Source organism: Tyto alba, unplaced genomic scaffold, assembly GCF_018691265.1.
Source record: "Tyto alba isolate M040663 unplaced genomic scaffold, T.alba_DEE_v4.0 Super-Scaffold_1, whole genome shotgun sequence".
Taxonomy (NCBI): domain Eukaryota; kingdom Metazoa; phylum Chordata; class Aves; order Strigiformes; family Tytonidae; genus Tyto; species Tyto alba.
The window spans coordinates 19346975-19491153 of NW_024881261.1; the positions used below are offsets into that span (position 1 = coordinate 19346975).

Consider the following 144179-nt stretch of genomic DNA (forward strand, 5'->3'; position numbering starts at 1 on the left):
AAAGACAGGGAAGGACTCTTTGTCAGAGAATGTAGTGATAGAATGAGGGTTAGTGGTTTTAAACTGAAACAGGAAAGATTTAGATTATATATAAGGAGGAAATTCTTTACTGTGAGGGAGTTGAAGCACTGGCATGGGTTGCCCAGAGAAGCTGTGGCTGCCCCCTCCCTGGAAGTATTCAAGCCCAGGTTGGACGGGGCTTTGAGCAACCTGGTCTGGCAGAAGGTGTCCCTGCCCATGGCAGGGAGTTGGAACTAGGTGATCTTTAAGGTCCCTTCTAACCCAAACCTTTCTATGAATTTATGATCCCAAGCAGCAAAAAGTCTCTTGTACTGCACCAAGGATAACACAGTCCCAATCCAAATTGGAGCTCCACAATACAAGTAAAAATCATTAATGGTAACAGACTACTGTACAATTGAAAACACAGGTCAAGCACACAAGACTTCCTTGCCTCAGTAGTTTTCCACTTGCTCATGGTGCAAATGTCTCCAATGACTATCTGACTGTTCCCTTGGCTTGTTCTAGTCTCGTGGGCAAGGCACTAACTGTGATGAATATGGGGTCGATGTGAGCTCAGCTCACATGGTAAGTCAGACTCCAGACTCTCAATCTGTGGGAGTAACTCCACTGATGGCCCTTAAGTAGATTTGTAGTGCTGTGCCCTTTATTCTCTGCTGTATAAACTTGGGCCCATTTTATCTAAGGAATTCTGCTTAAAACTGGTTGGCATAGTGGAGTTTCTGCTGAAAGATGATTGAAAAAGGAGGGAGGAAGTGAGTGATAGGAAGTGAAGCCAAACCATAAGTGGTGTGAACCTTGCTTTCCTTTTCAAAGTAAAACCAAATGTATGTGATCTAATTTAAAATTACAGGATGCTTTTGAAATATATATAAAATGGTTCATTTTAGTAAGAAGAAATGCTGAAAATCTTTTTTGCTACCAAGCAGACATGTGGATGACATTGGCTGGCAGCCTGTTACAATATAGTAGTACAAAGGGAATTTTTTCAAACATTGCCACAGTACATGTTTTTTTCAGTTGAGATCTTACTACTATAAAGTCAGTCAACTGAGAAGAATTTCTCATGTTTTGGGTGGTAATAAATATTATAGAACAGTGTTAACCAACACCTTGGACAGTTTTTCTGGTTCATATTACTCTATATCCCACAATACAAATTGCTGAAATGGGAGAAGGGGCTTCAGTGCACATTTCAGACATTTCCTTCCTAGTTTTGGTCAGCATCATATGACTACATGAGACTAATAACAAGGGATTCATCAATAATATAAGCGATAAGCTACATCTCAGGTTTTGAGTTTAAAAAGAAAACGAAACCTAAACAACACTTCCTTCCCCACTCCCCCTCCTTATTCCCATCTAACTGTTCAACAGACTTCGTGAGAAGTCTTGGAACAATTTCCCTTTTTAACACTTCTAATTTAAATGACTTACTAGAAATGAATATTTCATGGCATATCAGGACTCTGTTCGTCAAAGCTTCATCTCTTTAGTGCTAATTATTTCAACAAGACCTATACCAAAGTCAAATCCCATCACTTCTCTATATTGTCTGCATTAACACTATAAAACTAGCTTCATATGACAGTTAAAGTTCTCATTTCTGGTATTTCCTCATTTTCACTTTTTAATGTCTCACACATAAAGAAGTGAGACAGTAAGAAGAGTTGCAGGGTTTGGAAACCCTGCAGTTAACCAGCTATGGCCTCATTAGTTAAAAAAAAGCAAGACTGCTAAAATTTAATCCTTAGTTCCCTTTCTCTTCAAGCCAAAGCCACCTTCAATTTCTATACTGGAATAGCATTATCCATACACAAAGTAATGTTTAGCCCTCCAGGTCAGTTTAAAATAGTACATATTGCCTGAGTAAGGAAGCAAGGTCTGCTTATACACTTACATGTTTGGAGTTAAGAGACTTAGAGAGTTTCCACTAGACCTTCACTTCTCTTGTCATAGTGACAAAAACCAAAGCCAATCAACCCTCCACCTGCCTTCCTTTCACAGTCTGATGGGCCCAGATGTAATAAAATAATCCCCCAAACCCAACAGTTATGTCATTTGATCAAGTGGAAAGACATGAAATACAAAGCTGGAAATCTTTTCCATGTACCTTGGCCAAGGTCAAGACAATCCTATGCACAACCTGTCGCCTGGGGTGTCAGTGTTTCAGACACACTTTCAGAGGCTCTTGCCACAGTTCCTTCATGCACTATGCACGCTGAGGAAAACACATGTAAGGCAAAGTCCACACTCTTCATCTCACCCTTTGAAGTTCCCTCTTCTTCCTTTGGTCATACTCAACCTTCAGCAGCCCATCTCTCATTAGCTGCAATTAAGAAAGAGAGTCTTCATTTGTCCTGTCTTCTGCATGACTCTCGAAGTCTGTCTGAGCATCCAGGTGGACCCTCACATTGAGAACTCAAATAAAAAAAGATGCTGGGAATGGCCTACAGGGGAACAGTACAAGGACTCATAGTGGCATTCTGCCATTATACTTGCTGGTATAATCCTCCAGGAGAGAGCACTAAGGGCTGATGGCTGCTCTGTGTTGCTAGAGCAGCATAAAGACCAGTGCAGCCAAAGGGTAGTGAATGGTATGAGCAACAGCAGCAATAATTTCTCTCTTTGTGTCACTGAGCAGCCTGACAGTGGGGAAACATCTCAAAGAAGGAAAGGTCCAGAGTTTGACTTCCACTATTTGTCCTCCAACTACTGAGAAGAATGGCCTAGATAAAATTTGACTTTCTAAAATTGGCATTCATAAGAACCACACTTCACGGCTTCAAATACCTTCAAGGCAGCTTTTCTCTCAATACCTACATATGGCCTTTACTCATCCACACTAAGTTTTCTGATGGAGAACTAGAAGGCTTTGCACATGCTTAGCCATTCCTACAGCCAGTCTCCCAGAAGGTGTCTAGTATTCTTCTTCACAGTAATCAGACATATAAAACTAACAATTCAATTCCCATTTTATGAAGTGCAGATTTCTGTAAGGATGGAGTTAACATCACAAAACAACCTGCTGTTTATTATCAGGCCCTATAGGCTTTGACAAGTTTATTTGTTTTAGCTGTGGATCTTAACTAACTCCCATTCCTTGACTATTACAAGAGTGACTTTGGCCACTTAAACACTTAATAAACATGATGAAACAATAAACTAGATGAAATGAAAAAAAATGTTCTGGGATTAGCTCTGCATTTGAACTGAGCTCTTACTGTATTATTTAGCAAACGCAAGGATAAATGCTTGTAAGGTGGTTCTTTTGAAATAGCAAAACAAGTAGCACGATTTGGGGAGACATGGTGTGAGTGGGATTAAATCTTATAAAGCAAAATCCCTTATGACATTGTGCTGAAAAAAACAAGGCATAATATTTTCCATTTGACCATACAAGCTATTGCAACAATTTTTGCAACAAAGCTGAAATAGTATCTGCAGATAGCCATTGGGGTGCAAACTTAATGTTTGTATGTATGAAGCACCCTGGCATGCACAGATGATCTTCAAATGCAAAAGACTGCTTCTCTGTTTTGCATCACAAAACATATGCAGTAGTCCTACAGCATTTGACAGCACTGTTTATGATTGAGGGGCAGATTGAAATGCCTGTGTTCACAGCTGTTTAGCTTTTGCTCTAGCCCTTCCCAAATTTTCCTCTGTTTTATCCTGCTTCTGTTGGGTTTGTGACCATGTAAACTATATGAACAACTGTACTTCTGTGAGGCTAGTCACCCTGTTGGAACTGTCAGAATCTCACTGGGCTGATAAGTCACAGTTCGACAGCTGCTGCCAGACCTAACAAGGGCACCCACTGATGTCAGAGTAGCCATTTGTGAGGTGTGGCACTGCTCAAAGGGAATAAGGGTATCTCACAGTTGATCTGCTTGCTAGGAATGTGGAAGTTAACAGAGCAACAACAGGCAGAAATATCAAAAAAGTCTTTTTGTATGGTTAAATACTGATTTTGGGATTGCAAAATACAGGAAAACAGGGAACATAAATATATTAATTCAATAAAGACTAGATTAATGAAAATGATTCTTCACATGAAAGCTGAAGCACAACAATGAGTATATATTCCAGCAGAAAATTCATCACGATTTACCTCCTGTTAATACAATCATAGTTTAGGCTAAGCCTGTCATAAAACTCAAATGAACCGAAAAAGAGAACATTGTTTTGCAACTGTTAAAAACAATTGAATATGATGTTAAGTTTGCCATTGGTTTTGGCAGCAAGTCCTTGCTCCTTTAAAGTCCTCTGTACACAATTTCTACTCATTTGTAATAGAGATTTCAAAAAGTCATTAATTTGGTTTAGTTTGCATGGGAATGATGCAATCTGGACAATGTGGAGAGCAGCATCTGAAAGACATTGTTTGCAAGGTTGTGCTGGGTGACAGCAGCACTTTGATCTGTCATATGCCCGAAACTTGCACTCACTCTGGGAAAGACTGGAATAAACAAGGAAAATAAAGTGATATTGGTTACTCAGCTGCAGCTACAAAGTCTAACCTGGCACATGGTCAAGTTTTTGGGCAGTCAAAGAGTATACCAGTATGGTATATCAGCAGAAACTCCAGGGCAGATCTGGTACTGGACAGAAATAATGCTCACTTCGTCTGCAGTGCTTAGCAAAAATTTCTGTTACACTAATTTTTCTCTAATCAGATTCTGAACTAAAATAATTCTCACTTCAGTGAAACTGGAATAAGGAATATTCTAAAAGTGTGAACAACTGATAAGAGATGAACAAAATGAATTCCACGTGTATGTGATTATTATAAATGTGACTTCTCTTTTAAACAAAGAGTACCATAAACAAATACATGATCCATTTTATTAACTGAAATTGGCTGGATTACAGTTTGAAAAAAAGATACACATGTTCGTGAGTACTATGCTTCACTATAGTTAGGCCTTTAAAAAGCACAGTTCATGCATTTTTTCCTGTAGAAATTGTAACCTTTTTAGCTTGCCTTACTAGAAGATTTTGAGAAGTATCTTTTCAAAATGTATATACAAGCCTGACTTCAGAATCCATATTCAGACATGAGATGGCAGATCCAGACTCCAGCAGTTACATAGACTGGGGTAGAAATTAGAAAGGTCTTTCAGCTATATGGGGTATAACACAGAGGGGGACTAGGTATAACTGTTTCAGTGGTTCGCATGCTTGCTTATAGCCTGTGCTGCTCAGGATATGAGACCAAGAGATGCGTGGCCCAGTTTAACTAGGAGAAGAGCTGTGTCAGTGCTCTGTTTTATTTGGGCTATTTTATCTTGCAGGATGGTTGTTCTCATCTCCTGGTCTGTGAAATGGTGACAAGACAGACCTTCCCTACTTCCCACAGATTTTATTAGTGGAACTTAAACTGCTAGGCTCTTAGGTAGTAGTTGACAAAGAAAAGTAGGTTATTTTTTTTGGATGTTTTTTAGAGTAGCTTTGAGAGAAATAGCTTCTTTGCTTGGTATAAATAAAGAGTGAAATCTTCTGAACAGCAGCAGCCTGGCATTCAAAGCACTCATGGGATGTCCAGGTCAAGTTCTTGTTCCCTTCGAGCAGAGCCCTTGCTTCGCCCTGGGTCTGCTGTCTTGCTGGTGCATAAGCCTTAAGCACTAAGCCTGCTAACCATTCTCAGAGTGAGAGCCTTCTCTTTTTGACACACAACAAAAATGTGACTTAAGCACTTCATACATCTTGAGAGAGCTCTGAGCTGGGATGCTCTGGTTAGAGTGGAGGGTGCAAGTTATATCCCATGGAAAGGAACAGCAATAAGAGCTGAACCAGAGCACCATATTCAGCCTAAACAAGTGATTGTTGTTGCACAGTTTGGACAGATGGTTGGCAAAAACAGCCAGAGGCAACTGAAAGATAATATTCATGTGATGTCCCACTTCCCCATATTAAGAAAATGCATGTTAATCCTGGCACTAGTCCAATCCTGGGCTATGACATTAGAAGGACACAAGCAGGAAGTAGGAACATGTCTGCGGAGATCATTAGGGATGATTATTCACTCTCACAATACAAGGACTTTGTGTAGCAGACGTAGAAAAAAGAAGAGGAAACACAGGCCCTGAATCTCTGCTTCAAGCCTATGATAATTTCCAACATATCCAAGCAATGATGACAATGTGTTTTGCAGACATTATTGGAGCAATAACTTTCAGTGCTGTTAGTCCCATACCGGCATAGCTAATATGCAGGCAGGAGAAAAACAGACCTTACCTCTCCCTTCTTGTCATGCAGCCTAGAAGACCAATCTATCACAATAGATATGAACAACAGCACAAATGATCCTCCTTATCTAATTGACTCCAGTGCTGGTGGCTCATAGTTAAATGAGTTAGAAAGACATGAAGTTAAAATGTGAAGTTTAAAAGCTAAAGGAACTAACTCTGGGCTCAGCTAGGATTCTCAGGCAGCAGCTCCACAAGTAGAGGAGTGCCACAGTTTGAGCATTATTTACTTCAGACAAAATTTATCACATTTACAGTATGAAGGATTCCCCCATTGAAGGAGCTATGTCAGTCCTGTCCCTTCTCCCAGCACAGCAGAGACAAAGATGGCCAGGTGATGGGTTAGATTAGTGTACTGCACCTCAGGCTTCACCAGGGATGTAGCAAGACATCACTTTACAAGAAAAGCCTGGGATAAAATTAAATCAGATGCCATACCAGTCTTCAGCTGCCCTGAGCTGGCCAGTAACATAGGAAAACTTTTTTCCCTGTCCTATGTTACAGCTTTCCCCCAGAAAATTTCAGATTATTTTGGGGTTTGGTGCTGATTTTTTGCCAAAAATCTTCAGATTATTTTTGGATTTGGTGCTGATTCTAATGTCACTTCTTAACAGCATGAAATAATTTGTCATTTGCAAAAGAAATAGAGTTAAAATTGAGAATGTCATAAATCTTACTAGGAAAAATCTGTTCAAATTACATGAGATGGAAGTATATTCTGAAAACTCTCTAAAGGGTCTTAAAAATGCAGTAGAGGAAGAGGTATGCCATCTATTTAGTCCTCTAGTCTTACCCACCATTGTAACTGCACTCACTAAATAGCAAAATAATCAGTTTAGGAGGGGTCAGAAAACACTGGGGGAAAATTGAGCAAAGGACCCAGCAAAGCCAGTCTTCCCCCTCTCTCTGTGTTTCATTTCATTCTACAAAGCCAAAGACTGTTTTCTTGTCTTTATAAAATGAAAGTAAACCCTGCCCTGTTTTGTTAGAAAGTGTTGATCTTTTTATACCGGCTATCTGCTCAGACAAGCAGAAAATTTCAGATCAACCTTTGTAACAGGCTCTTTTTTACTGTAAGGCCAAATAAATGGTTGAGGTATTTATTTCTTGGAATAATAATAGAAGAGTTTCTGCTCTGCCTCTGCATTTGTGCCCATTAATCTGTGACAGCAATTAAAAATTACTGCCTTGTAAATTGTTTCCATTACCAGCCTAGTTCATGCGTTGGAGGGAGGCAAAGGTGAGCAGGCCACAGCAGTCAGTGGATTTCTCAAGTTGGCAGCCAACACTAGCACCACTGCTGTTACTCCTTTCTTCCTGTGACGGGTGTGCACTGGAGCAGGGCTCCTTCAGCCTTTGCAGTATGAGTGGTGGCGTGCATCCCGTATCACAACAGCTCCAGAGGACTGACACGGCTGCTCTACTTTCACGTCTTCCCATCTTTGCTGCATGTTAGGCTAAGCCACAAGCCAGCTAATGGATTTATCAACCGCCTGCAGAGGATTAGACGGACACCACTTCACTAGGGTTTCACAGCAAGCCTGGGCAGCTCATGGTGCCAGTGGCTCTGGCTTGTGGGGAGCTGAACCGCAGGGTGCCATGGTCTCAGCAAAGATCAGACTGCATTTATGCACCCAGGCTTTACAAAACAGCCATTAGTCCCTGTTCAGACACAGGGGACATAGACATTACTTTCCACAGTCAATACTTTCACCGTTACACAGCCATTACTTTCACTGAAGCCAATGGAAACAAGATTAGATGCAAACCTATTTACAGCAAAGCCAACCAATCAACCAAAAAACCCAAACAACCCCCAAACTCCTTAATTTATAAAACATTTTCTCTGATGCGGCTCGTGCTGAGAACTCGTCCATGAGAACCATGAGGGAGTGTATTAAATCATTTGCAAGGCTGAAGAAGGCAAGTACCAGACAGAAGACAGTTTATAGTGGACCTACTCTGACTTTTCTAAGTCATTCAAACTTTATCTACTGTTTGAGGTGTCTTCAGGTTCTCCGACTATAATCTGTTCTTTTCAGACCAGTCATGGACATTCTCAAACCAAAACAGTTTTCCAACCAACACTGCAGAGGATTAAAAAAGAAAAATGTCCTTCCTACTTTACACATTTAAGGGGAAACCCACAACAGGGAACTGAAAAGCAATACTCTGCTTTTATACAGAAATTCCTAGAAAAGAGAATCAGAGGAACAAGTGCAATGAACAGCCAAGGAGTGGTCTTTAAGAAGGATGAAATGTTAGACAGTTTTCAAGCTTATCATAAGGAGATATCATTGTAAAAACAGCTATAAGGAACATTTGTTAGTGTTACAAATTTAACTGGAAACAGAATTCTGTCACAGAAATCAAGCTACTACTGCAAATATTTTAAAATGGAGAAATAAGCTTTTAGTGGCTAATAAAAACATTCATATTTAAAGAAATGGTGCATTACCCAGGTCAGCATTATGTTTCAACTCTGATTTCCCTTTTTTCATACCCTCTGCATATTTCTTTCTTGCTGAAGGCTACAATCCTTGAGAGAGAAGGTAGTGAGGCTCTGCACAAATGTAATAGTCTAAACCTGTCTTTTTTCTGTAGATCAAGACCTAAGAATTTAATGATTTACAACATTGAAGACAACACCTCTGCTTGAGGCCTTCTTTCAGCTTCATTAATTAAAAGTACATGTCTTTGATACAAAGTGGAATCTTTGTGAGGTGAGAGGCATTGCATTCTCAAGTATATTTAATAGAGAGCAACATAATAGATACAATTTAGGACTCTTCTATACTGCTCATCTCTTTGGTGGCATACACTTAGAAAGTGTTAAAAGGTCTAATGCGTATAAAACTTCAGCATGTTACAGCAAGCCAAAAAAAAGGGAGATTATGTATTCTCTCAGGAATCTGTCTAAGGAAGTTATGGGTGTAACTGCAGCACTCTTTGGCTTTGGTGAAAGTCCAGAGCAGGAAGTATTGTGGGATGTCCCTGGGGAAACTTATGGAAACAAAAGTTATAAAGTAAGGGAAAAATCCAGGTAAGAGAGCTGATATAAATCCCTAGGAGAAATGAACTTCCTATTGGACTGACAGTCTAGAAAAGGAATATCTTCCTTCTGGAATTAACAGTTTATTGCAGAAAAAGAAATGAAATGTTATAGCAATGAAGGGTTTCCCCAGAGCAGTTACTGGGTCCTCTCATTCAGAGAAGGAGCAAGAGGAATTTTCTTTTTTATTCTGTTATTCTGTTAGTTATGGCTGTAACAGCAATTTAGGCAACGGAGAGAATTTCTAAACCACTTGGGGAAGTTATCAGCATTTTGTGATTGACTATTATTTTGTGATTTATACAAAATGAATGGGACTCGATGCAGTTGGACTCCGAATCTTGCCCTCCTCACCACTGACCCCAGAGCTGCTCTTAAGGTGGTTCTGTGAAAGCCTACACCTACTTCTGGAAAGAGCCATTACTGACAAATATGGTTTCAGAATATGTTCAAAGTAGTCTTGTGGCCTTGTGTCTAACTTCTTTTTCTAATAGCAGAATCTACCTGGTTAAGTCTATTCTGGAACAGTGTTGTCAGTTACTTTCTGAGTATTCAGAAAGTCCTGCTTTGTTTGCAAATTTAGACTGGAGAACAAGCAAAAGTAACTTGTACTGACCACCTGACGCTGGGCTGAGCTGCCCCATGGTCAGACTCCAGCGATTACACCCAGGCAAGGTTTCTGCTCCACAGACCTGCAGAAGGGTGCGAGTGACCAGCTGCCCTGAAGATACACGTTTTAAGCGTAGCTTCAGCATCTGCAAGTGGAGACCAACAGCTTCACTTGCATAAAGCACAAGGCTATGCTCAATTTTCTAAAAAGTCATGCTTATCATGTTAAGTTACTTTAGGGAAGAGGGAGACTAGAATTAGTCTCCCTAGAGCTGTTTCTTCTGCTGCTGCAGCTTTTTTAAGTATAGAATTTATTGGTGTAAAAAAACAGACATGTGCCTAATGCTAAAGTTCCAGTGCCCAATGTTTTATATCTGTGTTTGCTTCTCAGCATCATTCAAGCCCCAGAGCTAACTGGTCCAAGTAGTCTTAATAAGAATTGCTTAATAATAATACAGCAGCTCCTCAGGAAGTTCCAACATGGAAAATCCACTGCTGGCAGATCGAGGAGGGAAGATGTTCAGGTAGAAATTCTCCCTCTTGCATACATGTCTTCAGGATTTTCTGTGGACCTAAACATGTGAAGAATATAGCTTTCACCCACAGATGGCGATGAACAGAATCTATGTCTTCCCAAAGATAGAAAAATGTATATTTAGGCTCAAAGAAATGCCAACATATAGCTTAAGGAAATGGACTATAGTTTATGTTGAAACATTATCATCAATTTGGCATGAAAAAAGTGAGAGTCAGTTTGGTATCTACCCATTCATCAGGCTCCTGAACAACCCAAGAAAGCACAGACCCTGAGAAGAAAACTGCCTCATCCTAATAAGGCAGAGCTGTCTGCTAGCAACATAGTCTGAATGCCTTCTATATGAACTCATGCAAACCATCGGGAGAGCAGCTTCTGTGTGGCTGAGGAGCTGTATCGTCTTTCCATCAATAAAAAAGTATGATCATCTTTGCAGGATTATTCATGCTAAATTGCACACAAATGCTTTGCTTGTATGTGTGCTGCATGAAAATCTCATGTTACAAGAAAAGCCACTTACTGATGTCCTGGGTTACCCTCTACATTTCCTTCAACATGAAAGCGCAGTGAAAAAAAAAAAAACAGTCATCATGACTGAATAGTAAGCATTTTTTCTGCAGAGGGAATATAAAATTCTAGAAAATATTTTATTTATTTTTGACTCTGCAGTAAAATGATATTTGTTCTTAGCTTGACTTGTCATGACCTTCTTTTGTTTAGATTTAACTTGATATGACTGAATCCTTTAGAAATAATAGATGCGTTTTGGAACAGAAGACAACAGCTCAGAAGAAGGGCATCCATTCAAACAGCCATGCTTCTGTCTGTTGCTGAATGGAGGTGGCAGGGTGTTTGCTGAGGTAGGAGCCACTGCTCACTTATTTTGAAGAAATGTCTTTATTTCCTGATATATTTATAACATTCATATCCACTACTTTAATGTGTTTCAGGGAGAGCCAGATCTCCCTACTGACGTCAAGAGAAACAGCTGAAAACAGGCCAGTAACAATTTTTGGGTTTTAAAGCAGGCTCTGTGGCTATGCAGGAAGGAGAAGATTTCTTGTTACAAGCACAAATAAGAAAAAAGTAATTTACAAAGAAGAAAGTAAGTAAATCATGTCAAAATTATTAATGTTTTGCTGTAGCACTTATATTTTGTTGCCAAAAAATGATCCTTCCGGCAGCAAGATTTCCATCTGAATTATTAAGAGATTTGCTTGATTAAGGACTGCAAGATGTGGCTTTTGTGGCAAAATGTCATTTTGGTCTATTGACATTGTGGGCTTTTCTCATTCAATCAGAAATACCCAATATATTAAAATGAAAATGAACACTCAGCTACATCTACTACATCTTACTGTTTTCTCTCAATAAACAACTATCCAAAACATGGTGACATTTTTGTACTTTTGCAAAGGAGCTAAGTTAAAGCAAACAGTGACCTTTTCCTACAGCCTGCAATAATCAAGTATGGTTCTGCTGGCCTCCTAATCACCCCCCATGCACTCCTTTCAGATTTCTTCCTGGAACAGGATATTAGTGGCTTGAAAGAGAATAAGAGATTTGTGGTAAGGGTAGGAGAATGTGCCTAGGTGCTCACAGGTGAATCAACAGTGCAATTTAAAAGATTTTGTTTAAACAGAGATGTTTATCTCTGAGCAGAAGAAAGCACGAGCTTATTCAGCTCAGATTTTTATGGGGTGGTTTGTTTTTGTTTATCATCAGTGGGGCTTCCTAAAGTTTGGTTACAAGTAACGTTCATTTTGGAGGAGATGCTCTCATTTGCTCATCAGTTATTTGGTAAATAATGGTAGCACTGACATTCACATGCAGAAAGGAGCCTCCACCACAAAACTGCCAGTTACTGTAGACAGCTCCTTTAATAGCAAACTTTTGAAAAAACACAAGATACACAAGAAGTGCATCCGAGCAAGCTTTAATACACCTCTATAGCTAATAAATCAGAAAAAAATTTGAAATGTTGAAATGTATTTTTAAAAGCCCTTCTAATGAATATATATACACAGAGCTAAGAGAAATTATTATGGATTTCTTTGATGTGCCATGTTCTACAGATATGCCTCTAGCAACAAACTACACATCAAACTCTGCCTGCTACAGGAGAGAGGGTGGGTCTGACTAAGGATCTACAATTCATTTACAAGGCCTCCTATTTCACTTATAATTTTTTAATAGTTTCAAGTTGCTAGTCATATGGTCTCAACAATGGGCAATTTCCCTGCGTGAGTTATGATTTCCAGTTCAAATTTCCACATTTGAGTAGATGGACAGATCCAGTTATTTGAACTTAAAGATCTTGGAACAGTTCATCTCCATTGGAGCGACAGAGAGGGGGATTGAGGTACACTCAGCAAAGAGTCCAGAAGGTGAACAAGGGTAGGCCACTGTTGTGGCAGTGCCACTGAAGCATCATCAAGGTGCCCTGTCAAGTTCTTGTAGGTGTACTCAGTATAGAATTCCATCTGAAATTTTCCAGAAAACAGTTTCCACATAACGGACATCTTTCACAGCTTCAAAAAAAATTATTTATTTCACCTCTCTGTCCCAAGTAGACAGGACAAGAACAAATGCTGACACATCAGCATTTCAGACAGAACAGAAATTGTCATTTACAGCCACCTCTGCATTTTTCTCCTTTGGATAAAGGATTTCATTCCTCTGCACCAGAATCTGTCAGCACACACCAAACAATAATGACGTATCTAAGTGTAGTTACTCAGCACTATGTACCTGAGCACCTACAGCTGAGCAAGCTATTCATTTAGTAAGCCAAATCTGGAGCCTCATTCTGCTTACCCTGAAAAAAAATGCTCCGCCATCATTCCACTGCTTATGCTCTTGTTCTGCCATCCACAGAAAGCCTGGTGATTCAGAATTGCCCACTCTTGGGCAAAAGAAAATTGAAGACACTGTAAATCAGAAGTACAAGAAAAGAAACCTCCTTAAAACCAGGAAAAGTCTTTTAAAAAAATGTATTTTGAAGTGGGCTAGAGATAGAGGAGAACTTCTTTCCTCTTCCTCCTTGTTGCTTGAGATCTCTAAGTATGCTTCAAGTCTAGACTGTGGTTGGCAGGGAGCTCACTCAACTTTAACATCAGTTGTGATGCAGGTTTACTAGACTGAACTTCATTCTGGTTGAGAAATAGTTCCCTCGTTCCACTGATTTCTTTATTCCCTTAAATTTCTCTCTGCTCTTTCTGTATTGCTATGATCAGAGAATGATGAGTCCAGTCCCAAGCAATCATTCTGAGTATGTATTTCATCACTATTGTGGTTAATTAACTTGTCAGATAGCAATCGAGGAGCAGTTGGATATATAGGTCCCTCAGGCATGCTGCATATTTTATCTTTGCTGTATCACTAATTATAATCATAGTTGTGATTAGAATGCTGAGATTCACATTTTTACACCTTGCTCTTTCCTTGCCAATCTTAACTTTCATTTCAGCCTCCTCTCTCTGGCTTCAGCGGCAAAGAAAACAGACATCAGTGATGGGGAATGCCTGCCAATGCAGCAGGAGCGAGCCAATGCTGATCCCTCTTCCAGTAACATGTCCTGGCTGAGCATGTCCAGACTAAAAAGTCATTACAGCCAAACTTACACATCCTCAAAAGCAGCTAGTAACACTAAGTACTAAAATTAACAGCACTGTCATCAGAAGCCTCTTCAACAGACATCCTTTAGATTAATGGAGAAATTGGAAGCAGGTTTAAAACTAGGTTTTTCTTACACAGGAGAGCATTTCTTATGCTTAGTTCCACTAATATTACCTAACCCCTTGAAATTCTCACCCTTTCAGAGACCTGTTAGGGTCCTTGCAATGAGGGAATTGAAACCAACAGACCTGGAAAAAAAATAAAAGGACAAAAAAGGATACAAGGCACTATCAAAAAGGACTTATGCAGGACTCAAGTACTTGATACCAGACTCTCTTTGCTCGGTTGCCTCCTAGCACTGCAGAAAACTCAATTTGACAGATACCTACTTTTTCCACTTCACAATGCCCAGGTGCCCCGAGCTTCACCACTTTATACATCCAGAACTGTCTCAGCTTAGAGCAGAGGAGCTCAGCATCCAGCTCTGTTTCAACCTGCTCAACACCCAGAGGCAGGGCTTTAGCTCAGCCAGGTGGCAGGGATCACTCTGTCACGGTGCAGTTGGTTTCCAGGTCTTAGAGATACAGACAGATACCATGGTGGCTCCTGTCTTCTTGCAGAACAGAGGATGAGGTGGGGGTTCTCTTAATTCATTATCAGTCTGATGATTAGCTGCTTCTTCTTGTGGGCAAGAAAGCTGTGATTCTGAGCAGGATGTCTTTGTCACTAGGTGACAGCTTCATCCTCCACGAGGCAACACTCCCCATCCCACCAGCTGAACTGTGACACTGTTCCGGGAAGCACTCATCATGCTCAGGGCACTCCAGTGCAAGCAGGGAGATCTGGTTACTCTGTCTGCTGCCAGAAATGCTTGCATATATTACCATTTAAGTGCCAAACACAATTCCTCTTAGGAGCAGCAGCCACAGCTCACAACTCCCCTCTTCCTCATGAGTGCCTTAAGCATTAGCCTACAGTCCTGCAGCTTTTTTGTTTATTTGTGTTCATGCTTACTCCCCTTTTAATTAATTTTTGTCTTGTGGCACACATTCAAAAGGAGAGGGGAAGGGTGTTCTTTCAGGATAAGCGGTTGCCATGAAAATAGGACACGTGGATTTGAATTCTCTCAGGTTGAGAAGGGAACCGAATGTAAATCCTTTGCTTTCTTTGCAAGGTTTGTAACCACCCACTGCTATGGGAAAGGTGCACATCTGACACCCCCAGAAAGCCATACCCTGGTCCTTGAAGGAATGGACCTTGGAAGCATCCCAGGACAGAGCCAGAAGCAGGGTCCTGCAGAAAGGCTTCTCCCTGGAGCTTGAAGCCTGTAGTAGGACATTTCACTTGAGTAATTATCCAGGCAACTTGTTGCTGAGCATAGAGATTTTGCAGGGCCCTTTCTTTAGGCTTTCTAACTGCTAGTATAAAATGTTAAGAAAAACAAAACCAAACCAACCAGTGATTGTGTCTAAAAATTGGTATTGTAATAATGACACTTTCCAGATTGAGCCAATACATACAGACGTTACACTGACCCTACAAGTTCAGGTGAAATGGCCTTATACACAATTTAGTTACTTTTTTTTTGGCTGAAAAGTGCTTTTCCCCAGTAACTTCTTTTCAAGCAAAGACAGTATTAGGTCTGGGTTACTTAGAGCTAGTAAAACTATAAAAAGGTTGTCTCAGGGTATGATCTTTCTGAAAAAATACCAAAAGATATTCACAAGATGGGCTTAGATTACATGCTGAGTTTTGTAGCCTAATGTGAAGGTGTCAAATGATGACCACTTCAGGGGTCCATAGCAAAGGCCTAAGGGATGGAGAGGCTGTGACTCTGCCAGTCCTTTAAGCCCTACTGTCTTGTGTGCAAAAGATCAAAAGCAACTGAAATAACAGTTATCATGTTATGTCACGATTCAAAACACAAATACATGTATTTTCACATCAGCTTTTCCTGTGCTTTGAGAAAAGTGCAAAAAAAATAAAAAATAAAGGAAATTAAATTGTGTCTTTCCAAAAGCCAAGCCTGTTATGTTTTGATACTTTTCAGTAGATTTACACTAACAGGATTTTTAGAAGTTCAACATACTACCCCTGTCCTGTAATGACACTTCTCAGTATGGTAAGATACTCTGCCTTATTTTTCTTCTTGGCCCAGAGTGAATAATTCAGCATTGCATGTTTCACAGCCCGAGTCATAAATGTTGAAATTGATTACACAGAGGCATTGGAGTAGTCTCTCATTTTGCTTGCTTAAAGATCCACTGAAATTCATTGAGACATTTACAATTCCCATGAAACCCATGCTTTTAACTTGAAGCTTTTTATTGTTTCCCACTCACTGTCAGGACAGCAACTATGAGGATGCAATTCATGTTCAGAAATCACAGGAATGCTGAAAACCCCAGATATTGTCTGAGAAGGGAATATGTGATGAACATTGCTTCAGCAGGCTTTCTTCTAGCAGTGAACAGGTATTAACAGTACACAGGCATATGCTAATTCTCAGTACTGTGTAACCTCAGTGGCAGTCCCTGTTCCTTTGCCCACAAAGAATTTTAGTATTTAATTAAGTTTCTGTTTACTGAAATTACCTCTTTTAGCACTCCTTTTGCTGGCAGAAGAATGCAGTTAGATCCTCCCAACCCCTTCTGCTCCAGACAAACCTACCCCCCTTTAGTTCTCTTCTCCTCTACCATATGCTCAGCCTTCTCCTCGGCCCCCCATTTTAATAGCTCACTACTGAATTAATCTATTTGTCAATAATTGCACTTTAAAAAAAAAAGAAAAAATGCTGGTCTTCCTACTGGAACTAAGCTCAAATACACCAAAGCACAGGATGAAAGACATTAAAGTGTGGGTTTTTTTTTTAAAGGGGGGATTTTTCTTCTTGCCTATGAAACCAGTTGTGGTCAACTCAAAAAGAGTCTTTTGTGCCCCTATTGAAGTCCGTACAGAGCTGGAGTAAATCTACTACAAGAAATGCAGTGAGTCCAGCATCGTTTGACATTGTTCTTCATACAGGTGTAACTGGCTCAATCCTCTGCACCAAATCCAATGCCAAAGCAGATTAATGTTTGCTATTTTGGAAGAGATATTGGAACTAATACTTGTCTGACTTTCCTTAGACACCTCCAATGCAGGAGCTAGATAATATATAGTTAGTGTCTAACAGAAAGGCTGCAGAGCTCAAGGTAATGTGGCTAGCATAAAAAGGGCCCTAGCAACACCTCCTTCAAATTCTGAGTATGCTGCCTGTGGAAAGAACTCACTGGAAGACTTTAGAAATTTCTAAACATGCTGGCCATTGTGTTACACTGCATACAATAGTGCAGATCTTCATCCATCTGTGAGTACTGTGCAAACTTCTTATGCAATGCTTAATCATCTTCTCTTCTGCAAGCCGATGGGTACTGAAATGGGGGCTCCAGGGCAGATCAAGAGAGCTGATGGAATAACCTCAGCAGCCTGCTCATTAGATCTCCTACACTACCAGGACTGGGCAGGATTTTCTGCACAGCATGTTCCTCCTCACCAACCTCACAAAGCGAATTAGAGTACATCCAATTAAGACATAGAGGAAGCTTCAGCTAGAATGAAATAACCTAATTTGTATTTCAGTGGGACGTGAGGGTGATATATCCATCTTTATTAAAGCAAACAGAACCAGGATAACAACACTCTGCAGTCCAGGGCCAGAACACAACCCTTACTGTAAATAAATGGTTTGAATAATTTTTCTTAGAAGGATGATCTTTTAAAGAGTTGCCAAAACCCTCACTAGCCAGAGCTAATGGCCTCCAACATGTAGGGAGTCCTATTTTTTGAAATGTTGTATCTTCATGACAACCCCATCCCTTAATGAAGGGCCATCCCCCACATTCCCCATTATAGTTTGCTGTGTAACAGCTTGCTTTGTGCATGTATCACACACTGCAGTCCTCCCTTTGCTGGTCATATTTGCAGCACTATATTTCAATACCACTCTGATCAACTCGTTTCCTGTAATGACCTTTGGAACTTATATATTTGAAAAATTATACAGCAAAACCACTCCAGAGATGAGAGTTTTCAGGTGGGCTGGAAAACACTCCTTGTCACAGATGAGACTCAGGAGTTTTTCATCATTTGCTTTAATGCAGTATGTGTTTTCTCTGGCATCAGTGGGGAAAGAAAATAATGCTTGTGTCAGACTGATAAATCTAAGTATTTTTAAGAGACTGTTCCACTGTCAAAAACAACAGTTTCATGGAGAGGAGCATGGACATAAGGCAAAGGCAGCACCCACCAAGAGGGAAGAGGAGGGCACGTGCCGATGTCAGGGCACAGACAGATCACCTGGTCCTTCCCAGTGCTGTGTATTTGCTCTGCAAAGCCCCAGATACACGGGGGGCTTGCTTTGCTTGCTGCATGATTCTTCAAAAGAGGAGTACTACTGATGTTAGAGATGTCTATACCGCATAGTAAGCTGGGGAGGGATTTGCAGTGAAAATGAGTAACAGTGTTGTAAACCTTTTATACTTTCCAGCCCAAGGCCTCAAAGCATTTCTCAGCTCCTAGTGTAGCCTCAGGAACTCCCCCAGATGTGGCAGTTCTGAGCACAGTGGTCCCCGCAACACTCCCAGAGTGGTTGCTTGGCCCCACAGCATCTTACTGAGAACCCCTCTCTAGTGCTGGGCTGGTTTGGTTTTAGCTCTGGCAAGAAACATTTCTATTGCATCAGTGCAGAGCTATTCTGTTCCACAGGCAGACTCTGAGACTAATGCATGAGTTTTAAAAGCTTACTTAGTAAATATCAGGTTTCATATTGTTTCATCTACATTTCTACACCAGTCCCAAAGCTAAGGACAAAAGCAATGATGTAACTTTTCATTTCTGATCAGATTGCTGCTGGTTTCCTCTCTCCTTTCACCTTTTCCCTCTCCCAAGTTTTCTAAGTAACAAGGATTAGCACTTCCCTAGCAGTTACTCCAGGCCCACATCAGCATAAACCCAAGCAAGGCCATGACATCTCTTCAGGAACACAAGACAAAATGAGACCCAAGACACCCACAAACTGGTAGAAGGTAGAAACTATTTTAGTCTGCTCCTGGGGTTAAAGATCCAGCTGCCAAGACAAAATATTATGGAAAATGTCCTCTATGAAGACTCACAGTAAGTGAGAAAGGTCAGCAGTGACAAAGCTGATAAAAAGACAGTAACTGTAGTTAATTAGATGGGATGCTGCCTAGCTGTCTGAAATCCAAGGATTTGGCTGTGAAATATTTTATTTTTTTGAGGCCTTGACAATCTTGCATATTATGACAATGTAGTTCATACAACACAAAGATGTTTCTTTTCCCTTTCTGTTATTATTCATACCTTAGAAGCATCGTTGTGTTCTCCTTTAGGCTTTTTTCCTAGAAAAAGTGGGTGCAGGTAGGTAAAGAATAGAGCTGCAAAATCTTACATACCCAGCATTAATGGACACTTGTGAACTTAAACATGTTTTGCAGGTGGACAATTATTTCAGTGTGAATTTTTTCATTAGGATAAAGTTTTAGCATTTGAAAGGGCCAGTTCCAACATCTTCCTAGTTGATTTTTCAGTTCAAAATTAAACAAAATTCCTGTTAGGGTCATTTTAGCTTGGCATCTCCAAGTCAGCATCTCTCCCCCTTTCTTAGCACATCTCTGTTCTTTCCCTGCTGGAGATAAGCTGGGGGATTTGCATGCTATTTTCTCACTGACTCATTTTCCAAATATGGCCACTTAACAAATATTATTTCTGCAGGCAGCCATCCCCTTCAGATCCTTCATAAAGGAAATTACTCAATCAATAAAAGTTAATTTGCACTCCCCCCTGAAGCAGCCACCCACCCCAGCAGATGTTCAGAAACAGACTAAAACAAAGCCGGAAACCTACAGAGATCCAAACATCTCTTGCCAATATCCTCCTGCAACTAAGGTTGAAATTAATACTTTATCTATACTAGGAAGCAATGCAGAGAGCAAGACCATGTTCTGCTGCTTTAATTAGCTAACTGAAAGATTAATAAACAGCAGTGATGAGCTCTGGTCCATTCTCACTATGTTTACAGTCAACCCACTTCTACTATAAATACTGTTTTACACGTTGAAACAAATTCAGAGGTGACATTAACCCTAAGTGTCCCCTGTGTACAGCACAAATTACCACACTTCTGAAATTGGCCCAGTGGGACAGAGAAACTAGTCTCACTGACTTGTTTCATCCTGAGAGAAGGTCCACACTAGAAAGGGAGCAAAAACTTACCTGAAGGTCCTGAGGAAATCCTGCAGCTGCATTATTTCAGCTTACGTATGGATGCCGCTGAGATGACCCTCAAAACTTCTTGAGTAGGGTCTGGTTTTGCAAACCTGGAGCAATTCATGCACAATAGTGTTCATCACAGGAGAAAAATACACAAAACTCTTTTTACACCTCTTTTGTTTGCAGTAAATAAAGTGAGATTTGATATTGTTTGCAATAAACAAAATGAGATTCGATATTGCAATATGTACTAAAAAAAAAAAAAACTTGGTGATTTAATCTCGTTTGCTTTACATGAATGTGGTGTTCATGAAGCAAGTTCAGATTTAAACTGAGGAAGGTTAGAATGTGCAATCTCCATGACCCTAATGTGTTGGCAAAGGCAACAAAGTTGACCCCAGTTTGAATTTCCTTGGGAGTCACACTTGGGTAGAAGAGGTACGTGCACCCTTAAGCAGGACTGAGTGAGTGTGTTCACTGGCCTTAGATAAAGTTTGGAAGAAGACAGAAAAATGAAGGTTTAAATTTAATGTTTAAGAAAAAAAGAAAAAAAAATACAATTATTCTCAGCATAATATCAAGAAAGGTTTTTAATGACTGAAGCAGGTCTTACCAGAGACAGGAGGCACAGAGGGAAAAAAAGAAGAAAAAAAGCACTCAGTTATGGAGAAGGGGATTTTACAGGCAAAACAAACATCATAAAATGACTCAGAAATGCAATACCAATGTAGAGCATCCATTTCTCTAGTATGTAGGGCATAATGCAAGCGAGGCATGAAGGAACTGGGACCATCAATCAAAAGCCTATGATATGAAGCTAAAACCAATGGAAAAACACTATGAATAATGATAGCAGGAAAAAGAATGAAAGGAGAGACTAACTTACCTACCTACTATCTATTTACCAGAATAAAAAGAAAACAATGCATTCTTAACTGAGTATGGCTAACCAGGACACTTATAGAATAAATCTACTCACATGCCTCAAATAACTCTCCTGTTTACGCAACATCAGGGGTCTCACTACCCCAGACACTGCAGGGCACAATTTACGTTAGAGGAGTCACCATTTAAGAGACAAAACTAGCCCATCTCGCAGGAGCCTTGTAAGCCGAAAGGCAGAGTGGGGCATGCCCACTAACTTGTCCCAAGAGTCAGGGCAGAGGCTGGGTAGGGGATGCTGCATGTGCCCCAGGAAACCCCCTGTGGGTTCATGCCACCTCACACACGTGGGATGGGAAATTTCCAGAGTAGAGGCTACCTGAGGAGGATGCCTCATGCTTTGGTGTTTTGCTAATGTGGAAGGAGTGTTTGAGGGCTAAGACAGCTTTGCATTCAGATCTTAGCAACTGCACATACCCGTGACTGCTTGTTTAGCAGCAATTTCCATCCTGTTGACACAACTGGCACCAGGAGAGCCAACTGCAAAGAAACTGAAAGCTGTAATTTCAAGCAGAGCTGTTGCCATTAAGAGGACAAAGATGTTTTAATGACAAACAGATGAAAATCTTCTGTAAGGTATGATTAATTGGCACCACCTGATTTGATAGGAGATCCAACCTGAAAGGATGGAAACTTGTAACACAATGCAGGTGGATTCTCAGATGGGACTTCTGGTGCCGAAAACAAACAGAATAGTCACTGGTGCTGGTAAAATAAGTGGCAAAAGCTCATGGCTTCACAAGCCCATTGGCTACACAAACTGAATTGAGAACAAAAGATGGTGAACAAAATCCTTCCGTGATTTAAACAAATATCTGTGACACATATCATATATAATGAGCTTAAAACTTAGAGGCCCAGCACATTCCTACCAACAACTCTTGAATGTGAATAAATCTTTGTTCTGCTTATTGCAGGGCAGCAGAGTAGCAGGTCAATTTACCTTAGTTTTTGTACATAACTACCTAGCATAGGTACTATCAGAAGAGTACAACTCCAGCTGCATCACCTGTTGAAAATGATAGATCCTGGAGATTAAGGATGTTTTTAGAAATCTTTACTGCATAAGAGAGCTAGACCTGCAAAGGGGTGTTTGGTGTGTCATCCTGCCTGGCTGTGGAGTCACTCTATTTAAGTAACACCAAGCTCCTAAAGGTCAGGGCTGATGACAGACTGCACACAGATGGAGTTTCCAAACCTTAAGATAATGTTCTACACCTCCTCCCCAGCTATCACAGCTGATCTACAACAGCTGTCTCCTGCATTTAAGCTCAGTTTCTGCCTAACTACTGTAAAGGTATTATTTACAGTTTGAAATCCTGACTTGGACACATCTGAACCCAGGGAGCAGCTGCTCTGGACTGATCATCAACAGCAGTAAATTCTATGCTAACAATTTAGGGCTCAACTATTGTCCTTGTAGAGGAAAAAGGCCAAATATTAATGAACATGGAGAGCATCTATAAAACGATTAACAATTTTTTTTTTCTTTTTTTAATTCTGCTTTCCTTGGCTTCTACTTTTAGATATGATCCAGTGAGTTATTTTTTAAATCTTCTGTAGTATTTTTCTGTTTAATAAGATATTTTCCAATCACAGAACTCTCTCTCTTCTTCTGCTGTCACATTTGCAGTCTCTCTATGCTGCTGAAGGTGTCTCAGTGCCAAGGGAGGTACTTTGACATTTGGCCTTCCAGTATTGGGTTTTACCATTAAATTTAGGAAAAAAAAAGAAAAAAAAGCCTGGAACTTTTGGGGAATTGTCAAAAAGTAATTTTTCTTTGACTGCAAAGCACAAACTTTCTATATGCATTCCACTCTTGACAAAAGCACTGGGTGTGGATGAAAGTTAAACAAGCCTTGATCCGTCTGATTCTAGAGAGCCATGGACCAACTTTTCCTCCCATTCCTTGGCACAGATGCCTCTGCTCTGTGTCCCACTGGTACCAGGGCCTTGCATACATCCACACTGCTCTGCCGATACCAATCAGCTGTGGGCTGTGTTGCTGCACCCCATTCCTACTCAGAATCACTTCAGCATCTGGCTTGCTCATGTATTCATGGCAGTCAGGGAAAATCTTGCCGCCTCCCTTTGTGAATTTTGTAGAAGCAGAACTGGAGCATCTAAAGTGCTGCTTGGAAGGAATCTATGACACTTTGAGCATTCTTAATGCAACCTTCATGGGTCAGCACTCACCAAAGCTGGATTTTTTCTCCTTTTCTAAATATTACTGATGCATGAAGAGGTACAGATTCAGTTCAGCTTCAGCTCCTCAAATCAGAAATGTATATGTGCCTTGTGGTCTGTTGCATTAGAGGTGCTTGTACCTGTAGGCTTTTAGAGATGCGTATAATTGATCCTGTACTGAAGTGGAAAAAAACACATTTGACTTACAGAGTAAATGGAAACAATTGTCAGCCTCTGTGGGGACTACATTTAGATAAGTTCTCTTAGCAGCAGGCTACAACCCACTAAGCTTTTGCTTTTGGGACATGGTATCTTTTCTTAGAAGCTATTAATAGTATGAAGCACTATCTAGTTCTTACTTTCTCACAGAAATGTTTTATTTATATTCACAACTGTGCACTCCTTACCACATTATTTTCTACCACTACCACTCTCAAATAAATATTCCAGTGATGGCTTGTGGGCAAATAAAAGTAGACCAGACAATATAGCTGCTTCACAACAGGTGGCTTTCCTTCCCCATGACCTATGCTCCCAAAGTATTTAGCAACAAGAAACCTGTGAATCCATAGACTGAGTCTTGCACTAGATTTCACAGACACAGTCTTAGGCTGATGGCCACACCAAGCAGCCTCCTATCTTCTGCTGTATCTCAGACACCTTTTTTTCTGTCTCTAAGTCTACAGTAAGGCTCTAGGATGCCCTTCAACTGTTTTCCAAGGTCAAGATCTTTAGTGACTCTTAATATTGGACTGCAAACAGTAGCTGGAACTAAGTTTAAGCTTTCTAGTAGTAAAATGCGAGGACATTTAGGAAATATAGTCATATCTGCTGGTCACTTATTTTAACTTGAGGCATGGCTTGGCAGCAGTTAAGAAGATGGATGATACTAAAAACATGTTAATTGATGAAAGGCAATATATTTTGAAACACAGTTTTTTTTATATATAGCCCATGGGCAAACATCTTGTATACAATGAAGCATGGTGTAAAGGTAGCCTGGCTAACAATGGCCCGAGCTTGTACCTGGCCTCACAACCCAGAGCCACTGCCTACCTGCTGCCAGTTTCCACACTCCTTGCACAGAGCTGCTAATACCTTAAACAGTGCTGCACCAATGCTGCAATGGTACTTGTACTCAACTGGTTGCCTCATTGCTGCTCTGTGGGGTGGCTGCCTGGTGTTCCCTTGTGTTGTCATGCTGAGCAATTTTCTCCACATGGTGCTATCTGTGATGCTACATCTTTGGAAGTTCTTGGCCCCACCTGCTGTTGTGCAATTGAGAGAGCTGAGAACTACAAGGGCTGAAGACTGAATTTCTTACAGGATATTCAACTTTGGTTTTAGCCCGTCTGCTCCTGTGACTAGCAGTAGATTACATCAGAATAAAGAAAATTAATATACAGCCCTCTACCTTGGAAAGACAAGTAGTCTCTCCTATCACATTCATCTCCTCAAAATCCAGCAGATATTACGAGCACCTTAAAAGAATTTAGTTTCTCTTCAGCTTCTTTAAGCAGCAATTATTGTAGTTTCCCCATGTTAGGAAACGAGCCTATATTAAGGCTCATAGTGATAAAGCATTTTACTCTGTGTTTCCTGATGAAAGAATTCTTTTACTCCCGAGGATTTGTTAGCTGTAGAATAGGTCTTGGCCAGGAGCTGCAGGCAGAAATAAGTGTTTTGAGGCTGAATGCAGATGGTAAACAGCTCTCCATGTGCAGTCACTGAAAGGGTTCTTCTGGGCACTTTTCTCCAAAGTCAGGGCAGAGACCTGAACAGATTTAGGTGTGAAATCTGACTTCACATTACTGTTACCTTGAAAACTTACCTTGCATTGAAGCTGAATTACTTTCTTATGCTAAGTTGCTCTGTTCTTTCACCTATGGCCATGTTGCCATGGCAAAGTCACTCCTGCATGTGTATGTTTTGAATACATAACCTACAAAGCACTTTCAATTCCTTTGACATGGTAGGCATCTATTTTCCAGCTGATTTTCTTTAGATACAATCTGTAAAACAATTGGAGAACATGCTATCAGTAGGCCAATTCACATTTCCACAACAGCATCACAAAAAGCCTATGTACACGTGTTGCATGTTACACATGTGAGTGCTCTCTAAGCACATGCCTTTTTATAGGATCAAGCATCTACATAACACATCTTTGGTTTCATGCTGTTATCATGCTGCAGCAAAATTCCTTGGGGTTTTCATAGCAAGTATAGAAAATTAAATTATAGCAGCCTTTGGTTGAAAACAAGAACAGTGCAAATTTTATCCTTCCTAGTATAACTTCTCTAAATAAGCTATAGTGTTATTTATTTATTTATTCTTGTATTAACACAATTTTCCACTAGCCTGTCACAATGACCACACATTTTTGATTTTATATGTCCGTAAATAAATAAAAAAATGTCAAATTAGATTGGTAATGCTCTGAACATGCACAATCATCCTCTCAAAGTATTAGCCAGAGAGCTCTTCAAAATAGCAATTATTCAAAAATTGAAAACCAAGTTACATATTTCTTACCTCAAGCAGATTACCGATGTTCTTTCATTTATTTATAAGGTACTCTGGAAGCACCTTTTCACTCTAACAAGGAAGATGCTGGCAATCAGCAGAACACGGAGAAAGGCGTAGGTTAGCAGCTGTAAGTTACAGAACTATTTACCAGTACAGATCCATGCCTTTTTTTTTCTCTTGTTCCAGAGATTTTCATTACCAGAGAAAAACAATCTGAGCTGAACATCTGCACAAAGAGGAAGGGTCTTCAAGAAGTCTGTGAAATTGCTGTTTAACATTATAATGGAATCAACACTGAAGATGAAAAAAGAATACATACAGAAGCACAGGTGCTATTCTGGATGCTGTTTGCTTACAGGGGGTACCCGTTGGGAGTACGTCCCTTTTTTCTTTTTTAATGGATTCACATACATTCCTGAACTTAAGAGAAAATGGCTGCTGTCCAGATAGCCAATTCTGGATGCTGTACTATAGAAAATCTGTAGAACTATTCAATATATGCAGTACAAAACCTAAGACATAGTCTATACACAATGCTATATAGCAGGTTTTATAAAAAATAATAGGAAATCCGTTATTTTCAGCTATACTACCACTTCTTAGATACACACTAGAACAAGTGCCATTTTTTGCAGTGATAAAATTCTTTTACATCAGAGCTGGTGACAGTCAAATTGTTCACATGAACCAGATTCAAGTTACTGTGTTGAATTTTGAGAGTCCTGTGGAATTAGGCAAGTAGTCCCTTATATCCCAAGTAAATAATTTATTTCTTAACATGAGTCATGCATTATCTGTCTCTGAAGAGACCATTAGATCTGCAGTTCAAAGCCATTTTTCTGCTGGGAGTTCTTCATGAGCAATAAGCTGGTTTACAAATTCAACATCATAAACTAGCAAAGTGCAGGAGCAGCAGTGAACGTCCTCCACTCACTTTTTAAGATCCTCAGAAATCTTGATGTTGGGTGCAGCATATGGACAAGATGAACATAGAGAGTAGTCTCTTTATGTCTGCATCACTTTTAGTAGTTTAGAGAGAGGAGCATGGGATTAAAACACCTTTTAGAAAGTAGTCAAGATAAAATCATACCACTTTGAGAAAGACATGCACAGAAAAAAATAAAGGAAGAATACTGGCTGGTAACAAGCTCTGCCAGTTCTATGGGTGTACTAGAACATTAAAATCTGTAGAGGTTACTGGTAGCAGGACTGGAAGTCCACAGGGGCACTGACACATACATGCTGTGCATCTTCAATCACCAAAGGATGAAATGAAATCCAAGGAACTTAAAGTGTCTCTAGAACTGGTATTAAGTACAGCTTTTCTTAAGAATAGGTTCATTATAGTAATAATTTTCCGTATCTATAAATGCACTTACTGTAGTTACTTGCATACTGCAGGAAAGGACAGAACTTCACCTATAAATAGTTTAGAAAAGATGGATAGACTGTTTTTGAATATAAGAATGTTTTCTCTTCCTGTGTTAGCTTAATAGGATAGATGCCAATGCTTTTATGAATTATGAATGCAGCAGTCTTCTTTCCAAATGAAGATGTTGGAAGTCTGCCACTGGAATGAGGTGCTCATATTACATACTGCCAGCAAATTTCTGTTTCTTTAATGAAAACTAGATTACTAAATCACTTTCCTTTTGAAAAACATTACTCTTGCCTATAATGATGTTGCATAGCATGTTCTCCTCTAAAATAAAAGAGAAAAAAATAATCAGGCTAGAAAGCAATTTGAATCACGGTTCTAACAGGGAAATACATATGCTGCACCCCGATGTAAGCAGCTGTTTGTATACCACCTACCTTCCTCCTTCAATAAAACATAATTTGGTTTTATGACTGATCAGGCATATGTTACCAGTTCTATGCACATTTCCCCCCTCCCCCCTTCCTCAATGATTTTCTTTTTAGCTACCTGAAACAAAGTAAATCTTTAAGATAATTTAATCACCAACATTTTTAATGGCAATTTTGCTTGAAGAAACATTGCTCCCTACTTAGGAGCAGAATTTTGCACTTAAATATGATTCAATTTCTGTTTCATGAAGAATGTAGTAGCATTATGTAGAAGCATTATGTAAAATTTGGGGGTTTTTCCACTGAGTGGAAAACCCTAAGTCTCAAGAACACTTTTAGAAGAAGGGAAAGTATTAGTCTATGACTTTGGACAAATCTGGAGGTCAAATATTTAACATAAAAAAGGTTCAAAGAAAGCCAGTGAGGCTGCACTGCTTCTGCTGCACAGGTTACATAGCAGCCAATGGTGCCACAACTGCTCCTTGCCTGTGTATCAGCAAACTGAAACATTACTAACAAATTCCATGAAAACGTGTTTCATTTAATCATATGTACATATTACAATATATTATATATACACCTTCACATTTTGTGTTCACAAGCAACTGTTACCTTCTTCTGCTAACATCTAGAAGGATTTTGCAAAAGTATGTAAAACACTATTTGTCTCGGGTCATTTTAATTTAATCAGCAATCCTTTCTACCATTTCCAAATCTGAACTACATCTCAGATTTCGTGTGGTAGCATTGCAGGTTTCACGGTAGCAACTCAGATAAAAGGTATGAGTTTTCTTGAATAACAGCTCTCCCTCCGTTGTTTTTCTTTGCAGTAACTCAGTATATAGTATGAAGATTGTTAGTTCACACCAAGGGCTCATTTATAAGTGTATCCTCTAGCTTCCAATTTGCATGCACATTTATTTTATGTTATCTTACAGTTAAAAAACCTCAAAAACATAATAAAGAGTTATCAGAAGGTAAGTGCACAGAACAATAAATAGTACTGAAACCATGTAACTCAGAAAAACATCAAAAAAGGGAGAGAACAAAAAAGGAAAAAATAAAGCTGACATGATAACAAGCAGTGAAATTAAGTTTAAAAAAAAACTGTGGCAGAAGCTCTATGGGACTGTTAGCACCGAAATGTATTTTTTTAAAAAATCCTCAAACACAGAGTCACACTGTGTAACCCACCTGGTTATATTTTACAAATGGGCTGCCAAATCCAGTCAACTTTAGTGTTAGGCAGGCTTTGCAGCCATGAAAATTAATGGTAATACTCTCTATGACATTAATGAGAACAAAATTAGGCCATATAAGTACCTTCTGAGCTTTCCATAAGGCAAAATATCACTGCATTCCATTTTCTACTTTGCACTTCTGTGAGTTGATAGTATGATAGCATGATTAAGATATAAAGCTGGTAAATGCTTTAATTCAAATATTATTACAAACTAGAGAAGTCAGATAAAACCAGAGATTTTTTATTGCACAAAATAAATTATATAGAAACAATGCAACAAAACAACTCGTATTGTAGGCTGCACAACAGATGTTACAACATGAATATATTTATTGCTTTGAGAAAGGAGCAATTCAGTGCTAGTAAGCAGATTAGTTATACTTCTTGCTCATCTAGATTTTTCGTAAAATTAATCCAACTGGGCTAGAGGCATCTTGCAGCATACAAGTCAGACCAAATTGTCATTTGGTATCAGCTGTAATAAAGGTGCTGCGAACATTCTTGACATTAGCATGAAGCACTCAATTTAACATCACTGGTACTGAGCCATAAAGGTAGTTAATTAGAAATATCATTACGTATCAGATATGTTTATACACAAGACTCTAAAAGGTCCATTTACAGGATTTGCACGAGCTGTTGTTGTAAAATAAATCTGCTTACAAATGTAGATGCAGCTCTGAACAGGCACCCTTCACTCTACAACAAGAGGCAGGACCATGGGGTTTTGCCAAAAACCCCCTAGTACCAACACTTCCCTTACCAAATTGCACACTGGTGCTAACTCAGAGGCATCTCATTTTTTACAGGTCCACACTCGACTTCTAAGGATTTTAGCACAGATTTAAAAAACCATTACTTTGGTAGAACTGGGTGAAATTTACAGTGCTTTTTTAAATACTTCAAAACACAACATATTTGGTTCTTTGAAAGATACAAGACTGCAATACCAGTATTGCAGTCATAGCTCAAATCGATTGAAGTTTTTAAAATGTTACTTTCTGGACTCTGAGATGTTATCCTCCAATGAATTAATACAGAAATTAGCTTTTTACAAAAACTATCAAAATGGACAATATTCAAATAATAAAATACATCAAAACCTAATCACTTGCAGATCATTGTGAAGCATGTGTATTAATGAGATAGTGCCATTACAAGTGTTCATAGTCTGAGTGAAATTCTCCCTCAATTTGACAACTATGCAAGTATTTACTCAGCTGAGTTTGTAACACTGAATTCTACTGCTAGTGTACACACTCAGTGTTGCAAAACTTATTTACTAATGACTAGGTTAACATAATAAGACTAAATTTAAACAATATTATCCACCAGTGAAAGGAAATTCAGTGAGGAAGGGGGAAATCTGGGTTGTTTCAAGTTGTAGCTACAATGATAATTAAAGAAAGTAGCTCTACTGAGGTCAAACTGATGAGCTTAACTCAGCATCAAGCCCACAGAGTAGACCCCCGTAGAATCCCGTGGAAATAATTAAATACATTTTGGAATGTACACTAAAAACTACAAATAAATGAAGTCACCTCTCTCTACGGTATTTTAATAACATTCATTGCTTTACTGTTTGTTATTTTTTTTTTTTCCTGAAACTGTCTTAATCCACTATGTTGAATCAAAACACAGTTAAGAGTGAGGCTGCAAATAGTCACATTATAAGAAAGAGTTATTCTGAATTTAAAAAATACTATTTGTACAAAAGCTTAGAAACTTTAGTGATGCAATCGTGTTCCTTGTATGTACCCAGCAGTAGTTTCCTTTGGAGGAAAGTAAGTATTAAACTTTACTAATCTGGCATACTTTTTCATCTGGGAAACTGTTTTTTAAATACTGTATGCAAAATTCTGTCACCATTTTGTAAAAATGTTTGTAGGCATAAAAAAATACAAGTGAATAACCAAATATACCCTAAAACATCAATTAAAACACAAATATCACAAAAAAATTATTAGTATTTTTAATAATCATTATGAAGTAGAAATGCTATAAGGCAGGATGAGGCTAATGTCAAAGATGAAAAACAGCACCACCAGTCTATGTTTTTCAATCAGCTTTCTGATCAGATAGAAAATGTATTATCATAGTCAGATACAATTGATTAAATTAAGAAATGCATTTAGCCCAGCTGTACTAACTATACAACTTCACACAGAATAAACATTCCATAAATCAACAGAAAATGCATTTGAGCAAAAAAAAAAAAAGTGATTCTCTAAGCAGCATTTTGTTTTCTTTTTTTTCCAAAACATTAACATAGATAGATATTGGACTGATTAAATATCTACAAGTGCTTTTCCTTTACAAAAATACATATATTCTTAATAGTAGGATAGACTGTCATTAACAATGACCTGTGTTTTTTCACTTCAATTTGAATGATTTATAAGCTAAATTTTACAACCACAAAAAGGTTTATTTGTAATATGATGTTATCACTTTTGACAAAAAGCTTAAAACATTTTATATTTTAAAACAAATTAGCAACAAAACATCACAATATGTTCTATGAGCTCCTAAGTACTGTGAGGGCTGTTATATTAAAAACTGGTAACTACTGATCAAATGCAAGGAAGCATTGGAACATTATTACTGCTCACCATAGGCTCCTTTCTTATCATAACTTGGATCACAGCTTATATAAGGACACTTAGGCCCCCATCCCCCAAATAATCCATTGAGAGTAACTCTACATCATCCATTCAGTAGCCTGGAACGTCCAACAATTCAGGCTTTGCATTAATTTTAAAAAACGCAAAATATTTTCCTTTCAATAGTTAAGTCTGCAATAAGGGAAAAAATGATGCATTGCTTCATGTTTATTCTAAGAAGCTTGTACTTGAGGAAAAAAATATGATCAGTAAGTTTTTAGAATGAAATATTTCAGTCAGCTAAATAATTAAATTGTCCTATTACTTTCCAGTTTATTTAATCACTATCCTGGAAAAGGAAATCAAGATATTTGGATTTCTTTATTCTTTCTATTTTATTCTGCACAAGTAAAATAATCAACTTCTTGCTAATCAATGGTCTCATGTCAAGGACAGCAACGCCATTTGCTAAAAAAATATCTATAAAAATCTGTAAAACATACCTAATATCTTCTTATTCCTCAAAGTCTGTCTTTTCCACCCTCCAAAATATCACTGAACTACAACTAGAAAACCCAAAAGTAGCTTGGTGAATATTTTGTGCTTTGGAAGGTTTACAGGATTGACAGCACACTGAAGTTTTTTATTAGTTCACAGGCCAGGTATAGCAGACACATCAGTAATGCAAGCCTTTGTGCTTTTTTTCGGGAACATGAGCTATGACTCAAAGAGCTACTCTAGGTCCGTTAACTCAACCTTTATGCTACTCCTGTTGTTCTTTTCCTTTCCTACTTTGTTTTGGAAACTCCTAGGTGTGCCTAACCATTTAGCTTGGTGACACAGACAGCTACCACCAGTAAAGTTCTGCTTGACTGATTTCAGGTGTAACTCATGACCACTGCACTCCAGAAAGGTGTCAATGCCTTATTCCAAGTCAGTTTCTGGGTGGCTTTACCTTTGGTATTAAATAGGTCCCTTAAAACTATTAGGCAATCAGATTATCCATAAAAATAGTTTATTTTAAAAGAACTTTTTTAATGAACAAACTAAATATCTGACAACAAAGAGTTATTTGAAATCAATTAGTATGTGATATTTTTCAGTAAAAACAAAGCATGTTTCATTTTACTGCATCAAAATTCATAAGACAACAGCAACAATGTCTACTATAATCAATATAAATACAAAACAGATTTTTAGGGGTTAGAATAGCATCATAAAATATGTGCCTCGCACTTTGATAATAAACATCTTTATTACAACTTCATTTGTAATACAGACCTCAGTATGTTAACTAGCAGCACAAACGTTTTACTGTTGCAGCAATTTTGTATATTGTATAGCAAGCTACTCTCAACTCATACTTTGCTTTCCACTCACTATCATGAGGAAAAAGGAAATGCACACCTCATTCTGTTCACCTCATCCTGTCAACTGTCATGTTATTAACCTTGTTAGAAGCATTTGCTAAAACTACAAATAAAAGTTATTTCAAAGAAAAGTATGCCTAATGGTTCTGATAAACACGCAAGTCAAACTAATGCCTCTCTTTGGTTAAAATGAATGTAACGGCAAAAACTTCCACTTGTAGCCATCTTTCCAGAATGTCCCCTCCATTCTAAGCCTACAAACTGGATCTGTTTCTGCAAGTACAAAAGGTGGCCTGCACATTCCAACCCATCTATAGAGCTCCTCTGTTTCACTGCCACACTCCAGAACTGTACGGATCTAAATTACTCACTAGAGAATGAAACATCCTTACTCAGCTGTAGTAGCAAGCTACCCAAATTCAGAACATTTATGGCACATACCTAGGATGGAAGAATCTGTCAGGAATTCATTAATTAATCAATTTCCTATTCTGGAATCTAATGTTTTAATCTGATCTACAGACAGTATAGACAGCAGTTTAAAAAAAAAAAAAATCAACAGGTAGATCTGCTTATGAAGAAAAATATATTACCATAAGATCGTCTTTTGGAGGACATTCCTACAGAAGGATGTTTCAGCTGAGGTCTGAAGGCTGGACTACCCATATGTGATAAAACTAGTGGTAAATGAGCAGTTGGAAGCTTTTCACATTTCCTTTAGGGCAAATCAACCCACTTGTGTCTCGGATTTCATCCTGGAACATGCTCCAGCAGACTGCAATCCTTCCTCAAGTGTCTTTAGCTGAACACCCTGTTGAAGCATTACCTTGTTCAAACTGGCTATAAAGGATTCAAAATGTAGAACCATGAAAATTTTGCTGGAATCCATGAGAGCTGCCTGACAAAGGAAACCTATTGAGCTGATTCCTCATGTCCAATTTCTCCTTCATAGCTCTTCGATGTTTCTACTTGGGCATGAAATACGGTGGGATATGGGAATAGGCAAAATATGTTTAAGAACCTAGAATTAATTACAGGACAGAGGGTGCCTGAATAGACATTTTAAATGAGCTAAATAATAAAATAACATAGCATGAAGTAAAATCCTGAATGATATATACATTTTTGATGGAAGCAAACAGACGCCTTCAACCTGTATAAGTCAGGTGAAGAAACTGGACCATGATCTTGATTTAAGCACCTCTGTTCATATATTCATTGTGGATAGGCATGTAAGTCTTAACTGCCTTTGGTATTTTCTGGGATAAAAATGAGTTTGATCAGTCCATGTAATTGACCAGTATTTTATTATAGCCCCTCTAGAAACAGGGCTCAATCTGTTTCTTTTGAGACTTAGGACTGGCTTTGAACAACTATCTATTCTCTCGTATTTCTACCAGACATAGTATCTGGCTGAGGTGGATGCTATTCCTTATGTTGCAAGTCCTCCCAAGAGTATTTTTTCTGGGAAGTGAATGCCTCTCGGTGTCTTCAGTGATATGAAAATGTAAAAAACCCCACAAATGGAACAATACAACTCAGTGATTGGTTCAAATAGAAGACTAAACCCTGGACTATTTTGTTATTTTAGAAAACAGCAGAGAAGGAAAAATTGTTTACTTCTCTCACAAAGTCATGCCTAACAATTATATGTGGGAGAGATGAGTCTGGACCATTGCTTTGTCTGCAGTGGAGAACAAGAGCCTAGTTTACATTTAAAGGGAATGTGATCAATCTTTTTTCTCCTGCAGCTACACTGGAACAGTTTTTGATAACTGCAGAAGAGAAAAGTCCAATTATTGGAACCTATGGAGAAAAAAAGACCATGATCTAGAATTCAAGGGTTCCTCATGCAGAAAATGAAATAATTTGAATATAAAAGGTTTTTTCGATTTTAAATTATCTAACAGAACACATTTATTTTTCTGCTTGTTTCTCATGAAAGAAAGCTTCTCAGTATGGCATGTTTATGAAATATTGTTGCTGAAAATATTAAGAACATAGATAAAATACAGAAGCAAATATTACTCTGCCAAATGCAAATAATGGGCTTAAAAGGTATTCTGTGTTAATAATCAGGCACTTTGCTTTACATAACCTTTTCAGTAAAGTCAAATAATACTTTTTATATTTTTTTTTTTTGCATAAGAACTGCAAGCTAGCTGAGTATGCACAATATACGTATAGCATTGCATACTCCTAGGACCCAAATCCCAGAAGCTTTCATGTGAACAGTACCTACTATAGTGATGAGTCACTTAGATTACTATAGTAATCTCATTTGGTATTTCATCCAAATAAAAATATGTTTATAGGACTAGGCCCTTAGCTGCAAGCAGTGTAGTAATGCATGATAGAAGATACATTTCTTCATTAATAGTCTAATTCCATATTGTTTGAGGTATCAGAGGATCTCATTTGTAAATTCTAGCTTACAGTTTCTTACTAGACAAATGCAGCACACAGCTAAACTCAACAAAAAGTTGCTTATGTCTTTCATTAATGAGTTACCCCAGAGTTAAAAGCAGATACAAGTTTTTCACTTTTAGGGAAAGAAAAAAAAGCACCAAATGTTCCGAGAAAGAGACAGCATGGTTAGGTAGTAGTACAGAATATTTTAGGTCTTATTTCTCTGCAGCTAGGTACTGCCAATATGGGAAAGCCATAGAAACACAGTGGCAGCAACACTTATTTTATATTCCTAGTCTTTACAAACATGCAGTGGTGACGCTTTGTCATGAAAATGCTCAGAAAGTGTGACTGTATACAGTCATCTGCTCTAGGATGGCGTGTGGTGCAGTTTTAATGGAATGCTTAGGTACTTATTTCACTTTACCCATCTTTGGCACACAGGAATCTGTACACGCATCCTCATATTCCTATGCTGTTCTTATGTTCTTAATTGGCACAAATGAATTAAATTTGCATATCTGTAAACACATGGCACATACACACTAAACAACAGAGAAATTTCCAGTAAAGAAGGCAATGCCTGTGTTATACAAGCTGCCCAGTTAAGATATGTATTTCACTGGCACTTCACTGCTACAAAATATTAAACTATAACAGCACTCAGGCACTGTGCCATCAAATCAGAGATGCATAAAGTGTAGGTGGCTAGATTGTATGCGTTTAATGCCATGACTCTCATCTGGGAACATTAAATCATATCTGTCAGTATTTTCCATGCTTAAAATGAAGATTTGCCTTCTGTAATCTATCTTTAAATTGCATCAAGAAAATACCATGAATTAAACTGATGTCCAATTCTAATCAAGAGAATTCATAGTTCTCTGAATTGTGAATGTAGAAAGTCATTAACAGTCAAATCTTCTGTTAGTTGCCATTTAGAAGCCAACACAAAGTAGTCCTATTTCAGGGGCCCAGTTAGATGGATGCAAACTTCTGTGTAAGATAACTTGAAATGGATTAAAAATAATGTGTTCTTCTCTTTTTAAAATAAGTCTGTTCAGATTTGTCAAAAACGTGCAATTGTTGAGAAAAAAATTGTCCCCTGAACCAAGCAGAAAGTATGCTTAAGAGTACTACCATTACTACTGCAAGTAATTGAAACAGGTGTTCTGCGTCAAGTGAATCTGTGGTGAAAATTCTGATATAAAAACACGTGAAATATATAAAAACTGTAAGGTGTCATTTGTATGTGCATGTAAGTATTTACAAATAATACCTTATTTCTACCATACAAAACAACTGTATATACTAAAGAGAAGAATGATTTGCAATTAGAATGCACGCTCTGCTCTTCCAAGCTGCTCCATGAGGAGGACCTCTATATACACAAAGAACCTATTTTTCCCTAGAGACTCTGCAGAGGAGAATAGCCTCCCAAATGGAGTATCCTATTGTTTCTGTCAAGTAGCACATCATAGACTGGGTGGGCAAAAAGATGACTGCTTCCTGCAGCCAGCATGTGCACCCTTCCCATCTACGGTGTGGGTAAGCCAGTACCTGTATCAGTGAGCACACTATGCCTGCAGAAAGGAGCAGCAGCTTCCTGAATGTTTTGCTTCCCCAGGTTCACTGGCATCTGCACAATATGTGCAACCTTGACCTGCAATGGCAGGTTTCCTAAACAGACTGCTACCGACAGCATCTTTATTTCTGCATGTCATATGGGCTTTGGAGTGCAATGGTAGAATTCAACCCAACTATATATGGATTCCTCAAATCATCAATGTTAGAACTCCTATGAACATTAAAGGGGCCAGATTTAATCCACAACATGCTTATTTCTCCTACAGAAACATACTAATACACATGAACATAAATTTACAAAGGAACTACAGCCTTGCATCTATCTTCTATACTTGATCCCAAGATAGATTTTTCACTTTGTCCTATCTAAGAATGATTACTTCACTCTATAGTAGCTTCTGAAAAATCGATTTGGTTCCTTTTTGCTGTATGCAAAAGGCATGAGAAAGTAAATAGTAATCTACAATACTAGCAGGTGTGTATGAAGTAGAAATTACACAAAGGTACTGAACTATAAGTATCTCCACATAATTTGAAGTGAAAAACTCAACTGACTTTTAAGCAGAGCAAAGACAACAGAAGACTAAAGAAAACATACACATTACTATGCTCCCTGCAACATTACCGGAAACCCCAATAAACATTCTATACTAGAACCATTACGGTTGCAATACCTAAGGCAACAATCACTTTTTATCCAGCACTACCAGGTCTTAGAAAAAAAATTACCTGAACAATTATTTTGGTCAGACTGCTTATCTTCAGTATTGCGTTACCTCTAATTTTATGGAAATAGTTTTATGATGTGACTTTAACTAATGGAAATTTCTGTAATGAATTCTAAACTCCAGAGAGACACAAGAGATATATAATGTAATTAAAGCTATGTATTATTTTTGTCTTAGCATATTATATACCTGCAACCAATCTTAAAAGGAAATTTTTACTATGAAAGGCAATAATTATGTAAAATTTTTCCTTGTTTGTAATCTTATAGTGAAATTTATTTGTCCCATAGACATTTACATTATTTTAAACTTCATTTTTATGGAGGCATTATTAGAAGAAATGTAATCTGACCAGAAGCCATTGTCCAAAAATAGCTAGTATCCCAAATTCCAATCTTTAGGGAAACCATAGAAAAGTGCAATCACAAAGGCTGCGATGCTTTTAAGCAATATTAGCAGAATCTATTTAGGAGATTTAAAATTACTGTTTTGAATTACCATGTTCTACATCTCTTGTTAAGGGTAAATAATCTTCATTCACTGCAAAAGGACTGTTGCACACTCATGAGTGAGCTATACCTGGACCCATGAGAAGCTTATCAAGAAAAAGGTAGTGGACCAATCACCACTTTTCTAAATATATTTTCTATACAAAATATTTTCAAGGTATAATCCTTAGTTATTTGTACAGTACTCTATGATTTCAACAACAATATTCAGTAAAATAGTAAGTGTGTGAAACTGCAACACCACATGGAATGAGCACGTTGCCATTTTGCTAGTGTAATCAATATTAGGACCAGAAAAATTTTTTAACACGCAAGCAAAAATATTCCATAGTTTTTGAATCTTGAATGTACACTTCATGATTTTGGCTATGATTTACAGCACACTCGTAAGATACACATTTCAGTAGCAGAATGGCACTTGGCTTGCTCTAATAGAAACAACAGAGATGCAACTGATGATTTTAAGAAAGACAATGTCCTTATTTGCATGCTGAAAATCTGGTTGTGTCCCCCTAATCCAGGCACATCCATTCATTGTGCAATCTGTCGATGGGTAAACAAATAGTGCAGGATTCATCTCAGTGGGATCTGGCCCTTTGGTCTAACCGAAGTCAATTCTAGGTCGATACTGAAGTACCATAGGGTAAGACTAAAAACAAATGCAAGAGGAAAACAACAACAAAAACAGACAAGAAAACATGAAAATATAATACATAAAACCCCCAAAGAAAATGCAATTAAAGATTGCCTTAATAATAACCAGAGCTTATCCCTAACACATGTAAATGACAATCAGTTTTATTTATATGAAATAATTCTATACATTTCAACAGTTAATCTATACCTGTACTTCAAATTTATATTTAATCTCTAAGTCAGTCAGTTGTAGTTATTTGCCATTAATATAAAATTCCTATATCTGCTTTTGTATATTTCATGGTTTATGTTTTACAACATATATAACTTTGAGTGCTCAAACAATGCCACTTATTTCTGTGTCGCCGTGTTTCAGAAAAAGCAATCTTGAAATTTTATACTTTCTAAACCAAAGTCTATTTACAGATGATGTACTTTCTTTGATTTTTATATACACAGAGGTTCCATAGATATACTAGTAGTCAGATAATGGAAGCCAGGTTACTCTGGTATTAAAAAGACCCCCCCCCAAAAAAAGAAAATCAGGTGAAATTGATGCCAGCTGATTTTCTCAGAGATAAGGTCTAACTTCTCCCCCAAATCCAAACTCCTTAACTTCCGACCTAGTGATACATTTTTATTAGTTCCTACTGGGAAAAAAAAAAAAAAAAAAAAGGCAGATCAACTGCTTGGATCCCTGTTACAGGATGTGAGCCAAGAGTGGATGGGTTTCCAGAAAGTGCTGTGGAATACCTAGGCACTAGTTGCTGGAAGGGCTGTTTTACTAAATGTCTTATTTTTTTTCAGTCTGCCAGCATTTCTTTTAAATCTGATGTTTTCCTCTTAACTTCATTAGGATACCGGACATTTTCTACAGCATAAAACCCAGGAAAATCTTACTGTCTCAGCAACTGTATGAGTTTAACTACCTCTCTGCCACAGGACACAGGAACATAGCTAATTTAGGTATTTTTTTATTGTAAATTTGGAAATATAAAGAATTTTTTCAGAAGCTATCATTAAACCCAGAAATATCTTACTGCATCCTTCAAATGAAATACAGATGAACTTCAGTGACCAAAAAAGATATCACTGCAAAGACCTATACAGGTTAATAAACCTTACATGCCATGGTAATGAAATGATCACCAGAACTAAATGTGATCCTACTTGCTGGGAATTTACAAACTGGGGTGCAGAGTTATCACAACATAAACCCAGAGGTATTCAACAGTAGCAAAAGCATTTAGGAGAGAAGACAGGGAACACACCATCTGTAGTCTGCATTTACAATTAAGAAACATATATTTGTAGTATCATAAATTACTTGGTCTCTGATTTTTTTTTTTTTTTTTTTTTTGCATATGATATGACTACCGTATTATTTAAATGCTATTTCACGTGTTTTTCACTTTGGTTATATAAATTGTCTCTTAAAGTACTCGACTCTAATTGGAAGTGCACACAGGCAGTCAGCGCACTGAAATTGCCATATAAACCAGAGAGGTTCAGTGTTTTTACAAACAAAATTACAAGGCAACTGTACAAATAAAATGCACTATGATGGAAAAATTCTAACTATTCAGGTAGGCCTGACTGCAGTAGATCACTCCCATCCATAGTGGGGAGTGTCCCTCTATCATTAACTTTTACTTCTTTGCTCAAGAAAAAATATTATTTCAAACATCCAAAATAACTTGTAGAAATCAGTTCAAATCAAAATTCTCAATGAGGAAACTGAAATATTGTTTCATATAGGTATGAACCAGATTGATCAATGAAATTTGGAAATCAACTTCAGTTTGCAGGTTCTGGAGGTTTTGGTTTGTTATATTCTAGAGATAAGGCACTATTGCACTTCTGATTTTAAAAGAGGTGGAAGAAATACAGTATTAGAAAATTCTAACATTTATTTATGCCATTAAAAAGAACATATGAATTGTCATAAAGAGATTAAACCAACGTAGTCTCTTTTGATTCACACACTTCAGTTTTGGATCCCTTGTCAGTGACTTGCCCAATGTTACTAGGTAGAAGGATGAGATAGGCAGAGGTACATTATCCTTCCAGACTGGTTTGGGTATCAGCCTAGAGAATGATATCTCTCTAACAAAAAGATAAATTGCTTAATGTAAAGTAAAAGAAACCTTTAAGCCTTTTAAATGGATTCTATTTATTAATTCAATAAAGCTTTCTCTGAAGGAAATAAAACACCCAGGCCTTGCTCACAAAGCTTTAGCACTTTGTAGCGAGGAATTATAAAAACTCCACAACTTGGATTACAACTGAAGTACTGACAGGACCTTAATGACTGTAGTATGTACAGTCGTGAGTGCCTCTTACCTGAAAAAAAGTGCCATCCTGTGAGCAGACTTGCGAAGATGAGCAGTTCTGACACCGAAACTGCGAAGGAGATGATTTTCTGATCAGATAAGAGGCATCCACAGCTGGACATATACATTTACCATTTAACGTTTGTTTTTGTTTTTGTTTTTTAATTTTCAAATGTCAAGTTGAAATTTAATTCACTTATTTAAAACGTGAAAAAATTCTCTAATGAATAAATGGGTATCTTTCCTTTACTGCTCTTCCTCTTGTAAGGTCCACAGGTGTGCCAGTAAAAGCTCATGGTGAATAGTACCAAAGATGGAGATAATGGATTTACTTGATCTTTCTTCATCCCAAAGAAGAGATTGTTAATTAATTACCATCACAACTTCTGTTTTATAACAAGACCCAATACAGTTAAGGAAAACAAAATCATGGAAGCCTAGATGTTACTGGATTTATTACCAGCATAATGTAATTTTTACAGGTTTTCGTTTGTCATCTTCAGGGGAATGATTTAAAACTACATAAAGGAAAAGATGAACACATACCTGACTATACTATGTGTATGTAAACACAACTTATTAATTTAATCAACATTTGTCAACTCTTATATTCACTTAACATTAAAAAACATAGTTCTGAGACTTTTGAAAAAAAGTAACCATTACAAATAATGTCCTGTTTGTCAAGATGATAGTTACTGTTGCTTCCAAACCAATGCAACTGCCAAAAGTCCATTTGTAGGCAGGGGCTGCAGGATTAAACGTCATGAAAGAATTCCGTTATCACTGAAGTTGTTGCCTCAACACTTTCTAATAGTACAGCCAATGCTAGCAAAAATGTAAGATGGCAAGCCAAACAAACACCCACTGGTTTCAAGGCAGTATTGGAAAAAAATACTACTGAAAGCTCCCTAACTGGTGCAATATTGGGGTTTCAGCAATCATCAAATTTCAGTGCAATATTACTTTCAAATTTAATCAATACTTGCCTATATACATTAACCCCCCTAATTCTTATAAAAATATATCCTTCCCCCTTCAGATTAAGGTAAAACTTTAAGAAACTTGTGAATTGTTAACCCCACAGTGCTTAATCCTGTCTTCTCTGCCCATGCCCAGTGCTTTTTATTCTGAGTACTAGGAAGCTTAAAAAAAAAAAAAAAGAAAAAAGAAAAAAAAAAAGAGTACAGAAAGTTTGGAATTTTCTACAGATCAGTACATTAACATATGTTAAGTGCTTAACCTTAGCTGCACTCTAATATAGCCTCCTCTGGTAGTAATAGACAACAAATCTGCATATACTACAAAGCAACAGAGTGAAGAACAATCAATAGCCACACACAAATGAATGTATAAAAGAAAGAAAAGAAATGGGGATATGACTTCTAACAAAAAAAAAAAAAATACAATGCAATATAAGGGTTACTACATCAAACTGAATATCAAACCTGAAAGAAACGTCTTTTAATAAATTAAATACTGCAATTCTACAATATACACATGCAGCAAGGAAAACCCATTTAGCTTATCTGGATGTTAGTGGTATAGAGCATATCTAAAAAAAAATGAGTGTAGTATTAACAGAAGCAGTAATAAAACAGATTTCGCCAATAATTTCTCAGTGTCACTTTAAGTTTACTGACTAAATAAAACATATTCTTAATAAAGAACTGCTGGATGCAGTTGCCCCAACTATTGTAACTCAAAAGGTCACTAAAAGCAAATTTGCAGAAAAAGAACAAGTGCTTGTGTTTTCTGATACCTGACTTAAAACTCAGAGCAGAACTTGCATGTAAACTTTGTATACCTGCTATTTTTAAGTTTCAGAATCTACACAACATATGTGCTGCAGGGTTTCACTCAAGGAGTTTAACATAGGAAATCTAGAAAACATGAAAAATTCATTTTTAAATAGGAGGTTTTTGAAGGGTCACAGAATACATTTTGGACCAAGCAGTGAAAGTTTCTATACTCTCTATAACAAATATACCCCAAAATATAATTTATTAATAATTTAACAGCATTTACGTTTTCGCCTCTTAGTCTCCATCTTGTCATATAGATGAATTCCATAGTATGATCCTTCCCCATGATTTCTCCATTGCATAGTACATCCAGCTTAAAATACAACAGAACAAACAGTAAGACAAAGGTATGAAAAATTTTCAGGTCTAAATGAACTCCTAAGTGAATGTCTGAGAGTTAATCCCTCAATTCCTACCATTATTATACAATAATTCCATCAGACATATATCAAACCTGGATAAATACAACATGCTGACGATATGCTATTTTGTACAATAGTATTCTAGTTTATTTTTTCACTTTTGTGTTTTCAATTAAGATGCAGACAGAAGAAAGTCTGCTAAACTAGGTAGGAAATCAATAGTAGACAAATACTCCCTGTATTTATCAATACCACACAGTACCCGCTTGAAGAGAAAGCCTTGTGCTGGATTTTGAATGCCACCTTGCTATCTCAATGCTCTTTCAAACCCAAAGATACAAAGCAGAATCACCATAATTTTCATTTTTAACAAATAAATGATAAATAAAAAAAAATTAAAATAACTATACATTACAAGGAAAATACACTTCTGAGTATACAAACATGGTTCTTCATTAACTGAAGGCAAAAGAAAAAGTAATGATCTTACTGTCAAAAATGACTGGTTTAAAGTGTAGTATAGCATCTTACTTCTACCCTTCACTGAAAATGTTTAACAACTTTTTCATTACAATAGCCATAATGCTTTTCTGGTTTTTAAAGAAAAAAGATGTCAGAATTTTGAAGTAAGAAGATACTATGTAACACGAGACATTAAGGTGCCAGAGACAGATTAAATTAACATAATTAACAAAACCAAATGACATCAAAATGGCTGGTCAGCATGTCACCATACTGGGACAAACTCATGTGTATAGCTCTGCAATAACCTGTGCACCTAACCCAGCTCAGCCGTACCTCTGACCAAAGCCGGGACGCTGCCGTTTCTGCTAAAGGCAGCATGCAGTTCGTGGAGTCATTGACTCCTGTAAGAGAACTGGCTGAAGAAATAGTCTGAGGTCAAAATTCCTGTATCCCTGGGAAGAGGGGAAGCAGAGGCAGGAGTCTCACACTTCCCAGCTCTACCCTGCATCATAATTTTCACCATATTAGGAGATGTGTTGGCACAGCCTTGGCCAAGGTCATAGCACTCATGCAGTGAAGACCTTCTCTTTATCAAATTCCACCTAATTCCAGAGAAGGTATGAAAAAAATATCTGCATTTTGAAAGATTCAAATGGTATTGCTCCTCATTTCTTCATAATTACTGGATAGTTTCTTATATCTAAAGAAAATTAAACTGCACAGTAATTTGGTGTATATTTAGTCGAGCTCTCCTTTTCCCCGGTAGCTACTAGCCCAAAACTGTATTAAGTGACTATTTTGTTAGCCAGATGGAAAGAGAAAACATTTGCTTTTTACCTAAAAATATCAATAACTAATGTATCTGTTCCTTCACAGGTGAGCAACAGACTAAAGTTACTAGAATTGAAGGAGTTCCTTGATTAACAACTTTAGTCACTGTGATAAAATGATCACTTCTCATTTGAGGGCAGAAAATATAACTTGGAATATTGAACAGTTCTTAGCAATTGGGCTAAAAAAATATTCCTCAAGTTCAAAATATGATTCAATTTCATAAAACCCGAATACTTTGCAGGGAAATAAACATACAAGCGTTGTTCTTTCAAATGTACCTCGTAAGAACTTGGAAGTTTTAATTTTAAGCTGAGAAACTTTTTGATAGTTCCCACGGTCACTCGAGTAGAACAGCGGATAAATTTCTTCATTAAACCCTAAAGTAACATCAATAAAACAGAAAAACCATGTTAGAATTTTTGGAGCATGTAAGAAATCTTTAGTGCAAGAACAGCTGTAACTGATAATTTTTTCAACCAGTAACCAATTTTACTGCACTCTCTTCTAGTTCATAATGGCACCATAGGTTAATTTTTTTTCACTGTTTTGTAAAATTTACAAGATGACGAAGAAGTTCATCTGACCCATCTCTGGTTCTAAAGAAATTTCCAAAAGATGTAGAAGTGAGGAAAACAAAAAAACCCCAACAACCTACCAAAAACACCAAAAGTCCCAGTATAACTTAAATAATCTAAGTGTTCGTGCTATTAACACTGGGGGTCAAACAGATGTTACCTTTCTCAGAATCTCTTCAGTCCTTCAGAGAAAAAGTAAAAACATCCTCAAATAATCTAGGGAAAAATACAGGGAAGCTACAAACCCGAGATGTGATCTATTACCACAGATTCTATGATCCAGAACCTAATAGTTTTGATTAAACAGGAAAGCTGGGAACCTGAGTCTCCTACATGGTGATGGAAATAGAGATTTCTTACTATGTACAGCATAAACAGTGATAAGACATATGTATGTTTTCTTGCTGAATCAAAACTCTCTTACTATGTAAGAACTTCCAAAATTACACATGTAACACCATGCAGAAAATATAAGTAGTGTTTTATTAGAAAAATTCTTAATATTTTTTTAATTCTTGTTTTTGCAATTTAAGAAAACATTATTAAAATCTAAGAATTTCTAAACACTTTCTTCTAGACTCAATACGTTAGGTAATATTCCCTTGAGGAACAGAACCCAAATATCCCTAATTCTTAAAGCAGGTGTTAGCATGTACTACTCTACACATTTTACAGATGGAAGTGACCTGCGTAAGGCCACAGACGACACATGAGTGTTAGATTCATGTTTACAGCTCAGAAGATCTGGATCCCAGTTGTTCAGTGCACAACGTATCTGAAAAACAGCTTCATGCTGGCATGGTATGACATCAGTCCTGAAAGTGTGAGGCAGCTCACCTACAATTAACTTTTTAAGTATCGCTGTGGTAAAATGTAATCTGTTGTGCGATGCAGTTATATACCATCAAGGCTGTAGACACCAAAACTATAATCCATAAAAAAAAAAAAAAAAAATAAAAAAATCCACTGTCACACATGGATTTCTGTATGGAATTGTATTTTATATAAAATTCCAAGATGCATTGAAATGCCTCAAACAAAAGGACTAAATAAGCATGGAAGTGGAGACAGGTCATCACATTAAAGTTTACTGTTAATGTTATAAAATGATTTGGTTCCTGTAAGATGCTATTCTGCCAACAGTAACAGCAGCACAGATTATCTCTACTACTCACTTTGACTACATTATCTCCTGACTGCCCATTGTTGCGTAAACAGTCAAGGCAAATAGCAATCTGTGGGTCACTCCTGTGATAGTCTTTATCTTCTTCATTTTCATCACACTCCTCATCAACTTTGGGTTTATCAGCTTTTGGGCTTTCATCTGTAAAATATGAAGATCATATTATTTAAGTGTAAAATCATTAAAAGTCACATAGCAACAAACGCATATTTAAAGTAATACTTCATTTTTAAGGGCATTTTTTTTTTCAAATTAACTGTATACAATTTTAATTCAGTGCATTCTTAAATTGAACAATTTACAAATCTCTGAAAACGAAGTTTTACTATTGAAATTTTTATGTAATATGCAAACAACAGATTTCTGTGTGACAGAACATGATTAGGCTGATGGACCACTAATGGTTATGGCTGTCTACTTCTGTTTGTGTCCAGTGATTAAAATCCTGAAACTGTGCATGCATCAAGATCACTCAACCATGCAAACCTACTCTATGGTGTGGCAGCTCACTGCCAAAAAATACTGATTTTAAATAAACAGTGGAATAACTAATCCCAACACTTGTATATCAAAGTAACATGGGTAATCAATTCATATTAACTGTCTGCCTCAATAACCCACTGAAGACAAGTTCCTGAAATGTTATCATGAAGTGAAGTAAGGGAAGATAAAACTTAACTTTCATCCAGTTTTGACCTGGTCTAAGTAATGTCATTGTAAAACCTCCAGGTGTCTCTCCCTAGAAGGGTTTTATAACTAAATAGCCATATACTTACTTATTCCCCTTTAAAAACAAAAAATGTAAGAAAAGAAGAATGGTCCCCATAAGTTTTGTCAGAGCACATATATCCTATATAATGATATATACCATGTTATCCCTCTTCACCGATGCTGTTACATGTTCTGTTGATTCCTGCTTTAAAAATCTAACTATTTGGAAAAGGTATCATCTCCTACAGTTTTCATAGGTTTAGCATAGGTGAACACTCAAATGCTAAGACTAGCAAGTATATCTAGATAATGTAATGTATATATGTAAATAATAACCATACAATGAACCATAAAATGGAGTAATTTTTACAGATTTGGAATACAGTATACAATAACCCTATTATATGCATTTGGGTTTTTTTCTGTATCTCCAACTTATTTATTTTGATTTAAAACAAAGGCTGCTCTCTGTTGGAATTAAACATTATCACAAGTAACTTGAATAAGCTATTTTTGCATTTCCTGAAAAAGTTTCAGGACCAATTCTGCTGCTTTCTTACACTTACTACAAACTTTTAAAGTAATTTAGAAGAGTTAAGATGAGAAGACAGAACAAAAGCTTTAATAAATATCAAGCTATGCCTAAGTTTCTAGACACAGTAATTAGGCTCATTTTGTTCAGTTTACATATTCAAGATGAGTTTTAAGCTATATTTGTTACTTTTCTTTCTTATAATTTTGAAGTATTTTATAAATACAAAAAAAATCTGTCCAGAAGTCCCTACTAGCTATTGACACATTTAATTGAATGTGTACTATACATACATTTTGTTCCTATCATCTTGCTATGAACAGAATTTACATAATCAGACTACAGTTTGGTTTTTTTTTTTTGTTTTTGTTTTTGTTTTTTTTTTTGTGAAAGTCCAGGAACCAAACTCTTTTCATGAAGCAGGTGAAGTCTACCTGTCACAAGCATTTGTCTGAGGACCCCACCTATGATTCACAGATTCTTTGGCAATGCAAACACACCCACAACTTCCAAAAGTTATCACTGCTGAGTAATGAAGGAAAATTTAGTTATGCAGCTTGAAAAGTCTTGAAAGGCAAATCAACTACAAAACTAGGGAACTTAGCAAATTTCCAATCATAAAATCATTCCAGAAGCAGGTATGCACACAAAGAAGAGTGCATCTTTCAAAGTAGATAGAAATTCAAATGCTCCTCCATGTAAATGGCACCACACTATTTACTAAAAAATCCTTGTAGATATTAGAATTAATGGTGTTTGTACAGGTAGCCTCCAGAAATCAATGTGATGGTCCATTAGAGGCATGTTATTAATATGATTATGATGATGATAACAATAACATTAATAATAAATATTAATATGAAGTTTAAAAATAAAAAAAAATTTAAAAGAAATTTTCATCTCACCAAAATGGACTCGGTGTTCTCCAAGTCAAAAGCATCAAGCCAGTTAAAACAAACCGACACCCCACTCAACTCCACCCCTCTTTCCTCAAGGCATAAACTGGTGTCTCATTTTTTTTCCTTCTTGCAAACCTTGGAATTTTTCAACATCCTGTGCTTTTCTCAGATATTCAACGTAAAAGTGATCACCAGAGAATGATTCAACATAAAGCTGTTTGCCCTCTTCCTTCTCCAGATCAGACTGGAGAAGACCAATAAAGATTTTTTTCTCTGTATGTTTCCTATCATCATCATCATCCCATCATCATCCATCAATTCTCTCTAGTAACCACTCTCCTAGTGGAGCCACCAATGCCTGAGATATCATTTGTTGTTTGAGCTTTCTTTCTTCTGATATGTGAAAATTTAAAGTCCTGGGGTGTTTTTCCAGGTCTTAGATGCTAGGGTTGGGATCTGTGTTGTGACCTGTGGTACAGGACATAACCAATGTACTCTCTTAAACTAGACTGACTATGTGATTGGAGGGCATGGTATTGACAACTGAAACAGTCCCTTCTTAGTAAAATTATTCTCACCAAATAATTAATTCTCAGGCAAGATTCTAATTGCTTGTTTATAGCAGAAAATAGTTTAAATGCCCATAATTTGTCTCAATGAGTTGTCATGACTTTCAAATTGTTTATAGAGCCAAATTTCCATAGCCCAAGGGTACAGCCACCAGCAGGGCTGCATAGATCTGTAGCTACTTAAAAGTGTATTTTGAGAGTTAGAGCCTTCCTCTGATTCACAAAACAATCCAATCACTCATTATTCTTAGCAACTGATCGCCACTAGGTTTGCCACTAAATTATGGGAAGAAGGCAAGAACCAGAAAAATAAATCGGTTAAAAGTAAATCGCATTCTACAAATTTGCAAATTATGTTATTTCTTTCTATGTATAAAACTGAAAATTGTTTTCTAAACAGTCAACAGATGTCTGTATTTCAAAAAAATATTTTCTAAGTATTTTTAAAACTGAATAAGTATATACTACACAGTATGTTGTAGTAAACTAATACAATTTCGCTTAACTGTCCTACAGTTGTTTAATTATACTAGAGAAAAGAACCTTGTCCCTTGTAATGGATGCCAAATGCAAATCAACAAAACTAGTGAAGAAAAAAAATGAAATGTTATGAAGCTGAAAAGAAGATATTATAAACAACTGAGTGCAGAAGAGTATTGCAAGACATTTACTTGACAGGATCCTTTACTAAAAACAGCTATCGCTTCAGCTTAGCAGAGCCTTTCAAAGGTTCTTAAAAATGCCCAAATCAAATAGGCTATGGTATCAAAAACTTGATGTCAAATTAAAGGGGCATAAAAACAGTCTGATGTAGTCCTCACTTAGCACCTCAATACTGAGCTCTCACAGTTCATGGGTCAACTACAAAAAAAAAAAAGAAAGAAAAAAAGATAAAAAAGATAAAGCGTTTTTGAATCTATGTAAAACAATTGTTTAGCATGTGTGGAAAACTGTTTTACTACTTATCATAACTAATTCTTGACAACCTCCTACTTAACAGCTGGTCAAATTCAGCAACAGAAAATAATCTGTAAAAAAGTCAAGTAGTTGTGCATCTTGTTGTATTAAGAAAATTAAGAATTCAACTGGAAAATTGCATGAGTGTTGAACGGGAGATCTTAGGGAAACACAAATAAAAAAAAAAAGGTAAAACAGCTAGTGTTGGTAAAACAACTTGTTAATAGATAAGCAGCAGTATAAAGTGGCCCAGACTACACATATTTGTTACGAGTTTCTGTATGAGCAATGTTAGTTAACACACAAAGAGGAAAAAAAATTATCACCTTGTCCATTTTCTTGAGGTTTGTTTTTCTTCCAAAATTCGATCTCTCGCTGCAGTTCCTCTAGTTAACATCAGAGAACAATCATGTGAATTTTTAAATCAATACTACAGATATACCATTAGAAATAGCCATATTCCCTCCAAAAACCCAAACAGGCAGCCAAAACCAAATGAGAAACTTACGTTCTCGAAGTCCAGGCACCAGCTTAAATATAATTTCCTCTAAGGTGTTATCCAGCCTTTCAAAGGGAAAAAATACATTTCATGTTAAGTAGAAACTAGCATTTTAAGTATTTTTAGCCTCTAAATAACAAAAACTTTTGAATAATAAAATTAATTGCATATTTCTGGTAAGTAATACATCCTGCAAAACCCAGTTGATTTTAGCTTGAGAGACAACATGCATTAAATCTTCTCTCAATCACCTCTTGAATGGATTTCTTTTAGAAATAACCAAGGAATTTATTTTTTTAATGTATAAATACAAAAATTAAGCAAAAGAGAAAATGCATGATACTCTAAAATTTTCATTGTTTTATGCTGCATGCAAACAATTGTGTTACTAAAGAAACAAGCTGTAAAAGCAGTATCCAATCTTAAGGTCCAGGTCATGACTACTAAGCATGAAAATTATAAACTCCATTATCATATTAAATATTCAGGTGCTTCAGTGATAAGGCTGTTATGAAAAACTGAACAGAATATTCCTTACTCATTACAACACTGACAAACCAGTCTTGGCAGGACAGAGAAGACCACAGAGCATCCATGCTGCTCTGGCTAGACAGTTCTCAGTACCCAACATAGTTCATTTATACTATTTAAATCTGCTATGAGTTTGTCTACCAGATGACAATACACAGTACAGGCACGTCCTCTGATACCCTAGTATTAGTGCCAGAAATAGCTATTACAGTCCCTTCCAGAGGACACAGTGCATTTACCTTTGTTGCTGAAGTGAAAATATTTTTTTTCCCTTTTCTCTGAATTTTACCTACTCTCCTATCCATTTAATTTAGCAACAGCTTTCTAGTTGCACTTCCTTTCCCTATCTCGCTTATCCTTTGGCTTCCTCTCTCTCACATTCTTTTTCCTTTTACTTTCTTCCCTTTGCTCTCTACATCTTGTCCTGCGAAGAGTAATTCTCACTGCCCATAGCCTAAACAAAAACCCATGACAAAACAAAGTACTAAGAAATATGGATAGAGAAATGAAGTACTTTGAGATTCAGTCAGAAGCTACAATACCATAAATGCCTTTGGAATATTTTTAATTGCCTTATTTTTTCATCTCAATATTGATATATCTCTCTAGACATATGTATATATTTGCATGTATACATACATGTATGTGTACATGCTATTAATGATACACTGTAGGTCTGTTATAAAACATATGACTGTTCTCTGTCTTTTGTTCACTAGCAGCAGGAAAGTAAGAAGATGACAATGATTTTATTGTCGAGGAATGCCTAAAAGCTATTTTAATAGATAACAATTACCTTCTTATAGTAAATACATGAGCATTCCAGGTTCTCTTCTTCACAGAATTTGTATTCGTAATTGAAAGTTTACAGTTAGACCTATTACCCGATCATCTTGTTCTGCGACTAGTTCCCTATGTTATCTGTCAGTTCATGGAGACGGTCATACCATAAGAATACTCAAGTTTAAGGCAAAACCACAATCCATTTTGTAATTGCTGCTTCTTATAAGGACCAAAAATAAAAAAATCTTCAGCAAGTGAAAGAGACCTCCCCTAAAACAAAGAAGCATAGAGAGTACTTTCTCACAGATAAGAAGGAAATAAAAATCATGGGATGTCTGAGCACTTAGCTTCTGATAGATGACAATATAGGTCTACCTTTCCAACTGGTATGTTATTTCTTCTAGCCTCTCCTATCAATATCTAATGAAACTATACAGTACTGCTTTCTATGAAGTTCCCACAGCAGAAACTTGGGAACCTGTCTCGGAGATGGTATTCATTTCACATTGCTCCAATCTTGATCACCAATCAATTGTTCCACATTTCACAAAGCTCCAATCTTCATAACTTGCTTATTAAGAGAAAAGAAATAAGAACTTAAAAAGAAAACATCACTACCTTAATTCAAATTCCCATGAACCGTTCCTCAGGAAGGTATAAAACATGCTGTATTTTCTACACATATTTTTGAAATTTTCCACTTTCTAATTAGTCTTCAGTGGCCCAAAACAAAAGTCACTAGTAATGCTAACATAGGAAGAAAACCGGTATGAATCAATACCTTAAAAAATGCAGAAAAAATAACACTTGTTTGATCTTTATGTACAGGGGAACTAAACCTAAGCTATAGGGGAAAAAAAAAAAATTATAAAGATTCTCAATTTCAGATGCATCTTACAGTGTTCCTATTATCCATGCCTATTAGCAATCTGTAACAAAGGTTTGTATTTCTGTGACTCGCGTCAAACCCACTTCAAAATGAAACTGCTTGACATAACTCCAAAGTTAGTCTCATTTAATGATACTTCCTCTTAATGCTGAAATAAGAACATTAATAATTTAGACACACCTCTTTCCACCCCCACATCCAACCTCCAAACCAGAACATATAAAAAGAACCAAACATTTATGTCAGCTTCATATATTTTTTTTTACCTCTTCTATAATATTGAATGAGTTATAAAATCAAAGCTACTCTCTGATAATCGCTAATTATCTGAAATTAAGCAAATGAAGACTATCACTCAAGAAAACTTGCATCCAAAGCAGCATGCTACCAAGAAAAAAAGAAGTCTGCCTTCATGGTATAACCAGCACAAACCCTACTGAATACTTATGATGAAGAATTCTGCTAAATCAGTAAGGTGAATTCTAGAATTTAACACTCTTCCTAGTTTTTAATTTTAGAGTTCAATGCTGAATTTCAGACTTAGGCTTATAGTTTCAACAGACCCTAAATGCTGCCAACTAAAAGATACACCTAAAAAACTCACATAGTTATGAAGTTATTCAGAACTGAGTTTATAAAATTTATCTCAAAGATCTCAGTTAAAAATACTATATACAGTGTTCAATGCCATTTCTCAGAAAATGACTGCATTGTTGAGCAATGATGGGGCCAGTTTCTACAGTCAAAGTATAAAACATGTATTAAGTTATGCAGGCAACATCCAAAAAAAGATAATTCCATTACACTGCTCGTGCTCTTTTGGTTATTAGTTTAGCAAATGTTTAAAACTGTTTCATAAAATTCAACCAGCAAACTACTAGTTATATGCAGTTTGTTGGCAAATAAAAACAATGACTCTAAAAGGAGTTTCAGGGAATAATTTCAGAGGAGATGGCTCTTCCCACATTTCTGGTTTGTGGTCTTAACTTTTCTCACCCTTCTATAAATTCCTGCTTAAAGCATAGTATTAATTTATTAAACATCTACTAGATGTTTCAGAAGATGGATTATTTTAGCTCCTATGAAATGGTCCTGTCAGAATAAAAATAATATTTTTTAAATGCTTTTGCTTTCAGCTTATTAGTAGCCTTATGGACTCTGTATAGCATCTTTTGTTATGGCTGACACAGCACCTCAGACACCGACAGGAGATCAGAATAATACTTATGGTAAGCACCTACATAAACCCTTTCAGTCCTACCCTTCGAAAAAACATTCAGATGATAAAGACTTAAGTTAATAACACCCTTTAGAGTTGCTGAATTTAATCTCCCTCACCTACCCTCTTGGTATATAACTGAAGCATTTGAATTGCTATGCACATACGTACCAGTCGAAAAATCAAAGCAAAATATGACAAACTGTAGCAAACACAATGATATTAGGAAATAATACCAACCCTAGTAAATTCCAGATGTAAATATTTATTTTAACATTGATGTAAGAATATATCTTCCTAAGTTCACAACAGTATTACAGTAATACAGGGGGGAGTGGGTGGGTAGAGGGAGTGTTGGAAGTGAGCGCAGGGAGTGGCTTCATCATTTTAGGAAAACACCAAGTTCACCCACTTATGACATTTCTTGATTTCTCTGCTATACTTGTAGGATGGCTATCATATTTGTTTCAACATAAGTTTACTAAAAGAGAATCCAGTATTTCAAGAAAAATAATTGTTTAAAGAAAGATGTGTTATTGTGATATAAAAAATGCAAACTCTCAAGAAAAGGTATTTTTAGTGTCAAAACTTTCTTTCATTACTGTCTTTGAATTGAAATCTGCTGTCAGATTAATGAAGATCGGTAGATCTATGCCCTGGAAAACATTCAGTTCTTTGCATGATTAATTTCTGACATTTCTCTAAGAAGATAAGAATTTGCATGCAGTTTGGAATGCCCTAAATTGTTTGAAAAAAGAAACTCTAGAATTTAATTTCATGTAAATAACAAAAGATATCTGGTCCATTTATTTAATAGAGGTATTAAAATATTTATTTTAATATGTACAATATACTCAGTCTTTCCATGTCTTTCCCTTATCTTTCCTCCTTTTATTAGATCTGAAAAAACTCAATTTACAATTTATTAGGAGATGAGAAATCAACAGAATCTATGGCCAAAACCAGTTGATATATGTATTATACAAACAAGCAAACAAAAAAAAAAAAATTTCTTTCAGGATAAAGATATGAAGGTTTTTTTTAAATTTTTTTGTTCTTCCATTTCAGCAAATGTTGTGCAATGTCATCTTACCTTAACATTTCTAGTGGATTGGTCTCATGCACTTGGTTGCCACACCTGGGACAGTCATTGCTGTCTTCAAAGTGTTGAACAATACAAGTCTTACAAACTAAGGGACATAAAAAAAAAAAAAAAAAAGAAAAGAAAAGAAAAAAGGAAAAAAACAACTTAGACTAAGATCTAAAGAATATTGTTTGAACATGACCTAATGATACCAGCTAGCTACTTCATGCATCAAAGATAAAAGAGTATTAATTTAAAGCAAATAATTACAACGTATCGTATGCACTTTTTGTTCCTCAAAGCCATAGCTAGTTCTGTTCTGCCAAGACACTGAGTTCAGCAGCACAGGTTAGACAAGTGCTGCTTCAAAGTATGCAATATTTTTACTACTCAGAATTCTCCCAGCATCATAAAATGCAAACCCCATCCCGTGTAGCACATGTAAAGAGCAGGTTCTGAGAAAGTGCATGCTGGGGAGCTCTGGCCCAGCGGCGCAAATCATCACTTCAGCTGATTTGAAAATTACTTATGCACATTATTTTCTGTCCAATGGTCTTGCTGGCAACTGAAGATACTGTTGTAAACATTTATTATAAGAGAAATGTTCACAGAAATTGTACACAGGTCCAAAGTGTCTATGTTTCCCTCTTGACACAGCACCTTCAAAAGCAATGACAGAACTTACAGTAAACATTTAATGTTTGAATCTTATAATGAAAAATCAGAATCATGACCATGGCAAGTATAAACAAACTCAAACCAACAACAATGTGAATTTAAAATACAATAAACTGAAAGTAGACTAAACAAGGTGCTATGCTACTGTTGCTTCCAAATGATTAATTGCAACTGTAGATTTTTATTGCCATTAATAAGAAAATGGAAACCAAGCTGATAGGAACAAATATGCCTTCTATTATTACTGTGTTACAACATTCTGGATGGAGATAAACTCTATCCTCTGATTATTAATACTTCACCTAAACTGAGAACTGCAAAATCATCCGTAAATGGACTGCAAAAATAAATGGGCTGCTGCAACTGCAATATGCTTTCTGCTGAAACACTTAAAGAAGTAAGCATACCTCTAAACAAGCTGGTAAATCCTAATTATATGACAATCTTTAAGGAATCTTGAAATTCCTTTAACAAATGTCACCTAACAAGCAAAGCCTGCATTTATCTTTTCCTTAGTATGCTTAGAACAGTTACTACAAATCAGCTGATGCTGATAATGCACACATATTAAACCTCCTTGTAAGTGTTTTTACAACTGCTTTAAAACACTAACTTAAGGACATTAACTTCATAGCTGTGGCTGAAATTACAATAAAGTTTTCCCTTTAAGTCTGACGGACAGACTTTAAAGTTCTCTGGCTCTTGGCTCACTCCCCAAGATAAAGGCCCTCGCTGGATGCAGGGCAGATTTCTGACGATCTGGTAAAATGAGCTCAGGAAGCCCTCGAGTACTGTCAAACAAGCCCCGTCAGTGGGGTGCAGTGCTGTCCTCTGCACATGGGGACTCCAAAGCAGCCGAGAACACTGATGCTATGAGAGCACCACTCCGCCCTCAGGATACGAGTTAGGGTTAGGGTTAGGCATTTAGCGCTGGCATACAGATGCAAGAACCTGTAATCACAGAACTCTTCTTATATCACAGATCTTCTATAATTTGTTGAATTACTAGACTTAATTGATTTTTGCACATGCATTCCCTTGCACTTCCACAGGGTAAGAGGTCTAGTACAGAAGAGCCAATGCGATGTTCCATACCTACAACATTTCTTTGCTTTTCTATATACGTTTTATAACCAATACTCCTAAAACTAAACATTTTGCTACTATACTTACAGAATACAAAGGATTTCATCACCCACATAGCAGCCCTCATGCTGGCCTAACAGAGCATTTAAGAACACACCAAAATTAAAGCACGAGTCTGAATAACTTTTAAAATATATGTAAATATTTCTATAATGTCTCCTCATTAATATGACTGAGAATCTCCTTTAGAACTGAAAGTAACAGAAGATACCCTTGAAATTGAAAAGATATGAACATTCTCAGCTCAAAGTTTTTCTTAAGATGTAGTGTCTGCACATGTTCAACCCAGGGGCAACCATCACAAGGTAGAATTCTTTAGCTGATCAGTAACTCCTCAACCACCCCAGCTCCCATAACTATCTGAACTATCTTTCTTTCTGCCATCCACCTGAAATGCAAAGAACAGGGAGCAACTGAAGGCTAAATTCAGTTACTTCACTAATCAAAACCCAGACACATACAGACAATGAGATAATAGGGATGAGGCACAGACAGTAAAATATATTAAAAAAATCACCTCTCCAAGACTATCTATCACCGTTCTCTTTTCTTAAATTAATGTACTAGCTGGGTAAGGGTTAGAACTTTCTGATTTCAACTAGCTATGCCAAAATTAAATAGATGTGGGATTTTAAAAATTTCTTTACCTACATTAATTATAGACATTTTTAGCTGCATTGTTTGTTTTGGATATAATTTCTTTTTTTTTTTTTTTTTTTTTTTTTTTTTTGCACTTTACCTTAAAATAGTTTAAGTTTTTGTAAGATTTTAGAGCAAATAGATAAGAACATGACATTGCTTACTAAAAGGTGTCATGAACTCTGCAGTGCTCCCTTTAAATCAATATCCTGATCCTAAGCACAATTTCCAGCACCTTCAAAGGTAACAGAGTGTACCCTCATTTCAGGCACACAGCCCTGGAGAGGAAGGGGTATTGTATTGTAACATGTAATAAACAAAAAGCTCTCTCATCTGTAGCTAGATAACAGGGTGCATGCTTGGTCCCCCAAGGTCAGGAAGTGTCACAAGTGGGTCTCAGAGTCACAGATGAAAAAGCAGCATCACTTTCCCAAAGTTATACCTTTTGATCAGGCATTGCCATAAGACTTAATGCTCTGTAAAAACATGTACTAAGAAACAAATAGAAACTCTACAGGTGTTCTGACCTGAATTACTTGCAAGCAGCGACCTAAGTGCACAGACAGAATTTGATTAGCTGGCCAAAGAACATAACATAATATTCTCCAAAAATATTCTTGCTTATCTTCAAAATCTGATTACTGTACCTTTACTTTTTTGATACTACCAGTAGTAGTGAACTTTGTCCAAAAAAATGGCTCCAGCTAAATCACGAGCATTCCATGTCATTTGAATTAAGAAAAACCAACAGCCAATAACACTAATTAATATGAAATTCTAATACAGTGTTCATAAGAAAGCTAAGATAAAGTGAGCTTTTCTTTCTGAAATAGGCCATCCTGGCATCATGTCATTTGTTTATCTTGCTCTTCTTGAGAAATGAGAATTGAGCCAATCATGAAAAGTCTTACTCTAAACATGATAGGAAAATCAAAACAGAAGACAACATGGCACAAAAACATGATGAAGGCTCTTAAAATCTGACGGTAATATGTAATCACTGTAAAAAATTAAAAATATTTAAAATACAAGACCGTATGCAGACATAGTGGCGAAACTGCATGTATATTTATTTATTTAAGCAACCCAAAGATTTTTAGAAAGAACATAGTCTAGAAAAGGAGATATTGACAACAATTAAAGTAGTTGATACATTGTTGAAAAACATCTTCCCTATTCATTAATGAGGGAGATGCCTTCTATTTATCAACAACAACAAAAAAATCAGGATATTTTTGGGCATGATTCTCTTACATTACTGAAGCAGAGAGCATCAAACAATTAAATGTAGAGTTACTAGGTCTGTGTGACATAAAACAAAGGACTAAATAGGATTAACCTGTTAAATCTGATGTCAGATATAGTAAAATTCTGAAACAAGACTCCTAGAATAGGTACTTCTTTGATGACTTCAATGAGAATGAAAATAACCATATTCTGCCTAAGGTTCTCAAAGAATCTGTGAAGTATGCTACTGTCTATTGAGCTCTTCAACTGCAGCACCTTCTGTCTCATAATCCTGGTATCTATACTGTGCTGAAGGTAGAGATGATACACTACTGTCAGGAGAAAGTGTACAGATTAGTGGCAAGTGATGATAATACTGACGAGAACTGCAAGGTTAAGAATCATGTGCTATCTCAGAAATTCCATTAATTGGAGAACCTCAGTTTAAAGAGCGTGGGGAAAAAAAGGCTGAGAACCTAGTATGATGATGAGATTGTGAAATCTAAGAGAGTTGTGAATAATGGCCATATGAAAATTTAGCTTAAATATGCTGAGGTAAGGAACATAAGGGTTTGGTTTACTCTAGATCTTTTCTGACTTGACTTCACAGAAACTGAGCTTAGTTTCTCTTTTTCTGCTTAGTTACTCTTTTTCAACGGAGAACTGCAAGTGGGATGGAGTTCCTCTTCTGCTAGCTCCTACAATAAAGGAAGGGGTTGGTCTTTACTTGTTTTTTTGTAAGCCTCCTGTCCAGTAGAAATAGCAGCATCTCTATGGGATCAGTCTTTCTAACCTGACAGCAATTTTAAATGATTGATAAAGAATAAAAAGATTGGAAAAAATTATATAAATATAATTGGTATTGATCAATATTAATTTTGGAACTGATAAACCTAACCCATAACCTTCTCTTACTTGGAAAATTTTTAGCAATGGAGACTCTAAGAGGATTAGCACGAAAACTCTTCAAAAGGATTAGCAGTGGCTCCATATCAATACCAGAGTGGTTTTTCTTTTTTTTTTTTTTTTTTTCTTCTGTCAGCAATTAGTACTAGTCCCCTTCAGAAAGCATTTCCCTATGTTTTAAGAAAGGTATGTCTGAAATTCTTGAAGAGAATTTAATTCCCTTTGCTTGCTCTTGAGATCTCTGCTCCATTCACATCAGAGAGTTTCTCCAAATCTATGATGAGATGACACTGAAAGGAGTCACTGATTTGTTTTGTAAAGATATTTTAAACTTGGCATGGCTAGATTTTTTTGTTTGTTTTCCAAACTAAAGACAAATAGGGTGTATCTGAACTATGGCTTCTATTTATACCTTGAAGAAATTTGAAATTGTTACTGTTCAGAACTCTATGCCACGGGATAGATATCCAACACACTTATTTGAAGTCAGATGATTGACTTCCCAAAACCCCCCAAACGCTAAACACTGTTAAACATAAGGCTTGCTAAAATCCACAATAATGTAACTTGAAGAAATATTTATAATGTAAACCAATCTATAGAAAGGAACTGAATTCCTCATTCTGAACATATTAATGTGCTCTCTTTATACCTTTTTTGAGAGAACACAGCACCCCTGGAAGCCATGCATGGTCCAAGAAAGGGACTAATGATTAATGAAGAGCTTAATCTCCAGTGTAAGAGAGGTCTTTGAGTAGAATATGTACAGATAAAACATCATGAGGAAACAAGAATCTTAAGCCAGTCCTATATGTTCATATTATCTTCTCCAACAAACATACAGATCTGGATCACGTCTTTGTGCATCCAGCTCAAATCACGAGGTCATCTTGTACCATGACAAACCCCTTGAAATTGTAAATCAATACTCTAGTAACCTAAAACAACTGTTGCTTTTTCTCATTTAAAGCTATGTTGCTATGAGTATTTGCCTGTCAAAACTAAATGTGGTTTACCGATAGCAATGCAAAAGTAAAAAATACATAGATTCTAGCACTCAAGAATAATGAACTGATACATGATATTCGTAGTAGGAGTAGGATCATCAACCAGTATTTTCAGATATGATAGCTATAATCATCCTCTGTTACTCTCAATATAAAACACTGAACATTTTTCAAAGCCTATCACTTTGAAGTTTCACGGAACACGATTAAGTCTAAGTATTGAGTGAAAAGGGTAGGGAAAAAAGGAATCTTTAAACACAGTTAAATTACATATATTTAATTCACCAACTTAGGGAGAAAAAAAAAAAATCAAACAGAAACATTAACATTTCCGGTACAGATTAACAAAATTACATGTTTTCTCTTGCTTTACTGCAGGTCATGGTGTGGCAGCAAACAGGCAAAAGAAAACAACTCAACCAAAATGTACAGTCTGTAGAAGTTTGAGGTACGTGCAACACGTCAGTGAAATGAGGACCTGAATTTCATGGTTGTACTATGACACTTCAGATGAGCCACAATAAAAGTCAAACTCACATAAGATGATTTACTACAGCTGATAAAAGCACTTGTGTGACATATGCTAATTAGCTGGCAACAATAACATACTACACAACGTTATGTTTTCCAGTAGAAAGATATCTGGTTCATACATTCTTTCAGTTTTTTGTAATCAGATCAAAAATACAGATACAAGTGTCGGGACTGTGCTGTAGGTCATCTTACGCAAACAAAAAAAGTGCCTATCTTATGCATATCTACACACATAGTGTTCAATGAAGACTCTTCCTAGGTCATTGTTTAAATGCCGATTAACAAGTTACCTAAATAAAACTTCATATTGCATCTTTAAAACAAAATATTCTACAAGAGGAAGTTTAATCAGTTAACTGTGGGACAAATTCCTTGTCAGAACTCATCCTCTAAATTCTTCCAAGGATCTCCTCTCTCAAAGTTAATCACTCTTTGACTCAGTGAGCAAAGGAGCGGCACAGGATATGCACCACTAGTGGAACATTCAACACATCTCAGTGATAGCACAGAGATGTAACAAGCCATCTGGTATGATTAATGAAGTATCTAATTACCTACCTTAAACCTTCTTTAAAAGCACTTACTTTTAAGGGAAGTTTCTGCACAAAAAACAGGACAGAAAACTTTAATATACTTAACCACCCTTTGCAGAAACTATACACGAGCCTATTCCACTGTTAATTGCAACTACCAGACACAGACAGACTGGATTCTCTTCCGTTTAAAGGCAGAGATAGTTTCAGTACATGGTGATCAAAAAAGACATTTTGGGTTGAAATCTTCTGTTTCAAAATAAGACAGATCCGCTAACTTTTAAGACCTGCTACATGTCATTGACTGAAGCTTCTGCAGGAGAAGGAGTATGCAAGCAGCTCAGCTTGCTTGTCTGAGGGTGGGAAATTTTGCTGCAGTAAAGTTCTTTTGAGATTGCCTGGTGAGAGTATAAGTTTTTAGCCAAATGTGAAAAACACTCTGCTTACAAGATTATCGGTTTGATATTGAAAACTACATCTCTGGTTATTTTCCTGCATGGAAGGACATTTCTGAAAGTTCCTAGACTGCTCTGGTTGACAACTTCTTAAAGTAAATACTAGAGAGACCAACTGAGTAACACACCACCTGATCTGCTGTTCAAAGACAAGGAAAACCTGGTGATAAATACAGCCACAGATGGCAGCTCGCCTTGCAGTGACCACAGGATAACTGAGTTCAGGATCCTGAGGAAGGTTACAATGTTAAACAGTGGAGTTAAGATTCTGAACTTCAGGAGATGGGACTTCAGCTTGTTTAAGCAACTGCTAGTCAGATTTTCCAATGAGGCTATCATCAGAAAGAAAGGGACATCAGAAAGAAAGGAGAGTTGGCTGGTTTTTTAAAAAAGAAAATGTATTTAGATCTCAAGAGCTAATCAGCCTACTGTACAGGGAATTTTGTCAGAAGAACTGCTTAGTGTACAAGCTTTCTAATTAATATGCAAAAATAGAACATATTAGAAGTAGAAACAAGGATGGGATACAAAATCATTGCTCTGGCATTTAGGGACAAAATTAGGAAGGCCAAAGCCCAGCCAGAGTTAAAATTTATGAGGAACATAAGGGGATTCTGCAAGTAGGCTGGAAATGAAGGAAGTTCAGACAAAATATTTGTCTGTTGATAAATGAGGGAAACAACTTAGGAATAAATTATATAGAAAGGTGTGAAGTCCTCAATATCTTTTTTGCCTTGGTTTTCACAGGCAGAGGCTGATCCCAGATCTCCATGCATACCAGCATGATTTGGTAAGGAGAAGGATAACCAACAGTCAGAGAGCAGCACATTAGGGCCTACTGAGAAAAGCTGGCTGTATTCAGATCTATAGGCCAAGTAGAATTCACTAAGGTGAAAGATTATCAACATAATCATGGTGATTGCGGGAGGTGCGTGATGACTAGAAAAGGGTAGTGTGTTATGCTCACTTTTAAGAAAGATGAGAAGGATGACAAATGGTAACTACAGCTAAACAGTTTCCCCCAGCTCCCTGGAAAGATGGAAGATCATGTCATGTCTCTTGGAATCAACTTCCAACTACATGAGAGACAAAAACATAATCAGGAATAGGCAATATTTATTTACCAAAAGTGAATCATAGTTGAGGCTAGTAGGTGATCTATTAACAGCCATTTGAATAGCAGTTACAGGAGTGACTGAGCCCAGCTCTTCTTGGTAGTGGCAAACAGTATGACAAGAAGCAATAGTCACAAGTTGTTGTTTTGTAGGACATTCAGAAAAACTTCTTCACTAGGTAAACAGTGTAGCACTGGCAATGGTTATTAATAGAGGCTGTGGAGACTCCACCCTTGGAAATTCACAACTCAACTATACAAAGCCATGGCTTGATCTGGTATACTGCTGGCAACTAGCCTGCCCCATGCATGAAGTCGGCTTAGATAACCTCCAGATGTCCCTTCCAACCAACATTTCTGTGATTGTGCAAACAGTCCACTATCTTTTAGGACACTAAAGAATGTTCCTGACGAAAGTTTATTTTCTGAGTTTTGTAAGTGCACATTGTACTAAACAACAGTGACTCAGGAAACAGATGACAGAACATACTCTTCAGCTCACATCTAGCCTGCTTCAACCAGCAGTTCTTAAACACCCTTGACAACTGTGTAACAGATCAGAAAAAAAGGTCTTAGTGGACAAGACAAAACCATTCTGTTGCAAGTATCAAAAAAGAAACAAAGTATTGAATTTGCAGAATAATTATTTATTTTACAGTGATATAAGCATTTCCTTCCCAACAGAGATAGGAAACTTTGTGCTGCTGATGCCCAAGCTGCACTTATTCTTCCCAGTCAGTGGTGGAGTTGTCTGTCCAACATTTCCAAAAACCCCACCAGAAATACCTGTTATTAAAAAGACACACATTTCTCAGAGCAGAACTTCACTACTTAACATTTTTCAGCAACACAGAAGATGTGAATTAACCACTAATTGATTTGGTTACTACTGAACACATTACTTCCTCTGTGATCACTGGAGAACATCTATGTCAATACACGCTTTTCATCTTGTCCCGAGTAATATGTTGCACTCCCAGTATCTAATGAATTTATGCTGCTTCTTAAACCATTCATATCTGCACATTTTGATAATTTGTGCAACACCGTTTTGAATTATGGCAATTAGTAGTACAAGACAAATACCAAAGGACAGTTAAAATCATTGTATTTTGTGGTAACTATTTGGATATGACTTAAGAACCATACCTGTACTTCAAAAAAAAAAAAAAAGTTTAAACATTTTCTAAAAGCCAAAATATAAAATAATATCAGAGTATCATCATGAATTCTGCCACATACAGATCACCTTTTCCTCTACAGATCTAAGACTTCTATAATACCATTTCAAGTTTTTAATTTTCCTTTCCATCACTGTAAGCTTAGTATTTTGGCAACTAAACTTTGCTTTAAAGAAACACCACCTTCTTTCCTGCAGTTCTACTTAATGACCCAAACACATGGCAGCTTTTCTATGAGGAGACCTGTGCAACTATGTGGAAGCTCAGTAAAAAAATCCACACACTAATCTGGGCACTAGGCAGTAACAGAGATGTCTCAGTGAAGAGCTCACAATCTACAAGTGAACAAAAGAAACAGATGTTGCGGAGAAAAAAATGCTTCTTCTGCCATTATTATTTTGTAATGGGAACAAAAGTAAATAAACAAATTGTCTAAACTGAAAAATACCATAATAAACATAAAATTTTTTTCTAAGTTTGAGTTGATTTCTGATGCAACTTCCCCCCCCTCACACACTCCAACCTTTTAAAAGTTACTACTGTTCATTAAACATCAACCATAAAAAAAATAACTGATATTGGAAGTTTTCCATTTTCTTTAAAGGGAAAGATAATTTTATAATAGCACTCTCCCTACTGCTTTATTTCTTCAAGTTCTTATAAGGACACTTTGCTTCTCTCCTCCTGAACTTAAATTCCTTTACCAAGTAACCCAAACCAGAAGAGTAGAACCACAAAACACATAATAATCCTTAGGTGATATTGGACTTGCAAAAAGTCAAGTCAACATTATTTTTTGTCAAAAACTAAACTAAAAATAATATTATTATAATGGTAACCAAAATTATCTTTGTACTATAAACAACATGTAGGAACAATTTTTTTTCATTCCCTGTGTGCTTGATATACTAGGGACATAACACCATAATGAAAAAATTAACAGTCAAGATAATAACAACTTTAAGAACAACACTGCACAGAAGTGACAGGAAATGCTAGGACAAGGCTTTTAACTGTTATTTATTAAAGGTTTCAAAATGGAAAATTTACCAGAAAACATACAGTTACCCTTACTCCTCTTTTAGAGGAATTCAAATTTTATTTGGAAAAATGCCAAATTCTCAAGAAGGTCCAAGCAAACTATCTTCTGTTCGGTAATAAATGTAAAAAAGTCAAGCGTGTAAGTAATTTAGCTTGTGGAAGTAAGATGACTGAGTTTGATAGGACTATTCATATGTCTAATCTAGTGCACATCAATGTTTTAAAAGTATTAGGAGCGTAAGACAACCTGAATAACTTTTCCTGAGTCAGTTTCATTCAGGGATCTACTCCCTAAATAAATATTTTGCCAACTCCGAAGTATTTTTATGCATTGTGCCATGAAACACATTACAAAGACATGTGAGGCAGTACTGACCAAACTGGTGTGTCCATCATGCGCACTGCCAACAGATACATTTGCTTAAGTTTCAAAAGCATAGTTGTATTATCAAAACAGCATACCCGAGCTAATGATCTTACTTGTGATTAGCCAGGACGCAGTGGTACATGTTTGGTACTAGAGCCAGCAGGATCATCACTAGCCTGGGGAAGGAAAAGGGGTATCTTTACTCTGCAAGGTGTTAAGCAGAGTCGACACCCTCAGTATGACCCAGGTGGCAGACCAGCGTCTAGGAAACCCCACCAGAAACTGCGCAGCATTGCAGGCAACGCTTCAGGAGTAAACAAAAACCAGCACAGAGATCATATTAAACATGTAAACACTCCTAGGAAGTATCACTTATGAAGGAGGGAATATTTTGCAAAGTGCTACTTACAGGTATGTAGGCACTCAGTTACTGTAGTTGGCTTGATGAGATAGCCTTTACAGATATAGCAGGTGATATGAGGATTGAAATCTTTCACCAAGTGCTTCCTCTGAGTAGCCATTCGTGGGGTAGGAAATGCTGGCGGAGTGCTCGTGGCCAGAGGAGCAAGTCTGAGAGACGTAGATGCCCGCGGTTCACAACAGCTGCAGTGCTGCTCTGTGCAACTGGACTTCTCCAGGCATTTGCTCGTAACTCTGAAGGTCTCACAGGGACATGGCTCATAACTCCTGCTCCTGTGCCAGGCGAGTCATTTTCCTACCTGTAACACACGTGGAAAGAGAGAGGTGTGTGAACCTGGCAGCACAGTGACGGTGCCCCGGAGGACGAGTGTCGCCATGAACTTGGCAGGGGCACCCGGGTTATTATTTACATAACCACCGCTCCGCGCTCGGCAGCCGAGGTCCGAGGCAGCGCCCCTGCCCCGCCAGGCTCCGGCCGCCGGCGGTACAAGTCTCCGGGAGCGGCTGGGGAGCGCTGACAGGTGCCGGGGCCGCCGGCCAGCCCCGCCGGGCTCCACGGCGGCCCCGCCGCCCGCCCGGCTCGCCCCCGCCCAGGCGCGCCGCGGTGCGCAGGCCTCGGAGGGCCCCCGCGGGGAGGAGCCCTCCCCGGCGCCGCGGGAGCCCGCCGGCAGGCGAGGGCGGCGGGCGGGCGGGATTTAGCCCAGCGCTCGCCCAGTTCCAGTCCCGTCCCCGCTCCGCTCCCTCCCCCCTCCCCTCACCCCTCTCGCTTCCCGCCCCCGCCTCGGCGCCCCCCCCCCCCCCCCGCCGTACCTGGCGCAGCCCAGCGGCCTCGGGCGGGCGGCCGCCGAGCGAAAGAGAAAGGGAAACGGCGTGCGCCTCCCACCCGCTTCGAGCCCTCCCCCCTTCCCTCCCCGCCAGGCTGCCGCGGCCGGTCCCCGGGCGGGTGGGACGGGCGCGCAGGCGCTGCTCCCCGGCCGAGCCCCGCTGCGCCACGGCCCGCAGCGCCGCTCCGGGGCGGGAGGCGCCGGGAGCCCCTGAGCGGCCCCGCCGGCCGGGCGCCGGGGCGGGCGGGAGCGGAGCGGGGGCGCTGCCGGCCGCAGGTAAGCGCAAGAGCGGCCCGTCCCTCGCCCCGCTTCGGCCCTTGCACCGCTTCTTAAAAACAGCTTCGGCTTCTGCCCGTGAAACTTAAACTCCTTCCGTCCCTCAGGAGGAAATACTAAACCACTGGACTAAGTTAGGCCCAAATCATGTAAACAGACGTGTTATACATGTGCTTCCCTCTAACCGGGACCAGCTAGCACGAATGAACGCTGACTCCGTGGTTCTACGCATCGGCTTTTTGCTCCCCTGTTCACCGAAATGTACTGTATTACCGTTGTTTGCATTATTATATCATAAAGCACACACTGCTGAGCCAAAGGTTACAGAAAGCTAAACTCTAACACAGAAAACAGACAACATAGACTATATATATCTCATGGGAATATTATTCTGTCAGTTTAGCAGAAGTTGACGTTTTTCAGAATGAGCGTGAGAGTGGCCCTGCTTGCATGTAGACTAAGCATGATACAGTGTTATTAAACTCATATGCATGCATTTGAAACAAGCAACTGCTAATGCTCTCGTGGCTGTTTCAAAATTACTGTGTCTGGTAAGATTTGTTTTAAAAATAAACTTGATTCTAAGATTTCGAAGCATAGTTTATCTAATGGCCTTATTTGAATTTTTTTTTTTTCTAAACAAAATTATCAACTAGGCTTATGTTTATACAATAATGGACACACAATATTCTGTTCAAGCACATTAAAAACACAGAGTAACATCATTTATTATACTGTATAGCCCATACAGTAATAATTGCCCAGTAGTTGTGATACTTGCAAGTGTACACAACTGGTATAGATTCCCACAAGCCATAGCGGAGTCCCTCTTTTAAGGACTAACAGTCCCATGCCAGGTAAGTGACAGTAGACATGACAAATTCTTGCCTCATCGCTTCACAAAGTAAGAGCTCAGCCCTGCTGGTACTAAGCTGTATTTATGGGATGCTGAGTGCCTTTAACTCTCACTGAACTTGATGAAAGTTGATGCATTCAGCACCTTTCCAGGCCACAACATAAAGAACAAATGAGAAGCAGTGCAGAAGAAACACTCATTTCATTATCAGAGGAAAGCAGAATAACAAAGATCCTTAAATACTCACTCCTACTTTATATCATGAGGCAAGAAATTATGTTAATAAATGCCTATGAATTAATTATAATTTCAAAGGTAGTTATCACCTAGCATTGCATACAACAGGTTTATATAAAAATACAGGGCCATATAAGTGATGTGAGCATTTTGTTCTACTTATTGCAGTTAAAAGTAACAGAGGAACAGTGTTTGAATCAAACAAGGTAGTCATTTTCATATTATGAGAGAAACAGAATTAACAAAATAAACTGAGCTAGTCAGAGTAAATATATATCGTGTATTAGTGACAACAAATGCGGTATTAGAGAGGGCGATTATAGCCCTCAAGGCCTCAAGTGATGAAAGTACAGCTGCTTCCATTTTTCTGTGTTTCTTAAACTTCTGACTTTCCTATTGACTGACTTGTACTCAGCAGTTCTCAGAGTGTCTTCTAACACTTTTTAAAAAACTAAGTCATTTTTTACATATATGAGCTCGTCTAACACATAGAAAATAAAGGCTGCTTTCTAAGTATTACCAAAGTAGAGAAGTAGTTTGTTGAAATCTCTGAAGAACTACTAGATCACCCTAATGTGAAACAGAGTAATTCTTCATATTTAATATGAATAAAATGTATCTTTATAAAGGAACAGCCAGGACACGTAAGAACTTGTGAACTCTGAGCATTTTGTTAATTTTACTTATTAATGCAGCTCCGACATTTTTGAAAAATATGAGTGTTTGATGTCAGTTCTCAAGTAAATTCCAGAGAGAAAATAAACATTGGTCAACACATTCAAGTTCTCAGTAACATCTGAAATATTTTGAAATAATTCTAATTCTGCAAGTAGATCCATGTTGAGTACAACCTCACATCCCTATAGAGCTATACCAGAGTCTGTTTCTACACAAGTCTCCAATTAACCTCCAGTTATCCTAAGAGTTACTCATATTTTGTAGATGGAAGAATTACTGGGACACATCTTGTCTGGAAAAATAACCAAAAAAAAAAAAATCCCTACTTAATAGACATTGTGGAGCAATCTGAATGGTATTTACAGGGAAGCCACAGAATTCACCTTCACTGAATAGTGAGTCTCTAGACATCTGATGAAAATGCCATTTTATGACTTTTAAAATCTTGAAAGCTTCACAGAATTGCCTAGGTTGGAAGAGACCTCCTGAAATTGTCTAGTCCAACCCTTTTGCTCAATCAGGGTCAGGCAGAGCAGGTTGTCCAGGACTGTGTCCAGTTGGATTTTGAATATTTCCACAGATAGGCACTACACCATGTCTCTGGGCAATCTGTTCCAGTTTTGACCACCCTCATAATAAAAAAATGTTTTCTTGTGATCAGATGAGATTTCATGTGTTTCAGTGTATGCCCATTACCTCTTGTCCTGTCAGTGGTCACTACTGAGAACAGTTTGACATCTTCATCTTCATCCCCTCCCATCAAGCACTTATACATGCTGATAAGATCCCCCTGAGCCTTCTTTTCTCCCAGCTGAGTAGTCCCTGCACTCTTGGCCCCTCCTCATATGAGCGATGCTCCAGTCCCTTAATCATCTTTGTGGCCCTATGCTGGACTGACTTCGTATCTTTCTTGTACTGAGAAGCCCAGAACTGGACACGGCACTCCAGATGTCACCTTATCAGTGCTGAATAGAGAGGAAGATCACCTCCCTCAGACTGCTGACAACTTACTTGAAACTACTGCATATTTACTCAGGTATGAAAAGTAGACCAAATATAACCACTTTGGGATCTTTTAGTTTCAGTGTTAAATTCCCTATCCATTTGAACAGTATCTAGAATAGAACCATACACTAATTGGGTTAGAGAGACCTTTGGACACTATCTGGTCCAATGCCCCTGTTTAAAGCAGGTCTAATATTAAAGTTAAATCCATTGCTCAGGGTTTTATCCAAATAAAGTTTGACTATATCCAAGGATGGCAATTCTACAGCCTCTCTGAGCAACCTGCCTCATCCCTTGGCAATCCTCATTGTGGATTTTTTCCCTTAGGTCCAGTTGGATTTTTCCTTGCTGCATCGCATGTGCTTTGACATAGATATGAATAAGTTACTAGCAGCAAGTGAACTTAACTCTTACTGTCATTATCGCTGTCTTTGCCGTTACGCTGGGATCGTATGTCGTAATTCTTTGCATTTTAGGCAAAGAGTAGTAACATTGTTTATCATATGCTCAGTGTGAAGACTGTCTTTGATTTGATAGGAAAGGATAGGAATTAGGCTATTCTTATCCCCATCTCGTATTCACGAAAACAATTGGCAACAAGGTTTTGCATTTCTACTGCGAGGGCTTTTCTTCATCCCTACTGAGCTCTATATAAGATGCTATGTATTAGCACATAATAGAACTTCTGGGATATATATATATATATATATATATATGTCATTTCTTTCTTCATGCTTACTCTTCTTTTATAGTCTCAAGTAAAGTAGCAAAGCAGGTTGCAAAATGCTAACATCTGTATCATTATGCCATTGACAAATATGTAAACAAGACAAATGCATTCAAGATACACTTCAAGAGTAAGGTAAAATTGTGTCACAAAGTGTTCCAACTTTGTTGAACTAATTTCAAGCAGATTTTAAAAAGTAAGAGAAATCATGAAGTTCCTACAGGTTTTATAATAACTGGCTGCTAGTAAAGGAGTGGGAATTAAATTAGTGACTCTACCAAGGGAAAGATGAGCAGATCTGTATTGCTAAATGTTTTGCTGGCACACTAAAATTCTGATCAGCCATAGCACACACTGTCTCTTCCCAGTTAGAGAAACACAGAAAACAAGTAAGGAACAAGGCCGTAGCAGTGGGAGAGGATTGCCACTGCAAGAAAAAAAGAATCAGAACTGTGAAATAAAATTGACTAGAAATTGTCACTAGCATCAAGGAGACAATTTAACTTTAGCCACTTGTATGCAGAAGTTGAAGTGAAAAAATACCTGGTTTTGAACATATCATTAGCTGACTATTAAACATACTGAGGGAAGATCTTGTGACCAGCTTGACATACCTCCCTGTGAATAACAGGTTTAAGAACTGTGGTTATAGACTTCAGGGGTATTGCAAATTTAAAAATACCAATCTATCACAGCAGAATTCAAACTATTCAGCTGAAAGCAGATGTAAATTTATGTGCAATGGGCATATTTTTAAGAAATATTTTCCTTGTGTTGCTTGGATTATTTTGTCATTATTTTGTATTTTTCTTTTGAATAATAATTTTAATAGGCATGATTGTATGCATCAGACACATACATCTCCAGAAACTTCTCAGGAAAAGTGGGACAAACTTCTAAAATACTAGCGACCAAATTATCTGTTCAGTTACTTGTATCCAACTGTGCGAACTGTGATCAGCTGTTGCTTTGTTTTCTTGAGTTTTGTTAAGCACAGTAAAGGTACAGTATAAACTGACATATAGTCAAGCTGATTCTTCATGTGAGAATGACCTAATTGACATTATTTTGGCTGCAAAGGCAAAAATTATTCATTATGGTATAGAACCCTGCATTGTGCCACAACAATTTTTTTTTTCTTTTCTTCATACATAATTGATTTTTGGTGACATGGTGAGGAGGAGTTTGCCTTTGAACCATCAGAGATTGCTCACAGGGAGTAATGCAACAGCAGAAATTATACAAGATGTGCAATCAAGAGGCTTCTGTGCCTCCATTTGCCTGTGTGCTTCGTTTCAAAACAATGATCTGTGATGGAGTTACGATCTGTAGGCAGCTAAAAGACTGGTGGTATCTTCAACCTCTCCTAGTTTTGTCTTATGGCACACTATAGTTTCCATGCACTTCAGTCTCCTGTACTACGTCGCCTTTAGTTTTTTATAGGATATTGGAAAAAATGTTTTGTGGTTCGTGGCATGTTCTGTAGGCTGAAATGGAGTAGGCATTATTTCACAGTTGCCTGCAATTGTGGGGAACCACAAAGAATGACCAAAGTAGTCTTTTATAGTCCTATTTTTTACATAAATTTATAGCAGTTCTGCGTAAGTACTGAGAGCAAGTAATGTTCACACATTTTGGTAACAGTTTAAAGAAGACACATAATTTGAAACAACCCACCTTGGTTCTAAATCAGCTGCTCTCCATGCACCACAAAGATCTTGCATCTTCAGAATTACTTTTTTAGTCTCTGGCCAGTTATTTCACTTCCACTGCATAGTTTGTTAGACTTCCTTTGAACTCATGGAAAGGAAATTGTACCTGTGTTGCCACTTCTATTATTGTATAGATCTCTAATTCTTCCTTACTACTTTACCTGTATTGCTATCTGATTTTCAGTTTCCTTTTACTCTGCTCTCTACAATAGTATCACCTGCTTATTCTATGGCTTTTCCAGAGAAAATCTACTTGGAAATTAATGCTATTTCAAGTCTCTCCGTTACTGCACAATGGAAAAAAAATAAATCAATCAGCAACAATCAGTCCAACGTTACCCAAAAAACTCCAGTGGTGTAACACGCACAGGCCAGCCTGAATATAGCTGTTGTCTGCATGGACAAGACAATGGCTCCTCCACAGATTTCCAGGATCTGTTGGTCATGGGATAAACACTTTGCCAACTCTATGTATGTATCCTTCCAGGGGAAAAGTACCTCTATACCAGTACAATGTCAGGTTTCAAGTTTTCTAATCAGGTCTCAATGAAGTCTATGCTTTTCCACAAGACATCCTCATGGCTATTTGCTATAATTCCATTACTTTTTTTTTTTTTTTAAATCCATGTTGCTGTCAGCACTATATTGCTTCTTCCATTCTATACTGCATTTTATATATATAATATAGTTATATAATATTATAATTTTTTTTCCACTCTTTTTGCCCTGAAAATATTAAAGTCACATCAACACATACAGCTCATCTAAAGACTAATGTGAAGTGTTCAAATAGTTTTATAAGATTGTCATATTTCAATCTCTGGGAAATGGAAAACAAACTGTACAAACCCTCCAATGACTCCCGCTAAAATTGTTAGTAACAGATTTTGTTTCTTACAGTTGAAAACTGGCAGGAATGCAAATCAAATTGTACCACACATGTCAAACAGCTTCACAATTATGTAATCAACTTGCACTGCAAATTAAAAACAAGACTTGCTACTAGATCTCAAGTCAAAACAAATTTAAAACTCCAATAAGCTCAGCAAAAGCAATCCTCAAGAAATCTACTCATGCCTGTTATGATGGCAGAACCAGCAAACAAAGAAGCTTGGAAGGAAACAGAAAAGTAGCAACCAAATTGCCGCATCTTTTACAAGACAAATTAATGACATTCACAATATCTTCAGGAGTTAACTATCCTACTTCAATCAATTTTCAACAGGAGTTCTGTTTCCAGCTCTCTCAAGAAGAAAACCTTTAACATAATAATACAATGCTGGATGGCCTCCATTTCATTTGAACTGCATGGGAAGACTCTCTTTCATTGGAACCATCACTTTGTCTGCCAATTAAAACAGCAGGCTTCATTGGAGGAAACCTAATAAAAATACTTGTGGATGAAGAGCTGGACATGAATCGATAATGTATGCTCTCAGCCCAGAAAGCCAACCATATCCTGGGCTGCATCAAAAGAAGTGTGGCCAGCAAGTCAAGGGAGGGCATTCTCCCCCTCTACTCCCCTCTCATGAGACCCCCCTGCAGTGCTGTGTCCAGCTCTGGGGCCCCCAGTATAAGAAGGACACGGATCTGCTCAAGCGGGTCCAGAGGAGGCCACAAAGATGATCAGGGGGCTGGATCACCTTCCCTGTAAGGACAGGCTGGGAGAGTTGGGGTTGTTTAGTCTGGAGAAGAGAGGGCTCTGGGGAGACTTTATAGTGGCCTTCCAGTGCTTAAAGGGGGCTACAGGAAAGATGGGGAGGGACTCTTTATCAGGGAGTGTAGTGACAGGATGAGAAGCAATGATTTTAAACTTAAAGAGGGTGGATTTAGATGAGACATAAGGAAGAAATTCTTTACTGTGAGGGTGGCAAGACACTGGCACAGGCTGCCCAGAGAAGCTGTGGCTGCCCCCTCCCTGGAAGGGTTCAAGGCCAGGTTGGACGGGACTTTGAGCAACCTGGTTTAGTGGAAGGTGTCCCTGCCCATGGCAGGGGGCTTGGAACTAGGTGATCTTTAAGGTCCTTTCAACCCAAACCATTCTATGATTCTATGAATTTAATTTTTAACTCGCAAAATACATAGAGAATGTTTTTTTCTGGATAAATTAAGAGAAAATAGGGGACAGACCAAGATACTCCAAACTTAGCTTCACATCCTCATATGATCTTTTTTGACAGCACTTAGCATATATATAGAGTCAACTCTGTGCAGCAATGTGCTCCGTGTGATCCAGTCCATCCAATCATATGACCATAGTCATAGCTGAATTTGGCTTACTGAGTTAGATAAAAGACATTATTGCTGCCTTTCCATAAGAATAAGGAAAAATATAAGTTCTTTACACATTTTGGACATTTGTAACAGTTCACATTAACAAATGAGAGTCACTTCAAATAATATTTTACTGAAAGAATTATCTGGATATATTAATATTTTTTATCCAATATACTAATGGAAAAAGATTAAGCAAAATTGATACTTTTAATTGATTCTTCATGTGAATAATACACCAGTTTTAGAGAGACACAAGCTCAGGGTTCTAGCCAGAAGCTATTCTTAAGTGAACAATCACTCCTCAGCTCTTAACTTGGCATCATATGCCAGTTCTGCAGTCACATTAGCTTAGGAAGTTGACAGTGCTGGTTTCCCAACTTCAGTCCCATGACTGCAGTAAATTAGAAAAGTTTGCATAAGTGGTGCCTGGTTCTGACATTATCATCACTGAGTTTTCTAAAGAAAAGATGTATAAAATATTTCTCAAGTATGCAAAAAATGTTTTAATTTCTTTTCGCAATTACAAAATCATGGCCTTCGGACTCTGCCTGCATGTAAACAGCATATTCTGTGTTGATGTGCATTTAATCATACTGAGCACAAAATCAACTAAAAGCTGTGAGACTATGTTTACCATCCCTGCATCTTGGGCTTCCTCTTTGTAATGCTTGGAAGTCTGGGTTCAGCATGGTGCTAATGAGATCATGTGCCTTTTAGCTGAGTAGGCTATGGCAGTTTTGACTCCCTCTTTTTAGGCTCTGGACAGAGCAGGGCTGAGTCCCTCCCAGAATACAAAGAATATACACAATCCTGCTTTTAAAAAGCTGTACTGTCTGCAGAAGTTCATTCTCACATTACTAACTTGTCCAGTCTCATCAACTAGAGAGGATCATGAACTACTTTGTTAGAAAATTCTGTAGGAAGAAAATGATGGTAAGAAATTTAGGTAATACTTGTGGAGATTACATGCTTTTAAGTCTAAGAAATCAGTTCTTAAGCACAGTAGTAGAGGCAAAGCCCTCAGAGAGATGCAGTTGTTTGAATAAAACAAAATAATGTCTGTTTTGGTCCTTAAATATCTAATGATACTTAACTGAAAAGGTCTGACAAATGCTCAAATTGGATCATTCTATTAAGATTCTTGCTTTATATTTAGAAAAACAGATCTTTATTTCCTCTTCAAAAAGCTGCGATTTAGCAAGAATCGCATTCTTGCTAAATTCACTACATTCTCCTGCAAGGATAGCTATACTTAAATGGCAAGTGAACTATGTTTATATTTCATATTTAGGCCTTGATTCTATATACTCTATGATTCATGCTTCACTATGCGTACCCATAGTCCATGCAAGTCTACAGCCCAGCTCATTAAAGTGGGTGGCATCAAGCTTAGTATGTAAGTATATGCAGCAGTGTACATATATATGTAAATCACCTTCTTATATTTTATAAAGGTATATAAAATCAGCAGAGAGCAATCATCATTCTTTACTATTGTTTCATACCCCACTGCTATTTCTAATCTGTATTACAAGAGTTCCAAATCCTATAGTCATCACCAAACACTAAGAGATGCTAAGAGATGAGATTTATCTCAGATATAATACCTCAGCTTGAGGTTGTCATCTGCCTTTTTTTTTTTTTTTTTGTTACAGTATCAACACATTTTAAAAAAAAAAAAGCAAACCCAAAACTTTTTCACTTTCAAAATTTTTCCCAATTGGTAATGAACTGAGCTGACTATTAAATACATTTTAAGAATGTTTTTCTAAAGTAAATGATAAACTATGCTAAAGATATCATACAATACCTGACCTTTCTAAATTACTACAACCTGTATTCACTTTGCTGAGTTTTTTTAAGATGTAACTATTTTCTTCAGCACTGTGATAACTTTAGGTTCTAGAGGCTTAAAACTAGAAGGTTTCACCTATTAATTTAGATGGCAAATCTCACTACATTCCCTAGTCTAATATCCTTGGTAGGCTTTTAAGAATAAAGACGTAATACTCTTAAAATAATTTCCCTTTATCACAAATGCATAGATGCGAATATGAATTTTTGACAAGGTATTTGGCTTATGAGAACTTGTTGATACATATAACGCATAGACTGCTCCTACCATCATCATGCTGTCTATTTAATAATTCACATGTAAATATAAGGCCTTCGTTGCCACAGCTCAGGAGGAATAAAATTAAGGAGATTTACATTTTCCTGCTGAGAAATCTGGAATGCTGTCTAATGTTTTACTCTTGTGTCTTCTAAACTTGTCAGAAACACTGGTGCCATTATAACCCTCCATCAGTAAGGAGCTAAATATGTATTTTGGGGCTATGTCTTCCACTAAGCAGCAACTGAACAAAATCATGAGAGAAACCATTGTTACAAAATACATCAAAAAGAGATACCTTCAAACACTGACTGCTGATTTACACTCTTATCTGATATATTTTAAATCTATTGTACAAATTTCTTCACTGCATCTGATGGTCTTCACATTTGTACCAGTGAAGCAATTCCCCCCACCATTTTTTTTAAAACTATCAATGAATAGTGTAAAAAGTGCAAGAACAGTTGAAAACCCGCAAAGTGAGGTATTGAAACTGCTTCCTTATAATCCTATTTTATGTTAGTGTCCCTCATTCAATAAGGACAAGCTAATGAATTTTAGTACAGAGACACCCAGTAATATTCCTGAAAACTACAATTTTTGATACAATTAATGTGGTGCTAACAAAATCACATAACAAAGACTGTTATAAAGAAGAAAAATGGAAAGTATACTGTTTTGGTCTAGAAGATTACATACAGCCACTTTTTTGATGAAGGAAAAAGTAGCTCCATAGTTTGTCTGGAGTCTAGGACCACCTGTCCAAATCTTTCAAAATACAATTTTCACTTCGTAACAAGGTCAATATTATTAATTTTAGAGCAAACATCCTCACTATGAATATGACCTCTCAATGATGTTATTGTTCAAACCACTGTCACTGATGTAAACAGGAGCCAATTTAAATGGTCCTTAGTGCCCAAAGTGTAAACATGAGCCAATTTAAATGGTACTTAGTGCCCAAAGAATAATAAACTTATAACCATTTACAAGAGTACTGTAAGTAATTTATTTTGTATAGACAGAAGACGATTAAGATTCCTCCCTACTTCTTTGATAAGTGTCTCTTCTTCAAAGCCACAGAATACAGTAACATCAATCAGACAAGATTAAAATATTGACAATAAAGAGTGAAAGGTAACTGTTACTCTACCACATAATTTTCTCCCTCTGTTTACGATCTTATCATACAGAGTGCTTGAAGAGCCTCTAAAATGATTAAGGGATTGGAGCATCTGTCATACAAGAAGAGGTTGGGAGAACTGAGGTTGTTTAGCCTTGCTCAGGGGGGTTATTATCAATGTGTATAAATACTTGATGAGGGAAGTAAATAAGAAAGAGCAAGAGACTTCTCAACATTGTTCAGTGACAGGACAAGAGGCAGTGGACACACTGAAACATGGGAAATCCCATTTAAACATAAAGGAAAAAAAATCCACTGTGTGGGTGGACAAATGCTGGAATTGTTTACTTGGTGAGGCTGTGAAGTCTCCATCCTTGTCAATTTGTCTAGTTGACCCTGCTTTGAATAGAGGGGCTGGACTAGACAAATGGTCAGTAAGGTGGACTGAAAACTGGCTGAACTGCCAGTCTCAAAGATTATTATCAGCAACACAAAGTCCAGGTGAAGGTCAGTCACTTCTGGAGTGCCCCAAGGGTTGACTGTTGGGGCAATGCTGCATAACATCATCATTAATGACCTGGTGATGGGACAGAGTGCGTACTCAGCAATTTTTCAGATATTGCAAAACTGAGAGGAGTAGTTCATACACCAGTATGCCACCACTCACACGGACCACAAAAGACTTGAGAAATGGCCTACCAGAGTCTTATGAAGTTCAACAAAGGGAAACACAAAGTCGTGTACTTGCAAGGAGCAGCTCTTGCATGAGTACATGCTGTGGACTTACAGGCTTGAAAGCAGGCTTGCAGAAGAGGACCTAAGTCTCCTGGTGGACATGAAATTAAACATGAGCCAGCAATGCACCCTTGCAGTAAAGAAGGCCAACCGCCACCTGGTCTGCATTATGAAGAGAATTACCAGCTGATCAAGAGAGGTAGTGAGACATATCTGGAATGCTATGTCCAGTTGTGGATTCCCCAGTAAGACAGACATGGACATATTGGAGTGAATTTAGTGAAGGGCCACAAGATGACTAGGGCGTTGATATCTATCACACGATGACAGACTGAGAGAGCTGGGAGTGTTTAGCCTGCAGGAAAGAAGGCGCAGGGGAGATACTATTATTGTCTATACATTCTTGATGTAGGATGGAGGGAGAAGTAAAGAACACTGAGCAAGAGTCTCCTCAGTGGTGCCCAGTGAAAGGACAAGAGGCAATGGACACGTATTGAAACACAGGAAATTCCATCTCAACATCAGGAAAAAAAGCTTTTAACTGTGAGCTTGGTTGAACACTGGAGTTTTTTGCCCAGAGACCTTGGGGAGTCTTCATCCTCAGAGATTTTCAAAACTCAACCAGATAAGGTCCTGAGAAATCTCCTCTAGTTGACCCTGTTTTAAGCAAGGGTAGTGGAACAGATGACCTCCAGAAATCTTTCCAACCTCAGCGATTCTGGGATTCTGTGAAATACTAACCAGAATTACTCAATAGGTTTGGAACATGCTCACTACATGCACTTCTAGGCTACCTGTGAACAGAAAGTGTTAGTAATTCCCATTGAGCATGAACTGTATCAGAGGTATATGCAATGGTTAATGCTAGGGTCTTGTCTCACAGCCATGACACTGGTCCCTTACGAGTGTGCAGCATGGATATTAGGGATACACTCAAGCACGTACTGGCTCTGTCACCTCCTTGTCTTCATTATCCTATGGGATCCACTGTGGTGAGCACCATAATGTAAACTAATCAAAAGCTGATGGGTCTTCCTAAAAACCATTGCAGATCACTATCGTATTACACAGCAGCTCTGTGTCCATTCCCATTTGCTCCATGGCATGTCTAAAAACTTTAAATCATGAAGAGGTTATTGTACCTGCTAAATAATTTAAGGACAGATTAAGCATTATAGTAAGCTTCCTGGAATAGTGCACAACAGCAAAATACACAGTCCTGTTAAACTGGTTAATAGCTGCTTTGCATGTCCCAACTTCGCTTTTCTTCCCCTTCATGCAAGTTTTTCCCCTTCTCTTGTCTCTTCTGCATTCCTCTGATTCTATGGGTTGTTGTATTTCTTAGAGGCACCAAAATTTTAACTCAAAATCTGATGAACAAATTTACCTGTTAGTTTGCAGAAAAACAATTGTTTTCAAATTATTATAGCTTTGGAGTAGAGGTGTTACTCCACGTTGCTTATGTAAATGAAGTCTTAATCCTTCTTGAAGAGGAAATCTCAGCAATACTTGAAGAAAACTCAGTAAAGTATAGAACTCAATCAACTAAGTTCTATATTTAGTGCACTACTTGGCTTTTGAACACCTATAGCCCAATTGTCATAGAGAATAATGGAATTTCAGAAGCGGGTAATTCATGCAGGAAACGGGCTTTCTGTTAGAGGTGGTTCAGGACAATAATGAAGGTAACTACATTTAGGGTCTGGGCTATGTATTATCACTGTCCAGCGCTAAGGAAACCTGTGCAAATCTTTATCGACTCAAGCTTTAATTATGTTTATTTCTTGCTTTTCTTAGAGCACCAAGGAAATCATACTTCTCAGGAATTCTAGGGCAACTGTCAGCTAGTATTCCACAGCAAAACAGCTTTGTTGAGCCAAGCAGCCACAGAGGCATGCTTTCTGGTCTTCTGTGTGTAAAGGAAGAATCTGTGTATTATGGGGCAGTGAGGGCCAAGGGAAGACACAGGGTAGAAGAATCTTGCTTCTACCGGAGAATAAATCAGAAGAAAATCTAAAGGTTGATTGCAGAATTTAGTAAAGGAGTAAAACAAAACCTGATCAAAATAGAACTTTTTTTTTTTTTTTTTTTTTTTTTTAAGGGAAAAGCAGATCTACTCTTCAGTTAACTCCAGTAATTATGGAAGTGAACATATAGAATGTACATCTGCATAACCTTGCTACACAAGGGTCCAGGGCAAGCCGTGTCCCATTTACTGAAACACCTAACACTATTTTCATTGATATTTAACAAAGCTGGCTAGATTATACACTTAGTGCAAATATATCTGTTCAGCTAATACACCTTCAGCTGCAGCAGAAACATATCCTTTGAGAGTCCATCTAGTCTAAAGAGTCTCCAATCTAAACTGTGTGAAGAAAAGGATGCACTACTGAGCACGTTTTACACAAAGTAAAATACTTCTAGCTGGTTTCCCAGTAAATTTCTGATGTCAGGCACACAGACACACATGACTGCATAGGAATTAAACTTCCAACTCTCAAATTCCAATACAATGTGTTAATCACAACATTATTCTTCATCTGAATGTTCATTTGACACGCATTTAAACCAGAAACCTAATCTCTGAGGTGAGAGATTTTATTTGGAAAAAAAATAGCCATACTGAACACTTAACCTACATACTGCCTCATATTGCTATTGATACTTGCTCCTGAAAATAATCAAGATATCTGCAGTTAGTTTTAGAATGGGATTAGTAAGGAATTAAAATGTAAGTCTCAAATTTTCAGCATATGAAGGCAAGTATAACATTTTGCAAGCTAAAATATTTGAAGATAAAAGCTGAATTCTTCAGAATTTCATACTTTATATAGTATGTGTCTGTGTATTAGCAGATATATAATTTTATACACTTCCAAAATGGGAGTGAAACAGAACATTGTGTTTTAATTGCATTTTTGCATTCAGTTTTAAGCAAGAGTAAATGTCCACTTAAGATGACAAAGAATCAGACCCATCAACTCATCTTTCTTTTTCATATTAACAAACATCTCATGAACGTGAATAAATATCACTGTTTACACAGCCTAATCCCAGACAATACCACCATGACTTCCTGAAACAAGTTATTTTTATGTCTCTACGATGTAATTAAATGTACTTTTATTTCTGCTGTGGTGAAGAGGTTATTGGTTAATATACATCTAGTACTTACAGAGTGTTTTACAGCTACACATTCATTATTAAAAAGGAAATAAAAATGCAGTTACGCTCATTTCCAAAGCAGCGGTTAATATTAACAATCGCTGAAACAGAAGTACTGTCTCAGTTTATATTTGTAATTAACTGAAGTATTTTGGTTGCAAATAAAAGAATGTTATTACAGATTCAAGTGCACACATGTATTATACTCTGAAGCGAGGTTTAAAGATAACATATCCATCATTGCACTCTTTGCAGCATGGTTATAAGTGTATTCATAAGCTACTACTATTCCACACACGTACAAGTACCACAGTCTCCCAACAGCTAGGAGGGATGATGTCAAATAAAGTATACCACCGGTGTCCATAGTGCATTGATAACTCTGGGACAACACACTGTCACTTTTTCTCACTCCTATAAGCATCCCTATGTGAGAAAATTTCAGCACTACATTACCTAATAAAAATGTGCTGGAAGCATGTGGACACTATTAAGAACTGAAGTGGTCCTCTGGTCTACTGCTCTATTACACCTCTTAAGTCTTGAAGCACAGATTGCATTATAATCCCATGGATGTTTCGTTTTCTTTGGTTAGGTTGTGATGACAACTGCACAGGCAGAAACTGCTCATATGAAAATGGCAAATTTCCATTCTTTTTTCTAGTTCCTTCCTCACACCTCCCAAACTCAGGATGGTTGGATCCTACTTCTACTCTGTCTAAAGTACTTCTGTCTTTTATAAGCATTTGAGCAAACTCTTCACAGTGGAGTCAGTGACTCATTTCACTAACAACATGTGAGCACAGATGAGGAAAGAATAAGGTTTTCACGCAGTATTTAAACATTTTTATGGAAAGAAAACTGTTCACATGAGGAATGCTAGACTGCTTACATCCCTACAGATTCCATGTCAACAAAAATAACAGCAACCTTTCTGCTCTATTCCCAAAACAGCACTGCTAGTAAACCTGCAAAACTCTCAGTAGATTCCAGCAAAAATTTCAGTTTCACTAGAGACTAATGCCAAATATGATCCTTCAGATCTCATTTCTCTATAAAAGGAATGCATTATGTTAGACAGGAGTAGGTGGAAACATAAGACATTTAGGCAAAACATTGAAAAGACTCCTGCACAAGAAAATAAACACTCCAGTTTGAGAAACTTGAACATTATGCAATACACACAACTGTATAAGTAGTCTGTTTTCTGCTGTAAAAGAAGTGAAACATAACACTTACTGACCTGAGAAAAATTTATGTCCAAGACCAACCTGAATTCTTATTTTTAAATTTATTTAAGTCTTGAGCAACTGCAATGGGACACACTGCTTAAATATGTATCTTGAATATCTTTGATGTGTTGATTACCTTCTCAGTCAGAGTTAGAAATAGTCAACATCCCCCCCACCATAAGAACTATGAAATGTGTTCAAAAGCACTAAGAATATCTATAAAAGACTGTCTTCTTCCTTCCTGACAAATATTTTGTTATTCAGATGCTATCTATAGCTTTTCAGAGTTTAAGTCTCAAACACTTCCTAGGTCATCCTGCTAAATAACTGTACTGGGCCCAGCTAGGACAGAGTTATTATTCTTCATAGCAGCTCATATGGTGTTGTGTTTTAGATTTGTGACCAAAACAATGCTGATAACATGCTAATGTTCTAGCTATTGGTGAACAGTGTTTGCATAGTATCAAGGCCTTCTATCTTTCTCACTACCCACTGCAATTAAGACTGGGGGTTGCACAATAGGTGACTTGAACTAACCAAAGAGATACAAAGAAGTATCAGGTCATTTGCCTGGTTGTGTCCTCTCCCATGGCCCATGCCATATAACATCATGCTCAGCCATAAAAAGAGAAAAGAGAGGGGTTTAAGGAGGTTGGGTGTCTTTTGTTTGGGAACTGGCTGGGCACCAGTCTGCATGTGGGAGGTGGAAAGTGATTGCCTTTGCTTCATTTGTTTTGTTTTCTTTTCTTTCTCTCATCTTCCACTTATTAAACTTTTTTTCATTTTGACCCCAAGGTTTTCATGCTTTTACTCTTCCTTTACTCTTCCCCTGTCCCATGGGGGTTAGGGGGTCAGTGAGCAAGCAGCTTGTGGTGCTTGGCTGCCTACTGGGATTAATGCACAAAAATAACATAATCAACAAAATTAGCAATGTCTGACCTTTCTGTTGTACTGTCCAGTGATGTGTGAGTAGGTATTAAGGGTTTATGCACACTTGTGACATGACTAAGCCTGTATTTGTGTTACAACCAGATGTGTGCTGATCTATTTCTCCATGGCCAGATACAGATGTGCATTGTATGACATGATCCACACCTCTGAGTGATGGAGAGAATGTGGGAGTGTGCTGGGTGCCAGATGAACTACTTATCCAGGCAGTATTCAGCTCAGTCTGTAGTTTGACTGTAGGTCAATCAGCTATATGAATATAATTTTGTGTAACATTGATTATGCATTATCAACATAAACACTTTCAACATACTCGCCCCAAAATAAACACAAAAAGTCTACCAAAACATGGCCATCTACTGCACATGCTTCTATCCTTGGGGAGACAAAGTGCTGTTTAATAAACTGCTGGGAGATGTTTCATTTATATGGCAATAAACACAGTGTAAGAAGCCATACAGAATAATGACATGATCTCATTACAGATAGGTATTTATATCAAGATCCTGACTTTTTTTTTAGAATGGAAATACATTAGATACAAATGATAGTATTTTTGGGTACCATCTCACTGTTACTTGTTATTTTTACTGCATTCATAGTAAAACACCATTTGTATTACTAGATATTCTTAAAGTCCTTTCACTGAGCATGAAAATGCTGTATTACAACAAAAATAAAAAACTGCTTAGTAGTAAATTTTAATACAGGAATTTTATGGGTAAAATAGAAATTAAAATGTGTAGGCTGTAAGTTAGAAGTCGTTGCAAGCAATTTCCTCTGTTGACTTTAAGGGGACTTGAACATGTGGCTTTTGACTTGAAATAAACACTGCATCACTGTCACATGTATGAAAAATGCTATGAACACTGAACTGTACTGCGGAACTAGTGTAATCTGCTTGTTATAGCAAACTGAGTATCTCTTACAGGTGCTTTTAAGATTACTGTACATCTGAGCCAACATTCTTTTTTGCACACCTCTGGAATACAGTACAAAGATGACTTAAAGAATGTGGTTATTAGTAAGGATGTTTATCAATTCTAACAAAATATTTATTTTCTAGCAGTGGTATGAAAAAATCTGCCAAAATGAAGAGAAGAAGCCTGAAATATAGGAATCCTGACTTCTTAGGATTCCTAAGTATCTGTCAGTTCTACTTACACAACATACACCCTTGTGTTACCTTAGGGAAGCTAGGGCATACACTTCCACACAGTATTTATTTTCTCCAACCTTATTATTTGCAAAATAAATATGAGACATTCACGTTAATCTAGCTTTCTTCTTTCAGAAAGAACTCTTCTGGAATGCTGATCGTGGGCCATTCTGCACCTTAGATGGTTTGCTTTTATCAGTTGTTTTAAACAACTTCTCTCTTTATTTTTAAAGAACATAAAAATATAAATGGAGAAGGGTTTAATATGGAACAAGTAGGGAACAGTGTTTTTACAGAAAACCAAATGGCCAAGCAGATATCTAACCTACTTTGAGACAAACATGTTATGCAAACACAGTTCATAGCTCCTTTGTATCCACTGGCTATCTTTTGCAGAGCTACAGGGCTAGCTGTTGCTTTACTTTCCATACACTTCTTGAATACTACCCACCACAAAGGGAGACCAAAGGTCATTTAAAATTTAAATAGCCAGGTATTTTACAAGGGACTCTGTCATGCCTTTATAAAATGCTGACACACCACACTAGATATGCTGTTCTTGAAAACATCTCATCTAATAGCATCCTATTGCCTTCTTGATATACATGTTCTATTCTGCTTTTTACTGATTTAGCAATCTGAATTCTGGAGGATTTCAGGTAATCACATGCAGAACATCCTCTGCCAGCATTGTGTATAATTAAACATCCAAATGTTACAGTAAAGACGGACTGCACAACCTTTACTGTAATACATATTAAGTCTGAACAGACCACTGTGATCATCTAGTCTGAGCTGCATTAAAAAACCCACAAACCATAGGACTTACCTGCATTAATTTCCACCTGAAGTTCAACAGATTAGTTTGACTAAATCATCCTTCTTAATTTTCAAGACTACCAGTACCAAGGAACCTACCACAATCATTAGTAGTTCCAATTAGTAAAAAAAAAAAAAAAAATAAAAATCCTTAATTATAGTCTGAATTAGTCTGGTTTTTATTTCCTCATTTGCTAAGATATAATAATTTGATTTTCTTTTAATCTGCATGACTAAACAATCTGTTTTTGAATATCAGTTACTTTATTTCAAATGTTTCCAATTAGTTTACCAAAGTTAATATTAAGAAATGACTTGATTACTGTCTGGAAGTGCCACCTTAGCTTTACTTTTACTAAGCTCTGTCTCTGGTCTTTCATGATGAAGCACGTGTCCCAAGTCCTGTATAATTATTTCAGGTCTTCTATATAACATTTTCATTTTTTCAGCACCCTTTAAGTGCTATTGCCAGAACCAAGTTCAGTATTTGAGTAGCGACCACAGCATTAGCACGACAGAAGCAACGTAATTCGACAACTGCTTGATATTCCCCTTGTCCATTCATCCAAGACTACCTTCATTCTTTTGTCTTCCCTAGACACTGGCAGCTGATTATACCATGACTCTTCAAAATTCTTTTAGAAGTCTGTGTTTTGTGAGGGAATAATATGGCACTCCGTAAACAGAACCTACAAATAGTTTCTACAAAGTGATTTCTCTTTTGCTCTTTATCTTTTTATTCTATTTGATTATCTCAGATCATCAAGAGAACTGGAATATGCCCATCAAAGTGTATGAAAATTCTATTTGAACTCATCTAATGTCAGGGACCTTAATTACATTTATATGGAATATATTGATTTTAGAATTACCTCCATGGGTTTTTTTCTGCTGTTTCCCTCATGAACACTTAACACCACATACTTATTTCTGCAGTTTCAAGCAAAGAAAAAGTTGGTAGAATATGAATGCCTAGCCCCTCTATATGCATTCTTTGGCTTCCATTTCCTTTGTAATACTTTTCTGATTCACAGTTAAGCTGTACTTTAGTCTAACATTTGAATCAAATGTCTACTGTAAGGAAACCGCAATTATATTAAGAATATTGTCAGATTATATCTCCATTTCATTTCTCCTGATGCACCAGTTCTTATTCAAGGTCTTGCGTCACCTAGTTAAACTACTTTTGTAGTGAGTTTCTCCTCTCTACACTCCCTGTCCTTTCTTCTGGTCACCCTGAACACAGAACTAACAAACTTCTAGCTGCAGCATTTTATACCAGCTAAAGTCGGTATTTAGCAACAGTGAGATCATAACTTGAATTTCAGTTCAGTGGACACTAAATGGGTGTTTTTTATATAACAATACCTAGGATAGGGACCTAGAAGACATACATGGTGACCTTCCAGTCTTCTGTCTTGCACTTACAAAGAGAAAGCTTTTGAAATTGTACCAGTAAGTCCATCTATATAAGACTAAAAATAATCAAGCCATTTCTCTAGGATTAGGTGATGATTCCAGCCAGTCAACTTGTAATGCAAGTATACCTGGTTTTGATCTGACGAGCTTTTACATATCCAAATTCTAGAAATAATTACTCATCCAAAAAATGCAAATGTAATGCTACAGAAGTAAAAAAAGAACAATTAAGGCTTTCTAAATTTAAATAAGCTTTCTTGGGTTTAAAACATAATTTTATTTCAAAGGAAAGATTTTTTTTCTTGCTTCATGCAAATTCAGAGGTCTAAATTCAGAATTTCTACAATAAGTATAGAGGATTCAAATTGTGGCCCCTAAATTAGCAGAAATGCTTGCCAGTGCCTTTGGTGGAAATATGGAGTCAGAAATAGACCAAGGTATTCTCAAAGTGAATACTAATACAGAATTATTTAAATGCATGGAAGATTTCAGCGTCTTCAGTATTAAGAAAATTAATTGCCTTTTGACTTCATATTGTGGAGATGGAAGAATCCATCTCAAAAGTATTTACATATGGTTTTCCTTCTGATATCTTAACGAGGGAAAAAATCATACTGAAAACATTTTTAACAGTGGCAAAAAAAAATCTAGTACTAGGAAGTTGCCCTGACTTTGTGGCTAGTTTTCATACAAACAAGTCTTACATGTAAGACACTTCAACATTCGGCTAAAGCATGAAGAATATCTTAGTGGATGCCATGTACAAGAGAATAGAAACTATGTCAGTCTGAACATAGTCTGAACACTTTAAACATAGTTTTTCTGGTAAGAAGTAATCTTTGTCTGGCCAGCACAGACTCAGTGGAACTATTTTACATGCTATACTCTATACTAAGTGAAGTTTGTCTTCCAGAGCAGACAGTGACCTGATTTCCAAGGAAAATATTTAGAATTTCATACCAGAACTTGTACTCTAGATCCTTCTCCACAATCCTTCTGTGATTTCTTTTCAGTGTATGCAAGTTTCTTCTTATTCTTAAGTTTATCTTCTACCTGGAGTTTCAATCAGTTCCTTGTGCTTGTGAGATAAACAGGAACATGCAAAGAAAAAAAAAAAAAAAAAAAAGAGAGACAATGAAAAAAACAAAACTATGAAAACAAAACCTTCCTAAATCAGAAACAGAAGCGTTGCAGAGAAAAGCACAAGCATAAGACCTAAAACCAAAAAGACTGCAAACATGTTTACATGGACAGCAATTCCAGCCCCCTAAACTTAAAATATTTAGCACCTACTTGCTCACAGGAAAACAACTTTGAAAAAGACTGTTAGTGGTTAAACCCAGTAGTCTCCTGTGCAGGTAATTGCAATGCAGTTCACTCCTGCAGGGACCTCCTAACTATGAAAGTACTTCAAACCGGTATCCCACAAAGATCTGATCTACTGCCTTTCCTCCAGATAAGGAATACAGCCTAAACATCTCCTGCATCTGTGCATGGTCAAAAAAAAAAAAAAAAAGAAAAAAAAAAAGTACAAGCTGCTAAAGCAACTATTCTATCACAGTTTTCCTTCTGTGATAGTAGCACTCAAAAAAGTTCTGGAACTTCTGCTCTATGCTCTGTTTCTGGGTATATTGCACTGATAAATTTTGGTACACGATGAAACAGCAGCAGCAGCTGAACAGTCAGCAGTTGGATTTCCCTGCCCTGTTTAGCTATATAGCTTATATGGAATTACTGCTTTCCTGTATTTGGTATAGGTCCAGGAACTGATACATACAGAGCTGGTGACTTCCAAGCAAGTGTTGCTCATAATAACATGGTAAAACGAGCGATGATGGATTTTCAGGTTTTCTAGGCACAATTTAAAACCTGTGCAGCCCACAAGATACATAAAAATGAGAGACTAAAAAGAAAAGTTACTACAGTTTAGCAGCTAAATTAACATATGGGACACAATGTAACATTTCATGTAACACTCCTGTCAGACATCTGACTGAATAATCACAGTCATTAACGCCAACATTTTACCACTCACTTTTAGAGCAGAACCACACTAAGTTGTCTGATCTACTCTGTCCTACAAAAAACTCCTGCAGCACAAGCTCCTGAGACATCTATCAGTGCAGGATGCTCAGCAATGCTTATGTTTTTCTTACTGGTAGGAAAGCACAGGAATCAACATTTAACTGTCAATTGCCACTTTCAAGGAATGTGTAGGTTTATTGATGTGAACAAGGTAAATCCCACCCACTCCAATAAGCAGGATCAATAACATCCCACTCACTGAGATATAAAAGAGAAGGTTCTGCAGTGTCCAGGTTTAAGTATTGTGGGCTTTTCTCTATTATTCTACAGTTACACTCGTTCTTTCCTAAACTCTGACAGTTTCTTCCCACAAATACCATATTCAGAAGCCATCCATAAGATCACTGACACAGCTTCCCAAAACAAAGAGTTTGTTTGTTTAATAAAGTATTTTAATTAATCTTGTTTGTTTAATGACAGGAAAAGTTGCAAACTGGGTCTACTAGCAATGAGAAATGTATGTGTTGTAAACTTGACTAGAAACCATATTCTGGTGTTACCATGGCACTTAGCCACAGCTAATATACTCTGTCTTCATATTACACTAACCACTGGCAGATATCTTCTCAGTTTCTTCAAGCTCAGGCAGCAGGAGCTTACATCTGCTTAAAATCACATAGATGTGCCCCAATGCATATTTAGTTTAAGTAATAAATAGCACCTTTGTACCAAGCAGCTTACCCAAGTATGTTATGGAAAAATACACCTGTATGACTAGTGCCTCTCCCCGATCCCAATTTGTCTATTACATTCCTTTGTCTAAATAGGGAAAATCAATCTCTTATAAATTTCCATGAAATGAAACACAACAGAACTCTGTATCTAGATGGGGCCTTCTGAGATTTATGTAACTTCAGTAAAAATTACAGACTCCAAAAGAGTTGAAGAAAAAAATCCATGCTTTTGCATACGTGAACTGTAACACTGGATTTAATAATCTGAATGTATATTTCTTACCAAACAACCTAGTATAAAAGCCAGTTATGCTTTTTTTAAAAGATTTTATTTTACTCCCAGGTGTTGATATCACCCACATGCATACCCACTTCACTTTCCTCTGGTATTTCAATGCTCCCCAAATAACAAAAAAAGAATCTTCTCCACAACCTATTCAACAAGACAACACTGCTAGCCACAATTCACAGATACAGAAACAGAAGACACAGAAGTCTAGGTCCAAACTGTCCCAAGTATTCTTTAGTTCCATACATCTGATTGAAATTTTAAGGTTCCATTTTTCAGGACACTTGGGACTCTTAACAGTAAACAGTTCAGTTTCACATGCTTTTAGCTGTACTGGTCATGTCAGAACACCAGCAAATCTGGCTAAATATGTCTTCCAAGTGTTAAAAAAATGACTGGCCATCTATGAACCCCTGATCTATATTACCTACCCATCATAAATAGTCATTTAGCATCCAAGATGGGCAGAAACTAGTCCTCCAAGATGGCAATTAACTTCCCTATATTGAGACCATTCTTTGCCTTTCTGCATTCCTCTGTGCACATTCTACACTCCGCTGCTGACAACTCCTACTGATAAATCCCCAAACACTTTACAACTGTGCAGTGAATAAGGGGGTGCTGGGGAGAAAGCCTTTTAAGAACAGAATTGAAGAGCATTACAACAATGGATAAACTACGGTCACAACAACAGCCTAAAATAAAAAATGTCTTAACATTTTAGCCCTTTCACCTTAAAATAGCTATATTGGAGCAGTCTAATTCTTATACTTAACCATGGCCAAAATACAGGAGTTCTACTGCAGAGTCTGGATGACACCGTGCAGTGTGAGTTGTCAGCAGCTTGACTTCAGCACCCACCAAACAGACCTCACGTGTATGAATAAACAGAAGCAATACCAAACCAACAAGCACTGAAGGGAAGAGACATTCTTTGCCTGTTGTTCTCTCTGCTATTTGCTGACAGCAGAGGAAAGAAGAGGCTTAGAAAGTATGCTCTCTACTGGTTTTGGACTCCATACTGTCCCCTGAGCAGGGGACCCTTTCAGATCATACAATATCCATCTCCGCATTCCTGTGCCTAGACCCTCCTAACAGTTTTCTACCTTCCTTTACTCTCTGATACTTGCAAAGAGAAGCCACTTGCAATTCTCACTTCTCTGCAGACCAGTCACCTCTTCTTTCTCCTTCATGATGTCTGTGCCCCTAACAGTCAAAGCAGAGCTAATCTCCTTTTTAATACTTGTATTGGAGTTCACACTGGGATTCAGGGAGCAACAGTGACAGGGAGAGTTCTACTCAACTACTTGGCTGCAGATGCTATCTTTGGAAAATGTCACTGCCAAACTCTCACCAGCCTCTTCTAAGAACATATATAAACTCAGGGTTTTTTTCAAAGGCTTATACTTAGATCAAACACTGTTCTATTTTCACAAGAACAGGAAAAAATACATTCATAAGACAAGGGCAATAATTAAGCCAAATTTGAAATCCTAGCTTAATGAAATGGTTACAAAATTTTGTTTAACTGGGCAAAATGACAACTTTTCCCTAATCTTGTTCTTGGAATTATTTAATAACTGACAATTTTATAAGCAGGTCGGTGGTAACTTAACTACAGTAAGTACAAACAGTAATTGTGGTTCAGCCTTCCTTTATCTACAGGCATATTCAATATTGGCATAAAGTCAAATGGATCGAGTGAAGTTTAAATTACATCAGTTTTCATTAGCTAAGGCTACATTTCTAAACTGTTTGTATTTTTATGGATTCTAGCCTGGATTCATGAGACCCAATACACTTTCTTCAAAAATAAACAGTAAAAATGACATGGTAAGCAGCTATCATCACTGGTAGGAAACTTCTATTCAGTCAGCACATTACCTGTCAATTTTATCACATATTACCCCCATAAAAAAAATGGAAACTGTATATCTAAAGGCCCAATGTTAAGCAGATCTTTGCAAATATTCTTTACGTATCAGAGGTGCTTGAGAAATCTAGGTATAGGATAGATGGGAGAAGCCTGGAGGGTTCTGCACTCTCAAGAAGTCAGATGCAAATTTTGCACCTATTAGTCCAGACCAGAGAACATCAAAACATGGTCCAGCAATTCATGTCCATGTGACCCAAACTCAATTCTAGTGCAGCAGCCTAGTAAGTATCCAAGAAAGGAAGTCCAGAGTTTATATTAAATAAATATTAAAGAAACGCTTTCTTAATGTACACTGTTCTATCCGTGCGGTTCTTGTGCCAATGTAATTATATGCATATTAGCAAGACTTCTAGGTGCCAGAACGAATTCCATGAGGACATTTTTCATCAGAAAATTCCACCTCTCACTTCTCAGTCCTGATCACCAAGTCAGACCCTGAAACAAGGATTCATAAATCTTCTAGATACCAAAAATTATACTTACTGAAGATACTGCCTCTACTGCATGATGACACTGCAGCTAAAGCCTTCAGAGTTCTGGTGGTAATGACCTGTGTTCTTTCGGGCCATGATGGAGCACTATCTCTCCCTTTGTTTTATAGGCAATAACCACACTTTTCCCTCAAATTAGCTATGTTAATGTCATAACTACAATAAACTCAAAGCAACTATTCCAAACTTGTCCTGAATCTACAGTTAACTGAACAGCAGAGCTGACCTAATGGACCAGTTGTACCAGTTGTTTTATTACTTTCCTGTTGGGCTAGTTAAACTTAATTTATTCGGGAGTTCAACGACTGCCAGGGCTCAGAGCGTAAAGGAGAGTAGCAGCACTTCAGTCGTTCAATAGAAGTGCCTATAGACATCTTCTGAACCCATACCCTTAGTTCAAGGTTTGCTGCTATTGTCTGAGACCTGAAAAATGGCTTGTATGCCCAAAAGTTTGTGTGCTTTTCCCTATTGTATTAGTTGATGTAATAAGAGCTATTATACCTTGAGAAGCCAGATGTAGAAAAGCTCCTCTGTTACAAGTCTATCACTGGTTTCATCCAGCTTCACACTGAATTAATTGGAAAAGCTCCTCTGCAATTATTGGAAATTTTGAATTGTAGACTAATCCCATGTAAATTTATGTTCTAAATTTTCAGCAATGAATACACAAAAGTTATAAATCAATAGTATATTCTAAACACTTGCCTGTGTGAGGCACCAACTGTCACTGAGCACATTATTTCAAATAAATCCATTTGCATTCTGTGATCACTGTCCACACAAAACATTTGCAAATTTTGGTAAATATGTATTTGGGATGAAAGCATGAAAATTTACTTTATCTATGATATATCACAAGAGTTAAGATGGAAAGCTGAAAAATATTGGTTTGATTAAGCAGCTCTTCAAAATCACTTTGTATGCAGGGAAATTCTACAGCCAGAATCAAGCAAGAGTACTTAGTCAAAATATCATTTATATCATATAAAGGATCTTTTGTCTCTGCAGTTAGTACTGATGATTCTTCAAAAAAGTAAATAACAATTCTGTAAAACCATGAAAGACAGAAACATCTTTAACTTCATTCAATCCACACACTGGCTATTTAAGAGCTGGCCTTCCATCTGAAAAAAAGAACTGTTTTCATTATGAAATTAATCAAGAGCCTGGTTTCTTACATATTCCATTCTTCTTGAGGGAGGAAATAAATATAATTGCACTTGCTTTAATTAGTGGTGCTGCATCTCTAAGAATCTCTCAAGACTTGTATCTCAAGATCAACTACTTTTTTGTGGCGGAGAGAATTTATCTGTCTGTCACATTTGATCAGTAGTAACTAGCACTGAAATCTATCTTCAAAATATTTAATTTTCAGATTCTATTACTTTAACGTGCTTTGTTAGTACACAAAGATTTTAATAGATGTAATACAATGCAAAAAGTCATCTGAAAAATTCTATCTAAGAAATAGGTAAACTAATAATGCCAGCACATTTTATATCCTAAAGAAAAGTGATAATTTTTCTTTTGGAGACTTTGAACACATACTAGAATAATCTAAAAAACAGACTTTCCAATCCAAATTAAATTAATAGGGTGATAATATTTTACCAGTATCGTTAAAAAGAACCAGAGCTAGGAAGCACAATGCAAAGTCTTCTGCTATTGAAAGGAACTCCAGTGCTTCTTCTTTCTTCTACATAGAGCTTCAGATTCAGGAAATTAATATCTTGTTATAGGTCATGTCATCAGTTTTACATTGTATTATTATGTCAGCAACTGCTAAGGAGACTCAGTGTTAAGTCTTGGAGAGCTGCTCTTATGAATCAAGCATTGCTATTGATCAAGGCCAATAAGGCTATCACTGTACTGACAATGCTGAAATAGGAATTATGACCATTCAAGTAACTTCAATCTGCAGGTACTTCCTTTCTGCATCACAAAGTCACATACTATGAAAATGCAGTGGTTATGAGAATGCGAAGACTGGAAACTGAGACTGTTCCCTAACAGGACCCTTTTGTGGGTTATGACACTCAGGACAAAACAACTGGGGCAGAATACACATTACAGCCTATATTCTTGTCTCATATTAGGGACTTTTTTAAAAAAAAAGCTTTTATTTACATAAATTATCCCCATTTTAAAATTACTTAAAACAAAAATGAAATGTCTATAGACAGATCAAAACATAAGAATTAATCCAAGCGTGTTCTCATACATCCACAGTATCTGTATGAATACATATTAAAATACTTTGATTTCTTATATGATGGTAGAAACTCTTTTTAAAAATGTAAATGTTAATTTATATCAAAATGTTCCATTTTATAGTTCTAAAGAGAAATCTTGGATATTCTACTTCTGCACGTTAGTTTGTCAGCTGCAGCCACTGGGAAATATGTTACTGTCTCATAAAAAATCATTAAATCATCTATATGATCATACAACTACTAGTCCATAGTTGTTGCAAACTAAGTTGAGTATTGTCTTATTTTGTTCAGTAAAATGGAATTCATTAGTACTGGCTGAAACTGTTACAGAACAATTACATTAGTCCTGAAAAAGTAATCCATGAACATTAACACTTTTAAAGACCACTGCAAAGCGAAATTAATATAAATGTACCACCACAGAGGTAACACTACATTGAAAATCCATATATTTTCTATACTCTGATACAGTGCCAATGTGAAATCACACTTGTAGTTACAAGGTGAAGAAAAATTGCCTCTCTGTCATCAAGTTATAACCACAGCATTTGGTTCCTCATGGAAGAAGTCAGTTGGAGCAATTTCAACTGTCTATAATCAGCATAAGCAGTCTCTAACTCCGCATCTCTGTGAAGGGAAGCAGGATAGCTCAGGTGCAAAAAGAAGTCCACAACTGAGCAAATCTCTACTCAGGGCACCACAGGGTGTTTTGGCTACACAAGAAAAATCACAAATAATTTTTCTTTTTTTTTTAAGAAGGACCAGAAGATACTATGAAAATTACAGCAAATCTGACCCTTACAGAAGTTCATCACATTTGAGAATTCCTGTTAAAACAAAATAGAAGTCTTATTTTATTTAGGCTTAATTTTGCTCTTGGTGGTATTCATGGTGTCCCTCACTGAAGCTTCACATGAGGCACAAAAATGTGAATTTAGATTTTTTATTCTCTTTCATTCATACTGTTGTCTATTTGGAGTCATATTTTACTTATAGTGTGGGTCTTTGGAAAATGTTCTATTAAAACTCCAGAAGAATTGTTTTGGTTTTACTTTGCACTGAGATAGACACACAGTAAAGATTCAGGTAAAAACATATAAAACAAAAGCTATTATTTATTACTTATTTCCATAGAGATCGGAAGCCAAATCAGTGCCGCAAATTCTACAAATATGGAATCTATGTCAAAGTGTTCCCCAAGAGCTCATAATACAAAAACTAAGCTGTAACAGGTGAACTAAACAAGTGTGCAGGTTGGAGTTTGGAAGGTGGGAATAATAAACTGAATGCAAGCAATTCTACAGCAATTAGAAACTACGGCCCTCCCTGATGGTATCAGATTGTACTCACTGATTCAGCTGTCTGCTATCCATAAGCACAGAGCCATAGATTTTTCTGAGGAAGCAGATATTGCCAGAAAATTGCCAGAAACAATGTATCTTTGTCAGAAAATAATTTTGTAACCCTGCCATCAATAATATGCATAGAATGAATCATATCCTTGAATCAGAAGAAAAGCACAGCTTCGCCATTTAGGTCCCAACACTGTTTCTTGGTATACCTCCATTAGTGATTTAGTGTGTAGGTAGGGTTCTTTTGGTAAGAATTTGATCTGAGCAGAAGTGGAATGACTACAGAGTAGTTTTCCTCCTGGTGGAAGAACCAATATTGAAGCTGTGCATAAGGTATCACCAAAGCCACCCCACCTGCAGTGTGAATACCTGGTTCTTCAGCAGTCACTGCTCAATGCCCATGTGGTACGCTCTTTAAAACAACTAGTGCAAACTCAACTGCCAGTGAGGATTCAACATGAGAAAGCAGTTCTTGAACCATAACACCCTGCAACAACTTGAAGCCTGGTGCCTCCCTCCTTGCAATGCATCAGCCACTAATATAACAGTATCTTAAGGAACTGAGGATCCTCCCAGTAACTTTTACTCTCATCTTCAACCTCTTCTGAGATGTCTTCTTGTGTTTTCCTAGTTAGGTGCTTTGGAAAAATAGGATTATTATGGCAAATTAGCCACCTATTTTTAAAATTTCTGACATACCTAAACACATATAAACAAACATAACACACGTTATAACACATATAAAACAATGACAAAGGAAGAAAATTATTCCATAACAGGGAAGAAATGACCAATGCACAGTAGAAAATGAAGTTTGGCCAGATGTTAGGAAAACTGCTGAAATGTGCATGAATTCAACTATTAATAATGGGATAAATGGTTTCAGTTTTAGGCAACCAGTCAAAATGACTAGAAAAGGGGAAACATAACCCCCATTTTTAAAAAGGGAAATAAATTAGACCTTGGGAACTATAGGCCAGTCAGGCTCACCTCTGTGCCCAGCAAGATCATGGAGTGGATCCTCCTGGAAACTGTGCCAAGGCACATGGAAAATAAGGAGGTGATTGGTGACAACCAACATGGCTCCACTAAGGGTAAATCGTGGCTGACCAATTTGGTGGCCTTCTACAACGGGGTTACTGTCTTGGTGGACATGGGAAGAGCAACTGACATCATCTACCTGGACTTCTGCAAAGCTTTTGACACTGTCCCGCATGACATCCTTGTCTCTAAATTGGAGGGACATGGGTTTGATGGATGGACCACTCGGTAGATAAAGAATTGGCTGGATGGTCACACTCAAAGAGTTGCAGTCAACAGCTCAACGTCCAAATGGAGAGCAGTGAGTGGCATTCCTCAGGGGTCAGTATTGGGACCAGTGCTGTTTAACATCATTGTTGGTGACATGGACAGTGGGGCTGAGTGCACCCTCAGCAAGTTTGCTGATGACACCAAGCTGTGTAGTGCGGTCAACATGCTGGAGGGAAGGGATGCCATCTAGAGGGACCTTGACAGACTTGAGAGATGAGCCCATGCAAACCTCATGAAATCCAACAAGGCAAATTGCAAGGTTCTGCACACAGGTCAGGGCAATCCCAAGCACAAATACAGGCTGGGTGATGAGTAGATTCAGAGCAGCCCTGCAGAGAAGGAATTGGGAATATTAGTGGATGGAAAACTGACTATGAGCGCGCAATGTACGCTTGCAGCCCAGAAAGCCAACTGTGTCCTGGACTGCATCAAAAGAAGTGTGGCCAGCAAGTCAAGGGAGGGCATTCTCCCCCTCTACTCCCCTCTCATGAGACACCCCTGCAGTGCTGTGTCCAGCTCTGGGGCCCCCAGTATAAGAAGGACACGGATCTGCTCAAGCGGGTCCAGAGGAGGCCACAAAGATGATCAGGGGGCTGGATCACCTTCCCTGTAAGGACAGGCTGGGAGAGTTGGGGTTGTTTAGTCTGGAGAAGAGAAGGCTCTGGGGAGTCTTCCAGTACCTAATGGGGGCCTACAGGAAAGATGGGGAGGGACTCTTTATCAGGGAGTGTAGTGACAGGATGAGGGTTAAGTTTTAAACTGGAAGATTAGATAAGGAAATAATTCTTTACTGTGAGGGTTGCAAGACACTGGCACAGGCTGCCCAGAGAAGCTGTGGCTGCCCCCTCCCTGGAGGTGTTCAAGGCCAGGCTGGACGGGGCTTTGAGCAACCTGGTCTGGTGGAAGGTGACCCTGCCCATGGCAGGGGGGTTGGAACTAGGTGGTCTTTAAGGGCCTTTCAACCCAAACCATTCTATGAAAATTATTTATTTCACGTGTTAGAACTAATAGTGACAGTTCTTGAGACCACAGTGCTCATGTAACACTATGTATCCTTTATTCCAGAAATGTCCTATACACGGCAGTGGACAATTTTTATTTTGTAAGCAATAATTCAGATAAAGTAACACTGATATTTCCCACATGTGCACATGCAGCTAGATACACACAGTCTTGTCAAAGCATGGTAGAACTTGCTGCCAGTGCTATACCTGCTCTGCTCATCACGGGCTTCAGTCTCAAAGTCTGTTGAGCTGTTACTTTTCATGGCACTACATTTATTGGAACAACACAGTAATTGGGGAAATAACCTTAACTGTAAGAAATGTCTAAGGCACTATCTGCCAACATTGAAGAACAGATTGGCTACAACTGTAATATATAAAGCAATGCAAAGTGATATAGCTTGGTATAGTACCAACTTTTTCTAACTATTTTCTTAATATTTTAATTACTGACTCGTAATAGAAATTAAACTTCTTCTCAGACAACTGCAACAACTGTTTTTAACGGAGGATTTGGGGAGCAAATGACCCCTGGGCCAATATGCACTTGGTGCAGTTTTCAACAGCTGAAGTAAGGATTCTCTTTTTCAACACCAGCAGCATGCCTTTCTACAGAATAGTTAAAAACTCTGCTTGGGACTGCTGCATCTGTCTAGAAAGGGTCTTTAAATCAAAAACTGTAAAAAGGAAATATTTCTTCTTTTCCCCCTGCCCCCCATTGTTAACCATTCATTTCTATCTGAGATAGCTGGAAAGACTGGAAGGTGCTGTTGGCACTAGTCTTTCAGAGCACCAAATCTGCAAAGCAGGTGGTAACTTAAACTATTTTTTGAGCAAAGCACTATTCATTTCAAATAATCATTATAACTTAATTTTTTTCTCTTTGATAAAAGGCAGTGCAAGATTTGATATTCGTAAGTTTATCATAAGAACAAAACCTATGTATCCCAACATAGCTAAAACAAGATACAAATTTCAGACACTCTACTTTTATCTGCATTGCCCTCCACTGTTCTCAAAGTTCTGCTGTGCATCCTACAGTAATCTGCTTATCAATCCTAAAAATGGAGCTGCACAGAAGCAACCTTAAACCAATCAATTTTATCTCACTTTATTTCGCACATTCTGCAGGCTTAAAGGTGAAATATAGAATTTTTCACTTCTGCTTTGAAGCCCAGAGCACATGTAGAGCAGGGGAAAACAGCTGGAGCAGTTGTGAGTCCACTTTCAGTATTATTTGCTTTACTGCTTTCAGCTGACATCTGGGCACATAAAATACCATACACACCGTATGTTTCTATCTTCTTTGTAAGAAAATTAAATAAAAAAGGATGAATGCTTTTCAACTGCTGATTTAAATGTACAAATATAATAGTATTTTTTCCTGTTTGTTAACTTGACCACCCAATATACCTAAGAGAATCTCTATTACAGTGTTCACAGATGTGTGCAGTCTTACCTTGGTTAGCTCCAGAATCTTCTGATAGCAAGGTGTTAAAAACCACACAATGAGCCCTGAAGTAATAGTTTTCCCACACTTAATTTCTCCAATCCTGTAATTAATGCTATAAAACTGTTTTTGAAGTGCAAGTGCTCTCAGTTCTAGACAAACAAAAATGGTAACATGCCCCTTCTCCCCAACAGTAACAAATACCCAGATCAATCTTTTCCATGACTGATTTATTCCTCCATTCCTCTTTGGAGAATGGCTAGAGGTACAAAAGAGGGGCAACAAGATAAAGTATAGCTGATGCCAAAGTAGACAGAATGATTTACTAATAAGACATACAAAGTTCTTCACATATTTTTATACTGTAAACCCAAGTGCTTGTATGTGTAAAGCACTACCTCCCTGACGTAAACAGTGACTTCATTTCTCAACAGGAGCAGGTATGCTGAGAGAAAAAAAAAAAAAAAAGATAACTTAATCTTGTAAAATTCATAGTTCTGCCTCTGTACAAGGAGAGATAGATGTGTCAAGAAAATGTGGAGGATGGAAATTCCACTTTGGAACCGAGTCAGAGTTGAAAGAAAAATTATATATAGGACCCAGCCTCAATTCCATTTAAAACAGAAACAGGCAAAAGGATCAGGAACATAGGTCTATCTAGGTACAACTTAAGCCTTTTTTATTGAATAAACTGGTTTAATTTGTTTTCCAAATATTTATTTATATAATTTAACAGAGACTAACTTTTTCTGCTTAACAAAACTAAACAAAACAAATCCCAGATTAAAAGCATCTGGCATCTGTCTCTGGCTTCACTGTATGGACATTGTGTGATACCATTTAGGGAAGGTTTAAGTTTTATTTTAAATTAATACACTTTGAATAGCACAGTTGCTTAAATCTTTCCATTAACAACACCCTTTTGAGAATATGGCTAGAATAAAGGGTAGCGAGTTGCTACAGAAGGTTACCATTCAACCACTGAGCCAGAAAAACTGCAACTGAGTGTTGCAAAACTTTCACAGTTCACAAACTAGCCCCAGGAAACCTGGTGGGTCTCTGAGCACTGTCTATACTTCTTGGGTTCCACTGCGTATCAGAAACTGACACTAACCTTTCACTATCTACAGTAACAACTCTGCTCCCTCACAGTTGTGTGTGTATGAGAGATGATTCACTTGCTTTTATTCCATGGAACTGATGATTCATTCAATCGTCTCCAGATCATGTTAACATACTAGCCATGCACAAAAAGGGAGCAAAAATCAAGTTCTTAAACTTTCTTATGTTTTTTTTTTGGTGGTGGTTTTTTTTTTGTTTGTTTGTTTGGTTTTTTTTTGTTTGTTTTTGGGTTGGTTTTTTTTTTTTTTTTTTTGAGAGAGAGAGAGAGAGAAAAGAAGAAATCAAACATGCAGAGAGGAACCAGAACAGGTTATGTTTCAGCTCAAAGGCGAGGTTTGGGAAACACACCCAACCCACGTGGAAAACGAGCTGCCGTATTTCACCGGCGGGCTGCGAGGTGAGCTCCCCGCCCCGGGCCGGGGCTGCTCCCTCGGCTCCGGTACCTGGCGCGGGAAGGCACGGCGGACCCGCGTCCCCCCCCGCCGCCACACAGAGGACTTGTGCCTCTCCTCCTCCGGTGACATCTTATGTAATAAGCCAAGCTAATCACGACGGAAGCGAGCCAAACTGCCACGGAGCATTACCCAGGGATAACTACCCGCAGGAACAGACGCTTTGGACCAGAACCTACTCCTCGCTAACTAGCCGCCCAGGCGCCTTGCTAGAAAAATCCTCGTCGGGGTGGAAACGGCTCCCGCCGCAGCCAGACGCGAAGCGCTCGCTCGTCACCCAGCCGCGCTGCGCGCCGGCCCCCTCCGGCAGCTCCGAGCATCGCGAACGGCATCAGCCTCTCCCGGGCGCATTCCGCCGTCCCCGCGGGCCGCCGCCGCCCTGCCCGCCCCGCAGCCGGCTCCCTCCTTAGCGGCGAATCGCAGCAGAAAGTTACTCGGCGGCCCCTGCCCCTCGCAGCCCCGCTCCCCGCCGCCGCCGCAGCGCAGTTCAAGAGCAATGTCACGTTCAACAACTTGTTATGACACATGATTCCCTCCCCCCCACCCCCCCGCCCCCACCCGCACGCACCCACACCCCGCCGCCGCCTCCTGCCTGCCCGGCGGCCCCCGCCCGCCCCTGCTGCCGGCCGGCTCGGCGGGCCCCTTACCTTTCCCCTTCGAGAGGCCACGGGCACCCGCGGGCGTGTGCGGGAGTGGGGTGCGTGTGGCAGCGCGGGCGGCGCCGGCTGGGCGGGCGGGCGGGCGGGGGAGGGGAGGGCGGTTGAGGCGGTTGGGCGGCGGGAGCGCGCGCCTCGTTGGAGTTGTTGGCGGGCGGCGGGGGAGGCTGCGGGGAGGCGCGGGAGCGGCGCGGAGGGGAGAGCGAGGGGCGGAGGAGTTTCCCGGGGCTTGTTTACGCATTGCCGCCCCGCTCAGTGCACGCACTTCACTCTCTGATTGGACACAAACTGGGGCACAGCCTGGCTCGGGCGCTGCCGGCGCGGCAGCGCAGCGGCCTCCGGAGCCACTCGGCCGTCACCAGAGCCCCCCGCCGAGCTGCGCCGCGGCGGGACACGGGGCAGGCCGCCGCCGCCGCCCGGCAACCCTCCCGCCGCCCCGCCAGCGCCCGCTGCCGCCAACCACCCTCCCTCCGACGCTTCCCGACCGCCGCCTCTGCGCATGCTCCGCGCTCTGGCGGGGGCCCGCGAAACGCATGCGCCACTCCTCCACTCCCACCCCCCCAACCCAGCAGCTGCGCATGCGCATTGAGGCGGCGAGGCAGGCGTCAAGTGGGTGCCCGGTGTCTGCCCTCCGCTGCCGCCGGGGCCCGGAGCGCCGGCTGGCTTCGGGCTGCTCGACTCAACGGTTGGAGGGTCCGTAGGAGCGTTGTCCGCCCCGCTCTGAGGCGGGGGAAGACGTGGCCGAGCGGGGTCCGGCGGAGTTGTCCGCAGCTCCGCTCTCCGCTTCCCTGGCGGGCGTTATGTAACCGGTGGTTCCTCCCGCGCTGAGGGCTCGGGGCCGCCGCGCCTGTGCGCGTCCTGAGCTGGGCGAGGGCGGACGCCCCTGCTAGTGCCACCGCTTCTGTCGGCGGTGCCGTCTGGGCAGGAGAGGCTTCCCCTCGGGGCTGCTTTCCCCCTTGTTTATGTGGCTGCGTTTCCCCACCAGGGAGATGGAGTTGCTCTCTCCGGCTCCTGCCCAGGACCGGCCCCCGCCATGTAACGGGAGCAGACGGGCGGCGCCGCTGCCGCTTCCTCGCCGCTCCCTGGGCAGGTGCGTCGCCGACCCGCGGGTCAGTGCATGACATGAGAACAACGTTACCCGTCGGTGAGGGAAAGGACCCTTCTAATACTCTTAGCGCATCGGATCAGGAAAACTTCAAAGTTTGGGTCCTGTGCGGGCACGGCATACTGGGTGCGGAGCGTGCATCATCAAGCAGCAAAGTTTACTGATCTGTGAAAACTGCACAGAAATACCGTATTATTCCTGTTTGTGTTGGCAAAAAGCCACTGCAGGAATGGGTAATTTCTTCTTAGTTTATTTCTGCTGTGCTGATTGTGACTCATGTCTTATCTTTGGTAATTTCCAGTGGAAGAAATAATTTTAACCAAGGAATTAATGATAACACAATTGTATTACATTACTCATGTATTTATTAATTCTAACTAAGCAACTCTTCACTGTTCTTTTTACTCCCACAGTCAACAATGACAATAAATATCAAAATCTATGCCCCGAGAACTCTTTGCAGTAGAATTCCCCAATTTGCACTGTCAGTGTGCACCACAGGAATTTCCCTGACTCATTTTCAGATGAGAAACTCAATCAAGTTTTCCTGAGATTTAATAGTAAAGCACTCTACTTCCTCATGCCGATAACATAATCAATATTCCCTGTAACCTGTTTCATGTTGCCTCTTGCATTAAGTTTGTGATAAGGCCCCTCTCTAGAACAGTTTTCCTGCAGGCCAGCAGTCCAGTTTTTTTCCAGTTGGCCAGCAGTCAGGACTACTGATGCTAACTTGTAGCTGAGCATTCACCTGCAAGTTAGCACCTTTCATGAGTTCAACTTTCATTCTTAGATGGAAAGTTGGAGAGTGGTTTTGAAGGGTTTGCTTTAATCTATCCGTGATGCTTTCCAAGTAGCATTACATTAAAGAAGCATTATCTAGGGAAGAGTTCTCTTTTGCCTACTCTACATCTTTTCCCCTTTTAGCCACTTCAAGCCTTCCTGGGAGCATTTACCAGGATATCTGAGTTTAAGATGCTTTAGCGACATTTGACCAGATTGCAGCATCACATTTATTTAGACATCAGTGTGCACTGTCAGTAGGTGGATATTCTGAGGCTTTCCTGGTCAGACTAGCATTGATCTTGACTGTCAGGTTGGTTATAATTGGCTTTGTGGTAATCATCCAGATTGTGATACCATAGCAGTGCATTCAACTCCTTTGAGTTTATACGCAGTGAGGGTCACGCAATGCACAGAGTGGTTTTAGAGATTAAAAGAAACTTCACTGAAAATAAACTGGGCTGTCTATACTTTAAGCTATTGCCTCAGGCTCACTGCAAACTTGGACATATCTGAATTGTTTCGCCTGAGTCCTATCCTTGAAGTTCAGGGAGGGGGGTGTTGTTTGGAGGGGCTGGTGGTGAGTAAAACTTCTGACTATACGCTTTCATTTGCAGAAAATAAATAAATAAATTGTAGATCATGAAAGAACAATTTCAGAGAGAGATGGTAGTTCTCACTGCGGTTGTTGTTTATCTGAGAAAAGGGCAAAAAGAGAACAAATTAATTCCTACTCCTTCCTGTACATAAAGACTCTTGAGCACTCAGTGATTTTACTGGAAAATGAATCCTGCATTAAAACTTGAGAGCTCACCTGTTTCTGGGAGGCATGATAGTAGCAAATTGTAACACCTACAGAGAGAACTGTCAGTGAGGAACAACTGATGCCTACACTGGAGTCACAGAGGAAACCATAGCAGAAGATAAAGTTAATCAAGGTATTGTTACAAGTAGATAATGTAGCTACCAGTGATGGTCTAGACATGGCAGGACAGAGCTCAGAGCAGTTTAGCTTTCTTTACTAAGACAGCAAGAAAGGCATACAATAAAACCAACGCAAAACACAATTCAGTACTAAGACAGTTATCTTACCTCTGTGTACCTAATGATGGATGTGGGTTTCCCTTTTCAAGGTTTTCTTCACAGCCAAGAAGGCCACATGTTTAAATATAAATACATACATATAACATATAACTGAATATAGATGAAAGCTTATCTTCTCGTTTTCTTGGATCCTAGGAGACACCAAATAGCAAAAGACTAATAATCAAAGCACAAGAATTGGCACCACTCACTATTTGTTGCAATGTAAGAAATAAAGGTCTAAATCCATTAAGTGGCTGTGAAAATCTCAACTACAGATTCCAGTTCTATTATATATCTTAGATGATGCTTTAGTGTAAACAGCTTTTACAGCTTCATGGTAGACTTAGCATACAGGAGAAGAGGTTTTGTCTGGTTCAAGACTCAGTTTTCTAATTATATTTCTTTCGCTTCGCCTGCTGATTTTATTTCTAGTGAGGTGAGGAGCCTTAAACTACTCCATGGGGCTTTCTTCTTGATCCCAATCTTTTTAACATGTAGATGTTTCCTTAAGATGATAGCTTTTATAAACTGTCAATTAATTGTGATTAGAGCAACAGCCACATCTGGATCTCCTATTCTGATGATGCATCTTTGGAGGAACCGGCATGAATGTGATTTTCAACTGTAAGGTATGTGGTTGGGAAATATTTTTTTCAACTAAAAACGCACAAAATCAAAGTGTTGAATTTGATTCTCAGCACTTGCTACATTTAGGGCTGTAAGTTAATTTACGAGTCATTAGCAGATTCTGCCTGTCAAATAAACCCACGTAATTTCTGCAGAAGGCCGAGCCATAGCCTTTTGGTCTATGTTTGTCTTTCAGATCCCTGGCTCTCAATTTCTGACTTAGTGTACACGAGGCTCAGCAGGTGCCCTTCCTACCTCCTCAGGAATATTTCCAGGGTACATTTTTCCATTTCCAAAGCTTATATAGGAATTGCAATTCATGGCTTTAAAATATCTAGCATTAATTATGCAGCTTTCTTATAAGCTAGGACTTTTTGCCGGAGTGAATGATGAATCCCTCTCTCCCTTTCATCTGGAATTTGACTACTAAGCTATCTTGTTTAGCAGAGTACTAGAGCACTCCATGACTACTTCTATTTGAAAAGAGACTATCACCACTCTTAACACCCTATTTAGAACCATTATGCTATTTTAAATACTATTTTACACCATGATTTTGCATTTCAGGCATTTCAATTTAATTCGTTGCATACATTACCGTTGTATACATTACTGTGCAATAGGCTCTCCAAGCAAGGTTATCAATTATTTACTGGTCAGCTATAGGCACCCTTGGGTTTTAGTTTTACTGAGCTCAGCTTAGTGGTACTCTGATTCCAGAGGATCTCATACCAACAGTGAGACTAAATTGTGAATTCTGCTTTTTGGTGGATATTTTCAACTTGAACATTGTTTTATTTCTGTTGTTTAAATACTGAAACTCACTGATATGTGAATTACATGGTGGAAAACAAGTGGTCTCTTGCCTTTGGACTAGACTGAGAGAGTTTTTACTCGGTTGCAGAGGGGAAGGAAGTGGTATAAAACACCTGCTCAGCCTGTCCTCAGCTCCAGCAGGAGGAGGAGTTTCCAGATGAACTCTCTATCTTCAGTCAGCTGGAATAGCTGCCTAATTACAAAGTTGGTACAGAGCCTACCACAAGAAAATTTAAGTTTACTTTCTCCTCACAAGCTGTTGAGATCAGTGGGTAAACGGCATGTTTAATATAATTTATTGGTACATTGTAAATATGTAAATAAATGACAAAAATCTTCTAGCTACCAACCAGCATCTGGTACTAAAGACAAACATCTCCAGCGCTGGAATATATCATAAGCACAGCTACAGCAGTATCAGGGCTAGACCCTCAACAGAGCGTACTGCACTCCTGCAAAAGCAGTATGAGTCTCCACAAACCTGCTCTACTCTACTGCTAGTGCTTTGAAGGCAAATCGTGTCTCATCTCCAGTTGCACCATTCCAGGAACTTTCTCTACTTCCTTCCATTTCACTACCTTTTTTTTTTTTTTTTTTTTTAAACTCAGCCATGCTCTATAGCTTAGTATTACTGTGAAGCATTTTAATGTCAGGGAAAAGTGTTTCTCAGCAGTAGTCTGAATTTCATCATTTTATGCAATATGAACTAATGTATAATTACATTATATAAGAGATTATTACAACATATAATTTTGTAGGTGGGATAAAATACCTGTGAATGACTATAGGCAATCTCCCTCCAAAATGGAGAAGGCTATAGACAGGTTGTCTCCTAGTAATGAGCTGTACTGTTTCACACTGGGGATTCATAGAGAATTGTGAGAGCAGATTTTAATAGACTAAACTATTAATGTTCTGTTTGAGTGGTTTGGCAGGACAAGACTGATACCTGTGCTCAGTAATCACAGCAGCTGTTTCTGAGAAAGTCTTCCTCCTGTCAGTGGGGTAACAACCCCTTATCAAGAGATTCAGAGCATAATTACTGAATGGAGTCAATCTTTTAGCAGCCCAGAGATCACACTAAACAGTCACTTCTGCTGCCGAATGGAATGAATGAAGGAAAGGAGGATGGCAGAGCAGTTGCCAGGAACACTTTTCCTCTTCATTAACAGATGGGGACATAACAGACTTCCTGCACTTTCCTTCTGTAGCCTGTTGTGTGCAAAACAGCTCACAAGTCAATTGAGAGAAGTAGCTGCTCAGAGGATGGAGGAGAAGCTAAATACCTAAATTCAGATCATGTGCATACCCTACCATATAAACATCTTTGGATTATCCTAGAGAAAAATATTTACTACACCGAGTCTTTACTTCCTTTCAATAATGTTGATTTAAGCCAATGTTGAAGTAAAAGAAAGTAGGACTTTTTTGTTGTTGTTGTTAAGATCCCTAGAAATCAGTTTTTTAAATTTCTAGAGTTTCTACTAAAACCTGCAGGGAGTCTTGCAGACAACATGAACAGTAAGATAAATTACAACCAGCCAAGTTCATGTATTACACCAATTTCTAAATTACAATTCAAAATCCTTAACATCACAAGTGTTTCATCTGGTATGCTTTGTCACAGTCCTCACTGGGGCATCTGAACATGTTACTATTAAAAGGGCAACTATTTTCTTAAGTTTTATTTGTATGTCAGCTAGAATGCAGGAATAAAGATTTTTGAAAGGTAGAAAGAAAAAAAAGTTCTGCTCACACAGTATTTATTTTCAGTCTAGCCTGTGGACCTTGTTGAAAATAAGCAAGTTGTAAGGGTTTTAAATAATTAGGGTGGAGCAGTTGAGGTCTCCATGTGGATAAGTAGAGCTGTGGATATTGGAGATTTCCTTTATGATGGGATGCAACACTACAAGGAAAAGAGAAAAAAGAAAGATTTGTGTGGCAAATCCATCCCACAGATCAGAGATCTTTGAATGTCTTTAAAAAGAAGCAGCCACTAAGAGCTCTTCCCACAGGATAGAGCACAGATGGATTGAAAAGTTCCTATATGAGAAGGTGCTTTTCTAATTATTAAGGCTCAACCTGTTCCCTACTGAATACTTAGGATGACGCAGCACACACAATATTGTATTTAAAAAATCTATTAGCACATACTAAATGCACAGTATAAAACTGCATTTTTTTCTGACCCTTAGCATGAACGTATTTCACGCATTTTTTATCCCCCCTGCATGTACTTGATGGTATCATCACTTGGAACACAGTAACATTCCTTATAAACTTCCTCCCAGACAGCAGGGTTCCAGCAGTTTTTAATCCTGAATGATTTTTAAAACTATTATGAAAATGTATGTGAGCAGTCCAAACAATTACTACTGAGAGCTCAGATTATTATTAGGCAATATATATATTTTGAAAGTTAGTCAGTGAAAGATTTACTTATCAGGTGGTAGAGTACTAGTATATTTTCTTGGCAAACATAGAAAAGATTTTCAACCAAGAGATAAGGAAGGAAAATTTGACAGACTGCTCTTCATACTTGTAATCAGAATGGTTACCAGGGTATTTTGGTTTATAAAATGCATAAAAATTCTCCCACTATGTGAAAATTTTCACTCATTAAGACATGAAGAGTCTATAGCTGCAAATCCATGCAGAAAATACACAGTGCTTTCATAATTTGATTTGTCATATTCAGAACCAGGTACTGCATAATTCCATAATGGTGTATTGAACGTTGCTCATTTTTACCTCATTTTATTTAATGAGGTACACAGTCTCTTTACTTTTAAGTTTTGCTATTTACAGATGAGTTTATAGCAAATCAAAAACATTTTAGTCACATGTCCAATTGTTATTTCTCCTGACTTCCCTCCGCTTAGGCCTGGCTGCCTCTGACCTGACAGCTGAGCTACAGCTTCGTGGTAGGCAATGAAAGTTATCACAGGTGGCTTTTATTTGTTCAAGGCAGGCACATCAACACCTGGGACTGCTATACTGAATACTTCACAGAAAGCCTTAAATATCCTGTCCTTTCAATTAATTTTCAACTTTGCATATACAAAGCTGGTGTAAGTATGGCTGCTGGGAAACATGGGGACACCCTGACATCCCCCCAAAAAATGCAATTGTCTGTAAGGTAGTGAGAGACCACAGAATTGCGGAAACACTCTGTCCATCAGATTAATGTAAAGATTCTCTGCAGAGGAGTGTGCTTGAGATACCCATCTCTCACCTCTGGATAATTAGTCTGTAAAGACTAGGGGAAGAAGGCCATGAAAAAGTACTTCTCTCATCACATACCCCCTTCCTGCTGTTTGTAAATATGAATTACTTTCTTTGTAAGCCAACAAATTGTTTCCTGAGCAGCGGGACTGTGGCTGCCTGTTCCCTACCCATTTTTGACCTATAGACTAACTCTGCCCTTTTTCCCAGTGCTCCCAGATGCTTGTTTCCCTTCCCAACCACAGCACACAAAGCATCACCCACTGCCCTTCTGCATCCCTTACAGCTCTCTACCTTCAAGCTAAGCACATCAGGGACTAGCTGCCATTAATTGGGGTGGCATTAACTGGGCTGTTTTCCTCTGACCAGTTGCTGGTTTTCATGGAGCTTCATGTTCTGTCTATCTGTCAAATACAGCTGGAACTTGTTAGTAAAGTCAAACAGCATTAGGGAAGGGAAGCCAGCAGATGGGCAAACTGCAGACTGTAGGCCTTACTTCCTTCAAACAACCAGCTGAACTCCAGTTAGATCTAGCATTCAGAAGTTCTCTTAATACTAACCAAACAATTTCCTATAATGCTGGTTAAAAGCCTGAACTATGTTTTCAGTAACCTTATGATGAACATATTGGCGTTTTTAATTGAAATTCATAGTTTTGAGAAAGAGCTTTAAGCAACCAAATTTGCAGACATCCTTAGTGATAAATCAATGGAAGCAGGTGGACATCTAAACTTACCACTGAATCTATTTTCACACAGCCAAAACTGTAAATAGGAAGAATCTACAAGATGAATTGGTGAAACTGAAAAGCTTTACACCCCCAAATTTTATGTAATGGAACTTTCAAGATCTCATCTAAATTCCTGCCAAATTCAGGATCCATATGCGCTGCTGTGGAGTTAATTTGAATTTTGAATTTAAGGTGTTACTTCTTCGCTGGTATATAGCATGTTCAATAAAGACAGATTCATAGTTGGAGACATGAAATGAGAAAGAGCAGCAGTGCATGAGGAAACAAAGACTGGAAAAAAGAAGAGCCCTAGAAAGAGGATGTATGTCAGGTGCCTGTATCATTTAAATTCTCAGCTGCACTGGCAGCTCCTCTGTCTGTTGGAGAGCTTAGCTGCAGGTACAGTGGCAGCAGCAGGCTTTTTTATGCTATTAGGGGATTTCATTCACAAACTCTGGAGGGGAGGAAGTCAAGAAAATCAATGCCACTTTTTCCATCTGGTTGCCCACAAGATCACATGAATGAAATCTGCCAATGATGCTAAGTGGCTTGCCAGGCTGGATGACTGTAATTACTGCAATTTCCTTCCTCCTCCCTCTGTGTTTAGCTTGTATTTTCTCTGCTACATTCTGTCCAGCCCCACATATCCTTAGTTACTGATAGAAGTTACTAATTTTAAACATACTAATTAAGTGCATTATAGACAATCATGTGGACCAACCAGAGGGAAAGAGAAGCCTTCATAATTGCTTATAGACATTGGTGGAAGAGTAAATAAAAATATGGATGCAAAAAACATCTGGTGAACCACACCATGAGAAGTGGGTAGGTTCTGTCTACCTAGGATGATATCCTTATTTACAGACTTATACCCCTATTGCAATGCTGTAATTCAATGAGACATTTTGGAAAGGCAAGAAGAAAGGACACCAGTTAAGTATAAATCCATGTTTAAGTATAAATCCATAATTTTCATAATCTTATTCCAACCACACAAAATAAGCTGGTCGGATGTGGTTTAGTAGCTGACATTTAGGTTAAAGCTTCATCAACTGTATCTATGTGCAGAAATACAATAAAATCAGATTTTTAAAAACAAATATACAAAGACATGGATATTTTTGAATGTCGATATTTTCAGTTTCAAATAGTTTTACTAATATTTTAGGATTTGCTTTGACAGATGGAGATGAGTAAATTTCATTTTACTGTGACTGCAGCATTTTGAAGTTCAGGTCTCAAAAGCCCAGACATAACTAGTTGGACTGTCATTCAAAATTAAAAATCTATATGATACAACCAAATTTTAATTTGCTATTTGAGATTAATTCTTTCAGTTGTCAAGTACTCAGCTCAAAAATGAGTCACAGTATTTGGTGAAATAAATAATTAAATAGATAGCTGTCTAAAGGAGAGCACACCCTGACCAGTGGTAGTCTTTAGTGAAATCTGACTGCTTATCATTTGATATTTCAGTATCTCCAAAGCCTCAGAAACTGAGCAAGGCTGGCCTGAGGCCCCTCTTTTTTTTTTTTTTTTTTTTTTTTTTTTTTTTTCATTTGGAACAGGAGTTCTTAAACCATTAGATGGAGCCCCTCTTCTTCTCTCTGTCTGGATGAGCACCTCAGTGATGTACAGACACCTCTAGTGTGGCCCCTGCTGCACCATGCCAAGGGACTAGAACTTGGAAGCTTTGAATGCAAAATATACCTTCTTTCTCAAAAAAAACCAAACCAAAACAAAAACCAAAACCAAACCAAAAAAAACCCACCAAGTACCAATCTTCTTATCACTTTGACTCAGGAGGTTTTTTGGACTGCAAATCCACTTAAAAGTGACAACTGGAGCTAGGTGTGTCCTTGCTGCAGTATGATAGCTCCTCAGTGAGGTGAAGAAAGAGGCATACTGATGTGACAGGCTACACTTATACTGGCATTACTGTCCTAAGCCTGTCTAGTAGATGAAGACTTCTGTCTCCAGAACAGATTTAAGGCACATTTTGTCAGCCCAAGTTTAATCCTTCCTGACAGCATGCCTACTTTAACACCATCGTTCTTTTCGGAAAATTTCAGCCATCTTTCCTCAACAGCTTTTACCACAAAGCTCTTAGGTAAGTCGACCTAGGTGTGTGAAGGGTGATGGATTTTTAGGAGGTCAGATTCCTTCACCCAACAGATTTGATGCAAGTCCCACATGACATTCACCTAAAGGAGGGGCTTCATGACTAGTGTGATTAGGTGATGCAGTTCATACATTCTTTATGCTTAGCTAGACTCTTGTGGCTGATAGTAACTCCTGGTAGCCATTACTGATGACTTGTTGTCTGAGAACATCCATCCACTATCAAACTTTTCTCATATGCAAGAGAGACACCAAATGAGGGTGGTGTGCCCGCGCCCCTCCCCCCCCCCCCCCCCCCCGCCCCGTTAAGAGTATAGTCTGCACAGCTAACAGCTTAGAGTCAGGGGTTTTGTTTGGGGGTTTTTTAATGGCTTATATAATAGTTCTGGCAATTTCAGTAAGCTCCAGCATCTTGCTTCCTTCTCCCACAATCCCCAAATAAGCATCGCTACAGCACACACTGCTGGTAGCCCACACCTCCTTTTCAATCCCTGCAACACCTCCTGATTTGTTAATCTTTACTCTCTGCAGGGAAGGTACCTTAGCTGCCTTGCATTCATTCTTCATTCAGCAAAATGTAGAACAAATGTTCAGTGACAGCCTGTTGCACACCAGTTTAATGGTACATAAGACATAAAGGCTACTGGTAGCAGCTTTGGGAAATTCAGCATATTGTATTTAAAGCTATTCAGCTTTACTCTAATGTAATAGTTCATTCTGCAGCTAGATTTCCAGAGATGTGTGGCTTTATGTAAAGCGGTATTACTGCATTTTTACTGGAAAGCCAAAAGTGTCTTAGAATCCTTTGTCAACTTCTAAGAAAGAAGTTTGTTCTAGATATTGCAACAGGAGGGGTTAATAATGCAAATATCCCACTAACCTCAGAGTACTTTGTGCTCCATGTTCTCAAAGTCACTAACAGATTTTTAAAAATGCAAAAAACCCACAGCAATTTAAATCAATAATAATGATAAATTTCTCTAGTGGATATGTATTTCTACCTAATGGAAAAATTTTAAGTGCTGTTTAAGCACTTCATTACCAGATCATGTATCTTTTGACCACTAGTGTAGCTGTGTTGCTGCATTAAGGAAAGAGGTGTTTGTATTAGATGCGAAAACCACAACCAACTTTTTAAACTTCAAATGCCAACTTGGAGATGTGTTGTCCCAAATTTCCTTTTGTCTTCCCAGCCCCTCCCTTGGTTATTTGTTACCTTTCCCTTTTAGGACTCTAGGCAGCCTCATTTTTTCAGATTTCTCTCTCCCCAACACAGGTCTTACTTTACTGTCAGTTACATTCTTCCTATATTTCTGTTGTCCTGCCATACATTGGAGGGCTTACACGTTTTCCTTCTGTAGCACTAGTAGTGGCTGCATGGAAGAAATCAATCCATCTCTTCCTGACTGGTGCGTGGTTCAGTGTGGTATGAAAAGGAGTAGAAGCACCTTTCCTATGAGGATCTTTGGCATTCCCATGCCGGAGTTTCTGCCCTGGCTGCTGTAAGAAGGCTGTGGGATATCCCATATAGTCACATATTCTGCCTACTACATGAAAGACCTCCATTTTCCCCTGGGGCTGAAGATGGCAGTGCAAATGTATTCCTATCCCTTTCTCTTCAAAGGCCTTCATAGGGTGGTTTGGCTTTTTTTTGTCTATCACAAGATAGTTGCTTTCCCAGCAGACTATGCTGAAGGCTGCAGAAGGCAGGCCCCTCTCCCTGCTTAAAGAGCATCCCTGGGGTTGCTGGAGAAAATATTGGGTCTTTCCAGTTGTTCTCCCTCCTGTTGCAGTAATATTCCCATTGGCAGCCAGCTCTTCTGAGCCCATCCAGGAGTCATTCTTATAAACAGAAGGTGAAGAGCTACAGAAGCCAAGAGCATCCTTTTACAATAGTGCTTAGTTTTATAGCAGCATTTGGGGGTTGGGCATCATTCCCTGCCTGTATTCAATTCCTGTGAAAGTTTTTAAGCATCTTTGAAGACAGTTCTTAGCAAAGCCTTCCTTTTCAAGTTGTACATAAAATATAAAAAATGACATTTGAAGAAATACTTTTGTATATGGTTAGTCTCTAATCTTCTAAGAATAAGCCAATCAGATGCAAATCTATTTCCCTACAGCATATGTCATCTTAATATAGACATCTTTTCAGGCAGTGTGGTTTCCCTAATAGTAAAAAATAGAAAGCTGTCCTCAAGGAGGGGGATGGAAATAATACAACACTGATGAAGTAATCCTATTGCAACACAGTCAAGAAGCCTTCAGACTGTAACTTGCCATAGAATCCTGATTGTCACCTGCAGCTGGTAGCAAAGCTAATAGTGCATCTCTGAAAAGTGGACCACTTCAGTGTTTTACCTCCATTTACCGCTGATGCACTGACAGTATTGTTGAAGGGACACAAGTTGTGATACCTTTGCGAACATGAAGTAACTAAACAGAGAAAAAAGAAGTCTCAGCTCAACTTTCATCCTTGCCCAGAGATTTAAGTGAAGCAAGAGGCAAGTGACAGATCCTTAAAGAGTCAACAGCTGCTAAAGAAAATGAAGAGAACCCAAGTGACTGCTAGATGACTGTTCTTACCTTCCATCAGTAACTGGGAGGTGAGCAACATGAAAGGGAAATGTTTTCTGTGTATAAGCTTTCTTACAGTGGTGAGAACAACAGCTTTATTTCAGATATAAAATAAGTAAAAAACTGAATATGTTCTCAAGTTTTCTCTTTTAAGGCTTTTCCTCAACAAGGAAGTAATAGTAGAAACAATAATATTGTGTATAGAAAATAATAGGAAAACTTCACAATTATCAGCTCTATAACACTGTGAGACATTAAACAATGCTTTATAAGAAATATCTTTTATTTGACTTGGTTTGTGTCATGAAAATACATTTAACATCTCATGAAAATAAAACCCAGTAGCACAACATAAAATAAATGGTTGATCACCACGGTTAGTTTTATTCAGGACTACTGAAGTGCTGGAAAACAGAATGAGAATTCAAACCGTAATAAGGTGCCAAAATGTGTGATTTCATTCACAACTTATGCAAAAATGAAGCAACAAACTACTGCCATCAACACAAAACAGATGCACAGCGTGCAGCAAGGAGTCTGTATTTCTACCTTTGTTCAACCACCAACAACAAGGGAGGGTTTGCAAAGTGCATTCTGCTCTGTCAAAAGCACTCAAAAACGTTTGAGTCACCACAATGCCTGTGACTTGGAACACCTACCACTTTTTTTTTTTTTTGTGTGTTGATTAAACTTCATTAGAGGTGAAAAAACTGCATGCCATTGCAAAGGAGACACTAACAGGCCACTTTCCAAATAGATTTCCCAGAAACAGCAATTAATAAAGAGCCCTAGAAAATGCTTTTTGTGCACTTCTACTTGTTATGTCACAAAGTGTCAACTGAAAGCTTAATGAATCACAAAATGCAGCATTTTCATGATTATTTCTTCATGCCTAATCCAGATATTTCTAAATATACAGGGAATTAGTAATGCACAGGCAGCATTTGTATCTAGCTTCCCCTTGACCAAGGTCACATACACAAAACAAATATTTCTATGAACAGAGGAGCTAACAGAGCCTGGTTTGCGATGGATTTTATCTGAGAGTTGGGTTCATTGGTAGCAAACTGGGTGTGAATTTTAAGTGAAGATTTTCCTAGATTTGAAATACTCATAACATAGCTTCTGTTTGTGTGGAATCTCTTGTGTCTTGTAAGAGCCGAGTCCTCAGTAGAGGGACTTTCCTGTGCTAGGGGCACTCAAAGCCTCTCTCTCCCTTCTCCATAACGGGTTCTTGATTTTCATGAATCCATAAGAATATAAATTGCTTGGAGACCGCTGCTTTCTAATTTGATTAAAATTTGCTAGTGGGTTAAAAAACTGCCACAGTGGGACAGACAGATGCATGACCACACTGAAATCACATGATTGCATAAGCCTTGTTTCCTTAGAAAACCACACCAAGAATTCTCAAACACTCAAAAAGGAAATTACAGAGAAAGAAAAGAACAATTTAGACAATATGACAACAACTAAAAAGCACCTCCAACTCCTATCCACAGCAAATTTACGCACATGAAAAATTTATTGAGGCAAATATTGTTCACAGATTAAAATCATCATAAGGGCTCTCATTTACCACGGTAGTTTCACTTTTTCATACAGTAAACACAATTGAGCTCCACTGAGCTACCAAAGGACCTTCAAAAATATCAATAAAGCAATGCATTGCATTAAAGAAATGTTATCTAGTGAATAATATTTCTTATTGTAGAAGCAAAAAGACATCAATAGATGTCCATCTTAATTCCTAAGGTTTTTTTAGAGACAACTATGTCAGGTACAAGTATTTCTGTTCAGATAAATAGGAGAATGAGGATTTGATCTCTTTGAGAGTTTTTTAAATTTATTTATAATTCTATAAGCCATACAGTTGTCTTTTACACTGTATTTTTCAGTAGAAACAGAATCAAAGCAAACTTTCAGAAAGCACCTCCTTGATTCTTCAGAAGCTCTGCTTTGGATAACTGTCTCTTATTCCCTCCCTTTTTCCTGCCCATGAATTATTTTCAGTGTTTCCAACAAGTTGTTAGTCAACACGTTACCAAACCTGGAGGGTATTAGCTCTACAACGAAGCAGAAATAAGTCACAGATGAGGTTCTCTCCAAATAGCTTCAGCATATGAGTGACACAGGAATCATAGCACCCTGGGAATACTGATGCAACTTACTTTGAATCAAACATTTCACCATATTTTTAAACAAATAAATATTTCTGATGAAAACTAAATGGACATCTCTTTTGCAAGAGAACTTTATGTTGTACTAGAAACATTTACAAAGGTGATAGAGGGCAGGGTTGTATGGCACCAGGAATGCATGTTTACTCTAAATTAATATCTGTGATGTTAATTATGGCATGACAGCTACACTTGTATGTAAAACTGGGAGAGGACTACATCTCCCATCCTTTTGTCTTTCCTCCTAGCTGTAGCTCCTGCTCATTTCCACCCCCACCCCCCCCTTTCTTCACTTCCTCCCCTCAGCCACCACCATGGAGTGAAAGGACAACCCAGGCACTGGCAGAGCACATGCAAACTGCCCCGCAGCTGGTGTAGATGCTCCGTCACCTCCGCCCTGGCACATCAGTGCTGCATGGGGGACCTGAGCTGTTGTGTATCTGCAGAAAGACTGACACTCAACATTTGCATACCTGCCAGGATTTTGTATAGACAGAAAAACGCTCACTGTTGTTTCCACTGAAGTGAGCTGAGGTGGGTGATGCTCAAGGTAAACAAGCCTTCAGCTGTGGAACCCACCCCTGCCAGCTTTTACAACTTTTTCCACTGCAGCTGCTGACATGACTGCCTGCACTGCACAAGCATCATTCACCTGGGTGCAGTTCTGCTCAAGGGGCTCAGTTTATGGAGACTGTACTAAGCACTAGTGCAGCTTAATAAACATGAGGTAGTGCGTTTGTGAATACTTAGTAGTTAGATTAGATTTGTTACTGGGAGAAGAGTCTATCAAACCAAAGGTTGATCTGTGTTGTCACTCAAAGGATCAAATTACATTATTCTTTCCTTCTGAATTAGCTGCAGCCTCAGTACTAATTTTTAATTCTGTTAAAGTTTGCCCCATCCAATATATGCTGGTTAAATTCAAGTCATGACTTTAGTATTTTTTCTATTTAATGGAACACTCTTTACATTACAAGCAATACAGACCTCCCCTAACATATTTGGAGTCTTGCTTTTTCCTGGGAGGGTAACAGCACAATTTTTCTCACCAACTGTCCAGGTACTTGTAAATAGTCAGTTGTGAAGTTTGTATGTTCAGAGAAGAGCTAGTGAAGTGCCAAGTTCCAGGAGTAATATAAGGGCTCATTATAAAGGTAGCATTTCTCACAATAATCATGCTTTGTCTTTTTAGCAGGCAAGCTGTACTAGTTGCTGCAGGTTTGTTTTTCTGATGGCCTCCTCTCCCAGGGAAACAAAATCCCCAGTAAGCATCAGTGACTGCTATAACTGCTGAGAGCAGAAATTAATGGACATTCAGGACTGATCTACTAGTACCCTTTACCCTCCTTGTCCTCAGTCCAGCCTGTTATCTGTGTTTTGCATCAGTTACATGGAAGCCTAAAAGTAACCAGACAATTCTGAAACCTGAGCAGCTGAAATTGTTTCAGGGCCTCCCCACCACCGAGGAGCTCAATCCATCTCTGGCAAATACACTACGGTTAAAACCCAAATTTTTTCATTCAACTGAACATGTACATTTTTCAAAATACACACACTGGACTTGCAGTAACCTAGAAATAGCAAGGTATTAATGCAGACAAGAATTTTAATGATCTCATATACAGGGTATTTGTAACTTTCTTATCACTTTTGAATTATTATTTTCTCATCTCTAAATGGCAGTCTGCCAGTTGCCTCTATCTCTTCAACTGCTCCTTTGTATGCTAGATCCAATACAAGCATCAGCATACATTAATATTTCTATTTTTGCACCAAGCACCAGCTCATAAAATGACAAATATGATACCACAAACTCAGAATTTAATAGAGGCTGCTGCTGATGAGAATCACATTTTTTGTGGTGAGAAGTGAAAAGATTTTAATAAGATCTAGACGGAGTAAAGTTCTTTGTCACGTGCAACTTTGGGGATTCAGATGAACACTGCTTGGAGTTTGACCCCTTTTTTTTTTCCTAAATATGAGATATTAAATATCTCTTCTCAGGACTCATCTTGTTTTCTTGCTAGAAAATATGCTCGAGAGACTTGCTACATTCCCCACCTTTCTGCCCCCTTCCTTGTGGTTTTATCTCAAGTTCATATACAAATAGTTTTCTACCACTGTTCTACAATAAAGCATTTAGATTTGGCACTTGGGTCTCCAAGATGGGAGGATATAAATCCATGCACCTTTTAAAAATATAAAAAGGCTTCTTCATTTATACTTCATGGTTTGAACACTTTGTAGTGCAAAGGGCTTATTTCTAGCTCAAGATCCCACTTTGGAAAGTTTTTTCCTCATGACATTTTTATGTTTCCATTCAGCCATAAGAATTCAGGATTCAAATCCTTCCTTTACTGATTTTTCTTCCTTCATTATACAGCAGCAGAGCTCACAGTACAATCAGCATCAAGTGTTCCTCTTGATTCTGTCTTCATAACAAGAAGTATTTTAAGAGACAGGTGGAATAAAGTATAGTTTATAATGCTTACTGTAATGGAGCTAAGAGGGTGATAGACAAGAGATATTGCAACCATGCAAATCAAGACTTCTGCAGGCTTATTTAAGCATTGGATCCTCTGTTTCATTATAAGTGATCACTAGCAGGGGTACACCATCAAAACTGGTGAGGCATGCAACTGTATTTTTGGACAGCAGAACCTAGTTTCTAGTTGTAAGAAATTAATGTTTCAATCCATTATTTATTTTAAACCAGAATCAGAGCAGGTAAGATTACAATGTTAATTCCTGCTGCTCTCACCAAAAGCTGAGATTGTCAGGCAGGACTGATGAGCTCTTTGGTTAACAGTGGGGTTGGCTCTCTTTGGGAAGATCCACCCACTGAGCAAACTCAAAACTAAAAAAGGCATGTTAAAATTAAAGGCCAAATGTAGCCCCAAAAGTTAATCATATACAGTTTTATATATAAAAATTAAAATTATATATATATAAAAAACTTATACATATAAAAGGATAGTTAAAACAGCCTTGCACTTCCCCCACCCTTATTTAATTGTCCTTACCAAAAACACAAGGAAGCAGCTAGTATTTATCATGATGAACTGCACAACTTTGGGTAGCCTGCGTTTGTCTTTAGTTTGACAATTGTTAAAGAAATTGGACATGAAGAGGCACTTGTTTATGTGACTTTCACCACTACTGAGGGGTAGATAACCCTGAATAATGACATAGCAAGAAGCAGGCTGGATTTTACTGTCCCAAATATCTTTGGTTCTTACTCCTCATCAGCTCTCAGACAGCCCTTCCCCGTATCAGAGTTCCTACTTGTCCTTTTGGAGAAGGCTTCAGGAAGGGACCGTTTTGGCTGGTGTTAGGCATGCAGTCATACGATCCACTGCAAGTCCTAAACCAGAACTTCAAGAAAACATTTCAAGCTGTAACCACAATTTTTCAGATGACAAACAGCATAACTTTTGGAGATGTCCCACATCCAGAACACGTACCACTACCATCTGCAGGAATATCAAGATGCAATTCAGCTACAGTGCCAGAATGTCTCTGTAAGTACACAGACACAGAGTCACACTGCTGCTCCTTACTAAGATTTCAAGTCTGGCACTTGTGGCCTTGATTTCAGGGTAATTCCAGAAAATGATGTTACCACTCCAGAGACCTGCAGTCACAGTTACACTAGAGAGAAGGGTGATCTTAGTAGGAAGAGTCAGTGTTCATAAGGCCATTTACTTGCCAAGCATCTCAGATATTTTCCTGCTGGGTAAGGAAATATCCTCTCTAAGTAGCAAGGGTAACTGAAGTACCAGAGAAGTGGTGTGTTGATATCACACTAGAAGTCTGCTGCCAAATCAGCTTTTCTGAGTGCAAGGGAATCACCGTATTCCCCAGCAGGACTATTCCCCTTTTCCATCACAACTGGTCACTCTGGTGAGTTTGTTTTATGGTCACTTCATGACTTGATGCTCCTGCTGACTTCAATGGGAGTTAGGCCAATATCAGATGCTTTTCAAAACTAATATCTGAAATGTACCTCAAAATTTAAAAAAAGAGTCTTCAAAATAAGGCAAATGAGAACAAAACCATATCAATGTCTATTCTATGCAGTTTGAAGACTCACAGACCCTTCAAGCATACTTCAGTTATGATCTGGCTTGGTTTTTTAGTATTTAGCTTAGTGGATGTATCCCCTCTTCACTCGAGACTGAATCAGAGTTCTGTACAGAATTTTCTGCTAGCTTCAGGATTTTAGTTAATCTTCTAGAACCTGAAAAAGGGGGGGGTGGGAAGGAAGCAGGGAGGCAGAATGAAAACTCAGCTTTGAATTTCTGGGGGGAACCAGAAAGTGCTGAACTTCCTGATCAATATTGTTCAAGAAGCTTTTCACTGTCATGATGAGTAGAAAACAAACTTTCACTGAGATTTAAAGTGCTGGAAGTAAAGCTCTAATTAATTTCAAGAGAGCATAGACAGTCAAGTCAGATAGTTCTTACTCAGGTTCAAAAAAGAAGAGACTGAAAAAGGCTTTGACTCATCTGTCATTTATGCTGTCCTAATATACATGGACTACAGAACTCCTTCTGAGAGCAAACTGAGACTAAAGATAAATTCTCAAAGCTTATTATATGATACTTGCAAATGAGTTGAAGTGCTAAGTCTTTGATTTTTGGAGTTGCCAAACACTGGCTCAAATCCCGACCTCCTAGCACGCAGCCTGCATAACTAGGACATACACTGAGGAAATCAAGAGAAGAGAGTTTTTTTCCTCCTTACGAGTTCAGGGCAGCAACAGAGCCACTTTGCACTAACCCATTCAGTAATTGCATCTCTTAATAACTCTCAGTCACGTCTTTCCTCCACTACAATGGCAAGCATGGTTATTTATCTGTAGTGGCTTACCCTTTTCTTTCCCTGGTCCTTTCAGTTACCCTTCAGGATGTATAGTGTGACTCTCCCTGTGCCATAGACCCAGTGCCTGCATGGCTCTGCCTGGCAGTTCAGACAGATGGTCAGATTTTGGAAGCTGTACAGTATATTGCATGTATCTGAAAAGATTAACATTTTATCGCCTTATTTTTGTCTTTGACTTAAAGAGCCCCCAAGCCCTCACCTCCCTGCTGCAATACTACGTATCAGCCCAATCCCAATGAGCATTTATTACAAGACTGACCAGGAGGGCTGGAGCATTTCAATAGGAGCATATTCTCTATCTAGGCTACAGCATGGGCAAGCACCAGAGCTATGCATCACAGGGCCAGTTAAAAGGCAGTTCTTATGCATCTTGAATTCTGGGGGGCTGGGAAAAGCCAGCTAACATTGCGATTCCCTTCTTATTGTTTAAATGCGGGCGAGGAGGACAGAGACAAAAGAAACACTTTCATCTAGAAGTGCTTTTCCAAAGTGATGTCATCTGAACATGGAGGATTAAATCCTCTGCTAATATAGACTGACATAAATCAATTGCCTTAAGGCATTGTAGCTGCATTAGATCTGGCCCAGAGCCGCTTCAGTCTTCTTTTTGTCATAAGATAATGTATCATTAGTTACTTTTGACATCACTAGGACTCCTTCATTTCATTCCCAGGAGGCAAAACCTGATACTGAGTTACACGACTGAATAGGCATCCTCCATGTGATTTACTTCTTTGTGATCACTGAACACTTGATGTATGAGCTCTGTCTTTTTGTTAGCTTTGTCACATTGAGCTGCTATAAAACTTAATAGCTGAGACAAATTTTATAATCATGCAATTAAAATCAGGAGGGAAGCCTTCCACAGTCTCAACAGGAAATAGTGTAAGGTAATAATAGCTTTGGTGTTTTTCTTAGGATATACCTCAACTATATGGTTCTTCCATTTGGCTTTTTTTTTTTTTTTTTTTTTTTAAGCTAAGTAGACCCATACTGTGTAGGCTGCTTACAGATTGCTAGTAATGTCATCAAGGATGTGTGTGATCACTATGCTAGGAGCATGCTAGATGGAAAGGGGTTTATGCATCTCAAAATGCCTCAGAAGAAATGGCAACTTACAACCCAAAGGGACAGAAATAATCCTTTTAGTAAAGCTCTATAGTAGGCTCTGTAAACACCAAATGGGATATCCTTCCCCAGGGGTTTCCAAGAGAGGGAGAGAGAAGGAGAGCACAAGCACCAGCAAGCATATCATCAGTAGGGTTTAAGAACATAGTCTCTTCAGCTTTGTGGAGGAAGAATGGTCTAGATTCCCTGTGATCCTCTCTATCTCAGTTGTTTGGTTTGTTTATTTTTCTGATGGATAACGCCTAATTTATTCCTTTAATCCACATCTGAGGAGCTACAGGCTCCTCAAAGTTAAATCACAATTCCTTTTGTGGCAGTTTTCTGGATTAGTAATTATATGTGGAAGAAAAACAAGCCTCTCATGAATTATACATAGTTATTGGTTTGATTTCAAAAGCCCTTGACATTGAGGGTATAAGTAATCTAATTAGTCTTTTGTACAACAAACCTTTCCTTTCTTCTAACAAGGATAGTGCATTTTAATTATTATTGTATTAGCAAACCAGGCCACAAATTAAGTAAAACCTGATGCAGTTGGTTGGTAACATTAATGTGGTATTTCCACTTAATGTAAAAGCACATTAATGGTTAAGTTTGGGGAACATGTTCTTCATGGTCTCTCAATTTCTACCTCCTATTCCACAGCCAGAGCCATGAAACAAAGTGCCTTTCTGTTGGACAGGGCAGCAAGCATCCAGGAGCCCTCATGTACTTACAGGATGTTGTTAACAAACTTGCCTCCAAAGGACCTTTCTTCTGTAATTCCCTAGAGGGAAAATAGTGGTGATGTATCAGGCTGATCTTCATACTCATCATCTGTCTTTCCCAGCTGTTAAGAAGGATATATACCACCATGGTCACAAAGAGAATTTGATAACATCTCGCTGACCTTGGACTACAGTTCTTGCACCCTTTTATGAGATAAGTAGTTCACTATGGTAGATGGTTTCCAGGTTTTTCTTCCCTTAAATATACAGTGGAACAAAAAAACACCTTCCCCTTGTCCTTACAGTTAATACTTTCAGGGCATGTCTTATTTTTTCTTTGAGCTCATAGCTTATTAGTAGTTAAAAAAATACACATTTTGTTTCTGCTGCCTACAGCAGAGAACATATCTTCTGTCATCCTCAGCCTTGGAATTCCCTTGCATCCCACTAGGTGCAAAGGAGCTTCAATTTTGTTTCCTACTGCTAAGTAGAAAGGAAAATAGATTGGTTGGTGATCATTTATAATGCAACTCTCTAGTAAGATGAGCCTGGGGATTATTATTTCACAAAATTGGGGAGCTGTGAAGTCAAGGGCTGGTCTAGCAAGACATAAGATTTGTACTATGGGTTTACAACTCTAAAGCATGGGTTTCAAAGCCTCTTGCTCAGATTCCTGAATTTAAAAAGACCTTATGCAGTTTGGCACAGTCCAGAGTGCTTGGGAACATTTGCATTTCAGGTGCTTTCAATCTAAATGAGCAAAGGAGAGGGGGTCCAAGCTGAAGGAAGAAGTAATGTTTTGAGTTTGCTCGATCAGGAAGACTGTAAAAGCAGGACAGGTGGACCAGAGCAGACAGAGGAGATCACAGTTTAGCATGCAACTGGATATGCTGTGAGCACGTAGCAGGTAATGCAAGGACAGAGCTGATGATGTCAGAGTTTAAGTTACCCAAAACAGTGAAGTTACTTTCTTTGACCCTATACATGCTGATTTTCAACAGTTCCATATGGCATCTTACCATCCACCCTCCTTTTAACATCAGTAAAGTCACTGCTGAGGGTCCTTTCATATAATGAGTGCATTTTAGAACTTTAAAAGATAAATCTAAATAAACAGGAAACCTTCATGCAAAGCTTTTCATTTTGGGCTTTATAAAAGAGAAAATCTGTTCAAAAGTTTCTTCTTTCTACTTTATCCATTTTTTTTTTTAATAAGAGCTAAAATATTCTGATAGGAATACTATGAATTACATTATCACAACTAAAATTCCGCATCAGCCCAAGTCGTGATTTTAAACTTCCTGCTGAATAGGCAAGGCTAAATATTCAGTATTTCAATTAATCTATTATGTCAAATATTTCACATCTACAATTCAATATTGAAAGAATTCTGTAGTTTTCTTGCATTATTTTGTCCCACAGTAATTATCAGAAAAGAAGAATTATTGAATCACTCAGTTTATAAATTTGGCAGCAACACCAATGAATGCATAAAGCCTTGTTGTTAAATAAAAGTTAGGACTGATTAAATCAAACAGCCCTTTTCACCACTAAAAACTACATATGCATGAACTCTCACACATACATACTTCTCTGTTGTACTAAAAGCGCTGTGGGAAAAGTGCTTTAGGAAACATATAACAAGTGAGCTGGGACTGCTTTAAGGGTTGCACAGATGTGCAAACAGGGGACTAAGGCTGTGCACTTCCATAAGATACCAAATGCTACTCTGTCACTGTATAAAAATTGGAAGAATCTACAGCTTGGATTCCTGTGCACAAAATCTTCAAGGAACCAACATTTGACCTGAACCTGGTACATGGGCCCCATCTCCAGACAGAATCAGAGCCAAACTTCCAGAATAGGCCTCAATATGCTTGATCCTGCTGCCCCCCAGATCCAGAATGGATGCACATTCAAACTACAAAGGAATCTGATTTGACTAGCATATCTTTGGACAATCATGCTAACACACTCTAGCAGGTAGATGATGGTTTCAATTTCTGACCTCTCCCATCTCCCAGGGCCCCACAGACATTGGGAAGCTGGTTCTGGACCACAGTTAGCACCAATGCTGCAGTTAGCTGCTTTTGTGTTTATTTTTACTCATCTAACCTGCAGCTCTTATTTAGCTTTCCTACACAACAGGATGCCTTGATCTGCTACAGTGATAGGCATAAATGGTGTAGAGAGGGCAGGAAGATGCACTGTTTTGCACTAAGCAAAACAGCACTGTCAACCTTCATTGCCCACTAGAAGTTTCAAACAGGCATTTCTATCCCTGCTGATCTGCCCTGCAGGCTTGTAGAGAGATGATTTTGCTGGTGTTAACAGGAAGCTCCTCATCCCATTTGTATCCTTCCTTCAAGCTTCTCTTGCTTACGCAGCAACGCAAAGCTGTCAGCTCTTTGGTACCTGGATGCCACTGCCATTGCCCCCCATACAGTGGTTGCTGCCCACCATCCTGGGAGCCCTGGTTTGGTTGCTCATCTCCCTCACCATCACCCATCTGCATGCCTGGAGAGGCAACTCCACCTCCCTGCATCAGGGACCAGCTATGTCTGCTGGACCTGGGCAGTGGCTGGTGCAACAGGACCCCAGTCAGCAACAGCAGCTCTGGGAATGGTAGTGCCAATGCCATCCAAGGGAAATCAAAGCCTCTCATGGACCAGACTCTTAACATGCAGGGAAAAAAAGCTATCTGCATCTTTAATCAAGTAGGGGGGTCAGCAGAGTTTGTTTGAATTCATCATACTCTGGACAAAGATTTCAACACCCAACCTTTTCAAAAGCTGAAAGACCTACTTCTGCCTGGAGTTCTGCAACTGAAGTTATAAGTACACTTCAGTAAATATTTTGTTGAAAAATTCCTCCCTTAGGAAGAGGAAATAGAGAAAGCTTTCATTAATTCAGTTCAGATTTAGCATGTAATGGTGACCAAAGAGGAAAAAATGGGAAAGTCAAGATACTTTGACATTTAGCTGATATTTGCTTTGAGAATTGCCAAATGTATGCTAAAACAAAGCAAACTTTCTGCTTTTGAGTCAAGTGGAACAGTCACATGTAAGAAGAACTCTTCCTTATTTTACTGAGAAAACAAATCCAAGAGAATTTCACTTTGAGTCAACCCAATGTTTTTCATGGAAATTCCAGCCTAGCTGCTGATCCAAAAGTCCCTGCTTATTTAGGCAGCTCTAATTGAAACTCACTCCCTCTACTTGTTTCTTGAAGTGGTGCTCTAAGGAGGTTTTTGTTGATGCTCAAAAGGGAATGTTTCATAGGCTCCATTATAGGAAAAACTGCATCAGTTAAAGCAAAAAAAACACCTCCATGTGCAATTTAAGAATGTAAATTTAAGTTATCCTTTAAGTCATTGTAGTTGTAGAACCTATTTCAGCTATGTGGGCCTTCAGAAGACCAGGTATTCCTCTACTGCCAATAACATTTGTAGAGCTGAATGAGGATTAAATGTTTGAATAATCATTTATCAATAGAAAAGAAGAACCTTCCAAGTAAGATTGACACCTTGCTTGCACAAAATGTTATTTTTCTGTAATTGGTGAAAAGAGAAGTAAATCATTGTTTCTACAACCTAATTCTATTGCAGAAACAGCATTTGTCAAGGAATTGTATGAAATCCCATATACCTAAAAGCCATCCTTTCAGAATTAGGATGCTAATTTAATTAAACTCCAAAATTTATTGGTTTATCTGAATTTTACCCTGCTACTTTAATGAAGTCTATTTGTATAAACGATGCACTCGTTCAAATATAAGGCTACAAGAACACTTTTGGAATAACAAAAACTGCCTACCATTAAAAAGAAGTTTGGAGACCAAGAGAATTTATCAGTTACCATGAGAAGAAATGGTGCTGGTGCTGTCATGCATTACTGAGGCTTTTTACTGCAAATTAAATCGGGATGAGTGGTAATTATTCTGACTGGAAAAACAAAGAAGGTGCTTTTAACAGCTGATTCAGATCCTATTCTCACTCCAACTTGTAGGACTAGCAAGGATTTGACAATAACTCAATAATCCTACATAGATGAGAAACCTGTTGAATTGGTAATTTTTATTGCAGCTTCTGTGTCTTCTGACCCTAATCCTGTTTCATGATTTTGTTGCCAGCAGTAAACAGATAAACTAATTAGCATCAATAAAGAAAAGTTTACCTGTGACTGTAAAGGTACAACAGCAACTAGGTACAGTGACTATATGGCAGTTTTCAGACAAATAAAAAAAACAACCCTTAGAGTGGAGAAATCAACTCTTCTATTTCTACCTCTTACAAAATATTTTTATTTGTGCATCTAGTGATGGATTGTGAGGGAAAATTAAAGAAATTTGGCTTTAAAAATAAAAACGGGGGGGGGGAGAAATGCTTGCAAAACTCAGATCTAAAAGAAAACTAGAGGGACCATTACTGAAGTTTCACATTTAAATCTTCCTATTCCCACCACGGAAATTCACTGCACACACACTTGTGCCCTGTGGCTCTTTTCTTGTACTCTCAGCTATATCAGCTGGTGCTCGGGAGAGCAAACGTTATTTTGAGGTGGCAGCTTACCTCATTTCTGCTGAAGTTAGCATGGTTTGAATGTGTTCCATTTCCTTCTGCAGCCTTTGGCTTTGGTTTTAAGTGGTGAAGAGGAGGAAGGGGATGTCAGTTGGGCTGCTGTAAATTGATTTTATGTTACCTGAAGTATTGCTCTTTTCTCCCCCTTTCCCTTTTTTGCCACAGGTTCAAACATGATATAAAAAAAATAGAAGACGCATGACAACACAAGCTATATTTTGTATTATATATCACCAACATATTAACTCCCAGCTGTCACAAACAAGTAATGCTAAGCAAGTAACACTTTGCATCATCTTTCCCAAAGAAACTACTCATGATTACAGCTTTAGTATTTGTTTTCTAATCAGATTTTGAAATATTAATTTAGAAGTTAACTTTTTGGTGACCATTCCTGACATTAAGTGTAGACTCAAGAATAGCCACAGATAAACAAGAACAATGTAGCCCTGAATTTACGTAGTAGTGAGTTTTAGAAGTGAATGACTGGTCACAGAAGCCTGCTTTGCATCTTTCCTCTCACTTCAGTTTCAGGGGGTGTCAACACAAGCCTGCAATGCTGTGATGTACTTTAGAATGAGCTTATTGCCATTTTATTTTTAGGGAGTTGCTGTTGGCTATTAAGCGAAGTTCCCCACTCCAGCCAATACTGATTGCTTTATTTATATTAAGGAAAGGGGCTGCTGTGAACCCCATTTCCAGTTCTCTGCCTGTGCTGTCCTGCTTGCACCCCAAGTTTTGTTCTTTATGCCCTGCAATTTGTTTAGAAATTGGAATTCTACCTAATTATTCTGAATTATTCAATAAGAAGTTTACATATCTTTCACAGTGGGTGCAGGGTGAATAATCTTGGAATGAAAATACAGAATGAAACATGGAAATGCCATTGGAGGACACTAAGCTTTTTTGTAAGGACAGCAAGGAAAAGCAGCAACTTCTTTTTGTTAGCATAAGGACTTTCACTTTCAAATAGCTGCAGATGCCACGCATGAAATTTTGTCTTACATGGAACTGCAAGAGAAACTCTGCATCTTTACTGTCAGCATGGGCCATGGCCCTGCAAACATGTAAGTACTTAAACTCCCAGAGCAGCCAGTGCAGATGAAGTTAGGCAAAATTACAGTTCTTCCATGACAAACTAGCACTCCTATGGCTCTACTTTCCTGCTTTATCATGCCATGATGGAGTGCCTGGCACAAATCAGCAGAGTTTTTTCTGGTAGCCTTTATATTACAACCATCACCAGTTTACCCTGCCTTCTCAGCAGCTTGGTAACTAGAATGCAGGGGATATAATGATAACACCATCCCGTTGCTTGCTTGGGAGGCCAATGTTGCCTGCAGGTAGCTGCATTATTCTTTTGAAACTCTTGCAATGACTATACTTTGTGCACTGGAAGAGAATTACTTCCCTTGCTGCAGGGTAAGCCTTTTCCTCTCATCCTTTTGCACATTCCTAAACAACTACAGAAGAAGAGTAAGAAAGAGAGATCTTCAGGACAAATCCATTACAACAAGCTTACATCTATAATTTTATGCTTTACTTGTTAACGACTTACTGGAAGGGCTGGCTGCTAAAACAGCATGCAGATCACCATGATAAAATGTAGTTATTTGTATTACTTTAGTACCTGAAAGCCTCAGCCAAGAGTTCCTCTTGCAGTGCCCAAGGCCTTATTTGAGCGACTTACATAGCTGTCAGCTGTTACTCCTTAGTGAAGGCAGGCATGGTTATTATGTGCATTGGGTTCAAGTGAGAGTAAATGCAACAGTCTGGGACTATATGTAGCTGTAGATGCGTTAATGGATTTTGTGCAGCAGAGGACTGGAAGGTCACACAGAAAAAAGCAATGTGTTTACAGGGAAGCAAAGGGAAGAGTCTAGGGAGTCATCACAGCAGTGAAATGAGGCTTAATTACTTCAGAAAAGCATGCATTTTACATGTTTTCTTAGTTTATGCTCCTTCTCCTCTAACACCTCTAATAAGGAATAAGGTAGATATATTGCCATATCAGTCATGGCAGGAGAAGATAAAGAAAAATATTTCATTTTCAGGACTATGTCAAACTTAATTTTTAATTGTGTCCGTTTTCTTTTCATTTTCCACTTTGATCATCTTCATTCTTGCCTGCTCATCTCTGCAAGTTTGTACAGTATCTTAAGTGGAACATCTGCTTATCACTCACATTATCTTTCTGCTCATTTATTCAGGGTTCTGATGGAAGAAGGGCTCAAATCAGAAAAAAAAAGTCTTCTCAGTTTATGGAAGGAATACTCCCAGCCGGGAACATCTCACCTTCCTAAGAAGGGATCACTCTGGAGTACACCACCTCAGTAGATAGCCAAGCACGCATCAGTGGAATAAACTGCTTCTTCATAGTTATTTGGACTTGCTGGAATCTTGTATCAACATTTAAGCAAAGAATGAATGCCAATCATCACATGTAAATAACATTAAATACTTTACATTTCTTGTCTTATATCTTTAGAAATACTTTTAATTGATAGATGTACTTCTAATTGCTCATATTTTTGTATTCTATGTTTATTGCAATACTCTTACTTGTCAGGAAAGCCACTGTTGCTTGCACAGAGAGACAAAGTTATTAGAAGCTATTTATCCACATGAGCATTTATCTAGGTATTTGTATGGCCCCTGGCTACATGAATGTGCTCTTACACAATAGGATTTAGTAATCTGCACACAGATTTAACAAGTGCCTACCAAGAGCTCCCTAAGCAAACCTCTACACATGACAAATCAACTATACAATTCAAAAATAGGAACACTGTATAAGGTGAATAGAATTCTACAGGAAAAAGTAACTAACTAAACCAAACAAAAATATTCCTCTGTTTTGTTATATAAATCCCTGAAGAGTAAAGGAACAGAGGAAACTTCTTGATAAATGGGCATAAAACTTCTGTCCTGGAATAATTCAGTGACTCTGGAACTCACCTGAGACACCACATACCTGCGTTCACAACCTTACCATGTCCTATTCTGACAAGACCTTTGAACCTGTTTCTCTTTGGCCAGTGAAAATGGCCACAGTGATAATTGGTTACTATTTTCTGGTCTGTTTTTGTATTCTGGTAGTGGCAAGAATTTAAGGAAGATCAAGTTTCCATGAAATGATGAGATGAGTCTGCTTTAAGGAATCAATATTTTTGTATAGAAAGCCAATATACAAAATATCCTTATCAGTTCTACTCCCAGTGACACTAGGGGACTTTGGAGCCAGGGTGTGCACAGGGAGGCTCTGCTTGCCAGGCACCCTGCAGCAGCCCGAGGTTGGCAGTGCAGCCCCTCCTGCAGGCTGGGGTCTCTGCTTTGTAGAAAGTCCCAGAGGGTGGCTGAGAGGCTTTGGGGTCCAGCTTAGAGACAGTGGCAGGAGCAAGCCCAAAGAAAACATCTCGGGAAGATCCAAGAACAACATCAAAACAAGATAGGTAGTAAGAATCTATCCTAGTGGATATGAAAGATCTGAGGGACTGAATGAAAAAAAAAAAAAAAAAAAAGTACCTAGTTCTTTATTTATAGGTAATAGACTCAGGTTACTAGAGATTCTGCATTCTGGATTTAGTTTTGAGAGAAACGGGGGTGAAGAGAAGATAACATTAAGACTCAGATTGTAACAGAACAAGGATCAAAGGCATGAATAGCTGGGTGGTTGATATATGGAATTTACAGTAAGCAGAGGAGAAAATGGAAGGCATTCAAAGTTGAATTTCCACATGTGTGGCAGCAGAACCTAAAGCATAAGCAATAGGGTTACAAGGAGGAGAATAAGCTTATGTTGGGTGAACTTGAAGTTATTGGAAATTGGAAAACGAGAGTCTTCAGGGAAGGCTTAGCCTCCGGATTTTAAAATGAGAGCAGAAGAAAACGAGAAATTATTTGGAGTAGGAGAGAAATTGCAGTACCTTCTCTTTTATATTAAAGAAATAAAAAAGAAATGCAAGGAGGAGGAAAAGCCAAGGAGTAACAGTTACAAGTTTATATTAACGATAAAGCTGTCTTAAAGAAAGAAGATCATCAAAACAGGTTAAGAACAATCTGCAGATCATTTTCTGTGATGATCTTAAGATCTGACACAACCTCTCACTCTTTGCTTTGGATTAACAGTGGTTCCCAAGCTCTTGCCTGCCTTGAATTGGGCATTTTGATAGCTTCATGTCATTACCATAAAAACTATTTTTCACTTGATCTGAAAACAAACAGGACTGGCTTTTACTGGAGTGGGAAATACTGGGATTGGTCCTGCAGTGCCTCAAAGATTGACAGCAAGAAGTTTTATCCTGTCTTATTCAGAGGCCAACAGTTTGAGACAAGCATATAGAAGTTTATCATCACTCTGATGAGCGTCCCAATTTTAATACTACAGCCTATTCACATGACAATAGCAAGGGAGCTTTATTACAAGATCACAAACAATTACTGTTGGAGTCAAAGAGCAGGTCCATAATCCACAGTGCAGTGCACACTTGAAGCCTAATATTGGCTGCTGTATATTCATCAGCAATTAAACTCCACTGGATTGAAGGAGTCAGGCTATCACATCAGTACAGCAGGCTGCTGCAAAAGTGTAAACTGAAGCTACAGAAATGAGATTTGTCCAGGTGAATACTGACTGTTATGCTGAGAAAACATAACCTGGAGTTGTGGGACATATGTAAACTTGAGCTAACCATTACTGTCTCAGTCAGCCACAGAAAGACTGTAGGCATCCAGACCAAAGCAATGCCACAAGGATTTCACCCTGACAACATGAGCTCTTAGAACACCAAGTAACTGTGCATAATGCTTGCATTTTCCATCATAACTCTGAACATCTCTTTTTCTATGTTCATTATGTAGCAAGTATAAATGCAGAAATTTGGTTCATTATGGGATGCATATGTTAAAAGACAAATAATTTCAAAACATTTTCTCCTAGAATAAGTTTCCAGAACATTTTCCACATTGCAAATCCTTGTATGCTCTAAGCTCTGAAGCCTGTCTCTTGACAATTAGAAAAATTCCCAGGAAGTTTTGTACCAAGACAGATATCAGAAAGATTCAGCCCAAGCAGTTGCTTATAGTTTTCTTAAAATTAATTTTAAAAGGTACCTTATAACTGCCATTCCCCACTAATCCTTTGTGAGCCAGTTTGCACAAGTTCAACACTTTCTTACCATATCCCTACCATCCAGAGTACACCTCTATGCGATTCCCCTAGTCTATGCCAGGTTATCAAAACCTCTGTAATATCATGAGGTTAAAAAATGGAAGGAACAAGATGAGTTGTTCCGACTAAAGAAAAGGGGACAGGCCAAATATGTGATGAAGACCAAGGTAAATATTTTCATAGCCAGTTGTTCACTGATTCAAATGACTCATCCTTAAGAAGATGACTCACTAGGTCTTACAAACAGTTTGAGGGGAATCTAAAACACAATTTTTGCATCATGAATAGCAAGCTGACGTCTCTGACAGCTACTGTGCCCCTTATCTTCTTCATTCCACCCCCCACCCCCCCATTTTAGATACCTGCTCACCATAGTCTTCACAGACAAGTTTTCTCATCTCCACTTTTTCCTCTTTTACCACACTCAAAGCCCATTTTTAAAAAAGCATGGGTGAGCGCTTTCTTCAAGCAACACCACCACTTAGCAAACAATGTTACTCATCCCAAGGTAATGCTTGGAGGTGTGTTTTGTACAACTGATGCCCTTGACCCAGATCCTCTCCATGTCCATCCAAGAAAATCAAGACACCCCTGAGAAATATCATTTAACTTCCAAGAACAATTTCAGAGCTGGATCAACTATTATATTATTTTTTATTGAATTTCTAAGAGGACTGAAACAGACTGCTTAATGACCTAGTAATGAAAGCACACTGATCCATGGAAATCTCTTCAGTGCTGTTGTGTCTAAGTTCCTACATCCAGTTTATCAGCTGAGCTCCTTCCAGCCTAGAATTAGAAAACACAGCTAAGGTCTGTCACATGCTGTTTATTTCCATCTCCCCTTGCCTCCACTGCCCCAAGCACATGCAGCAGAGTACCCTGTTTTGGTAGGGTTTTTTCCCCAGAGAACATACAAACTGCTACATGTTTGTGTTCTAGGCTGGAGGATGTGAGCCTTATTCTTGGCATTTGTTGTGTTGAAAGCTGCAGTGATCTCTAGCTTGCAGAAGAATATGTTTCACTGTCTTGGAGACTTCCAGGAAATATTTATCTCCTTTGCAAACTTGCATGTGAAAGTGTACTTACTGACCACAGCAGACCTGGAGGCTTGGCTGACAACTCACCAGGATGCCAGCATAGAGGAGCAGGCAACAGGTTAATTGAAAGAGGCCAAGACAGAAATATCTGTGTAATGCTACTATTGGTAAAGGTGCTCTGGGCACAGCTGCTCTGTAGCAAGACACAGGTGCTACCTCTGTGGCAGCTCTGCTGGTGCTTCCAGTGCTGTGGGATGGTGTAGATGCACAGAGCCAGGTGAGCTGAACAACAGAAGCAACATCCATGCAGGGAAGCTCCCAGATCAGCTGGTATGTTTGCCACCCTCCTAACATCTCCACTGCTTTTGGAGTCCAGGGGCTGCACAGAGCTGCCCCACATGAAGTCCAGAGCATAGTCAGTGATAGCTGACTGTGTGCATGGGTTAGCAGTGCACTCGGTTGCATGAAGCAGATATATCCTTTGAGAACAAAATAAGGGTACCTGCATCTGTTTCCATCACAAAACATGACCCCCATTCAATTTCTGAAACTCACAGAAGAACTACTAGGAGTTTTGCATGTTAAAAATGAGGGTCTGGAGAAGCATCAGGGTGTTAAGTGTGGGTGCAGCAAGAGGACCACTCCCACCCTCACTGAGCTGAGGTTGAAGAGGCCTCACTTGCTATGAGGTCTATCAAGATATTTTGTTCATGAGGGGGCCCATTTATTAGGGTTGTTGCTGTATCAGATGACAAGGTTGAATAACTTCTCATCCCCAGAGGTTGCTAACTGATGTCTGTTACAGTTTAGTGCTGCCAGGGGAAAGTCTGAGCCATTTTCTCCCATGGGCTATTAACAGAAGTTCCTCTTCCTCTTTCACTGCTGGTTGGGATGCTGGGCCTTCCTGCCTGCGTTCTTCACTCCTGAAAATCTCTGCAGAGGCCAGCAGGGGCAGAACTTAATTTTTTCTGCCCTGGTAAGCTAACACCAGCAGGCCTCACCCACTCCAACTCTGAGAAACAGAAGCATTTTCAGCACAACAGCTGAAATTGCCTTTGCTCCTCAACTCCCCAGCTTTCAGCATCTTCTCATCACATTGACGTAATATTTTCACTTGCCAAAATGCTTTAAAATTAAACTGAACTGGCTGCTTCCTCCCAAAGCCATCCATGGCATCTTTCTACTTCACACAGCTGTACCACAGGGCACCAGCTCAACTCTGCTCTTTTAAGATACCCTTTAAGGCATCTTCCTGCTGATGACTGAATCTGAACTCCAGATGTCTTCAGGCACAACCTACAGTAACTATGGACCTGCAGGATTTCCTGGCCTAAAGACAAAGCTGCGTAGGCCTTGTCAAAGATGAGAACACAAGTTTATTCACTCAGTGGTCAAAGCTGAAGATGGATTCAAAGACTGTTTAAAAAGTAAATACGCAGTTTCTGGTAGGGAAACAAATAAGAGGAATACCACCCACCATGTTGTTACCATGAAATAAGTGTGCTCAGTAGGCATACTCAAGAGGCAAGTACCTACCCAAGATGCAGATCACTAAGAATCAGTCCCATAACCCCTCAGCTACCCCTTTTAATAAGTGAGATAACCAATACATTCTCTACAAGCCTCCAAGACGTACAACCAGTTGCACCAATAGAGGATCCCTCCCCTAGAGCCTCTAGGCATATTTACTTAAGTAAAAGCAACACAGATTCCCTTCCCGCTCTTCCTCTTGTCCTGACTACTACATTTCATGCGGAGCCACAAGGGTTTCTCTGACCTTTATTCACCCCCAAATCCCAAAATCAGGTGATGACTTCACTGAAGTCCCATCAGGACCCCAGAACTGAAGCTGATCTTCCTACTAAGGGAGCTACCAAAGATGCTACACACAATACAAGTTTCTGTGCAGGCCAGTGGTTTGTCTTCAGGAAGTCAGAACCCAAAAGACTGCAGTCAGGCAGAAAGATGGCTCATTTCAGAGGGCCATGCTGGTCTGTCAAACCAGCTTCCTCAGAGCAGAGTACATCAGCTGGCATGAACTTCTTCTGAAGAGATTTCTTACCTCTCATTATTCACAAGGATCCCTGACCAGTTACATGATTATTTCTGCAGCTTGTCACATTCATTTCTCCCCCACTATCTCTCCCTTTGCAATCTCCCACAGGAGGTGCACTCTCACCATCATGGAAGCACTGGATTTGCTTGCTTATCTCATAAGTGCTTCCAGTTCAATCTCCTGTCCATCTTGCTCCACCTACTCTAATGCCTTTTTGCCTGCTTGTTTTAGGTAAGCAAATCACCAGATCATTCTCATGGAAGCTCCTACAGGTATTGCCATGTTTGGAGAAAATGATAGAGAAGTAGCTGAATGAAAGTGGGATGAGGGTGTCTCCATTTCCTGATGCCTTTTATGTAACAGAGTTCAATATCCCACTCTTCTACAGAGTCTTCCATTGCAAAACCTCAAAGCAGTGATTTTGATTTAGAAACAACAGTGAGATGCAAGAACTCAGCTAAGTTAAAAGAAAGCCCCATCTTAATATTTTTGCCACAGTCTCATCCTGCAGCCACTGGCAAGACTCAACTTTTTCATGTTTGCTCGTTCAGCTCCACTTTACATGCACCTCCCCAGAAAGATGTCAGAGAAGTAGTGTTACCAGCAGAGGACACTTTCTTTTCACAATGCATATTTAGCCTTGCAGCAGTAGGTGCAGATCCTCCTTCTCACACTTATTTCAGGAGCCAATACCTGATCAGTCCAAGGCTGTGTTTAATGTGTGTTTTTCCTCTAACAAAACAACTCTAAAGCCATCTACCCCTTGTTACCAGTGCTGTCAAGCTGAGTCACTTTTATTACTATCTTAAAGGGTAGGTGGAAGATCATGTGGCTCTTTACTGCTTCAGTAAAAAGGAACTTTATTACAAGCTGCTGTTGCCTTTTTGTTCTCTGTTCAGCATATGTGGCAATGCCATCTGATGTATTCACAATTCTGGATGTATTCATTTCTGAAAGAGTATTTTATTTTATAGCCTTGACACAGACACATTGCATTTCCATGAAGAAAAAGGACGTGTGGGATTACACAGCTTCTAGCACTGGTCTTCCAAAGACATTGATTCTAATCAGAACTCGCTTCCACAGAGCTGCCTTCAGAGGTGCCAGTGAGAGGAGGTCTCTATCCTGGAACTGCACATGCTCTTCCTCCACAAGATTTGCTGGGCAGGCACCAAAACGTGGCTCCATAACTGCCGTATCTAAGACCTGCCAAGAGAGCTGGCGTATGAGTGGAGCAGATCTAGCTGGTGGGACAGAGTAAATTAAAAGAAGTTGTACTTTCTTTACAGAGAAGGAAGAGTGAGAAAGCACTCAAGTCTCACTTCATGAGAACCCCTGCTCCCAGAATGAAATTTGTTGATTACACCAGTCCAGCTCTGGCTGTCATCCTACCCTAGTTCAGACTCTCAACCTCCTTTGCTTTGCAACAGATCAGCCTTCAATAAGTACCCCCTATGAACAAGGACACCTTCAGATGGTCACACTGTGTTAGACATCACATGTTTCTATGTGACCAAGTCATAAATGGAAGAGAGAATGGAAGATGGTAGAAGAGGGAGGAGGGAAAGATTCCTGAAAAGGGAGATGGAACTGAACTAATGAGAAATGAATCCCTCAGAACAATGCTTGCATCAGTGCATGCAGTATTCAAGCTCATCTTTTTGCCTCTTTTAGTTCAAGTTAGCAGGTAAATACACGCTTACAGAGCAATAACCTGACCCCAGAGTAAGGCAGCCTGTGTTAGGATGCCTATTCAGCCACACTGCACCTGCCAAGGGGCCCTTAGAGCTGTGCTCCTCACATGCCAGCAACAAGGGAGAAGATGCCTGGGGCAGACAGTGGGTCTAGACTCTCCTGTCCTAGGGTATTTGCAACCCTGCCAAGGCTATGCTGAGACTGTTTAATCCTATTAAAGCATAAGCTGGGAGTATATGATATTCATGAAAAGGAAATAGCTTGCTTTGTTCCTGAGGTCTAAATCCCACAGCAACAGATGCTGTGGGATAACCCACCATTATTGATCTCTACAGGCAGGGCTTGCCATCCCCAGTTTCACTGCCTGAAGACATCCCACAGCCCTGCTCTTTGCTCCCATATGAAGACACAGGTCCAGGATTCCTAGTCAGCACAAGTGCCAGAGCTAGAGCACATGGGGGGATTTGCAAATATGAGGGCCCAGCTAGTCCTCCAGCTGCTGCTTTACAGGCAGACCTCTTCACACAGAGCCCATGCAGAGCCAACAGCCAGTTGTCACCGTCCCCACACTGGCCTTCTCACTTTTAAAGTGCCAACAGACAAAGATGAACATGTCATCTTTCACCCCCTCTGCTGGATGTTCCTAAATCTCTCACTGTTGCTGCTAACTTTGCACGCACACATGAAAGTTACAGGATGCAACCTTCAGGCTAGGGAGGAATTAAAAATAAAAAAAATGGCTGGTTGTGTAAGTCAGCAAATAAATCTGATGAGGAACAGTAATCATTTATCAAAAGATTGGGAGAAAGGGTCTAGGAAGATGGACTGTGGAAACTCATCCAGATTTCTGAGTGTGGAAGGTACAGGAATTCCATAGTACATGGAGCTCTTTTGCAGCATCCAGCTGAAGCACAGTATTCAAGATTTCCAATGGTTTTAGCTGTTCCCAACATTAATAAGTTTAACAGATTAAATGAAGTATCTGAAACAAGAAATTTTTACCCCTTCCAAAACTGCTTATTTTTAGGATACTTGTGCTGCAGTGCAGCACACCAAGTTGATTAGATATCACCTTACTAAGGAAATGATGAAATCAGCATTGTTACTTTTATTCATTCCACCTATAATGAGTTGAAGCAATTCCTCCCACTCTCATGCCATTCAGAAAGATGCAGCCGTGTGTATCCAGGTAACCACTGCTGGCACTGCAGAGCTCGCTGCAGATGTATGCCCAGGGACACATCTCCCTGGAGCTCATGAAGGGACCAAGAGGGAAGGGGCCAACTCTCCTGAAGTGGTAACATGCCTGAACCTACGGTAGCCAGCATGCTTGTCTGCCCATCTTCCCCAGAGAAGGCTGGAGAGGGTGTCCAGGTACTGGATGCTTTGTGCATACATAGAGGTAGGCAAAAAAAACAAAACAAAACAAAACAACAAAACAGAAAGAGAAGCAGGAGGACAACAGCAGCAAGTGGAACACAGACATATGCATGGAACCAAGAATTAAATGTTTTTCATTCCTTCATGATATTTCCTGTCTTGTTTCTCTGCATCCCCAAGTACTAGAGCATCGCCTCCTTGTCTTCCAATAGCACAAAGTCTGCCCCCCAATAATTACCATAAAACCTGTCATTTAAAGAGACTACTAACTGATCCTGCTTCCCTCAGCCTTCAATCAACTGAGCTGTCATTCTCCCCTCCTGCTTGATGCTTGCCTCAGGAAACTCCCCTTTAGATCTTCACTAAGAGTATTAATTCACTGTGCTGCAGAAGAGTCACCACAGATCCTTCCACGCTGTCTGAATCCACTAACAGTTTATGTAAAGCACAAGCCCCCCATTCTCTATACCCAGGAATTTGTTTTACAAAAAGTGGTTTTGTTTAAACCAAAACACAAATATAGTCTTTTTTTTTTTTGCCACACAAAAAAAAAAATAACATTACACAACACTTCCTCCACACAGCCAATTGTGTTTTTTCAGAGCCTCTGTAGTCAGTTATTTCTTAAGAAGGTGCTTTATATGCTCTCTGAGGCAGTGTTCATACTATCCCACATATCCTTGCTGTTGCTATGGAAATCATTCCTCCATAAGCCGATGTGCAAATGCAGGTCTCATTGCTGAGTACAGAGGCTAAAGGTGTTCATGAGTCAAACTATTTGCTGTGCATTATTCTTCTGCAGCCTCACTGCTGCTGGGGGACAGGAGAAAAGAACAATTAGTGTCTGTAATGAGAGCACCTGTAACAAGGAGCTCTGGAGAGAGTTAACAGGGTATTAGGCAATACTAGATAGTCACAGAAAGGCTCTGGCTGAGAACTGCAGCCAAGCATGATTTAGTCATCCAGCTCACCTTCTCTGGGTGCTGTGGAAGTGACAGGATTCAGGCACAGGAGGCACAAAGCACCATTCATGGCTTTTTTAAACATTTGAGGGGGAAAAGTAAGTCACAATGCACCATCATGGATACAAGGCAGACAGTATCCTTCCCTGCCGGTAGACCTGTAGCCACTCAGAAAGGCTGATGATAAAATTAGGTTTTTGACAAGGACCTGCTGTTGGCTACAGTGCCCCTGGCTACAGAGCTGCCTGGAGGGCCAACCGACTCTAATGAAGCTGCAAGACCAAAAGGGAAAAAACCTACAAAAAATCCAACTCCTTCACATCTGCCATGTTCGGCAGCTCTTCTAAACATGATTTCCATGCTCCTAGAGCCCTATGAATAAGTACTAAGGTGGATATTGGAGCACTCCCAGTCAAAACACAGCTTGATATCAGCAGGCACTTTTCAGCAACCTCTGCCCTCTCACAATGTAGCAGAAACAGAGGAATCTGCTGCCTCCAGCACTCAGCGACCCTTTACCATCAGTGGAGACGAAGCCCTTAGAGCAGAGACCGCAGGTGGCCAGCTGCAGAGCTCCTCCATACCCCACTCCACCCAGACACAAACACTTCTCTGTGGGGGAGTTTGCGTGAACATTTCTGCTTCCAGAGTAGACATGAACATACCCCACAGATTTCTTTCCCCCTGCCCTGGAATACCTGGTAGTACTTTTCATAGATTTATTGCAGTAAGTAGTATGTCTCAGGGCAGCCTTTATGGCTTCCTAGTTCAATGTCATACATCCCTTCTTCAGTGTGAGGAGGAAGTGAGATCAGGGAGGGAACAAGGGGTATAAGGCACTCAGATTTACAGTAAGTTTTTAGGGGGAGGAGAGAGGGGGGAAGGGTTTGACAAATATTAGAGTGGCCATCTGAGAGTTCAGGAATTTTTTTTTTTTTGGCAATGAAAAACTAGATGTCTGTAGCTGAGAAAGGCAGATTCATCAAAAAAACCCAAACTTGGGATTTTTTTCCTCCACCACACTGAAAGAACTGCTTCTGCAGAAGATTAGCAAGTGAACCACATAAACTGAATGTTTCTATTCATATCTTATCCCACTTATGATCAATCTACAAGAAACATAGATCTCATATCCATCCTCTCTTTCTAATTATCTTCTGTCCTAGACATTAGGGACCTCTTAAAAACACAGAAATTAGCTTGGAGTTACAGAGACACAGAAGTTTTTTTTACATGACTTTTTTTTTTTTTTTTTTTTTGTCAGGCATTCTGGGGAAAGGCAGGTAGTTGAAGAACAGATTCCAAACACCCAAACAAAATTTTAACATCTACACAACACCTCAGATCACACAGGTAATTATATCAAAGCACAACTCCTTTGAGGCATCATTATATATGACAATTAAACACAAACACAGTAAACAGGCTACAGCATATTACTATAAACAAAGCAAACAGATCTCCCTCAACTCTAGTCCAAAATAAAGGTAGCACTTACTTCAGTTACATAGATAGAAAAAGGACTGCGCTCATCCAAAGCTGCTCCACTCCAGCTTGCTTTCCCCCCTAGGGATGGTCTGGTCTCTTCTTCTCGCTTATTAGCTACCTGCCAGGAGGTCAGCTGGGCAGTGGTCCTTAGTAGAAACACCTGCTAGTTCAGCACAGCTTGTTAGCAGAGTGCAGGGATGGCTGGGATTTAACACAAAAGAATACAGTTAATTATTCTTCATAAAGTTTGTTGTAATTCTAACTATCCATGAGCTCTAACGGACATTTTTATGTTATCTTTCTGGTTAAAAACAGCTTCATTCAGACTTAACAACACCATCCTGGTATTTTAATAAATTGTTACACCATCTTGTGAAAATACAATAATATGCAAATAGCAAGGTTTCCAATTGCTTTAAGAAGATATGGTATGAATGTGAATAAATTACATTAAATCATGCTGTCATATAGAAGATCTTGTGAGTTTTAAGTACCTACCTTTTGTAAACTAACATCACACCATTCTGCAGCCCTGTGGATAGATGTCTTTTGTGTCATGGTATGAACACACATAGTATGCCTCAAAAACTTCCAAACATGTGGGTGAGAGTTGAAGAATACAAATGACATAAAACACTAAAGGAGTTTCTTTCAGGAACAGTTTAGTATGCTAGAATATAGTATCAGAGATTAGAGTTTATGGATTAGACCTCCACTTTCACTGTCTTGTTAGGGTGTAAAAGAAACAGTGAAGGAATAGTAGAGGAATAGCAGAACAATGTATACATTTGTATTTATTGTAATTAATCACCATTCCTTTTATTTTTAGTATAATGGTATTCATGATGAAACATATTGTGAGTGTAGATTTAAGAAAAATAATTGTGAATGGATTTGGTATGATCTGTTTATGACATTCATAAGTGCAGACACAATGCCACCATCAGAGGGACTAGGAAAGATTCTTCCTAAGTACATGAAAACCAAAACCCAAGATCCTCTATAAATTTAAACTGAACAAGTTCTTAAATTTGCTAATCCATTAGGGTTATTTCTTCCTTCCCAGCTGCAGCACTTCATGTAAACAGCTTGTTTCTTTGCATGTTCAGAGGGT

General features: G+C 38.6%; 1 protein-coding gene across 5 annotated transcripts; it reads right to left on the bottom strand.

Annotated features, from left to right (window-relative positions):
- Nucleotides 1-29286: 29286 nt before the first annotated feature.
- PCGF5 (polycomb group ring finger 5) lies at nt 29287-102824 on the bottom strand. 5 transcript variants are annotated; one of them, XM_042795894.1, is made up of 12 exons: nt 102721-102784; nt 98275-98374; nt 88655-88772; nt 66376-66685; nt 55148-55244; nt 50642-50697; nt 50460-50519; nt 46458-46606; nt 44986-45084; nt 43270-43359; nt 41252-41311; nt 29287-38921 (listed from the first exon to the last, which is right to left on the bottom strand). In XM_042795894.1, the coding sequence occupies exons 4-12, from the start codon at nt 66485-66487 to the stop codon at nt 38874-38876; spliced, it is 771 nt and encodes a 256-aa protein (XP_042651828.1). In that variant the 5' UTR covers nt 66488-66685; nt 88655-88772; nt 98275-98374; nt 102721-102784; the 3' UTR covers nt 29287-38873. The 5 variants fall into 5 exon arrangements, with proteins under 5 accessions (XP_042651828.1, XP_042651679.1, XP_042651883.1 ...); XM_042795745.1 differs by lacking the exon at nt 98275-98374 and having other exon boundaries at nt 102721-102824; XM_042795949.1 differs by lacking the exons at nt 41252-41311; nt 98275-98374 and having other exon boundaries at nt 102721-102824.
- Nucleotides 102825-144179: the final 41355 nt, after the last annotated feature.

Coding starts and splice junctions, on each gene's coding strand:
- PCGF5 (XM_042795745.1), bottom strand. CDS start 66,487: ATGGCTACTCAGAGGAAGCACTTGGTGAAAGATTTCAATCCTCATATC. Junction 45,085..46,457: donor CAGGAGATAATGTAGTCAAA/GTGAGTAGTAGA, acceptor ATGTTACTTTAG/GGTTTAATGAAGAAATTTAT. Junction 41,312..43,269: donor GGAGACTAAGAGGCGAAAAC/GTAAATGCTGTT, acceptor TCTCCTTCGCAG/TTTCGGTGTCAGAACTGCTC.